The 123,065-nt window shown below is 31.8% G+C and overlaps 7 protein-coding genes, 1 long non-coding RNA gene and 1 pseudogene across 8 annotated transcripts; 4 read left to right on the plus strand and 5 right to left on the minus strand.

The window, feature by feature from the left end:
• Nucleotides 1-4,209: 4,209 nt before the first annotated feature.
• LOC107890722 (gibberellin 20 oxidase 1) lies at nucleotides 4,210-6,626 on the minus strand. The gene is made up of 3 exons (XM_016815251.2): nucleotides 5,323-6,626; nucleotides 4,911-5,232; nucleotides 4,210-4,815 (listed from the first exon to the last, which is right to left on the minus strand). The coding sequence occupies exons 1-3, from the start codon at nucleotides 5,874-5,876 to the stop codon at nucleotides 4,552-4,554; spliced, it is 1,140 nt and encodes a 379-aa protein (XP_016670740.1). The 5' UTR covers nucleotides 5,877-6,626; the 3' UTR covers nucleotides 4,210-4,551.
• Nucleotides 6,627-63,335: 56,709 nt separating this feature from the next.
• On the plus strand, nucleotides 63,336-66,409 carry LOC107890725 (probable fructokinase-7). The gene is made up of 7 exons (XM_041101087.1): nucleotides 63,336-63,613; nucleotides 64,302-64,555; nucleotides 64,746-64,958; nucleotides 65,066-65,263; nucleotides 65,346-65,486; nucleotides 65,684-65,800; nucleotides 65,968-66,409. The coding sequence occupies exons 1-7, from the start codon at nucleotides 63,592-63,594 to the stop codon at nucleotides 66,109-66,111; spliced, it is 1,089 nt and encodes a 362-aa protein (XP_040957021.1). The 5' UTR covers nucleotides 63,336-63,591; the 3' UTR covers nucleotides 66,112-66,409.
• Nucleotides 66,410-75,310: 8,901 nt separating this feature from the next.
• LOC107890726 (uncharacterized) lies at nucleotides 75,311-78,438 on the plus strand. The gene is made up of 4 exons (XM_016815255.2): nucleotides 75,311-76,107; nucleotides 76,207-76,292; nucleotides 76,405-77,406; nucleotides 77,511-78,438. Exons 1-4 carry the CDS (start codon nucleotides 75,765-75,767, stop codon nucleotides 78,147-78,149), a joined length of 2,070 nt encoding a protein of 689 aa, XP_016670744.2. The 5' UTR covers nucleotides 75,311-75,764; the 3' UTR covers nucleotides 78,150-78,438.
• Nucleotides 78,439-79,321: 883 nt separating this feature from the next.
• Nucleotides 79,322-82,641, plus strand: LOC107890729 (uncharacterized; annotated as a pseudogene).
• A 361-nt stretch (nucleotides 82,642-83,002) lies between these two features.
• LOC107890727 (transcription factor TCP19) lies at nucleotides 83,003-85,385 on the minus strand. Its single transcript, XM_016815256.2, has 2 exons — nucleotides 84,452-85,385; nucleotides 83,003-84,203 (listed from the first exon to the last, which is right to left on the minus strand). The coding sequence occupies exon 2, from the start codon at nucleotides 84,171-84,173 to the stop codon at nucleotides 83,160-83,162; it is 1,014 nt and encodes a 337-aa protein (XP_016670745.1). The 5' UTR covers nucleotides 84,174-84,203; nucleotides 84,452-85,385; the 3' UTR covers nucleotides 83,003-83,159.
• A 312-nt stretch (nucleotides 85,386-85,697) lies between these two features.
• Nucleotides 85,698-86,425, minus strand: LOC107892839 (uncharacterized). Its single transcript, XM_016817878.2, has one exon. The coding sequence runs from the start codon at nucleotides 86,343-86,345 to the stop codon at nucleotides 86,037-86,039; it is 309 nt and encodes a 102-aa protein (XP_016673367.1). The 5' UTR covers nucleotides 86,346-86,425; the 3' UTR covers nucleotides 85,698-86,036.
• Nucleotides 86,426-102,480: 16,055 nt separating this feature from the next.
• On the minus strand, nucleotides 102,481-103,395 carry LOC107890730 (ethylene-responsive transcription factor ERF025-like). The gene has a single exon (NM_001326774.2). It carries the CDS (start codon nucleotides 103,327-103,329, stop codon nucleotides 102,664-102,666), a length of 666 nt encoding a protein of 221 aa, NP_001313703.1. The 5' UTR covers nucleotides 103,330-103,395; the 3' UTR covers nucleotides 102,481-102,663.
• Nucleotides 103,396-106,656: 3,261 nt separating this feature from the next.
• Nucleotides 106,657-111,254, minus strand: LOC121220969 (uncharacterized). Its single transcript, XR_005918250.1, has 3 exons — nucleotides 111,035-111,254; nucleotides 107,954-108,048; nucleotides 106,657-107,612 (listed from the first exon to the last, which is right to left on the minus strand). It is a non-coding gene; the product is annotated as an uncharacterized lncRNA (long non-coding RNA).
• A 6,432-nt stretch (nucleotides 111,255-117,686) lies between these two features.
• Nucleotides 117,687-119,427, plus strand: LOC107890732 (berberine bridge enzyme-like 18). Its single transcript, XM_016815259.2, has one exon. It carries the CDS (start codon nucleotides 117,712-117,714, stop codon nucleotides 119,329-119,331), a length of 1,620 nt encoding a protein of 539 aa, XP_016670748.2. The 5' UTR covers nucleotides 117,687-117,711; the 3' UTR covers nucleotides 119,332-119,427.
• Nucleotides 119,428-123,065: the final 3,638 nt, after the last annotated feature.

Raw genomic sequence — 123,065 nt, forward strand, 5'->3', positions numbered from 1 at the left:
TCTCTTGTAGATGGAAGGTAAAAATAAATTGTTAAGACAAAATTAATCATTCTTTTATTTCTGTTTAGGGCATTAATTAACTTATTCATGGTAAAAAGAAAAACATTTTTGTTGCTTGTTTTGTCCTATTTTGATCTCTACAACTTCGATTCATTATTCCAAAGTAAGTTTTTTTTTTAAAAAAATACTAGATAAATATCTATATTTTATTTTATTTATAAGTAAATCACATTTTCTAGCACAAAAAACTTAAAATGAGTAATTGTGTGAAAAACAAGTCTATTCACATATGATATCATATTACTCCAGCAACAAAATTGACATCTTAATATAATATTGTATATCACATTGATTTTGGTATCAAGTTTTTATGTGTAAGTTAATTTTGGTATTTTAATACAATGAAATAGCCTTAGGAATTTTGCCTAATAATTGCCTTAGTATTTTTTGGTATCTTAATACAATGAAAATTTGGTATCTTTAATAATTTCTCTATTATCGATTGAGTCTTAATTCGACTGGTATGAATATTGTTGTCAATGCAGGGGAAAGTGGATTCGAGCGTGCTGAAGCGCATTATCCTCCTATTTATGGGTTGGAGAGGGACTATCGATAATTTTAGGCAAATATGATCAAAACTTGTAATAAGATTATTCTAAAAAAAATCTCTACTAATTCCCTTGATGAGCATAGCTTTGGTAATAAAAAAATGTTTAATATTTTATTAAAAATATAATGTATACTATAAATAAATATATTTTTAAAATTTTAAATTTAATTTCTATATCAAGTACTATATAAAATCTCTTTCACAATCTTACTAATTCATTACATTCTTACTAATTGTCTTTCACAAGTTTTATACTTTTAATATATGATTTACCATACAAATATATTATATTATAATATTTAGTACACAAATTGCAAGTCTGCTTCTAATAGCATGTTTTAAGTCTGCTTCTGATAGCACATTTTTGAATCAAAATAGATCTTTTGGTGGCGGTTTTCACGGTGCAAAGGATGAGAGGTCAATCTTGATGGCGGCAATTGAGAAATGGAAGAGGGTTTGGCGGTGCTATCGCTTACTAATGGGGAAGAGGCGATCTGACAATTAGATTTGGAGGAGGAATCAAGAGAGGATGTGGTAGATCTGAGTGTAGTGGGTAATTTCTTGACATCTAGTGTTGTACAAGTTCAGGCTATGCATACAACGTTAGCCAATCCATGGCATCCGCACGGGGGTGTTACAATTACAGATCTGGGGGAAAAATAATTTCTTTTTCAGTTTTATTATGAGGTTGATCTTGACAGGTTTTTGGAAGGGAGCCCTTGGACGTTTAACAACCATTTGCTGCTTTTTCATAAATTAAGGGAAGATCCCATGGTTGTGCCATTATTTTGGTCTAATTTTTTGGTTCAAGTTCATGACCTTCCAACGGGATTAATGTCGGAAACGATGGCTAGGCAGTTTGGAGATTTTTTGGGGCAACTTTTAGAATACAATATGAAGTCGTTAAATAAAGGCTACGGGGGTTACATGCGGATCCGAGTACGAATTGATGTGAGGAATCTGTTAATGAGGAGGAAGAAACTTATTTTGGGCAACAAAAGTTGCATCTATGCGCGTTTCCAATATGAAAAGCTATCATTGTTTTGCTTTCTTTGTGGTCGATTGGGACATTCAGAGAGATTTTGTCCAACTAGGATTGTCCATGGGAAAAAAAAATTGGAGTTTGGATATGATCTATCTGTTAAAGCAATCCCCAAAAGAGCAATAGTGGCGTCAAGCCCCTAATTATGGGAGAATTGGGAGGGACCATGATTGGGTGAGTTGAGGAAATTGCTGGGTAAAGAGAAAGAAGGGAAACAAGTGAATATACAAGGCTTGTTTCGAAATGCGGATTTTTTGCGTCAGGTGGGGGCCAATCTCGGGCTGAATATGGGGGAAATTGGCCTATGATATTGGTGGACCGAAGAATATTGATCCAAATAGGGATTTGATAGAGGAGGATTGCCCCATTGAGATTGGGGAAGGGAAGAAGTGACCTCGTAGCTCTCGATTTTCTTCAGTTTCTAGTGGAATGGATTCGGGAAAAACTACTGATGGACATAAGTGGGGAACCTCTGAGTGAGACGTCGCCTTTGGCATGTGCTGAGGGAGACTAATCCTGATGCGGCTTTTTTCTTGGAAGCTAAGATAGAGAAAATTAAGAGGAGTTGGGATATGATAGAGGGTATTGATGTAAGCAGTGATGGTACAAGGAAGGATTATCTTTAGGTTGGAAATAAGGGACTAAATGGACTTACGAAGCTTCTCGATGAATCATATAGATGCCAATGTAAAGGGAGATATGGAGGGTGTTAGATGGAGATTGAAACAATTTCTTTCCATTCTGCACAATCTCCCGATATACAATATATACATTTTAAAACCCAATAATAATGTGTGTAGAAGAATACAAAATTAAGTGAAAGCCTTGCAGTTGTGGATGGATTCTAGCACTCTGATCTTCTTAATCATTCAATGGGCGGGCCAGTTCCTCCTTTGGATTTATTTGATACCCTTAGCTACCCATACCTCTCTAAGCCCAACAACTTCATATTAAATGATGCCTAGCTGCTACAACTTTGGATCAACAAATATGGAATCCAAAATCAATTCTCATGTCTTGTAATTTCAATTTCACATTACTCAACTAGTTTAGTTGAAATCCATTGTAAAGCTAATTTAATTATTTAATTTTAGTTTAGTTGAGCTTGATTTTGAACCTGGTATAATATGAGTTTTACTCTAAATTTTTTTAAATTGGAAGAAAAACATGCTTTAGACATGTTTTTCTAATTATTATAATAACAATAATATTAATCAAATTAAGACTTAATCGATTAAATTTTGATGTAAAATAAATTTAGCACAGATGTATTCTTAATGAGGAGGCAGGTGGATGGTGCAATGGAGTGGAGCACTTATGGTAAATGTTGGTTACATTTTCTCAACTTTTAAAATTACTTTGTTTAGTTTTTATAAATATTTTAATAAACTAAAATCATACATATGTAAATATGTTATTTATTTAGATTGTACATAAACTAAAAAATTTATATGCTAAAGGTTAAAATATACCAAATATTATAAATATATAACTTTATAATATTAAATTACGAAATTATTAGTAAAAGAAATGAGTTGAAGCGATGTGAAACAATATAAATGGTTATGACATCCATGGACGTGGATGTTTTCAACATACATACAAACATGAGGCGGAAGTGAATGAAGCAATTCCCAATCTATTACTATCCTTACACCTCTACTTCCAAGTAAAATTATTTAGATTTGTTCGTATTCTTTTTAAAGATATTTTTTATTTAGTACGTAGTAATTAATTGATTATATATATTTACTACCATTATATGTATATATCTATTAAAATTCTAAACATATGTTGTAGTGTAATATATTTAATTTAATATAATATATAAAGAAAAGGAAAATATCATATTATAAAGTAGAAAATAAGTTGAGCGAAACCGAGCTTAAGAATAAAATATTAAAATCTAAGTTTAACTCATATTTTAAATAAAATTTTCTTTTGTTCAAACTTATTTTTGAGGCTTAATATTTTTGTTCAAATTTTGGATTTGAAGATACCAGCGGGTAACTTGAGTCTTAATACCTTTAATTCTAAAGGTATATAATTTATTTAATAAAAATGATTTCTTGAACGTAGATATGGTAGGTAAATAATGAAAAAGGTTATGTTGCAGTGTTTACCTAACTCATATAAATCAAATGAGTACGTAACCTAGGCTAAGGTTTGTTGCCTAAGTTTCTTCCCTATTCATCTATGGAACATGAGTTTCTTCCATATTCATGTATGAAACATGTTCCTTGTCGCTACCCGCCTAGCCATTCCAAATAGATTTTTGAGTTAAAGAATTATTAAAGGTGTTAAGAACTTGCGCCAAATTATGCAATCAGATGGTGATAGGCTGATGGAGTGAGCCGAAAGGTTTGAAAGGCACTAAAAACCTATGCGAAATTTAAAGGTCGAGCGTTTTATAGGGTCGAGTCTAGTTTTGGTACAATGAGGCAAATTTAGTACTTTTGGGAATAAATGAAGTTGCTTGGGGAAGAAAAAGGAAAACTGGTAATTAAATACCCTAATTTTGTTTTTACATGAAGAGAGATGATTGTACTAATGGAGATGAAGAAAAAGTTAAAGCTGATTGATATCTTTATTGGGTTCCTTACTTCCTTATAGTATCCCTTGTCGTGCCTTTCGTTCATCACTAAAAAAAGGCTTGTCAGCTGACCCCATGAACATTTAAAAAAAGAAAAGATAGGAAAATAGATAAATAAAACAGAAGAAGCAAATCTCCTCCAACATTGCCTTTTTGGTCTTCCTTTAAACTCGTAGCAAATAAAATCCCAAGTTTTCAATCAATTCTCTCTGCTCCCGTCGATGTCATTTTCTTGGCAGACATGGGCATGGAATGGCTTGTTTTTGTAATGACAACATTAACCAAGACAGTAAAGACAACTCGGGTTCAGCTGTTTCTCTGTTGAACCCAGTTTGAGAAGACTTCAAGTGTGTTCATATCAGCTCTATAATGCTTTTGTGTGAATTCAAGCAGCATAGGCCAAGTAAAATCTGGATATACTCTGGGATTATAGGCGTCGACCAACTCTGTTGGTGGGGCTACCACTTTATCACCCTTGGGACATAGGAAGAAAGCCAGAGATTTTCTTGGGATGTGGCGGTTCACCACTGCCCGGTGCAAGCAACTCTTGTATCGCCCATTTGAAAGTGCCTGAAAACGCGAAACCGCCGTTTTGTCAAGAAATATATGGATTATAAGGGGGTATGGTACGGGGTTAACCGGTCCAAAAATTTGAAAAATCTTACCATGAAGGTGTCGCCAATGTTAACGACAAATGCTTCGACATTTGGGCTAATTGAACGCCATTCATTGTCTACAAACACTTGAAGACCACCAACTCGGTCTTGGTGAAGGATGGTTAATGAGGTTGGATCGCAATGAGGCCCTGTTCCTAAAGTGAGGTCTGGTTTTTGGCATGGTGGGTAGTAATTCAGCCTCATTATTGATTCATTTTCCTCGAAAAATTCCCTGAAATGTGATCTTCCTACGCCAAGACTAATGGCTAATAGCTCCATTATCCCTAGAGATAGCTTGCTCATTGCCTCGCAGTAATCTTGGTAAACCCTCCTAATTCAAACAAACGGTCAAAGATTAAACAATTTTTCTCTCTTTTTCTTTTTATAAATAATTTTAAATGTTAACATCCGAATTTCTTACCCGAAATGCTTGAATTCATCTCCCAATTTGCCATCAAGGTAGTCTTCAACAATCTTGGATGACTTTTTGTCAGCTGAATACCGGAAGGAAAGCGTTTCCTTCCATGGCAGCTTGGAGGAGAATCTACCAGTGAAGCTACTAGCATATCCACAGTGCTCACCAAGTTTCCTCTGAGCCCTTTGCTTATCATTGAGTGGCAATTCAAAGAAGTTACCCATATAACTGTGAGCATCAGCCACCAGTGTTGCATCCACTCCATGATTAACCACAAGGAAGAAACCATGCTGCCGACATGCCTCGCCGACCAGCCTCGATGCTTCCATTGCAGAAACAGGGTCACCGGAAAGGAACCCTCCTAGGTCAATGAATGGCACTTGGAGTTCTGGTGCATTAACATTAGGCTTTTCGTGGTCGGGCCATATAAATTGTTTTGGTATGTCGGGTTGGTATTTAAGCACCGAGGCATCAAAAACCAGTTGTTTTTGCTCCTCTCTTTTTTCATCTTTAGGATGATGAGGCATGGAGGGTATCTTGGAAACGCAATCAATTGCCATTGCATGAAAACTAAAGCAAATGTTTTATGGTCTAAGAAATAGATTTATGAGTGAAATTGGAAGTAGCTGAAGGCTTTAAGACACGGACTGAGACAGAGGAGGGAGCGGCATAACTTTGAGGTGTGATGAAAGAAACGCCAAGGCCGCTCCAAATGGGGGAAAACAGTGAAAACAAACTGGAATCTAAGAATTTATTTTTGCGTACAAGGGCTCTACTCGAAAGGGGAATTGCAGTGTTGGTGCTTTAACAAATTAAGATTTTGGGTAATCTGCTACAAGCTCAAGGGGATATTTGTCTTTTATGGTTTGCCAGGGAAACCGGTTTCCAATGGTTTTTTGGCGTTTTATTTGGCGATAGATACACTAATATCACCTGCTAAGTCCTCACTGTCGGACCCATAAAGCCCTCTGTACCTAAACCAAAACCCCAACCTGAGACAGCAGTGTGCCCTCTTTTATGGGAAGAATTGAGAAAACCATCGAAACTTCAACCCTACCGTATAATCAAATGTATGTGCGTGAGATTATATTGAACTCGCAAACCTAGTACTACCAAGGAAAAACACTGACAAATTTCCTGTCCTATATATATATCAGCAAAGATCTTTCCCTCTAACACAAATGAACAAAATGAAATTAAAGCCCAAGCCTGGGAGCTTGCTTTCACATAAATTTCCAGGTAATTGGAAACCACCAATCACCCCAGGATTTTAGAGAGCAACCCAAAGCTCCGAACATTTTACATTATAAGATGTGGTGGGATGTGTATTTATAAGGTTGCTGGGGACTAGACTTTGAATCCAACGCATCCACGTTTGCTAACTTTTTTTTTTTTTCCAACTCCTCTGTGTAGCCTTAACTTTCTCGACGGCACTCTGATTTGCTCCCAACATCTCGAGTTTGGACGTTTAACGTGGAGGATATTTTTTTAATTATTTTTCAGATTCAATATTAAAATTAAAAAATAGCAATTCAAGAAGATTTATTTGGATTAAAATTTAAAAATTTATAGCCAACATTTAAGATATTACGAGTTCAAATTTTATCATTTCCTTTTCTTTCCCTTTTTAATATTATAGTGATATAAATCATTTACTACTATACTAATAATTAATTACTTAGCATTAAAACTTAATTGTATCCATCATTTTCATATTTTGAATTTCTTTTCAATTGTATTATGATCATATTCAATATATTTGTATTATAATCGTATTATATAATTTCAATCTGAATTTTTATATTTGTTTATATGGTTTTGTATAGTAATCATTAGGTCTACTTATGTTCTCAATCCCTATATTTTGTGCACTTTTAAAATTTTATCCCTCATGTATTAATTCCAAAAAATTAATTCCTTTACCAATCAGTAACATCGTCAAAATAATTCTTTTAAAGTAGATTATGTTGTATTTTTTAATTAAAAAATTGCTCATATAGCCAATTTAGAGCGACTAGGAAGTCATGTAAGTACAAAAAAAGATGTTATATTCTCATCATATCCCCCTTCACCGAACTACTTGACGCTCTCGACGAAATTTGGCCCCGTGGCCTTCCAAAAACATAATTCTAGCCTTATCTCACCAAAACACCATGTCACATGAGGCAGGCTCACATAACCCCAAAAGATATATAGGGAAGAGTTTGTGTTAGCACCCTTCAATGCATCACTTGTACAAACCTGACGACGATGCTCTGACCTATCATCTTACATAGTGCTCCTAGTTGACGATTTGCCACTCTACCACTTGCACCCATGGAGAAAAGCACTTAATAACTGGGATTTATATTACGTCAACCTCCTTTTATAAATACCATCCTCTAGCACCAAGATAAAGGAGACAATACATATATAATACAACCCACACTCAACTCAGATACATTCTTAAAACCTCCATTCTTAGCATTCTTCGCATTAAACCCCTGCTTATTTCTACCGTATAACTTAATTATTATAACAAAAAGTATCAATTTTCACTTTGTTTTTGAAATAGTGTTGAAGAACCTTACAACCTTGGATTCAAAATTGAAAACCTTACAACCTAGATTTAGGCATTTAGTCTTTATGTGTGTAATATTGATCATATGAGTAATTTTTTTTATTTTAAAAATGACACATAATTCAATTTAACCGAAATTCCTTTGATGATGTTATCATTTGGCTTTTAATTATTAAATCAAAAGAATAGACTAAATTCTTGAGATGAAAAGCAAAAAAGAGAACACTAAATTTCAAAAAAAATATAATGATTAACTACACTATTATCATTTTGTAAATTTGTATTATATAATAATAAGGTAGTACTTGAATTAGTAAATTCCAAAACCCTACCAACCTACCTCTTCCAATTCCAACCGGACATTATGTGTAGCTATTCTGTATTGGTTGTTAACCATGAACGGAAAAGGCCAAGGTTCACAAGCTCAGTCCTTGCCTAATTAACAATTTTTTTTTTAACTCAAAGATAGCTAAGGCCAATATTTTATTTTATTTAAAATTAAATTCTTCTTCAATCCAGAGCTACAAGACATATTTTTTTTTTCTGATTTCTGTCATTTTTTTTCTTATTGTGGTCCAGAATTTGAATGTCATGTATTTGTCATCTTATACTGCCTACCACGTTTTCCTCAATAAAAATTAAATTAAAAAAAATGAAAACAGACAAAAATTTAAAAATTGTTTTATCTATTCTGAATGAAATCTATCAATTTTATATACTGTATTAATTTTATGATATATATACTGAGGTACAGATTCAAGATTTTACTTTAAGAGGGGCACAAATTTTATATCTAAACGATCTCTTTTTTTTTAACGTAAAAAAGTGTCAATTCTTTTCGAATATTTTTTTCTTATCAAACAAATCAATTTTGTAACACCCCAAACCCGGCCTAGTCGTTATGGCCGAATAGAGAGTGTAACAACGGAAGGTTTTGAAAACAGTGTTACTTCGATAAAACTTTATGCAGTTGTTTGACAGATCATCCAAGTTTTTAAAACTCATATTTTATAACTATTATTGGAAACGTTATTCAATTGTTTCATTTGCCAAAACACAATTTCCAGTGAAAGTTTATTAAAACTGATATAATTTGGAAATCCAGTTCGTATTTTCAGAAAAACCTTTGTCTGTATAAAACCGTAGTTTTCATAAAACGTTTGTCAAATCATGCAAATTAACAAGCAAACTAAACCAAAACCAAATTAAAAATCATACAGTCCAGAGAGTCCTAGAGATTACAAACTCTCAATAAAATTTGAAATTCAAAATAAAACCATAAAATACTAAGTATATAAATTCTCGGTTGAATGGTCACTGCTGAGTCTCCGTCACAACAATCCACCTAAGTCTGTGGATTACCTAAATAGAACAGACAAACAAATGTGAGTTTGCATAAAGTCATTGTGTAACTCATTAAAAGTAGACATGCAACTTATACAGATATCACGTACATAGCCAGATTCAGTTTCAAATTCGAACTTAAGTCCATTACAAATGCAGATACAAATATTCAAAACAAATATACAGAATCCTACCCCCATCCTCTACACACCAACTCCGACCATCCCATCACACCATGTGGGGTTAAAAACACCCACTCATCCCTACACACCACATTGTGTCATTGTGACACATACCAGATAATATGCAGCCATGCTGCCAGAATATAGACGATGTCGCCATACAGAACACTTCCTCCACATATACAAATCCCACCAAGTCATAGATACAGGTATAACAGAGACAGTAAAATCATGCATAACATGCTCGTATATAGAGGTCATATGTATGTACTTATCAGAATAATCAGACATGCAATCGGTGTCCTACCCAGAGTATAATATCAATTTATCAGATCATATAAGTTTTAGGATTTAACTAGCCCTTACTGAACCTACGGTAGGCTCACAGTCGATCGGAACGACCCGTGTGACCCTAGAGAAAAATTTAAAATTATGAGCCCACATGCCCGTGTGGGCCCACACACTCAAATTGGCCTTCTCCATGTGGCCCACACAACCTGGCCCAAAACTCACACATCCGTGTGGCCCACACGTCTAGATTGGTCTTGCCCGTGTGGCCCACACGGCTACACTCACACCACCACACGATCGTGTCTTGCGCACGACCATGTATTCGTCGATCACACGATCGTGTCTCGCACACAGCAAACCACACGGCCAGCCACACGCTCGTGTGGCGTCGACAAAATGATTTTTTTAACTTTTGCCAAAGTTTGATTTTCTGCGTTTCGAGTACACACCTGACACGATTTCGATGCAAAAACACCCCTAGGACCACCAGAACCTAAAATCGATAAACCAACTCACAAAATCAGTCTTAATTCACGATTAATCCAAAACCACGATACCGAAAGCAGTTCAATTCACATAATCATCACTTACCCCGACGCTCCGAACGTTTTCAACTATGATGTTGCAAAAAAAGAGCCCCATTCTTCGCGATTCGTTGCTGCCAAAACCCAAAAATTAAACTACCGAAAATAAAACATCTTTAGAACAGCACTAAAAGAAAACCCTCTCTTAACTAGAGCAAACTTTACCACCACTTACCACAATGCACGAAAATAATGAGCCGAAAGTACTGAAATTAACAGAAAGACGAAAATAAGAAGAACAAGAAAAGAGAATTCGACAGAAAAAATAGAGAAAAAAGTTGACGTCAAATTTTGGAAGAAGTGGAAAAATTAATATTTGAAAAGAAAATAAAATGATAATAGAAAAAAAGATATCCCATAAATCCCTCAATTTTCTCCCACTTACCCACTACTCATAACTCCCTCAATTTTCTCCCACTTACCCACTACTCATAACTCCCTCAAAATTTTGGCTCAACCGAAACTCTATCAGACAATCGAGCAAAAATTAATACCCTTGCTAACATAAGGATTCGAACATATAACCTCCAACACACTTACTCCCTTACCACTCGAATCAGTAAGCTCATTCTGATATGAATTAACATATAATTTTATATAAGCCTACTTAACAAGGGTAAAGCTAGGATTAGAAAACAAATGAAATTTGGCAAAAGTGGGATTTGAACCTAATACCTCACACACACACCCAGAACACTTAACCATTGAACAGATACATATTTGTGTCAGATATTCACAGAAACAGAATAAATTATTCGGGGAATTACAACTCTACCCACCTAAAAGAAATTTCGACCCTGAAATTTACCTGATCAGAACAGATGAAGATACTGTTGAAGCATCGAGTCCTCAAGTTCCCACGTGGCTTCCTCAGTACTATGATTCCGCCACAGAACCTTTACTAACGGGATAGACTTCCTCATCAAAACCTTGATATCATGATCCAAAATCTAAACCGACTGCTCATCAAAAGTCAAATTTGGTCTAATCTCGATCTCCTCAACAGAAACAACATAAAATAGATCAGGTCGATACTGCCTCAACATCGAGACATGAAATACATCGTGGATACGGTCTAACTCTAGAGGTAGTTTCAACTGATAAGTGACTTGTTCCACACGCTTCAGAATCTGATATGGCCTAATGAACCTAGGGTTCAACTTGCCCTTACGATCGAATCTCAGAACTTTCTTCCACGGAGAAACCTTAAAAAAGACGAAGTCACCCACAGAGTACTCAATATCTTTTCTTTTCAAATCTGCATAAAACTTATGTCTATCAGAAGCCGCCTTTAGATGATCCCGAATCAGTCTAACCGTATCCTCGATTCTAAAAACCAACTCAGGACCCAAAATCCAGCGCTCACCCAACTCAGTCCAATATAGCGGGGTATGACACTTACAACCATACAAATCCTCGTAAGGTGCAATCTAGATGCTAGACTGGAAACTGTTATTGTAGGCGAACTCAACTAGCGGTAGATAATCCTCTGCACTACCTCGAAAATCTACTACACAACTTCGAAGTATATCCTTCAGTATCTGAATCACCCTCTCAGATTGAGTATCGGTCTGAGGATAGAACGCAGTATTGAAGTCCAATCTCGAACCCAGAGCCTCGTGTAATTTCTTCTAGAACTGAAAAGTGAAGCAATGATCTCTATCAGAAATTATCAAAATTGGAACCCCATGCAGTCTTACAATCCCAGAGATATAGAGCTTCGCTAACTTCTGTAGAGAGTAGTTCGTCCGAACCGGAATAAAATAAGCAGACTTAGTCAACCAATCCACGATGACCCAGACAAAATCCTTCTTAATGGGTGTCAAGGGCAACCCACTAACAAAGTCCATTGTTACTCGTTCCCATTTCCATAAAGGAATCTTAACAGGTTGAAGCAAACATGAAGGCAACTGGTGTTCAGCCTTAACTTGCTGGCACGTTAGACAATGAGCAACAAAATCCGTAACCTCGCGTTTCAAACCCAGCCAACAATACAGTTTACGAAGATCTCGACACATTTATTACCACTAGGATGCATAGCATAAGGGTACTATGTGCCTCCCTCAAAATTGACGACCTTAGATCAGAATCATTCGACACATAGATCTGACATCGAAAACACAAAACTCCATCTTTATTCAGCCCAAAATCTGAAACACTGTAACTCTCAATTTGACGAAACCACAAACCCAGAGACTCATCCCCTAACTGCTTAATTCGAACATGATCAATCTAAGTCGACTTAACTTGTAACTCAACTAACAGACTCCCATCATCAAAATAGACTAAGATGAGCGAACATCGCCCTCAAATCAGTCATCGTTCTACGACTAAGAGCATCAGCCACCACATTGGCCTTACCAGGATGATACTCTATTGTGCAGTCATAATCTTTGAGCAACTCAATCCATCGACGCTGTCTAAGATTCAACTCATTCTGAGTAACAAGATACTTGAAGCTCTTGTGATCAATGTAGATAATATGCCTCTCACCATACAGATAGTGCCTCTAAATCTTCAATGCAAAAATCACTACAGCCAACTCGAGATCATGTATCAGATAATTCCCTTCGTGTGTCTTAAACTGACGGGACACATAAGCCACAACCTTACCATCTTGTATCAATACACATCCCAAACCGATGTGCGATGCATCGCTATAGACCACAAACTCTTTACCAGATTCAGGTTGTATCAGAACATGAGCTTAAGTCAGAGCATACTTGAGCTTCTCAAAGCTCGATTGTTGCGCATCAGACCAGATGAAGGGAACACCCTTGCGCAGAAGCTTATTCAAAGGAGCTGTAACTAGAGAGAACCCCTCGACAAACTACCGATAGTATCCTGCAAGACATAGAAAACTACGAACCTTAGATATATTCTTAGGTTGTTTCTACTTAAGCACAGCCTCAATCTTCATTAGATCAATACAGACCCCCTCAGCAAAAACCACGTGCCTTAGAAAAGTTACCTCTTGCAACCAGAACTCACATTTGCTCAACTTAGTGTAGAGTTGTTTCTCTCGGAGTATCTGAAGCACTACTCTAAGATGCTTATCATGATCATCCTCGGTCTTAGTGTAAATCAAAATATCATTGATGAAGACCATAACGAACTGATCCAGATATAGCTGAAAGACTCGGTTCATCAGATCCATAAATGTATCCAGAGCATTCGTCAGACCAGAAGGCATAACTAAGAACTCATAATGTTCATAATGAGTCCTAAATGTAGTCTTATGAACACCAACTTCCTTAACTCTAAGCTGATGATACCCAGAATAGAGATCTATCTTCGAGAACATAGAAGCCCCTCAGAACTGATCAAAAAAATCATCGATATTCGAAAGTGGATACTTATTTTTCACGGTCAGTTTATTCAGTTACCAATAATCAATGCACATCCTCATTGTCTCATCATTCTTCTTAATAAACAAAATTGGTGCCCCTAGGAAGACACACTAGGGTGGATGAAACCACGATCGAAAAGCTCTTAAAGTTAAGCCTTAAGCTCTGTAAGCTCTTTCGGTGTCATATGGTATGAAGCGATAGACGCCGAAGTTGTATTAGGTAGAAGATCAATACTGAACTCAGCTTCTCAATTCGGAGGTAAATCGGGTAACTCATCAGAAAAGACATCCAAAAAATCCCTCACTGTTTTGATATCCCCGATAGAAATGTCCCCAGAAACTAAAACACTAATGAAAGCTAATAGGAGCAATATGAACCCCCACTCTAACCGACTTATCAGGACTAACCTTTTTCTTAGGCATCTGAACAAAACTAGAGCGGTTTGAATCCCTCTTACTTTTGCCTCTCTCACCGTCCCTATTTTAGTACTCTACGAGCTTAACCTCTTTTGTGATCTTCGCCTTATCTACAAGAACCATGAACTCTCGCTCCCTTTTGCAACAATTAGTACCCTCAAATTATCCCTCAGACCGTCCTCAAAACGGAGGGACTTCTCATACTCAGACGCCACCATGCCTCGAGCGTAGCGGCTCAACATAAAAAACTCGGCCTCATACTCGGCCACAGATCTATCATATTGCGTGAGATTTATGAACTCACGCCTACGAGTATCTACATAGCTCATGCCCACATACTCTCCCTGAAAGGCGGTTTTAAAGAAGTCACAATTCAGGTGATCAGGTTGAGTACCCTCCTCAATCGATAACCACCACTGATATTCCTCGTCGCGAAGCAAAGAGACTGCACCCTTAAGTTTCTGATCGAGAGTACAGTCTATATCATTCATGATCCTCTCGGTGGCCTCCAACCAATACTTCGCAACAGTAGGGGTGACTCCAATGACACCCTTAAACAGCTCAGCACCATTGGATCGGAGTTGTTCAGTTACCGACCCACAGCCCCCAGATCTAGAATAGGGTCCAGCGATCTTCTCTAATACCCTCAAAATTGCTTGAGACAATGCGTTGTCCCCAACTGAACGACTTTAAGACCCAGTCTCACTAGCAGACAAAATCGATGTCTCACTCGTATCTAAATTTGGCATACTGCCCAGAGAGGAAGACTTAGCTCGAGCCCCCTAATGTCTCTACTACGGCCACGAATACCACATCTGCAAATTCTACGGGTACTCATCGTAAATTTTAAAATTTTATCTATATTATAAAATTTTATGCATCAGTTCTAGTATTTATTAAAAAAATATTTTATGCACAAATTATCAGAAGTTCAGATATGTTTTTAGAAGTTTCAGTCTCTAACTATTTCAGAAAGTACTAACTACAGTATTTTCAGAGTTTTCTATCTAAGTTTAAAAATACTTACAGGACCGACGCCAGGGACTCGATGTACCACATACTTTCTCAAGTTATTCAAATTATTTAAAAACTAATTCTTTTGAAAACACAATTTTGGAACCTAAAATTCACAGCCTGGGTTTTAAAACCTGGCTCTGATACCACTAAATGTAGCACCCTAAACTTGACTTAAATTTTATGGCCGAATATAGAGTGTAACAACGGAGGGTTTTGAAAACAGTGTTACTTCGATAAAACTTTGTGTAGTTGTTTGATAGATCATCCAAGTTTTTAAAACCCATATTTTATAACTATTATTGGAAACGTTATTCAATTGTTTCATTTGCCAAAACACAATTTCCAATGAAAGTTTATTAAAATCGATATAATTTGGAAATCTAGTTCGTATTTTCAGAAAAACCTTTGTCTGTATAAAATCGTAGTTTTCCTAAAACGTTTGTCAAATCATGCAAATTAACAAGCAAACAAAACTAAAACCAAATTAAAAATCATACAGTCCAGAGAGTCCTAGAGATTACAAACTCTCAATAAAATCTAAAATTTAAAATAAAACAATAAAAATACTAAGTATATAAGTTCTCGGTTGAACGGTCACCGCTGAGTCTCCGTCGCAACAATCTGCCTAAGTCTATGGATTACCTAAGTATAACAGACAAACAAATGTGAGTTTGCATAAAGTCATTGTGTAACTCACCAGAAGTAGACATGCAACTTATACAGATATCACATACATAGCCAGATTCAGTTTCAAATTCGAACTTAAGTCCATTACAAATGCAGATACAAATATACAGAATAGATATACAGAATCGTACCCCCATCTTCTACACATCAACTCCGACCATCTTATCACACCATGTGAGGTGAAAAACACCCACCCATCCCTACACACCACATTGTGTCATTGTGACACATACCAGATAATATGCAGTCATGCTGCTAGAATATAGGCGAGGTCACCATACAGAACACTTCCTCCAAATATACAAATCCCACCAAGTCCCAAATATAGATATAATAGATACAATAAAATCATGCATAACATGTTTGTATACAGAGGTCATATGTATGTACTTATCAGAATAATCAAACATGTAATCGGTGTCCTACCCAGAGTAGAATATTAGTTTATCATATCACATAAGTTTTAGGGTTTATTTAGCCATTACCGACCCTACCGTAGGCCCATAGTCGATTGGAACGACCCGTGCAATCCTAGGGAGAAATTTAGAATTATGGGCTCACATGCCCTTTGGCTTGCCTGTGTGGACAACACGCCCAGATTGGCCTTGCTTGTGTAGTCAACACGGCCTGGCCCAAAACCCATACGCCCGTGTGGCCCACATGGCTACGCTCACACCATCACACGGTCGTGTCTTGCGTACGACCATGCCTTTATCGATCACACGGCTGTGTCACACACACGGCCAACCACACGGCTAGCCACACGCTCGTGTGGCATTGACAGAATAGTTTTTAGACTTTTGTCGAAGTTTGATTTTCTGCGTTTCGGGTACGCACCTGACACGATTTTGATGCAAAAACACCCACAAGACCACAATAACCTAGAATCGACAAACCAACTCACAAAATCAATCTTAATTCATGATTAATCTAAAACCACGATACCGACAGTAGTTTAATTCACACAATCATCACTTACCCCAACGCTTCGAATGTTTTCAACTACGATGTTGCAAAAAGAGAGCCTCATTCTTCGCAATTCGTTACTGCCAAAACCCAAAAATTAAACTAACGAAAATAAAACAACATCTTTAGAATGACACTAAAAGAAAACCCTCTCTTAACTCGAGCAAACCTTACCACCACTTACCACAACGCATGAAAACAATGAGTCAAAAGCACCGAAATTAACAGAAAGACGAAAATAAGAAGAACAAGAAAAGAGAATTCGACAGAAAAAATAAAGAAAAAGAAATTGACGTCAAATTTTAGAAGAAGTGGAAAAATTAATATTTGAAAAGAAAATAAAATGATAATAGAAAAAAAAGATATCCCATAAATCCCTCAAATTTCTCCCACTTACCCAATACTCATAACTCCCTCAGAAATTTGGATCCACTAAAACTCTATCAGACAACAGAGCAAAAATTAATACCCTCGCTATCGCAAGGATTTGAACATAAGACCTCCAACACATTCACTTCCTTACCACTTGAACCAACAGACTCATTCTAATATGGATTAACAGATAATTTTATATAAGCCCACTCAACAAGGGTAAGGCTAGGATTAGAAAACTAAAAAAAATTGGCAAAAATGATATTTGAACCTAAGACCTCACACACACACCCAAAATAGTTAACCATTAAAACAAATATATATTTATGTCAAATATTCACAGAAACAAAATAAATTATTCATGGAGTTACAAATTTAATATTTTTTAAAAAGCATGAAGTATTTTACTTTAAAAAGTTAAAATAATTACACTATATAAAATTAAATATTTCTTTCCAATTTGCAAATAGAATAATTAATACTTTACTAAAAATTTCATAAATATCATTATAATTCTAAAAATTAAATTAAAAAAACATGGCCTTAGTCCTATTTCTTAATACTAGGCATTCTAAATTGCATCATCCGCTTTTTCATAAGATCAAACTTATCAATGATAAAATCTGTTGAAAATTCTCGAGCTATATGTTTTTCAATGTATGCCACCAAGTAAGTTGAAAGAAATCATCCTATTGTGAAACCTTGTCTTCACAATTTTCATAGTTGGAAATGCTTGTTCGGTTGTTACAGTAGACACGAGAAGAGTTAGCACAAGACGAATAATTCTATCAAGAAGATGATAAATACTTGACTTATTTGTCTTAGCTAGCACTTGACACAATTGGGCAACTATAGAAGCTTTCCGCAACTCCGTGCTTTGATGAGCATCAAGTTGAAAATGCTCCAATTGAATCCTTGTATATAGCTTTTCTTGCTTTATAAAAATTGTCCGGATAAAAATCATTCATAAGTTTACAAATATTTTCCACCCGAAAAGCTTTGTAATTACCGCATGGATCCAAATCGAAGCTAAGAACAAGTAACTCCATTAGCTCATCATTAAAGTGAGATTTCATTTCTGTTAGCAATGAATCAATACCAACAATAAATATATCAATCTGATAGTGATGCTCAATTGTGAGGTTATCTCTCTAGATGCGAGATCGACCTTAACTAACTTTGTACAAAGCATTTAAATTGGGGACTTTTATCTCTTGATCTTTACAAAATAGCTTCACTTTCTCAAACAAAGGATCCTACTCATATTCTCTGAATTTCTGGAGAAGCATTTTAGTTTATGACACCAGCTACATCGCGTTTAGTATATCCTACGATTTATACTGTAATGCTTCAGAGATCATCAGTGATTCCAAACATCTCAATCATGAAATGCAAGATGAAAACAAATTCAACGAATTTCACTGCATCATATGTTCCATCATCTTCACTCCTCTGAGTAAGGTTGTCGAACTTGATGATATCTTCTAATACAACACAAACGAAATCGAACATCCTCATCAAGCTATTGAGAGAAGCTAAATGAGATCCCCATCGGGTATCGCCTAGATGTTAGAGAATACCAAATTGACAAATAGGTATAACCTCCTTGGATGCAACTACTAGAGTTAATTGGAGACGATGTACGAGGTAGTAAACATAGTATACAAATCGACACTTTTTAGCAAATAATGCTTGCAAGTCGTTGCATTTGCCATGCATATTACTTGCATCATTATATTATTGACCACGAATATCATCCATATTAAGGCAATGGTGTAGAAGAACTTCACAAGTTACCTTCTCCAAAGCTAATGATGTGCTGCCCTTCACATGAACCAAATCAAAGAATCGTTCATGTATAAAACCTTATTTATCAACAAACCACAATAAAAATGTCATTTCTTCTTTCTTTGGCTCATTACGAGCTTCATCCATTATAATGCAAAACTTTAAATCTCCAATCTCTTCTTGAATGAATCCCTGGATTTTACTTGCCAAAATAGATAGAATGTCCTTCTAATACACGAAAGTCATGAACCTAATATGTATGGGTATGAGCCAAATGAATTAATTCTGGAATTTGGCTTTAAAGTCCATATTGGGCCTCTAAGTTTAGTCTTTTAAGGCCCATCATACATTAATATTTGATTATTATTAAAGTTATATAATTAAAAAATGAAAAATACTTTGTTAATATAAAATATAACCTTATAGGTTAAGGGGGTGAATTGTATGAAATACAATTTGGCCAAGGAGGACGAATGTTATACAATGTGGATATCAAATCTAAAATACATGATAATTTATATATAAAATTAAAAAAAATCTAAAAATTTCAAGGGGACGACTGCCCCCTGCACCTTGTGTGCCTCTCTGGACCTATCCTTGTGTATACCCATAATATATAAAGCGAGAAAAGAAAAAAAATAGAGAAATACGCATCAAGCTGAAGGAAAAATATTTTTTATTGATTATTATACTATTATACTGACATTAGAATAAAATTTTATTTATATTATAATTAAAATTTGAATATTAAGATATTTTATTAAAACTAAAATACTATTGTATTTATATTAAATTATAGTTTTATTATAATTTAAATTATTGAATTTTGAGTTACACTATTATTGCAATAACATTAAACTAAAATCAATCTCAATAAAATAGATGTATTGGCATTTAACATTTAGGTATTTCATTCAAGTAGTAACTAAAAATTGAAAAGAAAACAAATTCCATTATTACTTTCATTCAAAGTTTAATTATGGTTAATATATTTTAATTATATTTAACTATTTAAATAATATTATTTTATATTAATTAAATGAAATAAAAATACATTATTTGATGAAATAAAAAATAAATGCGTAAAATCATAAGTAAGAATTAATATATACTAAAGTACAGTATAGAGAATATTGAGCTAAATAGTCTTAGCTATTTACTATAGTACATTTTTCATTTTAAATGTTTTATTATTAATAACAATATTTATCGTATTTATAAATAAAAATCTAAAAGACTTTGTTCAAATGAACTTATGTGACAATAAAATCTATCACATTTATAAATAATAATTTTAATTCATTAAAATACTACCGTTGAATGAATTTATTTGGAAATAAATAAAAATAACTGAATTTATATTGAATTAACTTATTTTTAAAGCTATAATTTTTCATTAAACAAAAAAAAATCAAAAGGAAAAATATTATATTAATTTAAATATTTATACAAAGAAAATTTATATTCGATATAAAAATTTATAAGGTTTTTATAATTATTAAATATTGTATTATTTATAAGTAATAGTAAAATTTATTTCACATTTATTTATAATTGAAATTTTCGAAAGCCTAATAATTTTTATTGTGATTGATGTATCTCAAGAGTAACCCACTATAAAGTTTAGTTACAAATTAAAAAACAAGAAGAAGAAAAAATTCTACTCGAAACATTATCAGTTCGAGAGTTTTAAAAAGAGAATTGCTAAACTTAATTATTTTTTCATGTTTTAACTTCAATAAAGTGTTGGCCAAAAATTTTCAAAGATTTGCTTAAAGTTGAAGAATTTTCACGTCAACCAAATAATTTGCAGATGGAATTGCATTTGATACCAATAATTTTATAATATAAATATTTTTATTATGTTATTAGTAATAATAAAACTTATTTCGCGTTTATTTTTGATATTGCATAATGAAATTATTACTAGAATTAACAATTTATTACCAATTAGTCAAATAACAATTGTAAGCATAGGATTTATCGTAAATCACACCTCCTATCATAAATATTAGGATAAATTATAAAAATGGTCATCCAATTATATCTACATTTCTGTTTTCATCACCTAACTTTAAAATTTTCAATTAAGGTACTAATGCTTGAATTTCTTCTTGTTTTGGTCCTCTGCCGTTAAATTGGTAACGAAAAGCCTTTTTTTAATTGGTATAATAACACCTTTAGTCCTTAATACTTACATATTCTATTAATTTGGTCCTAATTCTAAATAATTCAATAAATTTAACCCTTCACATTTAAAAATTCTATCAATTTGATTATCAAACTTCCTAATCAAAGCTTTCAACTTTTAAAACGGAGGTATTCCACATCTAAAAATTTGTAAACACCCACCCCTCCCCCAAAAAAAAAACTTCTCCAATAAAACAAATGGTAAGAGGCTTTATGTTGGTATCAAAGTAACCCAATAACCCCCCCCTTTTTTTTCTAATTTACAATACTCAAACTTCTATTTGTAAAATTTTTATCACTTAACCTAGTAAGTATATAATTTGTAAGCAATACAAGGGACATCCCAAGAAAACAAAGACACACTTTTTGACTCCGGTATGAAAAATTACAAAAAAATTAGTTAGTCTAAAGGGGTTTAAACTTCTATTTGATCGGTATTTATGTGGGTGTCTTTGTTTTCTTTGGATGTCCCTTGTATTGCTTATAAATCATATACTTATTGGGTTAAGCGATAAAAAAATAATATCTAAAATTTTGAAGTTTGTGTATTGTAAATTAGAAAGAAAAAAAAGTTTTATTGGGTTACTTTGATACCAATATAGAGCTCTTACTATTTGTGTTACTATTTGTTTTATTGGAGAAGTTTTTTTTCTTTTTTTTTCTTTTTGGGGTTTTACAAATTATATTTAGACATGGAGTGCCTCTGTTTTAAAAGCCGGAAGCTTTGGTTAGGAATTTTGAGAATCAAATTGATAGAATTTGTATATGTAAATGGTTAAATTTATTGAATTATTTAAGATTAGGACCAAATTGATAGAATATGTAAGTATTGAGGACTACATGTGTTATTATACTAGTTTTAAAAAAAACTTTAATATAATTTACTCTGAATTCAAACATTAGTGTCTAAATTGAAAATTTTTAAAGTTCGGTAACTAAATTAGAAACGTGACCATTTATATAATTTACCCTAAATATTATATATATATATATATATATATTAATGTGTTCATCACATAAACGGTGAAAAATGCTTGTAGCACTCGTTTTTGTAAGTAAAAAATAAAGAAAATTTTACCCTGTCCTAAAAAAAAGTGTATACCAAAATTTCTATCCCTCCAAAATTTCTAATGCAATTTCTAACTAAAGTGTTACAAATTTTGGTATGCATTTTTTTTAAATGTACAATAGGATCCCTCAAATAACAACTCTTGTATATTATATATATACTCATTCGATTTCTAACGTAATAGTTTTTTACTAACTTAAGTTTATCTTGGTTAAACTAATCAAAAAAGATTTGTGAATTTTTCGTAATATTTTAAAGGTTTTAAAATAAAATTTTAACTTATATTCTTTTAAAATTAGTATTTTTATTTTATTTTTAAATAAAAATTTGAGTAAGAAAAATTGGAATCAAAACTAGTATGGCTCAACTGGTAAGTTTATGTGTCACCCTAGAATCAATGCAGTTAATAAAAATTGGTAGTGACTATTATACTACCAAATGCAACTCTAGTAGCAACTTAATGAATATTTGGACGAATTTGTAACTGGTAGTGACTGCTAGCCAAAATTAAAAAATATGTAATTTGGTTAAGGTTTATTGGGATTTAGTTATTAAATAATGTATAGGCCAAATATGTGTAGATACTCTAATAACTAATTTCTAATTGATGATGGGTTGAGTAGAGATTAGGGTTAACGTGCAAAAGTTATATATTAGGGTTATGTTCCCGAAATTATACATAGGTAACTTTTTTAATACCTCATCTTTAAAAAAGAGAGAGTCGCTTTCTCTAGATTGTTTGTGTGCTAATTTGGAAGATCAAAACTATAAGATTTATAGATTTCAAGAAATTGATGAATTCAGGTACGCTTCTGCATCTAGTTTTATTGATTTTTTCTTGATGATTTGACATGGAAAATCCTGATTTATGGTTCAGTAAGTTTTATATCGGATATTATTTTACGATTTTAACAATCTTGACCAAAATTGTTTGAGCTTTCAATTACTTATCTTTGAGGATTTCTAGCAACCTATTACTGAAGATATGTTGTGCAAGAATCAAGCTAAGTAAGGTTATATCAAGACATTCAATGTGATCGAAGTTCCAATGAATAAGAGATTTGATTTTCAAGGAGTTTGATGATGAGAAGATCTCTTCCAATATGCTCTGTATTGAAGACTTATTTGGTGGCTAGTTTTGTGGAAATAGATATTAACATTGACTGCATTTTAGCAGGTCACATTGTGTTTATTTATAGTATGACTTATTTTAGGTTTAATAAATGAGAGAAGAAAGCACTTAACTTGTTCATTTAGGAACTGGTTTTTAGTATATATTTATGTAAGTAAATTGAACTGTTCATTAGTTTACAACTAAACTTTTAGAAGGAAAGCCTTAGTGAGAGAGCGATCTAGATCAAAGCATTAGAGTGAGGTTGCAACTTGATAAGTAAATTGATCTTTGTAACGCCCCAAAATTTCTAATTTCGTTATTATGAAAATATGACACAAATATTTGTCAGCTTTAGTGGTTATGTGTTCTAGGAGTGTTTGGGAGGTCCCAAGTTCAAGCTTTTGCTTAGACAAATTTTGGTATTTTGAATGAATTAGGCCTTACTCTTGTTTAGTAGGCTTTTATTTGATTATTGGGTAAATTACATCAGAATGGGTTTGTTGGTTTGGTGGTTAAATGGTGTGTTATTATGGTGGAGGTCTTGTGTTTGAATCCCTATGCATGCGAGGCTATTATTTTTTTGCTCAGATTTCGGGATAGAATTGTGTAATAGGGGGATTCTGAGTAGTTGATGTGTAGTGGGAATTAGGGGAGAAGATTAAGGGATTTTAAGGGTTATCATGATTTTATTTTATTTTTTTCCCATAATCGAATTTTGACTCTCTATCTAAAAAAAATTATGCCGTCTATTCTTCTCCCTCTCCTCTTGTCGAAATTCTCTGAGTGTTTTCTTCTTTCTCTTCTTTTTATTCTTCTTGATTTTTTCCTGATCCATTTATTTTCCTTTGTTTTCGCACGCGGTTAGTGCTCGCTTAGTTTCGATAAGTGTTTCTCTTTGTTTCTATCATGAATCTCTTAATGATTGAAGTGATAATGTTTTTTATTTGCGATTTGGGTGTAGGGGGAGGCTCAGACTGGTGAATTCGATGTTCTCGTCTTAACAATAGTTAAACGGAGGGTTACCGTTGGTGGTAAGTTGGGTTTCTGTTCGTTTTTGGTTGACAATTCACTTGTAAATTCGTTAAATTGATGTTGAGTATCTTGATTATAGGCTTTGGAGTGCTCAGGGACTATTTTAGCATCAAACAAAACCAGGTGTGTACCCGAAACGCAAAAAAAATAGGATTCGGTGAAAAGCTGAAATTGCTTGTTATTTGGACAGCAGTAGTAGGCTAAATTTGAAAAATCTCCATAAATTGTGGAAATCGAATTAGAGAATGAATAAAATATAAAATTAAATCTTATTAAGTCTAGTTTCTCATAGAAGAAACAATGTAAGTAATGGAATTGTAAATCCTGAAATATAATAAGTTTTGTGAGACAATGTCAGAATGAATTCGGGTTCCTCTGTTCTGACTTTGAAAATCATAAAAAATTGGAGAAAAATAATTAGGGGTTAAAATTTACATGTTTAAATTACTAATGAGTCTATTTTGAATAGAAACAAATAGAAACATCATCCAAATTTTGTACTAAGAGATAATTAATTTTTAGAAAAGAAGGGATGAAGCTGTCAGACAGCAGAAAATGGGTAAGTTTGAAGATTTTACTGTACTTATTGGCTAAACCAAAAATTCTGAAAATTTTATGGTAGAAAATTATTTGCATCTAGTTTCAAAGACATCAAATGGATCTTAATTCAGAATTCTGTAGCTCAAGATATAAATAATTTAGTAACAGTGATTCAAGTTGACAGCTTTGAAGGAACATATAAGTAAATAGTGAAAATATATATGAATAATTAACTAGCACGGGTTACATTTAAAATGGATCACGTGGCCAAGGCCAATTTGGGTTGAGTGGGCCACATGGGCGTGTGAGCCCATTTTTCTAAAAAATTTTGTAGTCGCCTGTAGACCTACTGTAGGGTCGGTAAGCTTTACTTAGACCCCTATATGTCTGATCTGTCTATCTGATTTCTATACCGAGCATGACTTCAGATATCTGAATGTATGTACTATTAATTGCATAATGGCTTGACATATTTTGTATGTTGCATTGCATCGGGGTGGGTTGATAATATTTTGAGGAAGTGTCTGAAAGGCTATTAAGCCTGTTATCTGGTAGCTCAGCTGCAACCTTCTGATTATGTGCCGCATTTCGGTACAGCATGGTGTGTAGGGACGAGTGGGTTGATTTAATCCCCACATGGTGTGTAGGGTTGGACGGAGATGGTGTATAGAGGCTAGTAGGTAAGATTCTGATTTACTATATTTGCATTCTGTATCTGATATGGGCCAAGACCCTAATGTATTTCTGAGACTATATCTGAATGGGCTAAGGCCCAAACTAATTCTATGATGGGCACGGGCCCAGACTGTATCTAACTGAATTCTGTTGATTATCTGTATGCATGTTTTCTGTGAGGATTACACACTGAGTTTGTGAAAACTCACCATTTCTCTGTTTAATCTGTACAGGTAATCCCCAGACTTGACGGTTTGATGCAGCAGAGGACTCGACGGTGGCCACACATAAATTTTAGACTATTTTCCGTTAATGCCTAGAATTTATTACTTATTTGGGGTTTTTGATGTATCTTCTAGACTATGGATTGGTTGACTTTAAATTTGGGACTTTATACTATTTTTTATGGTTTTTTTTAAAACTGTAACTTCACAAAACACGATTTTTTTCTAAAAACTAAGGCTTTTCGTAAATAGAAACGATTGTCCCTAAATTAATTGGTTACAAAAATTTCCACTAAGAGACAAGTTTTAAAGCTAATCAACTAGTTTTTTTTTCGAATTAAATAAAAGCTAACTTACTGAAACGGTTTTTAAACTTGACAATCTTATCTTCAAATCCCTTTCCATGTGACATCACCAGATTCGACCATAACGTCTAGGCCGGGTTTGGGGTGTTACAATCTTAATCACAACTTTTACTTGTTCATTTATAGTGAATTACTTGTTGAGTAATGCTACACAAACGTAAGAAGTTTTTGAATTGCATAACCAGGCTATTGTGGCCATCACTATTTTATAACTTGTAGTAACTTCGTCTAGTTGCAACAGAATGAAAATATGGTAAGAAAATTTAACAAATTTACAAAAACAAACTTTCAATGATATCGAAACTCGTATTCGCATCATACCTAATGCCACATATGATTACTTAGGCATCCATCATGTTTGTGTCCATCTGGCCTATTAGTCGTGACATTTATCCCCTTAGGACCAACCCATCACTATTGCACTCCACATGCTAATGCCTCTAATTCTACCAAGATCATCAAGTGCATCATTAGGTGTAGCCTATAGCACAATTCTTGGTCTTAGAGGAAAAAATAGATTCCAAAATATTCATAAAATATAGTTTGTCGACTATTCAAGAACTAAACAGAATAATTCATAAAATTGTAAGTAAAACTGTAAAGCAGGGTCACACGGTTGTGCGACCAGGCCGTGTGAAAAGCTATAGGTCATGTGGAAGGGTTACATAGCTGTGTGGTTCACGAACTAGCTTAGGGTTTCAGAGGCACATGGTTGTATGGTCCACCTGTGTGTTCCACATACTTGTGTGGGAGACTATGTGTCCCTAATCCTACACATGGTTTGCCCCAATTCACTTGTAAAGAAATACACACCTTTCATAGAGGGTCTAATCGACGTTCCTTACGATCAAATCTAATTCGATTCACTTAAATCAGGTCCTTCAAACGACATTTACACATGAATTAATGGTTGATTTCAAGATTTGACAAGATTTTCGAAAGTTTTGGCAAGAATCGTAAAAGATTGGTTAGATCACATGAAAGATTAGTATTGGATAATCAAGTTACGAGAATACAAAATCTAATCCTTAGAAAAGGGTTGTTATTGACAGAAATTATAAACCCGGTAGAAAAATGATTGAATGGAAGATGTTTTAATCCGAGATAGCAAAATAATCAACAACAAAAAGATGAAAAATATGATGCAAAGAAGAGGAACGAAAAGAAAGAAAGAGAAGAAATAGAGAGAAGAAGGTAAAATTCTAATATGAATTGAAAACAAAACAAGATGCCAAGTCTAATTGAAAAAGGATGGGTTAAATACCTAGGGTTTGGGAACCCTAGAGAGTGGCATAGCAATTTTCCCATTGCCGCTGAAAAATAAAATGAATGCCTTGAGGGAGGAGTGGCTCAAACCTAGAAACACAAGGGGAAAGACTTAACTTTTAACCATTAAGCTTGAAACCTATTTCTTACTTAGTTTTTATTCTTGATAGTATATATTTTAGTATGGCTTTTATCCTAAGTTGTGAATAATAAAAGGAAAAGAAATGGGAGGTGTAGAAGCCCAAATTTTCCAGCCCAATAATAATAACCCAAATCAAAAGTCCACAGTCCAGAAAAATACGAAAGGCCTAAACCAAGACCAGCCCACTACCCAAACTTAACCCTAAACCCAAAACAAACATAATCCTAGCCCAAAATTAACCCCATTTTTAGCAAACCCTAGTTTGCTTCCCCAAGCCAGCGCCGCACGCCCCTGGTCAGCCTCCTCGCACGCCACCGCTGTTGCTCACCAATTACCGGCCTTCTGACCTGCAAGAAAGAGCCACACGCAAACAAAAACAACAAGAGGAAAAAAAAACAAAGAAGCAACAAACAACAAATGAAAATCCAAACGCAAAAAGACAAAAAGAAATAATGAGAAATAGCTTTAGATCGGCTACAAAAGCCGAAAATGAAACGATTGTAAACTTCTTCGAAAAGGAAATAAAAAAAAGAGAAAAACAATCTTAAGGTGATATTGCGTTTTCTGTCTTAGGTCTAACATTTTTTTGTTCATTTTGTTTCTTGTTTATTTATTGTTTTTTTATTTTACTGAAACAAAAATAAAAAGAAAAACAAAACTTACCTGAGCGCCACGGTCTCTTCGCCGGAGTCCCGCTCTCCGTCATCGGAGACGAATTGAAATGAGGGACGAGGACGGTTTCCTTTTTTTTCCTTTTTCTTCTCGCCTGTTTTGGTGGTTAAGGGCTGAAAAGCCCTTGGATCTGCATGGCGCCGACCGTCGCCCTCGGTGGCGTCGCGATAAAGGAACGGCGGATGTCGGCAGGGTTTCCAAAGCTAGGTTTTGAGCCCTAGCAGGGAAAGGGAGCCCCTTTCTTTTTCTTTCTTTTTCTTTCTGTTCTTTGAAAAAAATGAAACTGCAAAAAAATTTTGGTTTTTAAAGAGGTAGGAAACGACGCCGTTTAGCCCCCTTCAGACCCGCATGCGCGACCCGACCCATTCCAGGGGATCCGCACTTTTCTGTAAAATGGGCTATTTTCGCCCTTGGTCCCTCCCCATTATTGTTTTGTTTTAATTTAATCCTTCTGCTTGTTTATTTTTTTTAATTTGACCCCGAAGGTTTTGAATTTAATCCGTTTCAGTCCAAATGAAACGTTGCGCATGGAACTTTAGGAGTAATTGCTGGATTAGTCCCTGTTTGTTTCACCTGCATTCGTTTTAGTCCCCTGGCAACCCTATTTTATTTATTTGTGATTTAAACCCCAGATTTTGGGCTTGATTTCAATTTCGTCCTATTTCATTTAATTAATTTATTATTCGTATTTTAAGTTTTACATATTATTTATTTTAAATGCTTCACCTAATATTTACTTAAATTTTTTATTACATTATTTGTTTCAAACTACCATATATATATATATTGTCCTTTAAATCTTTTTTTATATATTATTTTTTTAACAAAGATAAAGAATAATGTTTTATGTTTATTTATTTATTTTAATCTATATTAGCATTTTTCATTTTAAGTTTTGTATTTTGTTTGCTTGAGGTATTGACCATTTATTTCGAATTGATTTCATAAATTATTTGTCTTAGACCATTAGTTACGTGAAATTATTGTCTATATTATTTCGTCTCGTTTGCTTTGATTGTTAATGTTGATATTTTAAAATGATGCATGTTGTATGGCTATTACCATTATGTGTATTATTTCGTTTACTTGTATTCTCATGCTATAGTGATTCATTCATTTAACATTTCGATCGTAAAATATTTCTCCATGTTGTATTATTATTCCATCAATGTAACCTTTCATTCGCACATGGTTTTAAACGTTACATTAATTTTTTATCCAAATAAAAAAGGAAAAAAGTTTTCAAAATAAGGTAATTTTTTTGCGTTTGGAAGTTCGAGAAAATATGCCCTAACGTGCTAGGTTTCGATTTTTAGTTCGACCAAATAGCTAAAATATCCTTTAAAATTTCAAAGTGAGGCAATATTTACGTTTGGAAATTCGAGAGAACGTGCCCTAACGTGCTGAGTTTCGGTTTCTCGCTCGACCAAATAGCCAAATATCCTCTTAAATCTCAATCCATGTCATTTGAGTTTTTTTAGGATCGTACTCTAAATCTTTTTAAAGTTTTCAATCTTCGACATTAAGACGTTAACTAATCAACTAGGTACCAATTTTTGGGTGTTACGAGGGTGCTAATCATTCCTCGTGCGTAATCAACTCCCGAACTTATTTTTCGGAATTTCATGGACCAAAATCGTTGTTTTAATAAAATCTAAATCGTTTATTAAAAACAACCGTTTTACAAGGTGACCCGATCACACCTCATCAAAAAAAGATTGGTGGCGACTCCCGTTTTCGTTTTTATTTTCAAAATCCAAGTCAACCCCGTTTTAACAAAAAAATGGTGTCAACAGGAGGAAGAGAGTTCAAACTTGGATCACTAGAGAAGACACTAAACACTTAATTGTTCGACCTTAATCATTTTCTTATCTATCCATTATGATTAGCCCCTATATTTTGGTACGTGACAATGAAAATAAATTGATTAACTTTTCATTACTTCAAATTTCATTTTATATTTGATTAAGATTTTTTATTTTTCATTGACCCAAAATTTATTTTATATCACGAGGCAACCGTTGGAAATATATAAAAGAACATTTCGAAAAGTCAATTTTCGTAAAGCAAGCGATCTCTTAAAATCTCTACAACAGCCCCATCAGCCATCACCAATAGATTGAGTTGACTAATTCGCAATAATTTTGAAATGGAACTTTGCTTATTTTGAGTAATTTCCTAAATCCAAGCACTAAGCAAAAAATTGAAAACCTATCTTGTCATAAAGTGGAGAGCAAAATGTGGCAATTATAAGTGTTTGGGACTATATATGATGGTGGTGGATTTTACACAATGTGAATGTCATTCACACAACACTCCCAAGGCAATTTATAAGCATATTAAATTTGCCCAAAATTCGCTTCTAATTTTGAAAAAAAAAACAAGTATTCGAAGACAAATTTAGAGTAGTTGGAGTATAGAGTTATGTGCCCCTGTTAGAGGAAAATACAATTTGGAAACTCTTTGTATATCTAATAAAAGTTGGTGGGTTCAGCAATGAATAATTAAATTCGTTACACTTTTAAAATGAGAATTTAAAAATGATATCATTGAAAGAAATAATCACAAACTTTAATAAATATAAAATATATAAAAAAAAGTTAATAACTCCAAAATAAAAATATACTATAATTTTTATGTAAGAAAATGAGCACACACATGTACAATCCCATTTGATATGCTTCCAGAATTTAGGGTAAAAATAGATTACGGTGGCCTTCAACTGTCAATCGTTTACCCATTATGTTTGTTTAATTTTCGTTTTTTACCTAAAATTTGGGAATTTAATAAAGATGTAGGCAAGACCCATAATCATGTCTATATATGACAGAGGCGAGAAAATTTTTTTCTGGCGAATCGTCTAGCATTTATTTGTTTGTTTTTTTTGCCTTGTCTCTCACTTTTCCTTTTTTACCGCTTATTCTAAAATGAAAAATCAACTGACACCAAAAGTCATTTCTATCCCTCCAAAATATAAATTTAAATCCTTTTCTTGTTAAAGTTTCAGAATACATAAACTAAAATAATTGATTTGGAATTTGAAATTTGAAATTTGAGTCAGTCAACTCCAAATTTTGTAATTAAAAAACTAAAAATCATAGTAAACTCGTGAACTTAATTAGAGATAAGAGTGTTGATATTGGTTGATCATCAAGGGGGAGATTGGAAGGAGATAGATGGTGATAAGTAGATCGATTTACTTGTGTCAGGTGGATAGTCAAAGTAGGTAAGGAGGAGGAGGGAGGAGAAAGGAGATAAGAAGAAGACGGTGTGCAAGAATATATTACTAAAGGTTGTTGAAAGGGAGAAGATCCCTTTTATATCGTGCCTAGGGGTATATATAGAGGGAGGTTCTCCTTGCCTAGTAGCACCTTGTCATTGTCAGCATGGGTGGTTGGCCAAGTGATAGGTTCGTTATATGTTAGTTGCCGTCAATTGTAGTACTATGTGAGACTATTTTGACATTTCATTTGCTGAAATAATATGAGGTTGCTAGGCCTCAGTGATCTCTTGATAGTCCCCTCTTGAGGATAAGAGCGTGCCACTAATAACGAACGACCTAATAGAAAACTCACTATTAGCGAATGGTTTTCCTGTACGTGGTATGAAGTATGCAGGTGGCTTATTATCAAGTGACCAGCCAAAAGGTCATCTGTGGGTGGCCATAGTGGTTGGCATAAGGAGAATGATTACATATTCAAATATTTGTGGGCATTTGATTTGTAATTATCATTATAAATATTAAGCATTCAAAAAATATATTTGAAATCAAATATTTTAAAGCAATGAATGCACATGTTAATATTAAGATATTTACTTCACTTTTAAAAAAAATTTTGCAAAATAAGATATTAGCCTAAAGACAAATAATTAGTCTTGAGATAATAAAAAATATTTAAAATAATTAAATAGATTATTTAATTGAAATAATAATATTTTTTTATTAAATAATTTGAAAAGAAACTTATAAAAAAATTATCACCTAAAAGTATTTACCAATTATAAATTCCGATTGATTGAATTATAAAACAATTGTCATAGTTGGTATCTTTCCAAAAAAACAACGATCTTATGTTCAAGCTCTAGTAAATGTGATTTATAAAATTTTAAAAATATTAAAATTTCAAATATATTTTAAATTTTTTTAGTGAATTTTATATGTTTTTGTAATTTTATAATTTTTTAAATAATTTTAATAAATTTTTGTAACTTTGTGTAAAATTTTAAAGATTTTTAATATGTTTTGGATGATGATGTCATTGTGATGCCATCGTATGAAACATGACAACATATGATTGGTTGGATATCTCCAAATACTTTTTAATGTCCAAAGGATTGGATTAAGAACATTTGATAACGTTAGGGAATGAAATGGACTAAAAAAACTTTAAAGATTAAACTAAAAAACTCAAAATTTACTATCAGTTTAAGGTGAGCGTTCAATCGAATCGAGTGAAGAAATTTTGAGTTAATCAAGTGAAGAAATTTTGAGTTAATTGTGTTTATGAGTCCTATTTGATTTTTTTTTCGAATCAAATTGAGTAAAATGAAATTTGAGTCGAATCGAGTAAAATTGTTCAAGTTGAATTAAAAAAATCAAAATATCAAATTAAAATTTTGTTACAGTATAACTAATTTCATGTTAAAACACATAAATTAAGGAAAAAAAGAAAAGAAAAAAGATATGATAAACTTAAATCATTAATTAACTTATTTAGGTCCCAAAATTATTGTTTTAGACAACTTTTAAAATTTTAACTTTCTTTATATATATTTTAGATTTTTTTTTGAAAATTTTAGAATTTTTTAAAAAATATAAATTTTTTTTGAATTTTTATAAATATTTTGAATTTTTTAAAATCAATTTAATTTTTTTGTAATTTTTGTTGAGAGAGAGACCAATTTGTTCATTTTCAAAATTGATAGGGACCAAAAGCGTATTTAAACTAATTTGTTATTCAAATTATTTGAATTGTAAAATTCAACTCGACTTGAACTAAAAACTTGAATTACTTATTCAAGTTAACTCGAATAACTCGAGTAACTTAATTTAATTAACTCAAAATTTATATATATTTTTTAATTTTTCAAATCTAATAGATTTTTCAAATTAAAATCTTGTTACAGTATAACTAATTTCATGTTAAAACACGTAAATTTGAAACCTTATATATTTTTTCAAAGCAAAAAAAAAGATACGATAAACTTAAATCATTAATTAACTTATTTAGGTCCCAAAATTATTATTTTAGAAAATTTTTAAAATTTTAACTTTCTCTATATATATTTTAGAATTTTTTTGAAAATTTTATAAATATTTTGAATTTTTTAAAATCAATTTAAATTTTTTGTAATTTTTGTTGAGAGAGAGGCCAATTTGTTCATTTTCAAAATTGATAGGGACCAAAAGTGTATTTAAACCAATTTGTTATTCGAATTATTCGAATTGTAAAATTCAACTCGACTCGAACTAAAAACTTGAATTACTTATTCAAATTAACTCGAATAACACGAGTAACTTAATTTAATTAACTCGAAATTTATATATTTTTTAATTTTTCAAATCTAATATATTTTTGTTGACCCCTATTTCAGAGGTAGACGTGCTCCATTATTATGATTCTTTATTTTTCTTGTTTTTAATTAAAAAAGTTTTTTTTTCCATTATGAGGAACTTAATTCCATTATAGTGAAAGGTAGACAAGAATTCAGAATTTGAATTATGAGATCCAAAACCACATTTCGTCTCTTCTTCGTTTTGATATTCGGTTTTTCTCTGAATTACAAGAAAGATTGGATCGCCTTTTTAGTATTGTTTTTGAAATCGTTTCAAGTTGGTAGAAATAACTCAACTGTAACTGTCATTTTATTTTACTGAATAATAAATTGGCATAGTTTGATTGGGTGTGCAGTTGGGTGAAGTCATGGGAACTAGTGATCTAATTTAAATGGTCTGCACAGTTGAGATGGTTAATTAGAGCTGAGTTCTCCTCGTTCACAATTCTTCTCATCTGCAAAGCTGTCGAAGAATTAAATTATAAGAGTTGATCTCAAGGTTGTTCATTTGAAAATAATTAGTTGTTGGACTGTTTCTACAATTAGTTTACCACTACCAAAGAATTGGTGGTTTAAAGCTATTCCTCAATCACTTTAATTGGCTTATCATCAAATGGGGAAGCATCAATAATCCATGATTGTTACTAAGTCATTATGCAACATCTAATATCTATAAACTTTATGAGATCCTTACTACAATAAATAATTTCATTTAATTAAAGTTACCGTGGCTAAGCCTCTAATTAAATAAAATTATTTGGACCCCTAGACATATATTCTAAAGTTTTATTGCTAAATACCTTATGCAATAAGTCTAAAAAAAATTTATGCACCTAAAAAATGTATGTAACTAATAACCAGATAATTCACTTACAAACATTTACTTTAGGCACATAAATATATATATTCAAATAACAAATTTCTAAAAATTTTCACTAAATTATTTATAACATAATTAATTTTAAAAATTTTACTTTAATAAAATCCAACGATTTTACACAAAAGATTGCAATAAAAATTCTTAAAAAATATTTTAAAATAATTCAAAGAAATATGGCATCGTTATTTTGAGAAAATTTACAAATTTTTAAAATTGGACAAGGCAGATATTAATCATGCTCGAATACCAAATATAAGCCTAAATTATAGCTTAAATGTTAAAGTGTAGCGGAAAAGATAAAACATAAATACCTCCGGCTATTGTCTGAACCAAATGTCAAAATCCAGACATTATAACACCACTGTCGAGTGCGTCAAACAATCGACGAGGATGTCAAATTTAGGTATATGAAACACGAAAATAACTAAAGCCTTTTAAGCACTCAAAAACCTCACTAGATGAATTTTTTTTTGGTGCTTGAGGACTTTATACTTGGGGTATTTATAGTGATGGTTCCCCATAAAAAACTACCAAAACATGTCCCACTATCACACATACAAGATGTGGAAGTTGGGCAGCAAAAGTGGGGAGCATTCCCACAAACCAAATGCATGTGCTACATGCCTCACTTAGAAGAAGAGATTGCTCACAAATAGCTCACCTCGCCCAAATCCCCTTAGTTTGTCTCACGACCAAGAGAACTATCGCAATAAGAGAGGCTCACTCAGGTAAGAGTAAGAGTTCGCCAAATTTAAGGGCCATCTGACTACTACCAAATCTCAAAGGAAATTTATTCGTGAAAAACTTACATAAAATCTATTCACTTCCCAATGCCCTAGTACCAACTCCCCTGTACCGAGCACAACCATGCTCAGTACCATCACATCACAACTGACCTCATCTTATCAAGGTTCTCCATAACTATACCTCAGCCTCTACCTAGTAGGGTACTCATCAAGTGGGATCCATGCTAAGCTTTAAGCCTCTTTTATCTTCACCAAAAGAGAAAACAATTCTACTTAGAAGAAAACTCCTCTAATCTAACCACTAATGACTTTCAAAACTATGATAATGAATCACCTCCTACCTCCACTACTAAATCTTATATCAACAGGTACGTTTTTAAAAATATACAGACAAACAAACATGTTTTTGCGGTTAAAATGCATAGCTGCGTGCAAGAAGGAAATTATTATTGTTGTTGTTGTTGTTTTCTTCCATTCATAAAGAAGAACTTTTAGTGGAATAACTGTTTTGCTTAGACCACCCTATCTAGTAGAGCATTACTAGATTTGGAATAGAGACATCCACTTCATTTTCTTGATGTTATAGATGGGGAAACAAAGTTTCTGATATTCCTTTTAATTTTTCCTACTGAAATGGAAACTCCCTATCTCTATCATGCCCCCTTCTATACTTAGTTTCCCCCATTTTGTCAACTAGACTCTATGGAAATAGTTTACCTTTTACATATCAAACAAGAGTTTGCTTAATCAGTGTCCATAATTACCAGTTAAAAGTTATTTAATTGTTATTTTCAAAAATTAAATTCAATATTTTGTCTTTACTAGTTCAACAAAGAATATCACCTTAACCAGATTATCATTTAATCAAATAAATCAAACATGCAAATTCTTGAAAAACTCAAGTAATACTAAATTATGTAACATCCCCTATCATGAAATAAAAACTCAGTTAGATGAATGTTTTTTTAATACAGAATTATGATTTAAAATTTAACTGAATTAATTTATAAAAGGTTTAATCCAAAAATTGATAATTAATTTATAAAAGGTTTAATCCAAAAATTGATAATACTTTTTTTTTGATACTTCAATTTTTTATCAAAATGGTATTTAATATTTTCTTTTCAAATTTTTATATTTTTTTAATTCAATTATTAGTCAATCTGTTAAGTCTATTTTAAATAATAATAATAATAACATAACCTACAAATTCATATCTAAACATGCACTTCCCCCCATTTTGGCACCTAAATATTTTTCCGGTCACAAGTGGTATCTAAATTACTTTTTTCTCAAGCTGGTATATTTGTTAATTTAATAGTTAATCAAATTATTAAGTCTATTTAAAAAAATATGACCAATTAAAAATTGCCATGCGGAAAAAAAGATTAAAAAAAATTCTCTTTATAAATATATATTTTTTCTTCTTTCTCTCGTATTGAGTTTTTCTACAAGTGTCAGTATTTTGGCTTTCGTGATTTTGATCAATGTTTTTAGAATTAGACCGATGGTCGAACCAATTAGGCTATCAATTCCCGGTTTGATCTGTACGTCTTGTTCAGTCAAATATATTATTAAAAATTTATAGAAATAAAAAATATTTTAAATAGAGAAAATTAATTCAATCAATTTTTTAGTTTGGTCCAACAAGTTTATATCGGTTTGCAGGTCAATCAATTCAACCTCTATTTTTGGTTCGGTGCCTCGACCAGCCAGATAGTTTGATTTTGAAAACACTGGTTTTGATTGTTGGAAATTTTGATTGAGAAAACAAAAAAATTGCACAGTGGAATTTTTAAAAATTCATTAAATTGAACTGTGTTGTGTTATCTATTTTATTCCTGACTTTCAACCAAAATGATTTTTTTTGCTATTTTCAAATCCTAGATTACTTAGAGAGTGGACTCTAATTCTTGAACCCAACACAAAATAAAAACTCTAATTTTTCAGTGGAGAAAGTTAACTCTCTCTATGAGAAAATAAACCTAAGTCAAATCTCGCGTTTTCACGAAAATAGAATTTATTAAAAGTAAATCTCACTATTTTCTAGTAGGGTAACTGCACTCAGAATTATGTGTTTTTTGACTTAGCCCATAGTCCCTATATATAAGGGTGTTCAGTCGGTTAACCGACCAGTTAACAGACCCGAAATTGTTATAACCGAATTAACTAACCTCCAAAAATTTTTAACCGTTAACCGAACCGAATTTTTTTAAAAATAATTAACCGAAAACTATGTGTTGTTCATTTTTGGTTAAAAATTACCCGAATTACCCGAAAATTACCCAAATTACCTGAATTGCCCGAAAATTACCCAAATTACCCGAATTAAATCACTACATGATTAAAAACATTACATAAATCTTTGAATCACTACATAATTAAAAATATTACATAAGTCTTTGAATCACTACATAATTAAAAACATTACATAAGTCTTGAATTAACACATAATTGAAATGTAAGTTTTTAATATTCTCCATTTATATCCATTTCATCTCTCCAAAATATCTCTATTTGCATTAAACCTAAAAAAAACATCAGCAAAAATTTAGCATATAATAGAAATATATGCATTTAAAAAAAATCAAATAATATAAACAAACGAATAGATTATAAATTAACAAGAATAAGATAGTAGTAAGCATACCCTTCAACTCACGAAAACTCATGAATCTAGGGTAGGCTCTAATGCATTCCAATAAATGTCTAAACATTGATCAATTAAATAAGTAAGACTGATATGGTAAAAAAATTGAAACTATTATAATAAAACAATAAATAGACCATTTTCAATCTTGTCAAGCTCTTGGATTTGTTCTTCAATCTTTTTTATGTCTTCTTGTGATGATGATCTTCGAATCCAATCTTGAGTACACACAAGAGCTTGTACAATTTTAGGAGTTAAAGAACTCCTATATTGATCAAGCACACGTCCCCCGGTGCTAAATGCAAACTCTGAAGTAACCATAGAAATTGGTATAGCTAACACATCTCTGGCAATTTTTGAAAGAGTGGGAAGTCTAAGGCTGTTCACTTTCCACCACAATAAAATATCAAAATCTTTAACAAATTCTTCATTAGCCTCAGCTAGATATTTATCCAACTCAGATGTTTTATCCTCACCACAAATTTCCAACTCACGCTTTTTATACAAAGCTTGCATTCGCCTTTTCATTTTTTGTTGTGGTTCACCAATAGAAACATGTGTTGACACACTCGATTGGCAACAAGTACTATGAAGTGGAGGCTTATACTCATCAAACAATTCATACAAAGATTCCTTCAACGTTTGCATCATTTCACAAGCTTTTTCAGAACTAGACATTTCACTAAGTGCAAATTCAAGATACTTTAGTTTTTGTCTAGGATCTAAAACACAAGCAACAACCATAAGCAAATTCATCTTATCAATATCACCCCAATACTTATCATACTTCTCTTTCATCTTGATGGCCATAACATTGAAATCAATATTACTATTTAACTGAGCATCTCGTAAAAGAATATCAATTTCGGAAAGCTCATCAAAAAAATTATTGGACATGACATATGAAGTGCCAGATATACGCAAAGTGACTTCATAAAAGTGTTCCAAGAAATCCCTCAAGTTTCTAACATTATCTCAATCATCCACACTAGGCCAACCCTCTCCCCTTTCAAGTTCAGCCCTAAAGTTTGTATCTTGCTCCTCAAATCTCTCAAAAGCTCTCTCAAAGTTCTGAGCAGTGTCTAACATTAAGTAGGTTGAGTTACACCTAGTACAAACATCAAGACACAACATCTTCTTGCACTCTATCTTTTCCACCACAATACACTCCTTAAACTTTTGTAATCTAGCTGGAGATTGTCTCACATATCTAACAGCCCCCCTAACACGTTCAACAGATTTATTCATTTCCTTTAAGCCTTCAACAGCAATCAAATTCACAATGTGTGCCATGCATCTCATATGAATATATTTACCATTTTGAACTAAACCCCTCGAGAGTTAAATTTCTTTCTCAAATAACCAATAGCAACATCATTTGAACTTGCATTATCAATAGTAACAGTAAACAACTTATCAATCCCCAATTCAACAAGCATTTCTCAATCACCATCTCAATGGACTCACCCTTATGACTAGAAATTGGACAAAAGTTTAAAATCTTTTTATTCAATTTCCAATCGTTATCAATAAAGTGAGCAGTGATACACAAATAATTAACTCTTTGCAAAGATGTCCATGTGTCAGTAGTTAAGCAAACTCTAGAACAAGAACTTCTCAAAAGTTGTTTTATCTTGACCCTTTCATCTAGAATCAATTGATAAACATCCCTAGTCATAGTAGTTCGTGAAGGAATATGAAACCTAGGACATGTCACAAACATAAATTTCTTAAAACCTTCACTTTCAATAAACTTGAAAGGTAATTCATCAATCAGAATCATTTGTGCTAATCCTTTCCTACATGCTTCTTGATCAAATCTACAAGTTGAAAGATTCCCTTCCCCCCCCCTTCAACTCCCTTTCTAGGTAAAACTAGTTGTCATTGACTAGTGTCAACAACATTACTAGGATTTTTCTTACATGAACCAATATGATATTTCAATGACCCCGTACCATTTTTTTTCATATCACAACAAAATTCCTTTTCACAATAATTACATTTAGCCTTACTTGCATCCTCACTATTAATAAACTTAGTGAAGTGAGACCAAACTTCTAACCTTTGAGGAGTGGCTTTTCTTTTCCCAGCAGTCCCCTTTGTTTGGATTAAAGCTCCAACTCCCGAATTTTCAGAATCTATCGAAGTAGGAGGTGTAACACTACCCTCAATAGATGTTGGTTCGGTTGACATTCTACAAGACCAGGAGCAGCATATACAAGTTTAGTTTAACCCATTACAGAATTATTACTTCATTTCTTTAGTGGATGTTAAAATTTTGCTTTAAATTTTGGTCTTTATCTACGTATTCATAAAACAGAATTGTACTTCTGTTTATTTTGCTTCTTCTTTTCTTAATATATATAAATATAATTTTAAAATTAATTTATAACTTGAAGACCATATTTATTATGTTGATTAATTTTTAATTTAATGCTTATTTACTTTTTTTTAAAATATTATTATGTTCATTATGTAAAACTTTTATGAGATTGCATATCAAAATTAAAATTTGCCAGTAAAAAAACGATAAAAGGTTACTTTCAATGTATATCAAATTGTTCATAAAACAATAAAAAATCAAATAAGCAAACATAAAATAAATTTTATTTAATTAAACCAATTGACTATTTAATGCTTACTTCCCAATTAAGTTGCAATCCATTTCTGGTTATTGTATTAAACAAGATTACATTAAATAATTAATGGAAAATATTGGTAAGTTACCGAAGAGTTAAAGGATTGTTTTAATTTTTTTTAAAATGAAGTAAATATTTTTAACAGATTTAGAACTTTAATACCAAATTATGATGATTAATGTATTTGAATTCTAATTTCAATTTTGTCATTATTTTTACTTCAGTTTAAGAAAGGGTCAAATTTCACTTCAGTTTTTACACAACAAAATCATATTATGATTTGTACACTGGATGTGTAAATGATTTCATGTACGTTTACCATTTTTACTGTTTAGGGTTTTTTTTTTACATAGCTGCTTGTAAATGATTAATTACATAATATATATACCTTGAGTGTTCATATGTACAAAAGAAGACAGCAATCGTGGATAGCATTGGTTAAGATGAAGTGAAGAGGTAAGAAGTTAGAAGAAAGCAAACCTGGTACTGGGTCTGGGTACTCGGCGACTCGGCGACTCCCGATTCTACTGTCGACTGAAATTGAGAATGTAGATATCGGGTGTTGGGTGTTAAGACTGAGACTGAGATTTAGGGCTACGGGTGTTGGGACTGTGTCTGTGTGTGTGAGTGAAAGTGAAAGTGAAATTAAGGAGGGGTGTTGTGAACTTGTGACTGTGCAGATTGCATTACATTAGTCGGCTGCTGGCCTGCTGCTGAGAAATGGTAATGGACAGCAGGTTCTAAGGCTAGGGCTGTTGAATACTTGAATTTGGGTTGTCCTATTCGGTGAGCCTAAGAAAAAATTGGGCTGGATTTAAAATGGGCTAGGTTTAAATTGGGTGGGAGTAGGCCTACCCTGTAAATTCGGTTTACCCGAATTTTTTCAGTTAACTGACCCGTTTCGAACCGATTTAACCGTTAACCGAACAAACTAAAAAAACTTAACCGACCCCCGATCGAATTTTTTTGATTAACCGACCGATGAACCGAACTCGGTCGGTTAATCGAAAAAATTCGGTTTTAACCGAATAATGCACACCCCTACCTATATAAGAGTTATACCACAATAAGAAGGGGCAAAATAGTAATATTTTAATAAAAACACATAATCCCTCTAGGACTCCATATAGGGGGCGACACGTACATTCGGAGTACCCAATGTGTCGCCCACCCCTATAACATGTGAGCTTATTGGGCCTTCATGTATTGGGTATAATTATATACGCTATTTAGTCTTAATTTAAATTAAAATAAGCTCATATAATTCTCCAACTCAATAATCGGTTTTCTATTCTAAAAGTATTATTTATTTAAGTAATTAAAATGAATTTAATTTATTCTTTCAATTAATTTTTTTCTCAACTTAATTCTAATTTTGTTAAAATCATGACAACTTTATCGTACTAGAATCTATGTGTAAATAAATTTAATTGTCTTGTTTTGTAAAATTACAATGACTAACTAATTTAATTTTCACTTTGAACTCAGCTATTCAATTACAATCAATTAAATAATAATCCAAAAATTTTAAAATAATTCCATATCTTGCACCTTGTGAGAAAATGCATTTATTAGAGAGAGTAATACATGTGATCTATTTTTTTTTGTCATTTTCATTATTTCAACATATCATTTCTAGTTCCAATCCAAACATGATTGTGTTGAGCTAGTGGAGGAATCAATTGAACATGCATAATTAGGACTTAAATAATCCGTAGTTAAGTTCTGACTCTTCGTCTATTAATTACAACATTATTTGTTAATGAGGTCAACTTATGAAAGTAACTTATAATTTTGCTCATCCAATTACCTTATCATTAGTGTGTTACCCTCATTGGATATCATTAATCTCTTTAGGTTAAAATTCATTCACCCAATATGATCCTATTTTATCTCATGGTAACTACTACATCTTCCATCATGAAAAAGATCATTGCTAAGTAATGAAAATCATTCATCCATGACAAATGACCTATGGCCACTTTCTTTTCCATAAACCATCAATATTAGTGAGAGGATATCATTTACCCTCAAGCTATGAATTTTGCTATTGTAAATGAAGTCATGTCATACATAAGTCATCTAAATGTAACACCCCACTCCTAACCCGATTGTCGGGTCCATGATATGAGACTCGACATTAATTGTCGAAGCAACTACAATTTCATTTCAATATCCCATGAGACAATTCATACAAGTTACTTGAGTTTTAATACTTCTAAAGACATTATTTATTCAAATTCGAGTCATAAGTAAGCTTACTAAAGCTCTCATGATTCCCTAGTAACAATTAAGGGACTAAAACATAAAAACTATCAAAATATGAGGTTGTTGCCGTGACATCAAAGAGTATGTGTCGCGATATTGTGGGTAGTATCTCATTATGTCATGACTTCAGAAGAATTGAGTCGCGACCATGAAGACAGTAATCCGATGTCGCGACTTAAAAACGAAAACGTTGTGACACTGATGGCAAATAACTTAATGCCACGACTTCAACAAAGGTAAGTCGCGAATTTGAAGACAGTGGGTTAAGGGTCGTGACTTCAAACATTGGAATATCACGACTATAGGGACAAAGGCTTATTGTCGCAACACCAATAGAAAGAAGTCGCAACTATGAGTGTAGACTCCCTGAGTTTTGCATCTTTTTTCCTAAACATGCAAAACATCAATCTCAAATGGTCTAAATGACCTAAATTTCAACAAAACACATTGAAGGCATTATTTCAAGTTCCAAATTTACCATCCAATCAACTTATCACCACATATTTACTTAATACACTATCAAATAAACCTATGCATATAAAAGAATCATGAGGCGTATGAAAACAAAAGGATTTGATCAACCATATTTAACATGGAACGAGGCATTTTTAAGCTTCATCATAGCAAGATTAAACTTAACACTCATTTACATAAGTATGACCATTACTTACAAAAGACCTTTTAAGTACATGCCACAACATTTGATACAACATAAGCATACTCTTATCGTCTTATTAATAGTGTGGTATCCACACCGAGCCAGTTTCGAGAATTCCATTTGTAGAGGGTTTATACGTAAAGAAACAACAGTAGGTATGTTGCAAAAAATCCAGTTCAAAAACGGCTTTCTTGCACAACGAAAAAATAAGATTTTGAAAATCGAGTTGGTTTGTGATATTTATAGTAACAAACTTTTCTTGAAATCGCACCTGTGTTTTGGGCTACATGGATCCTTGTTCTCGACTTTCAATCGAACTACCTTCTTCGCTATTATTATACCACGAATTATTTCGAGTGTGGGCTCAAACGAATTCAAATCAAACACAGAATTATAAATATTTATATTACTTTCAGTGGTAAAGTAAAACACTTTCTCTAATAGAAATCAGTAGAACTGTTATTTCTAAAAAATAGAATTTATACTTAGAAACGAATTCTCACTATTTTTGGGTAGAATAACAATATCTCAAAGTTATGCGTAACTTATTATCTTTTTTAACGTCACTAGTGTCATCTATTTATAGGGAGAAGAAGTGAAGCGCTTGTTGAATTAGTAGAAACATTTAAATCTTTTTTAGTAGAAAAACAATCTCCTAGTTGAACTAGGAGAGAGAGGGGCGGTAACCCTAGTTAAACATACTAGGGGTTGTCATCCCTTATAAACAATATGAGGGGCTTTTGGGTTTCTCCTATATTAGGTCTAATTATAAGTACTTCTTAAACTTTTAACCTAGTACTTTATAATTCAATCTAACCCAATACATATTTTTCTATTTTCCAAAATAAATATCATAAATTAATTTAAATGAATAATTTAATTTCCCAATTTAATAATTTTCTCAACCTAATTCTAATATCATTAAACTCATGGCAACTTTACCATAAAAGAATCTATGAGAAAATATATTTAATTTTCATATTCAATTGATTCAAAATGACTAATTAATTTAATTCATTTCTCGAACTTCAATTGTTTAATTAATTAATAATTTAAAAAACTTAAATTAATTCTCAACTCATTTTTATACTTAGTGAGAAAACACATTTATTTTCGAATGTGACCCATTTCTCTAACTTTATCATTTTCATCCATTTTTGTTCATTTGATTATTTATACAATTCATTTCTGGTTTCAACGAGCTAACGGTGGGACCAATTAGACATAAATAATTAAGGCTTAAATTATTTATAATTAAGTTTAAGCTTTTCACCTATTAATTATAAACTCATTTAGTCATGAAGTCATTCCACTATAGTATCGTGACTAAGCTCTCCCTAATTACATACCATTACGAAAGCTACTTAATTAGTGTTCGTCCAATAACCTTGTCATAAGTGTGTTACCTTTATAGGATATCTTCACTCTCTTTCGGATAAACTCATTCTCTCAATATGATCATATTTTATCTCATGGTAACCGTTACTTTTTTTTTTCATGAAAAGTCAATTATTGTCAAATAGTAATTAAGCCATTTATCACAAAGACAATGACCCGTGACCACGTTTAGTTTCATCTATCATGTAATGCCAACGAGAGGATATCATTTACCCATTTATTAGAATATGAATTTCACTATTGTGAATTATGCTACATACTGCAGAAGTCATATACTCAACACACCAACTTTCAGTTCCTTATTTATTTGAACTCAGGCTTTTACTTATGTCAAAGCATACGAGTCACGTATACATAGTCCACCATCCACTCAAGATTAAGGTATGTTGTCCAATATATTGTCAATACAATCAGTCACATCTATGTCGTTATCTTTTGGGAGTCATCCGCTCCAAAAATCTCTCACTTACCCTAGTGAAGTAGATAAGTTATATTTTGTATTCTCATACTCTCTACATGTTTCTCAAGACTCTTAACTATTAGAGTTTTAGTAAACAGATTCGTAAGGTTGTTCTCTTATGTGACTTTGACTAAATCTACTCTTTCGTCTGCTAGTGCCTCCCTTATGATGTGATACTTTCTATCAATGTGCTTTATCCTCTTATGGTTTTTGGTTTCCTTAGTGTTAGCTATTGTCACACTATTATCACAATACAATGTGATAGATTTTTTCATACAAGGAACGACTTTTTTTCATACAAGGAACGACTTTAAGATCTGTAAGGAACTTTTAAAGCCATATTGCTTCTTTTATAACCTTAGAAGCAATCATATATTCAGCCTTCATAGTGGAGTTAGTAGTACAACTCTGCTTGACCCTTTTCCACACTTTAGACCTGTCACCTTGGACAAAGAAATAACTCGATGTTAATTTTCTCAAATCTTGACACATTTGGAAGTCTGAATCGATATAATCGATAAAAGTAATATCTCTTTTGGAATACACAAGCATATAATCTCTTGTTCTCTATAAATACTTGAGTATATACTTAACTACTTGCTACTGTCTTGGATCGAGGTTCGCCTGATATCAACTCACCAACCCTATTGTGAAACAAATATATGGATGTGTGCATAATATAGCATGCGTGAGACTTCCTACTGTAGAAGCATAAGGAATCTTTCTCATGTTTTCTCTCTCTTCCGCTGTCTTAGGATAATTTTCCAAAGAAAGATGAAATCTCGATACAGAAGGTTGAGTTCCCTTCTTTGAATCGCTTGTGATAATGTCATCACTTTGTTCTTTTGATCCTTTAGGATTCGAATACCTAAAACAAAATTAGCTTCTTCCAAGTTCTTCATGCTAAATTGTTAAGTTAACCACAATTTAACTGATGGTAATGTCCCTACATCATTTCTAATGAGTAGAATGTCATCAACAATAGAATGAGAAAGACCACATTTTTATCCCTAATACATTTATAAACACAAGGTTCAAGTACATTTTGCTCAAATTCAAAAGTTTTGATCGTTTGATAAAATCTTTGATTCCATAAGTAGGATGCTTGCTTAGTCCATATATGGATCTAAGTAGTTTGCAAACTTTACGCTCATTTTTAAAGTCTATATGACGTGACAATCTATTATTGGCTGTAATTTTTTTAATAGATATAACATTTTGGTGTAAAATGGGTAACAGAATAATAGTTTAGGTGTCACTTGTTACCAAAAAAATTTAGATGCAAACTTGGAAAAAAAAAGGTATAGTTTTTTTTGGGTAAACTACACCCAATGTCACTAAACTATTAATAAGTTCACATTTTGGTTATTCAAATTCAAAAAGTTACAAAATGGTCATTGAACTATTTATATGTTTTCATTTAAGTCACTAAATTATTCAAAAGTTTTTATTTGAGTCATTTGGGTTAAGTGTTTTTGTAAAGTCTGGCTAGCGAGCTCCAAGTGATGATTGTGCGATTAGTATGGTTGATTAGTACCTATCAATGAGTAGAAGAACATACCTTAGATTCAAGTCAATTTGACAGCCAATGTTGGAGATCGAATAAGAAATTTGTTTGGATTTTGGTTCCCAAATTCGTGACGTTCAAAGTTGTTTTATGAAAAAAAACTGAATTGTAAAAGAGAAGGGGAAGAAGAGCTTTCGGTTGTGCAAGTGGTGCAAATAGAGAATGTCATACAACAACGATTTTAATGGCCTAATGACTTAAATGAAAACTTTCAAATAGTTCAGTGATCATTTTGTAACTTTTTAAAGTTGAGTGACCAAAACGTAAACTTACTAATAGTTATTGACCTTATGTGTTTTTTTGTTCGAAGGAAAAAGGTATAGTTTATGTACTAATTTGTGGGTTAAATTTAAAAAAACAAAAAAATTAGATGTCAAAATAAATAAATATATATAATTTAGATACAAAATTGTAAATTTACTTCTTTATAAAATTATTTTTAAAATGTGACGCCCAATAACTTTAAATTTTAAATTCAAATATGTGGTAGTATATTTTAGTTGAGACCTTCTTCTACAAAAAAAAGAATATTATCTTTTTGTACTATTTTTTTTTTGAAAAATAAGTACTAACTACGAAAATAAATAGGAAGTCAAAGGAAGAATAATGTAAAATAAGAAATTGGGAGGCTGGTTTGACGTGAGTGACTTAAGTACTGTATCAACTAAAATCTGACAAAGCAAAAAAGCAGATCACGGAGTTGTTTTCCTCGATTTAGGTTAAGTAATAAATAAGCAACTCTAAACTTCAGGTTAATTTATGAATATATGCTCTCTCTTTTTTTTTAATATTTATGATTTTAATTTATTTTATATTTAGGAGAATAAATTAAGAGAAAGTGATGTGTTTTTATTAAAAATTGACAATTCAACTTTTTTATCAAATACTTAAATATTACTTTTTTTCCTTTAGTTTAGGATTTTATTTCTCTCTTAACTACATTTGTTTTTATTATTTCATGTTGTTTTAAGTTTTTTTTATTTTTAATTAATATTTTTAACACATTAGCTCTTTTGACTAGATGGTTAGATACTTAAATATGTATTTTTTATTTCATGTTGTTTCAAGATTTTTTAATTAATAAATATATTATTTTTATGTTTTTTTAATCTTTTTAATTAATAACTCTTTTATTTATAAAATCAAATAATTATTACAAATATCATTATTTTTAGTAAATATAATTTTTATATGTATAATATTTATTTTATATGAGTGTATTAAATTTTAGTATTATATATTATAGTATGTTCATTTGAAATATTTCACATATAAAAATATTTGAAATATTGTACCCACAATGTAGATGAAAAACAATGATATTTGAAATATTTTACATATTTGAAATAGTTATTTGATTTTATAATATTAAAAATCATCATACCACAATATAGATGGAGAAAATAAATATTTAACATAGAAATATTATATATAAAGAAAAATATATCAAAAGAATTAGTTGATTTTTAAAAAAAATAATTACATATTTATTATTTGATTTTATAAATAAAAGAGTTATTAATTAAAAATAAAAAAAATATTGAAACAACATGAAATAAAAAATACATATTAAAAGAGGAATTAAACATTTTAACCATCTAAGCAAAAGAGCTAATCTATTAAAAATATTGATTAAAGAAAACTTGAAACAATATGAAATAAAAAAATACAAATGTGAGTAGAAGATGAATATGTGGAACTTAAGGACAAAAACACTAATATTTAACCATCTAATCAAAAGAGCTAAATCATCAATTTTTAATAAAAACGTGCCATGTAAGATACGCTTTCATTTTCTCTTTTAAAAAATACCTATTATCATAAATATAAAAAAAAAACCTAAAATCCTAAATATTAGAAAAATGGCATATACTCATAAATTACCTCTCAACTTCATACCAAAATCAAACTCCATACAATTGACTCCTCCTTATAATTGGGCAATAAAGAATGGTGTTTTTTTAACTAAATTTGCTTAAAATCCTTGTAAACTTGAGCCAACTTAACCTATAAGAATATTTATTTCCTTAAATAATAATTTAAATCATGGGATTGGAACATAACTCAAGCAATGGACAAATTTAATTATTTTGGAATACCCGTTAGATCATATTGACGGGAGACAGAGGAAAAGAAAGGAAAGGAAGAAAAACTAAAGTCTAGGCAAAGCAAATATAATGGAATCTCTATCTCCCGTAACCATCCCCATTAAACACTTGGCTTTCTCATATCCCCGACAATTTGTAGTGAAGAAGATTGATCACTTCTATAATGGCCAACAAAACTAAAGCTTGACTTAACTTAAAAGAATAAAAATAACTTTTAAAACTTTCTTAATTACTTCAAATTTGGGTTTCTCTAGTGTTTGCCCACGTATATATTGTCCAAAATTATGTGGAATTTCAAAAGATTAAAGAACCTTTCTTTACGTTTAGTAGTAGTAATTGGAAATCTAATTATGTATTTGTATTGCAATAATACTACATTTATCTATGTACTAACTGAATCGTTTCATCAAGATATTTGTTATACCTCCACTGCATTTATCCAAGTACTAATTGTATTGCTTCAACTAAGATATTTGTTATACCCTTGCTTTTCATAGACAACCCATCGGGCGTACCCTTCGGACCTACTCCTCAAGAAGGTCCCTACCTATTCTTGGGACACACCTTGTGGAAATACTCTTCAAATTAATATTCATGTGAGTTAGTGTGGATCCCATTCACTAACCGCCATCTTTGAGTCTAATTACCACATCCCATTTGAAGTGATTGACAACACGTCCAATCGCCACCCTATTTAGGCCAATGGTGGTGGACCACTTGGCCATTTGTGTTTGACCTACCAATAGGGACTTAACACATGGCACCTCGAGACTGTAGCTAAAAGTATAAAAACCCTAGGTTTCACTAGAAAAGAGGAGCTATCACACACACACACACACACACACACTCTCTCTCTCTCTCTCTCTCTCTCTCTCTCTCTCTCTTTCCAACTTCCTTACTCCATTTTAATCTCATCTCGATCCAGGACACCTTGTATCTAATGATGCGAACCACTTAGCTTCGTTGTCATCTCAACCTTGCTAGATTTAGACATCAACAGTTGGTGCGATGAGCGTGGATTCACTCCCGCAATAATATTTTTCCAATGGTAAACTAGAAACAAATATCCCCATCGATCAACCTCAAAACTAAACCCAAAATGTCAACCAAGCTTAGACAAACCAAAACTTTGGAACCAACTACTATGACCCTTAAAATTATTATGCCTCGGCATACCCACGTCAACAAAGGTATTAAGAAACCTATCTAAACTACCAAAACTAAACTTACACAACCCAAAACCAGAACGCCAATTCCTAACAATTCTCAGAGTTGCAGGAGCAGTTTTGGAACCGACAAGAACAATTCAAGCAATCTCAGAAATTCCAATAGCAACAACAACAAATATATCAATAGCAATAAGAGCTACTTTATTGTAGCATGCAAGATTTGCTGGTTGCATAAAGGCAAGAAAGAAGAAGACGAAATGATGAAGAAAGGAAAGCCTCATCGATTCATCAAGAACATAACCATAACTAAGATTGTAAAACATGTCAAAAAGGTGGAATGCTCAATAACCATGCAACTAATAAGAAAGCACCGCAACAAAGAGATCCAGGATATGCCCCCAACAGGTTTTAGCTAAAGGTATGGCATGGAAGAATGAAGTGGAGATTCTTTGAAAAGAATTGCAAGATTTTTTAACTATACACCTTGATTATACTGAGTGGACACCTAAAGCCAATAATCCTTTGGCCCCTCACATCACTACTACAGTCTATCCTGCCAACTTGAAGATTCCTAAGGTGAGGTTCAATGGAAGGAAAGACCCCATAGATCACCTTTCGTAGTTAGGAAACTACATATATGTCTTAGGTTCCATTGATGAATTGAAATGCAAGGTATTTCTACTAACACTTCAAGACAATACAAAAAAACTGATAGCATGGTATGAGAAACCCAATCAGAATCCACCATGAAGCCCCAAATCGTTGCCCAAAGGCCACTCTGTAATAGTTTAATCCTTCGCAAATAAAATCGTGTGGTGGTAGGTGGAAACCAACCTCTATTTCGTACAAGGGCAAGTAAAACCCTGGTTTCCTACAGTTATTTTTTAGCTTACTAATAGTACCTAGTTCATTCTCTCTTTGAGGAATGCTAAACTAAAATTCGTAGGTATTCATTAGTCGCCTCCTACAGTGTAACAACCATCACATCTTATTACACCTAGTGGTGCATCTAACTAAACCATTGACATATATGGTCCTTTATGGCCATTTCACCCTCGAATTTAGTCAATATCCCCCACTCTACCTCCAACCTCCCTACCCTGATTTTCCCTAACCATGTTTTAATAGAAAATAAACCTAAAAGCCACTAAAGTACAATCGATCTTACCAAAATAAACTATAGTACTAGTAAAACATGAATTCAAAGGACAAAGAAAGAAAATTTTGGAACTTAGAAAATTTTGAAATTTGGAAAACTTGGAAACTTTAAAAAAATTTCAACCTTGGTAAGAAGCAACCATTCACGAAACCAAGCAGTTTATAAATATTTAGGTCCAAATAAGCTTCTAAAATATGCTCTAATAAGCACCAATTGTTGAGCTTTGGTTGGTACCAATTTGGGTGAGAAATATGGCTTGGTAAATGACCTATTTTTGTCCACATGAGTAGAGACACGGGTGTGTGTCTCAGCCGTGTGTGACACACGGTCAAGTGACACGAACGTGTGCCTCCTATGTTTTCTAATTTTTGCAAGTCAGTAGCTTCACACAACCTAGCATACGGGCGTGTAGCTTGGCCTTGTGGCACAAGTCAGTATACCCTCCAATTTTCGCACGGCCTAGCACACGGCTTGGCACACGGGCATGTGAGGCCATTTCAAAGGGAACACGGCCCGGCACACGAGCGTGTAGTCTGGCCGTGTGACCCAAGTCAGTGAGTTACACGGGGTAGGACACGGGCTGGGACACGACCGTGTGTCTTAAATTTGAATGCCTACACGGCCTAACACACAGGCGTGTGGTCTGGTCGTGTGACCCAATTCAGTGAGTTACACGGGGTAGGACACGGGCTGAGACACGACCGTGTGTCCTCATTTTGAATGCCCACACGACCTGAGACACAGGCGTGTCACTTGGCCGTGTGAGGCACTCTGCCTGGCCATGCGGGCGTGTGTTCTCTACACTTTGAAAATTTTTCATGTTTTTCTAAAAATTCCTTAAGTACTCGGTTTAGTCTTGAACCATTTTTTAATGACTATTTAGGGCCTCGAGGGCTTGTATTAGGGACTATATGAATGAATTTGAATGGCTTTTGTTTGGAATGAGAAATGAATATGAAATGTATAATTGTTTGAATTATAAGTCTGGTAATGCTCTGTAACCCTGTTTTGTCGTCGGATACGGGTTAGAGGTGTTACATTAAACATGGAAATATCATGTAATAATTGACAATATTTCCCCGTAATGCATTATAATGCATAGCCATAAATATGAGTACGCACATGTGCACACCTTTAAGCAACACGGACCATACGAGTACCCTACGCGCAAACACCTCCTACAATACACTATTCGTGAGGCACAATTGAACTGCAAACAATGTCTTTTCATCAAGCTCTTCCCATTCTGACTGATCTAGATTATCAGGCTTTTTCCAGGTAATGACCTTTTTCAGACCATTCTAAACTAGAATTGACGTCATATGAACTTACCACATGTTGAAATTTGTGATGCCATCAAACTTCTCAATGTTAAATCTTGTTGCTGCCATCTCTGAACTGGTTAAATGCGAAAATTGAGTCAAGCTCTAATACCAATTTGTTAGGGATAAACCTATGTAAGCAATGAACAAAAAAATCATGAAAAAATTGAAAAGATCGAACACACAAATATTTACGTGAAAAAATCCCTCCGAATAAGGTAAAAAATCACGAGTAAAGTTAATTTCACTAAATTGACAAAGATGAATACTACAAAGATGGAGATAAAAACTAAACCTCGAAACCCGAAAATAAGAACCCTCAAAACTTAAACACAAAATTCCTTGAAAGCTTGTAAAAGCTAATACTTAAATGTGTTATGGGGTAATCTTTCTAGGGTAGAAAATGACCTATTTATAGGCTGAATTCGTAGATCAAATAATCTTAAAATAATCTACACTAATCAGAGTTTGATTGGGACAAATAATCAAAATTTGACTAGAAGAAGAAAAAAGAGAAAAGTGCATGACACGTTGCCACGTCCCCTATCGTGTCATCGCAACGTTGTTTTTTCTTCTCCCCTGTTTGGTCGTCGCATGGCTCCTCATCGCAACGTCCCTCTCTGTTTGTGCCTTAATTTGACCGAAATGCGAGGCATACTCCACAAAACCAAAGTTTTCTTAATCGAATTAGTGGTTGAACCGATTGGGTCACTAATTTTTTGTTTGAGTGATTTGTCTAGTTCAATTGAATAAATTATTCAAAAAAAACATAAAATTTAAAATATATATTAAAAATAATGTCAACCGATTCAACTGATTTTTTAGCCCGGTTCAATCTATCTAATCCTTTATTCTAGACTAATACCCACATTTATTCTCAATCTAACCGGTCTAGCCGATCAATTCAATCCGATTCTAAAAACAATTATATAAACTATAATTTCATCCTACTTTTATCTCTAAAAATAGTACAACATCGAATAAAAATGTGCTATATTGCTTTTGGCTGGTGTTATTTTTTAGTATTTCATGGTAAAATTAATAATTTAAGCAATATTTTTGAAAAAAAAACCCTCAAATACCAACTGAAATTTGAGAGAGAATTGATGGACCAGTTTATTAATAAAGCATTTAAAAATAATGGCCTTGGTTGACTTTAAAATGATCTCCAAAGAACTAGTTTGTCCTCTTATTAGTTTAATGATAGCATTAATTAGATTTGTCTTTCCTGCTTAATATTTTACCATATCAACAACAACAATAATAATAAGTGGAGGCTTGATGGCTCAAAGATGACTTCTTCTTAAGAAAAAAATATATTTTGACTGAGAAAAAGAAAGTGCTTAATGAAAAAAAATACATCATGATACGAAAGAAAATAATAAAAATGTGAGTTTATGCATATTTAGTGTTAACATTTATAAAAATATATATTTAAAAGTGCTATAAAGTGTGATTTAACATTAGTGTGAAAAATAAAATGTCCATTTTAAGCATAATGTTGTAAAGTAAATAATATAAATTTAATTTAAATACATAAATTATAAAAAATAAGTAATAATGAAATTCTAACATTTGTAGAGATTTTTAGCTATTAATTAAATAAATGTTGAATGTTAATGTATTCTTAAGTCTTAGTTTTATATTTTTAAAATGTTTGTGGATAAATAGTGTAACTTTATATTTAATAAAATATTTTTAACATGTTAGATGCTAGTAATGAAATAAAATATTATTTTAATACCAATGCAATAATATAATAAGTAGTCAAATATATTTTAATCGGTTCGAAAGTTTTTTTTAAACTCATTTTTTTATATTACTACATTTTTTTTTGGTTAATGAAAAGAATAGTTTCAGTATAAAGTACAATTTTTTACTAAAATGAGAATTTTTATTTATAAGTATGATAAATTTTCATTTAAGTAAACTAAATATATTAGTAAAACTTAAAATAATAAAATTAATTATATAATGAACAACAAATGTTATACTGATTAGTTCAAAAGTTTCTCCAAACTCATAATTTTATATTTGCACGTGATTTACTCATTTATTCTTTAGTTATTTTTAAAAATAATTTATTTTAATTTCTGTAATTAGTGTAAAGTTATGTTCATTATTTGAACCTATATTAATTTATTTAACTATTTAAATAATATAATAATAAATTTTCTAATCATAATTAAAACATATTTACCATATTCATTGTATAATATAGTTTTATTTCGTGTAATTAATGCAAAGAAATATTAATAATAAATAATAAAATAATTAACATATATAAATAATTTGATATTTCAAATATTTGCTAATAAATTTTTTCTAATTATTACCAAACCATTTATACAAACTATTAGAAATGATATTTTGTAAATTAAACTATTCACTGTAGAAAAATTTTGTTAATAGTCAATAAACTCACTTATAGTTTATAAATAATATCTAATTAATATAAATGTAATATATGAGATTAGATTATAAAATTTTATTGTTTATAATTAAAAAATAATTTAAAATTAAAATAACTTTTTTTCTTTTTAATAAAATCAAAATTCTTATTTATAAATGTAATTACAAATAATAAAATATTTAAAATAACAAATTCACTAATATGATGAACAATAAACTATATATTCGTCAATTCCAAAGTTTCTCCAAACTCATACAGTTGTTGTTGTTATGTCATATTAATATTATATTAGTATTAACAAACATTCAATTTAGAATACAAAAAAAAAGGGTAAACTATTGTTATAATAATATGATTTATTAAATATAAATTTTAAAAAAAATTTAAACCATTATCATACATATAAATGATATTGTTATAAATTATAATAAAACGAAATTTTTAAAAAGGATTTGTAATCCCCTCATTTAGAAGTATTAGTGGCAAAGGATATAGTGGAATACAACTATTCTCCTAAAGCAAGTAAAAAGTAAAAACCAAAGAGATCCTTGTATGGTACGAATGTGGGTGGTTCCACTTCTACTTGTTGAATCATCTATGGAAACCATAATGAAGTGATGACCCCTTCACATGAAACAATCTCCGCTTCGCTGCCTTTATAAGGATACCCTTTGACTTCTCTTATGGGGCATGGACGCAAAACACCTTTTATACCCAAATCAATTTTTAAATGAATATTTGACACAAATGTTGTTAGACCTTACATATTTAAGTGGGTTGAAAGAGGCTGAGTTATCCTAATTCTTGGATGATTACGCTCCACTGTCATGAATCAAGTTCAACTTAAGGCAGGGAAGGAAGGTTCAGAAAAGGAACAGGAAGGTGGACTGGAGTTGTCATAATGTCAACGGAGGAAAGGCCAAATAGCAAATCCCATGATAATGATAGACCCAGCAAGGTTGGATGTATAATATGCACAAACTATGGTTATAAAAGAGGTGCATTTGATAGAGCCAGATATCATATTGTCCATGAAGAAAATATACATACCCTTGGCAAAGTTAAAAGATTCGTCGTATTGTGTTATTAACCGCTGTCAGCAATTCATTGAATATGAAATTTGATGTCTTTAGGATTTCTGAACCTTTAATGATGATGCAACCACCACCACGTACGAAAATCCTTTAAGGAGTGTGCTAAATTCAGAGTATATTGTTTAAATATTTAAATTTAAAATCATACACCAAAACATTTACTTATCGATAGCATGTTAAATACCTCTCAGTATTTACAACAAAGACACAATTCCATCCCCTGAAAATGTTACTTGCTTTTTCCCTTTGTCTCAACCATGATTTGTGTTGGTGGGTCTGGTGGTGGAATTCTAAATCACATTACAAAAATGGGGGGCAAACACAATCCGAATTGATTTTGGTTTTGGATTTTAGAAGAAAAAGATGGGGCTCAATGGCAATGATATTAAAAGTTTGTGTTTTCATGCCCATGATCCACAAGAAACAAAAATTATAAGTAAAATAATGAAGAAAGAATTTGTATTTATGGAGACTACACCTCATGACTCAACAATTCTATTCCTAACATTCTCCATACTTCTTTTCTGGAGCGTACTCAACAAAAAACTAATTGGTATATACTTACCCTATAGCGTATCATCCAACACATTTTCTCTTACAAAATGTAACTCTAAATCAACATGCTTTGTGTGAGCATGACAACTTGAGTTGGCAGACATAGCAATTGTACTCCTCTTATGACGCCAAATTTTTGGAGAATCAACCAATTAAACTCCAAGGACCTGACAACTCTGCAATACTCCTCTACCTTAGTGGTAGAATGAGAGGTTGTTACTTGCTACTTAGGGCTCCATGACTATTAACATAATGTTGTCAAAATATATATAGTGTTCCGACGGTTGCAAATAAAAGTTATAAGTAATCAAAACTTATGTTGTTTGGTTATTAACCAAGAGTTATCACTATTAACAGTGATGAATTATGTCTCTTAATTTCAAAAGTTATGCCACTTGATTATTAACGAATAGTTATGATTATTTAAGTAAGCATCTATTAAATAATTATGTTTATTGTTAAAAAATGTAACTATCCATTTAAATAACTGTGCTTCTATGAACCAAGGGAGTATTTGATGCGATTGCAATACATAATTTTCATACATTGTAAGTGAACAACAACACGATATTTCATCACTAATAAAATAAAAAATAGTAAAGTATCTATAAATAAATACTAATAATTTTATTTAGAAAAACCTGAAATCCAAAATTAGAAACCTGAAACTCAGGTATTGTCTGGGATGATGGGAAATAGCCACTTTTCTTGGAATTTAATCAGTTGGAAAGTGATTTCAACGTTTGATATGTTAAAATTTATTTACTTTCCTTGGAATCTAACTTTCTCTTTAGAGTTACTTTCTCATGAACATGGTGATGTGATTTTCATGATAAAATATGGGAAAATTACTTGCCCATATAGATTGGAAAGTTAAAAAATATATATTAGGGCAAAATTAGCCCTATTTTATATTGGTTTAGAGTGTTAGTCTATTAATAAAATGTAAAAAAGAAGAAGCTATTGCTTTCTTCATTTGTCCTACTAATTGATTTTCTGTATTATTTCAACGGATTCTTCGCAAGTATTATATATTTATAATTTTTAAATTTATTTTCTGTATTATTTCAACAGATTCTTCGTAAGTATTATATGTACATAATTTTTTAAAATTTATTCAAAAACAAGTTTTATAAATACATTACTTTATAAGTGCATTTTTATATTTACAAAAAATATGTATGACAATTTTGAAATAATTTTACTTTCAATTAACATTATAAATAAAAAATTTAAAAATCAATTAAATTTTATTATTAAATATTTAATCCAAATTGTTAATGTTAATTGATTTTTAATTGATTATTATCATGTTTTACCATTTAGCGTAACTGTAACATCCCTTTTAATTAACTTTCTCGACAATCATATTCTATTATAATCATGACATGGGAAAGCACTAAACGCTACCATAATGTAAACCTTAAATCATAAACTCAACCCCAAAACTCAAAATCTGATATAAACCCTAAACATAAAACCTAAGAATAATATAATAATCATAAGTATTATTAATTATGTTTACCTAAAGTTATTAGTATTTATTTATAAGTACTCTACTATTTTTTATTTTACCTAATTATGAGGTGTTGTGTTATTATTTGCTCATGGCATATTAAACTCATGCACTAAAGATGCACCAAGTATTATAATAAATAAATTTTTGGTGCAATGATAAGGCACATTACACTCTTAAAAAGAGAACATGAGTTCAAACATTTGTTCGGAAGGGTAGCTACCAATAAACTGTCATGGAAGATAATATATATAGTGCAAACAAAATTATACAGAGGAGGGCCCAGAAAATTGTTGGACTGGAATTGGGCTTGGGCTTGGGTTAGGATAATTGTAGGAAATGGATTGGGTTTAGTTTTGAGTAATTGTTTGGTTAATGTTGGTTTGCCCATCCCTACTTGGGCTGCTGGGCATATTGTACGTGCAGATTAGGGATTGCAAAGGAAAAAAAACACTCGGAAATCGATGGGTTTTGGGTCGATCTGACTTAATTGGATCGGATTTTTTTTCTTGAAATCGAGTTTTGAAGTGGACTGGATTAATTTTAGAGAATTAATTAATTTAAAATTTTCTTAAAATTTTATCACTATCAACCTCATTTTACCACATTTATTCCCATTTTACAGTAATTTCTTTCCCCCTCTTTTTAATTTATTTTTCTAAATCTCCCTCATTTTCATTCCTTTTTTTTTTCCATAATGTAATATATATTTTCTCAAGCGGTCTTTTTAAATTATATATAGATATTTTAATTTATTAATCATAATTTCAAAAAAAAAAAACTCGGATGAAATTGGATCAGGGTCAACTATATGATTAATTTTCGGGTTGGAGTTCGGGTGGGTCAAAATTTTTTTTAGAGTCGGATTGGGGTCGAAATATTACAGTAGAGTATCGGGTTGAGCAAAAATCTGTCCCGCCTCATTGCCATCACTGGTGCAGATGCAGCTGTAGCTGTTGGAATGAAGGAAGAGGTAGGCAGAAAAGGTATAAACACCATTTTCAATAAAAAAATAATTTTGATTAATTAGTTTTGGTGGTTCATGGTCTCAGTTTGTGTGGCTTGATGATTTGACTAGTTTTGGCATATTTCTTCTGCAAAAGAGAAACGGAAACTATCTCTTATTTATGAGGCTTATGAAATTTGATATTATATCAAGAACAGAACGTGAAGTTGAAGGTGATAAGTCTCCCCATCTTTGTTATGGAATTTTCACCCCAAATTATATCAATTTCTTTTGCGCAAATTTTCAGCCACAAGGTTTTCCATGTTTTGTAAAGAATTACTTACCTCTCTCTGCAAAATGCAAATATATCGTTAATTAACTGGCGGAGTGGAAAATCTTGTGTCTCCAAAATATTAGGAGTGTTTTTCCTTAACTAGGTGTCATGATTTTGATCATGAATCTCATATTGGCTTATGAAAAAAATATATATGTGAAGGGTTGGTAAATGGAGGCATTGGGATTTAGTAATTGAATTTTAGTCCTAGCTATACATTGTTTATACTTTTATAAAAATAAAACATGGAATTCAATCAACTAAAACAAATAATATCTTTTCTCTTATTACAAATTTAACCCATGCACTTTAATAAATCTTTCAAAATGTTGATTTTGGTGTTTAAACTTTAATTTCATTTATCAATCTGATACTTCCCTCTAATAGTGTTAAATATTCATATCATTTGACACGTAACCCGATCAATATTGACTGTCATGTAAAAAAAATTCAACCCTCAAAAGTCAAAAGAGACTTCAAAACAACAATCATACCAAATTTTATATTAAAGTGAAAAGGATTTTTTTTTTAAAAACAATAATAATAAAAAAATGAATCTGTTAACTGGGATTTAAATTATAAGCAGAAAAAAGAAGATAAAGATAAAGAAGACAAAGCATTTAATGTTTTTTTAAAATATACAAACCCTACTGCTACAAAGACTAATCCCAGAATGTGATGGGCAAATCACCATTTGTGGGTTTTTACTTTTTAGTGATGGCATTTTATGTTACTAGGGCTTCAGCCCCTGTTTATCAAATTTAGGTCTAAGCTTACATCTTTTGGATATTAATAAACCTAAACTAAGCTAGAACCGAGCTTTCACAAAACTAATTTTTGTAAAGAAATTTTAACATTTAAACTCTTATAAAAGTAAACCAAATTCATTTTTTACCTTATTATTAACTATTTTATTATTTATTTTACATTAAATAAGTGGTCAACTATTAAAAAAAGCAACAAAATATTCAAAAAGTTAATACTATGTTTGGATTAACAGGAAAGGAAATAAAAGGTTATGTATTATCTTGCTTGGGTTAAGTAGCTAGTACTACATTCTGGACGTATTATTTTTTATCATGTATGTAATTTCACATTATTTCCAATTGTTAGTACATATTGTTCCCACATGCATCATAATTGGATGAAATGAGTCACACACTGATGGCCGACACTTCTTTATTTGATTAAAAAATTCTTTTTTGGGTGTGTGTGGTAATGGCCAAAGTCACCCAACAAAAAGGATAGGCATATTGCAACATTAACCCCTCCTTGTTTTCTTATCTTTTTTATTTCTCAAATTTAATTACATATTTTATATTTTAAAATAACATTGAACTACTTATCATGTTTTTTAATTTTTATTGCATCACTCACATTATTATTAAATTAATTTTTTTTATAAAATTAGAACTTACTTTAATGATTTTCTTCTTTTATAATAATTCAAATAAACATTGCTAAATTATTGTTTCTTTTATTTTAAAAAATAGTGAGTAATATATTTATAAATTTAGAAACATTTAAATAGTATCTAAAAAAATTAATTTTAAATAGACTTAAAAATTTTAAATTTAGAAACGTGTAATATATTTATAAAAAAACTTACTTTATAGATTAAATTAATTTATAAATTTAAAATTTAAAATATAAAAATAACATGTAGAAATAACGTCTATAGATTAAATTTATAAATATATTACTCGTTATTTACCTTAATTTATAAATATAAAATATAAAAATAACATGTAGAAATAATGTCTATAAATTAAATTTATAAATTTTTTTGAGTCTGATGGGTAAAATAACCGAAAGTTTAATGTTCCAATTTACTATTGGAACAGACCATATCAACTAAAACAACTAGAATTGATGTGAAATTGAGTACATTAAATTAAATAATTAAAATTAATAAAAAAAAGTAAAGTAAGTTTAACCATTTTTATTTAAATAAATAGGAGGATAAAAAAACATTTTACATTTTAAAATTATATTACTCTTGGCTTTCTCTTAATTTAAGTAAATAAAAAAGTAAACATTTTGAGAGAGAAAATATAACCTTCTTTTTATCTAACTAAGAATCTATGGAATTAAACCTGAAACTGCTGGTATGCATCATTTTCGTCCCATGATGTGACACTGCCCAACAATGTTTACCTAATATTCTTTCCCATAAAATTCACATCTACATTGAAGTAGAAATTTCTAAGACAAAGAAATCATCATTCATTCAATTGAAATATTACTATAAAATTAAAAACTTAAAACTCTCCGGATATAAAAATAGAAAATCTCTTTATATTTTATTCTTTTATCTTCATAAAATAAGGATTTACCTATTTTATTCTTCACTCATTCCTCACATTTACCGGACATTAGATTTTTTTAATTTAACTAACTAAACTCAAATTAATTAACTAATTACCTTATGCATAACATTTTCAGAGAGTGAGAGTCAAACACGAACACTTTAAGTCCCAAATCTTCAGTTTTTGTCAACCTAACTAAGAATTCTTCATCAATATTCAACCAATATAACAAAATATACAAATTTATTAGATGAATTAGGACACAACCTGCACAATATTAAAACATTAAAACACAAAACCAAAGTAACATGTATACATGAATATCTTAAAATCTATACTCAATGAATTATGTTGCAACAAGTAAAATAAAATTTATGTAACACCCCCAAATATATAAGGTTGGATGAAATAAATAACCAAGAAATGACTTAGTCTTGATGATTATGTAGTTAGTGCACTCTTTAGAGATCTTAGGTTTTTACTACGTACCCTCAATAATCGAAGGTATTGTTACCATGTTAGGGTTTTGCCCGAATCTCCGCGAGGAGCTGTTGTACGGTTAATGGAGAGGGGTGCTTTAGTTGATAGAGATACAACTTATAAGAGCTCAAAGAAAAAGCATTGGAATCGTTTACAATGATAATCATGGAGAATGCGTGTATAGGAGATTTGAACCATCAACTAAAGCATATATAGCCTTTACCCTACAATCATACCTCCGAAGACTTCTCTCATAAGAGTCGATGGTCCCCTACAACATTAAAGCTATAATGATTTTTGGGCAGACTAAATTGTGTGTGCGAAGAATGTATTTACAAATTATATGACATTGTAGCTGTAATTATACTTAAATAGATTGAGTTATAGTTAAGTGTTATACTAAAAAATATAACAATTTCTTTCAAATATTCATAATTTTCTTATATTTTCTCCAAAATGCAAATTTCACGCGTACTTTTCTTCACTAAAATATTTAATTATTAATTTTTTTCTCCAATTTGAAAAACAATAATGTCCAAATATTTCTTTTATTTATTTTTTCACAACTGAAGCAAATCTCTATCACACAAGTGTTTTATGATTTTTTTTTAAAAAAATTTAGATGTAGCATTTGTTTTCAATAACTAAGTATGGTTAAGACTATCAATCATTGGACAATGATTCGTTGCAATAATTCCAATTAATTACGCTTTCAACTGAAACTGTTGCCACGTAGGACACAACAATCCTTATTTTTTATGTTCTTTTTTTAGTGTCATCACAACACGACAATTTGTAAATTCTAAAAATAAATTAATCTCAACATAAATATAATCCTTGATTTTCTTTCACACCATTATGTACTTAGCTTCATTTGCGTAATTTAAAAAAAAAAAAAAACCTTTGAAATAGCAAGATTATCCAAATTGTAAATAAGATTGTGTAGTTTTTTGAATCCAAAACAAAAACATGAATAAGAAAAAAAAAACATATAAAACACAGATGACCAAATTGTAACAATTGTCAACTTTTATATTAGCGAAGAATCCTTCAAGATTAGCCACCAACCTCCTCTCTTTACACTTCTTTCTTATTCTTAGGACCAGAAATACCCGATGCCGCATCCTTTATCTGCTGAAAACACCGGGATTTTGGCCATTCCATTGCTTTCTTTCTGATTCAATCTTCAATAAGTTCCCAATATGGCTGGGAAATTAACTACAGGTTCCTCTCTTTTTCTTGATTCAATATGTTCTTCTTTCAATGCTCTGCCATTTTCTTACTCTGGGTTTTAAGTTGGTTTTATGCACCCAAGATTATTTGTGTGAATCCCTTCACCTGTGATTGTTTGTTTTGTTGCTGTTGACAATTTTTGAAATCATACTTCTTTTTTCTTTCATCTCCCAAACTTTGTGCTTTCTTTGTTATCAAGTACTTCTTTTTTTGTATTTGGTACAACACATCTTTAACGAGTAATCTTAAAAATTCTTGCTTCTGAGGTTAGGTTTCTTTCAATTATAAAGATATATTTGATCATGGTATTTTGATTACTGTCTAAAGTTTGTGATTTCAATCAAAATTACCCGAATTTTTCGTTTCTTGTTGCTTACATGTTGGCCAAATCACATGCTTTGTATGGTATACTGTGTACCGCAAGATCTTACACTAAAAGACATTACTTTTTCAATAAAGATGAAGTGGGAAATGGATTTTATTTTTCCTTGTTAATCCCAGTGGCATGTTTTTAATTAGCTGTTTAGAAAAATCATTGATTGAATTTGTTACTCAAAATGGATTGGGTAATTTAGTGCTTTCAAGGTGAACAAATTGGCCTAGGCCTAGGTCTAGGAGTTGTTAGAGAGAGTTACTCTTTTTAAGATTTTTTTTTTATTTTTGGTTTAAACAATGTCAGGAAATATCACTGGTATTGAGAAACTGCATATTGTTGGTGGAGCTGAAGATCGTACTGCTATTACAAACGGCAACGCTGCAAAGAATAAACCTCTAGTTGTTTGCTTCGGTGAATTGTTGATCGACTTTGTACCGACGGTTGGAGGGGTTTCTCTGGCTGAAGCACCTGCTTTCAAGAAGGCTCCTGGTGGTGCTCCTGCAAATGTGGCTGTTGGGGTATCACGATTAGGAGGATCATCCGCTTTCGTAGGAAAGGTAAATTCAAACATCACTGCAATAATTCTATGAAATAAACTTCATTTAAGAACTTTGGCTGAAGGATACATTCTCACAAATGATATTGTGATCATTGTGTAGCTCTAATCCTTCTTTCTTCTTGTTGCAAATTTGCTTTTTTACTTTTGACATACTTCAAGTTCCAAATACTATTTCAATTCCATATCAGGTAGGTGATGATGAATTTGGCTACATGTTAGCTGACATTTTAAAACAAAACAATGTTGACAACTCTGGCATGCGATTTGATCGAACTGCAAGAACTGCGCTTGCATTTGTTACTCTCAAAGCTGATGGTGAACGTGAGTTCATGTTTTTCCGTCATCCAAGTGCTGATATGCGTCTTCATGAGTCGGAACTCAATACAAACCTCATTAAGCAGGTTTTCTTTCTGGCTTATTCTTCTTTGTTTCAAATAGTCGATGTGAAAGGGATTGGTTTTAGTAGGATTTGGAAATTTCTGACCTCCAAACAATATTGATTGCGTAGGCAAACATCTTTCACTATGGTTCTATTAGTTTGATCGAGGAACCATGCAAATCAGCTCACTTGGCAGCAATGAACATTGCCAAGAAGTCTGGAAGCATGCTCTCTTATGATCCAAATTTAAGATTGCCATTATGGCCATCACCAGAGGCTGCTCGAAAAGGCATAATGAGTATATGGGATCAATCGGACATTATTAAGGTATGGTTTCTTTTTATCATGAGACTCATTTATGAAATGTCGTGCTACTGCATTCATTTGCTGCTAACCTAAGAAAATGCAGGTAAGCGAGGATGAAATTACATTCTTAACCGGAGGTGATGACCCTTATGATGATAACGTGGTGATGAAGAAGCTTTTTCATCCTAATCTTAAGCTTTTGGTTGTAACCGAGGGATCAGAGGGTTGTAGATATTACACCAAGGTATGATTAGCTCTTCTTTGCTTTTCCTTGAAAAAAGATTGGATGTTACGGATTTCACTAATAATTCTCACAATCCAAGTGGACTTTTTGTGGACCTATAAAATCCTCTATGGAGCCAATGCCCTCAACTAAAGATTATCCGAGTTCTAATGATGCACTGATTAAATAAGTGATATCAACCTATATATCCTCTGCAGGCATTTAAGGGCAGGGTTCCTGGCATTAAAGTTAAACCTGTAGACACGACAGGTGCTGGCGATGCGTTTGTCAGTGGCTTATTGAATAGCCTAGCTTCTGATTCAAAGCTATTTCAGGTAGTTACAGTTGTTACATTGGTTAAGATACATCATTTACAGTATCTTCTTTCCTAATGGTTACTGATAAATTCCATATAACTAAACTTACCCCTGGAACATTGTTAGTGCAATTTAAATGAACATGAAGAGTCGAAGTTCAGACTGTGAATTTGTATTTTTAACAGGACGAGAAGCGGTTAAGAGATGCCTTACTTTTTGCAAATGTCTGTGGAGCCCTGACAGTAACGGAGAGAGGTGCAATACCGTCGCTGCCAACAAAAACAGCCGTGCTTGATGCTTTGAACAAACATTCTGCATCAAAGAAATGAAAGAGATCCTCCTAACTGGTATACTTTTGTTTTATTATAGCTTCCTTGCTGAGTTTCAGAGCATTATTTGCTTCTCGTACAACTACATAGAAGTTCCCCTTACACTGGTTGAGCCGGTTTCAGTGGTTTAAGCGTCATAGAGTTTTGATATATGAATAAAACAAGCGATCCCATGTTAATCTCTAGAAAAGAAAAGGTGCTTCTCCGCGCTGCGGGATGTTCTTGTATGAGATAAACATATGAAATTAGCTGAAAGCAGAGGTTTTAAAGTGGAATACACAAATTAACTTCTACCCTACTGTAAAAGTTTGGCTTTTCGTTTGGGTTTCAACATTACAGTATATATTATATTCGCAATTTCCGTAAATACAGCACAATCGAGTATGTATTCATAATTTGGGGATTAAATTAAAAAGCAGAAACTGGCATCTAATGGAAAATTGAACCGAATGACTTGATTGAAGCTATATTCATAATTTGAGGAGTAAATTAAAATGTTTAAAAGGTTAAGGACGAATTTAGGATTTAACTTTTTGATGTGTCCTTAACCTGCAAATCAGGTAAACATAGAAAACATAGTCATACCCGTAATTAATCCGTTTTTGTTCACAAACCATCATCATCTGTTCAAGATGATGCATTTCAACATCCTTGAGATGGAATGCCTGTAGGGAGATCAATAAGAGAAAGGAAAGACAATTTTAGATGACTACGCCATTTATCTAACATGAATTTGATATAGGACTAGAAGATTATTCAATCTCTTTTAGTCAAGTTAAATCAATTCATAACTCGGATAAATAGATCAAAGTCATAAAACAGTCGTATTATATAGATTGAAATCGATTGACTGTAAATTGATTTTCAAAAGTAAACGAAATTCAAATGATAACATCGAAAGATATATAACATATTGTCAAGGGATTCACTCAAAATGAAGACATAGACTTTAAAGAGTTTTTTTCACCAATTTCGACAAAAAACTCGTTTAGAATCATTATAACATGTATGGCTCGTTGCGAGTTAGAGCTACATCGAATTATACATAGTCTTTGAAATTCAAGCAAATTTCTCAATTTTAAGATAGAAGCAAAGGAAAAACTATCTTGAAGGAAAGACAAGAAAAGAAGTATCACTTCCCCGATTCTGAATCAAGATTAATAATTGTTTTTTTTATTAAATCAAGTTCAAAGAATGTAGATGTAATTTCAAGACTAGCTCATTTGTTGCACTTCAAAATTTGTGTACGTGATCAAGTCTTGAGGAGATATTTGTAGACAAAGAAAATTTACAGGCTAATTATAAAACGACACATGTTAAACTAAAATTACTGTGGGTCGAAGTTGCCACAATGAAAATGATAACATAATATTTGTATCATAATTATTTTTATTAAGAGATAAATAATAAATTTTTATATTATCACTAATTGAAAATAAAATAATTAAGTGATAATATTAAATAATTATTTTATCTTTAATTAATTAAATTATAATAGATAAATGATATACCAAAGAGATTAAACTTTTGTAGAACAATTAAATGAAACAGTTAAATTCTACAATAACTCTCTTTTATTTAAGTAATTGACATTATAAAAAGGATAATCCCAATTCATTCTATAGGAACACAAGTTCAAGAAGCTCAAAAGATCTTTTCAAAATTCTCTAAAGAAGCCGAATAACTTGAATGCCGCATTAGTTCAATAGAAAAGCCGCCTTCCTGTAATAGCCCGATTTTAGGCTTAGTCGGAACAGTGGTTTCGGGACGACAAATCCGACGAAAAAAAAATGTAATGGCTTGAATTTTCAGAGGTGTCAGAACGGTGATTCGAGATCACTAAATTCGACAAATGGGTAGAAAATATTATTAATTTAGTAAGTATAAGTTAAATATGAAGTTAGGAAAATTTTTGAAATAGTGAATAGTGCACTAGAAATAAATATTAAAATAATTAGAATCGAAATGAGGTATCAAGACCTCGGGGATTTTAAACTGAGCCATAAATATTTTTATAAATATTTATGGAGTGTTAAAAAGTTAGTATTAAAGTTTCGTTAAGAAATTTTAAAGTTCCGATAATTAATTGAACAAAAAGGACTAAATTGTAACAAATGCAAAATTTTGGGAAATGATTAAATAGCTTAAATGATAAAAGGAAGAGGGCTTAAAAGGCAAATAGACCCAAGGTCTATTTGGGCTGGACGGCAGAGGCATGAAATCAGCAAGAAAGTAAGGAGAATTAAGGGCAAAATTGGAAAATTGCAAAATTTGCTTAATAAAGTTAGGACCCAAGTGGAATTATCTAGATTTCTCTTCATTTTTCTGAATTCTCATCAGCTAAAACACCATGGAAGGGCTTCTTCAAGCTGGTTCTTCATATTTTTATTACAAGTAAGTTCAATTCTTGACTATTTCTTGAAATTTTTGTATTTTTGTGACTTTTACAACTAGGCCCACTTGTTAAATCCATTAGTTTTTGATTTTATGAAAGAAGTTGAAAGTTGATATGAATATGTGCTGGAAGTATATGATGATTTAGCATGAAATTAGAGCTTTAAATTGTTCATATGCTGATTTTATTGAAAGAATTGAATAGAAAGTGAATGTTTGGGACCTAATAGTAAAAGAGTTTGAAGATAGAGTTATATGTGGAAATTCTGAATTTCAATAGTTGTGTAACAACTTATAATGTCTAGTAAAGTACTAATTGAGAAAATTAGATTAATTGAGGGGTTAATTGAGAAAGGACCGAATTGTATAAACTGTGAAATTTGGGGCAAAATGGAAATCAACATTTTGCACTAAAGCAGTTTTGGACAGCAGCAGTAGTGTAACTTTGAAAAATCACCAAAAATTGTAGAGATTTAATTAGAGGATGAATAAAATATGAAACTAAAGCTTATTGAGTCTAGTTTCTTATAAAAGAAATGACGTGAGCAATGGAATTGTAAATCATGAGATATAATAGATTTTGTGAGACAAGGTCAGAATGAATTCGGGTTCCCCTGTTCTGACTTTGGAAAATCATTAAAAATTGTAGAGAAATGATTATGAGTTATAGTTTATATGGTTAGAATCCTTAATGAGTCTATTTTTAGAAGAAACAAGCTAAAACATCATCCGAATTCTGTACAATGAGATAATTAATTTTTAGTGAAGAGTGGTCGGAACTGTCAGACAGCAAAACAGGGGAAATTTTAAAGAATAAACTGTACTATATGGCTGAACCAAAAATTATGAAAATTTTATGGTATGAAGATATGTGAGTCTAGTTTCAGGGAAAATTAACGGATCTTAATTTGGAGCTCTGTAGCTCCGGATAAAAATAATTTAGTGACTCTGACTCGGATAAACAGCTTTGAATATACATGTTAGTGAGTGTTGAAATTATGGTTAATGTTGTTTAAGTGTGTTATACACATTAAGGATGTGGAATGGAGAGGAGGAGGAGGAAAATTGGGAAATATATGAATGATTCGTGTATAAATGGTCATATGTTTGATTATAACTCATAAACGATGAAATATGAATGATGCTTATTTTTGTGCATTATTGGTCATGGTTTAAGCTCATGTGTGAAAATAAAGTTTCATAGTATGTGTGTATGGTATATTCAGTATATGATTTGGCATGAAATAATACCATGAATGGTTTATGAATTAACACATGTTGGTAAGCCTGATATATGAATAAATGATCAAATTGAGCGGAACGCCGGATTTGAGTACTTCTGATCAAGTGACAAAGTGATAAGTGGTAGCTTTAGCTACACTTATCTGATCAAGTGACAAGTGGAAAGTGATAAGTAATAGCTTCGGCTATACTTATCTGATCAAGTGACAAAGTGATAAGTGATAGCTTCGGCTACACTTATCTGATCAAGTGACAAGTGAAAAGTGATAAGTGATAGCTTCGGCTATACTTATCTGATCAAGAGACAAAGTGATAAGTGATAGCTTTAGCTACACTTATCTGATCAAGAGACAAAGTGATAAGTGGCTACACTTATCTGATCAAGAAACAAAGTGATAAGTGGCTACACTTATCTGATCAGGGACAAGTGATAAGTGATCATACGTAAGACCATAGTTATACTATGGCAAAGTGAAAGTGAAGTACTCAATTTTCCGTGACCGTTCCCTAATTTGATTAAGGATGGTAAGTGACAAATGGGCCCAAAAGAATTAAAGTAAATGGATAAGTGGTAGTGTATTTATATCAGGACGATGTTGTTATTCAAACTAAAGTGATATTTTCATTGCTAAATTGAGAATTTCATAAATGTGTTATTGAATGGTATAATCAATAAACATTGAGTTAAATGGTAAATACGTATTAGTTTTGAATTTGATGTCATTGAATTGTACGTGAATTAAATGGAAATTGCTAGTGATATGATTTAAATTATGAGCATGAGAAATTGCGAATTGAATGAAATGGAAATGAAGCATTAAATTGCATGAGTATGTATCGGGTCTCGCAGGCCCTAATTATTATGATTATAATATTTTGAGGATATATTGTGAAAAGTTATAGAAACATGTTAATTATTTTGAAAGTTTTAATTTTGATGAAATTTTATAACTCGGTTAAATACGTTTACAAGTGTATGTGTTTTGGTAATGCCTCGTACCCCTATTCCGGTGTTGGATACGGGTAAGGGGTGTTACACTTCCAATCCAATTCAATTGTGGAAAAGAAATCAAAAGTTGTTTTTAAAAAAAGTCTGTCTTTTGATCCAAATCATTTAAAGAAAGGAGGTTCAAACCCGTATAAAAGCAAGCCACATCCATCTAATATCAAGTCAAACCACGCTTGGATTGAACAAAAACAAAGAGAAGAATCAAATTATACTTTTCTTTATATTCAAAAAATTTTTGAAATTTTAACTTTCTTAAAATTTCATCAAAAAATTTTAACTCAAAATTTTCAATTCAAACCTTTTGACTTAAATTTTGTGTTTACTAACAAGTAAAAGTTAAAATATCTCTTTCACTGTGTATTAATTTATTAAAGATATGGGTTTGTTGTTTGTTAAATTTATATGGTTAAAACTTCATGAATGGAGTTTATCCATCACGTTCTAACATTTTTCAGCAAAACAGAGAAAAGCCTTAAACAAATTCCACTTTTCAGTATTATAATAATAGGGTGGCGACGCTTTCATCTTACAGATGTGGCGACCTTTATTACTTTGATTAATATAGTATGACGGTAGGAGCTTTGGAGAAGCAAATTTTGGAAGTCCTACTGTTTAGATTCAAATATTGAGTGGTCTAGGTTCATGTAAGTTGGTGATAACACTAAAAACATGTTGTGGAATACTGGTGGTCATCTTTTATGAAACCAATTTCTGTGAAATGTAGAAGGTTGCGTCTTCACTGTAAGTTGTGGTTTGAGTATAGAGGGATGACATTAACTGATATGTTGGGTTGATTTATATGCCGGCCAGGGAGTGTCTCTTCCTCCCAAGGCGCCTTGCTGCACTGCATATAATAATTTGGTACAGTTCTTGAAGATGATAAAAGTACTTCACAATAACTTAGAAAAGGAAAAGGTTGCTCGAAACTTGAAAAGAAAAGATATATATTTAAGTGTGCAAAAGTTTTAATAATAGGGATCAGATCAGACATCTGAACCACATTAATAAGGTTGTTGAATGCATTTATGTAATGAAAGAGGGTTTAGACTTGGTTATTTGAAAGACTAGCGTCAGACAGACTAAACACTGTTTGAATGTTGATGCCATACGAAAGGTTCAATAAATATACGGGGGTAAGATAGGGTTGCCCTTGTTGAAAAGACTCTTGAGATGAGATGGAGAGGAAGAGTGGGATGGATGACGGTGGGGCAAGGGAAGCAGAAATGTTTTGTAATTTTTAGGCAAGCAAGGGATGAAACAAACCATTGATGGACTATCATTTTTTGCTATTTATTGCCATTTATTACCTTTTGGCAGCCATTATAAGGAATTCCCAACAATTTCACGAGAACTGCCACTGTAGCATTAAATGTTATGGTGCTAACTTTTCTTTCTTACACGTTACAACTAAGGTGATTATTATTTAATTGAATTTAAGAAATAATCAAATTGTAAATTTTATTCTGAAATCAAATTTAATTTAAAATTTTATCCACTAAGAGTTAGAGTGAAGTTTATTTTATTTGAAATGAGTGAGAAATTTATTCAAGTTAAAATAAATATTTAAATTTAATGAAGCAAAGATTTACAAATGGTAGTTTACTTAAAAATCACAAATCATTTATAACATGCTACTCTTAATTTTAAGAGAAAATTTGTTTAATAAAGGTAAAAAACACATGATTTAAGAGTTAAATGTTCAGAATTGAGTTTAATTGAGTGAAAAAAATTAATCGAATTGATGAGTATTATTTTATCAATCAAAATTAATTTGAATTGTTACTAAATTTTGTTAGATAAATCTATCCCATTTAAAATAAATATTCAATTATATTTAAGCATAGTAAAATAAGTCTTACAAAATTTTACGAGATTTGAGTCGTATTAACAATAACAAATCATTAATAATACAAGACAAATTTTTTTAAACACAATACAGAATTTTAAGCGGAATGCCATTTATTAGAAGGGTAAAAATCATGATACTTGAGAGTCCACTTAAAAAGATCTTATCTTAAACAATATCACCTTTATTTTAGCTATCATAATAAGCAGATTGCTCTTATCTATCAACAAGTGACTTAAAAAAGAAGGTATAATGACCTTTTTTATCCTCTAACTTCACAAAAAAAATATTTTAGTTATTTATTTAATTTTTCGTCTATTTTAATCATTAAATTTGTATTTTTTGTCAAATCACCTTAAAATAGATGGAAAAGTTAATGTTTATTAATTTTGTTGATATATCAATATTTAATTAATTCAAAAAATATTAAAAATATTTTTATATAATTTTTAAAAATAAATTTTTAAATTTTTAAAAATGAATTAAATGCTAATGTGTCATACATATGACAATTCATGTATATGTCACATTGATAAATTTAAAAACATTAATTTTTCTTTTTATTTTGGAGTGACTTAACAAAAAAAAAAGGAGAAAATTTAAAGGGTAAATGAAAAGTTAAAATTATTTTTTTATAAAATTAAAGGTTAAAAAAATTGATTAGGGTGAAAAGTATAAATGGCTAACTCGAAAATCAATATCTATTCATTATTAAAAATCTGCTTGATCAAATTTCAGATGAGTTGTTCATTATTAACTTCATCAAAACTTAAAAAAGAAAAAACTAAAGTTGAATTATAATTAATTATTCATTTTATAAATAAAAAAAGAATATCCAATTTGGGGGTGAGATAGATGAAGCTTATGGTCAAATGGGTGGGAGTGAAGATAAGCAAAACATAGATTGATCCCGTCCCATTGTCATTCTTAGCTACGAATGGTAGAGTAGGAAGGCCTTTGGATTGAGCCCCAAAAAGGAATAGGACCACCACTACCACCACCTCCTCCATCTGAGCTAATATTAAGAAATAACAGCTTTCCCCCGGCGCGGTGGTCCCTGAGCGTTGAGAAAGACTTGAGAGGTGCATGGGAATCAACAAACAGGCCTCAATCTCAGTCCCAAGTGGGATTTTATTATCAGTTTAAAGGAGGCTCCCGACACAGTTCAAACTTGTATTAATGGCCTACCTTTGTCGGAATTCCTGCACACTCTGCTACTCCACCACACCTTCCATCACCTTCCATCACATGCCGCACATCCTGCCATGGCTTTGGGGTCCCCTCCCCTCCCTTTCCTATAAACGATACATAATATTAATGTTGCTTCCTCCATTAATCCCCACTCCCATTTTCTTTTGCCTTTTTCTTCCCATCCTTAACAACACAACAAAATGACTATATGATGGATTAGATGCGAGGAATGGTCCATTCCGATTCACCCATTTTGTTGCCACCTAAACTGATAAACTTACATTTCTTTTTCTTTGTGTTCGAATTTTGAATTAAATCTGTCTCCTTCTACTACTCTATGTATCACATCTTAGAAATTTAATGAAATGGAAGAATGAGGTTAAAAAAGCACAACCCCAAGCATTTAATATCCTTAATTCAATTTCTTTTTTTTTTGTCTTTTTTTAATTAAAAAAAAGTAATTGGCTTTTTAGAGTTGAAATTTCAATGCAACAATCATCTAAATAAAATCTCTCCTATGTTCTTTATACATTTGTTCTATTACTTGCTTTGAAAAATGTCGATAAATTTAAAAACCTTAAGTCGTAGCATCTTAGTCAATATTTTGTAATTTTGCTTTTGAGGGTCTGAATGCTTTCACAGGGTCGAAAGTAAAGGTGGAAAATGGATTGTGATTCTTTTTTCTTTTTTTGGTAAATGGTTTATGATTTTGATTGTAAGTCAATATTTTTCGTTTTTAAGATAGAAGAAACGAAACTACAATCAGTGGGGGCATGGTCACATGATTATGATTTTTTTTTTTTTTTTACCAATCGTCATAAACGTGGAGAATTTTTTTCTCAGGAAAAGAGACATGTATCAAATAAGTCTTTAAATTCCCACCTTAAATATCTGAGTTATCAATATCTCTCTTCTTTTTTTTTCTATGTTTATATTTATCCCTCCTAATAATTATTAATTTGTTAAATGTATTATTTAATACATCAATACTAAAATAATTATAATTTAATACATTAGTATTAAAGTAGTTGTAATAAAATCAATATGTAGTTCATTGTTTAGTAGAAAAAAAGAGAGTAAAAATGCTTCTCCAATTCTTCTTAATTTAAAATTGAGTAAATTAATCCCTCTTTAAAAATTAGAGTAATTTAATAATTTTTAATTTTAAAAGTGAGCAATTAAAAATAATTAATTTCGGTGTTAGTATTTTCCGTCAATTGTTCATAATTTTATTTGGTATAGTAACAAATTTTGAAGAACTCTAAATCAAAAAGTTCTAGTATTGTTATTAAGAGATGAAAATAAAAAAAAATTATAATTAATTATAATTATGTTTAAATAAAATTTTAAGTATTTATTAAAAATTCTCTCTAACTTTTTTTATTATGCTCATTAAAAATGTGGCGAAATATGGTGCAATCCCTTTTAAATAAAATAAAAAAGAAATTAAATAATGGTAGAGGAAGAGGAAAAAGAAAGTGTAATAAATTATATATTTTTTTAAATATTTTAGAAGTGTATATATATTTTCTGGTGAGAGTAATAAATTGTAATGACAGAAAAAGAGATGACATAATAATGGAATTCCAGTTTTAAAATGAAAAAGAGTGGGGAAGGTAGTACTATCTATTGTTGCTAGAAGGGGTGAGAAGGACGATGCTACAGATAGATGCGAGTGGGCCGCTGCTTAACACATTTCCGGGAAAGTAAAGATCAAAGGATAAAAAGTGTTGGTATCTGGCTGACATTGCTGATGGAAGAATCACATTGTACATCGAGTTTCCCTGTGGGAGATTGTTTATCTCCGCAATGCGCTTATTCAGATGGTCGTATATCCTCCTCATCACTTTCCAATATTATAATAATATATGCTAGTTTAGTTTAGTAGTAGTACCACAACAGCCTTCTAACCAATTCCATCTGAAAACTCTTGTTTCATGCAAACCCGAATATGTGTCTCAGTTATGTCCCATGCTTCACTTTTCATGCTTTTCTCCACTAATCTTTATTCTCAGCTTTTCGGCCTCAAACATCGTCCTTGTTTTCATTACTAGGAACCCCCTCGTCCTTTTTCTTATTGGGGTTCCGGAGATGGGAAGGGATTGGTATTGGAGCAGCGGGGGGCCAGTGGCTAAACCTTCCTCCACCTCTAACAGAACAACATCAGAGAGACACTCTGCTCAAACTACTCTCTCTGGTTGCATCACTGCCGTATTTCACTTGTTTGGTTCCCATCGTTTCCGTTGCCATTTAAAACACCACACCAGTCGTAGCAAGCTTCCCTCTCTTCTCTCTCGAGACTCCACCATTAAAGGTTCCTTCTTTCACTCACTCACTCACTCTCCTTTTTTTTTTTTTTCCTTTTTCTAGTTTCGAAATTATAGGGGGAGTAACGTGTCCCAATGCAATGCAGGTACAGACACAGAGGAGGAAGCCTCAACGTTAACTTCAGCTTCATTCACATCGACCACTAAAGAAGAAGAATTTTTTAATATCCCTGTAACTTTTCTCCTTGGCTTCCTGTCTTTATTTATTATCATTTTCAAAAAGCATCACAATTTTATTCTTGGAAAGTGAGTGATTAATGCCCTTTTTTTCAATGAAAATGCAGACGGGAATTCAAATCAAAACACGTTTAGACATAAGGTCAAAAGTTGGTGCCCCAAATAATGAGACCCCAGGGACCAGGACTCCTACTTTGGTTGCTCGACTGATGGGTCTTGATCTTCTTCCTGAAAGCCACTCGCCATCCTTTCAAGCTAAGTCACGTTTAAGCCACCACATTCAATCCTCAAAGTCCGGTTACAAAAGTTCGTTGCATGGTGATATGAGGGGAGGCACTCGCTCATTGCCGGAAACTCCAAGACCATCGTCTGCAAGGAGGTCAGATGTGGATTACCATCATCATCGCCTTTCGCTTCAAATCAACAAAGAAAACATGAGCGCTTGTGAAGAGTTGGTTATGTCTCGTCTCTCATCACTGAAAATGAAATATGAAATAGTGGAGCAGGTTAAAGAGAGGCTTAAAAGGAAAGTTGGTATGAATATAACCAACGCAGTTCGCAACAGACAGCGAGACAGAGAAGAGCTTGTTAGCAAATTTAAGTTCAAGAGAATTTCCAGAGCTTTAACCAAAGTTGCTGATGATTCAAGCATTGTCAACCACTCGAAACATTCCAGTTCAATAGAGTTTAGATTCTTGGAATCTAAAGGCAAACCAGACAAAAATTCATCCACTAATTATCATAATCTTCAACCACCAAAATTATCATTTTCATCATCTCCTGATATTGATATCCAGCTTCAGCCCATCAGAGTGTTACCAAAGCCCAATTTGCAGGCTGTTGAAGAGGAACAAGACGAGCAACACAAGCTGCAGCAGCAGCAGCCAAGAGCCGCTAGCAAATGCAAGAAAGGGCCCAATCAAAAGTTCATTTCACGACTGAAAAAACCTCAAGAAGCATCGGAAATCATCCGAAACAAGAAAGAAGAGCCTTTCGTTCCTCCTTCCAGACTTGACATTCCCGACAAGAAATGCAGGAAAACCCATCTCCTCAACACCATGGTCCCCACCCTTCTTCCGGCTCCGGCCGCAAAAATCCCACAAAAAAAGGTACCGTACTAGCAAAAATGATGTCAACATGTATATTTTCCTATTAATCTTGCAAAGGAAATGTGACTTTTTTGTTATTAGCTTATAGTTTGGATGCGTTTCAGGTCTTAGATGCTCAAAGACCGAAATATAGCTCACAGTTATCTAGTTCGACCCAAACGTATGTCAAACAAGAACCGAGGCAGGCACAGGTTTCCACCATCTCCACCGCTGGCAATGAAGCTGAATATGAGTACATCGCAAGAATACTAAGACGTAGTGGCATAGACAAAGATACCCCAGTGTCCTTCTCGTCCTGGTTCTCTCCTTCCCATCCTCTTGATCCGTCCATTTTTAACTATGTCGAACGTTTCACTACTTGTTCTGCTAATGATAATGGTAAATTGAGTCAGCGGTGCAATAGAAAGCTACTGTTTCATCTGGTGGACGAACTGTTGAGTGGAATTTTGAAGCCTTATTTTAATATGAAGCCTTGGGTCATTAGGGTCGGCCCTGGTTTTAGTTACATGGATGGGTCTCAACTAATAGACACCTTGTGCTCGAAAATCAGAAGCTTTCCTCAATCTGATTGTCGAGTTCTTGAAGACATTGATGCCTTAATTGATAAAGACTTGCCAGAAATTAAACTCCAGAGTGTAATGGCGTACGAGGAAGAAGGGGAAGCGATTGTGGCGGAGTTAGAGAAGGGCATCTTAGAGGCGCTGCTACATGAAATGGCAGTTGAGTTCGGTGTACGGCTTTGAACTTGGCGGTTTCCAAAACTGATACGGCAGCGTTTAGTTTGCGTGAGAGAGAGGGGAATGGGCGCGATTCATGTTATGATTTATGAGATGCTATTTCGTGGAGGCCCATATGGAAATGACCAAAACTGATTGTAAAATTCTTTTATTGACCAGTAGAATTACCTACACTAAATTGTAATTCAGTAACTATCATCAATGTATTTTTTATTTTAGTATGTATAACAAAGTGTTTACAGTATTGTAAACTTAAAATGATTTGATACCAATTATTTATTTATTTGTTTATTTATTTATAGTTGCAATTTATATATATATATATATATTAGTAATAAAATGTTTGATTCTATTATTTAACAAAATTTTGATTCAAAAACATTCGTCTATTTTCAAAAGGGTAATTAATAATTATTTTTTTAAAAAAATCACCGTTAATAAAATTTGTTAAAAATTGACTTGATGTTGAACGAGTTTGAACTCCTTACATTATAATAACAAATTTAAAGATGGTTTTAAGTTTTTACACACTTACACACTAATATATATTATATACAAGTTATATTATAACCGATTCAAATAGTAATATAAATGTCATTAAAATTTTGTATCAATTCTATTGTTGTGCTAGAGGAACTTCAAATTACTTGAAGATGGATAATATTTAAGATGAGTCAGATGAGTTCCACCATTCAGTCATGTTATGAGTTATTAGAAAAATTATTCAACATTCTTGAATGATTAGGGTGACATATGTATTCAGAGAGGGTAACGGAATAGCGGATGAATTAGCAATAATGACATTTTCAAGGCCTCTGGGCATATATATCTATATGCAACCCTTGGATTAAATTCTTCAAAAGCTAACTGAAATGACTTGGCCCATTTAGTCTAGTTATAATTTTGTCCTTTCTTCATGTAAAAAGAAAATTATATCAAATTTTTTTATTCAAATTTCAAGTTTTGGATATATTAGAGTTTTTGTTAAATATGTCAATAAAAAGATGGAATAATGATGAGTTGAGTTGGATTTTATTTGTGATTGAATTATGGAAATTGTTGGGTTGATTAGATTGGGCCAAGTAGATCTAGGATTTTAACTTGGTCCATCATCGTAATGGGCTTCTAACCAATATACAACACAAATCATCTTCTTGTTCCTGAATTGAATTGAATGAACAAGCGCAGGGGCAGCGACAAAGAATTGCAAAATGGGGGAGAGAAGAGCAGCCGATAACAAGAAAGCACCACCAAAGGCGAAATGGCCTGTTCTTCAACCTAAATTGAACCTTCAGATTACACGCCTTAAAGACAAGGATCTCTTCACCGTACGTTTCTCTTCAATTTGTCCTTTCTCTAAAAAAATATTTCCATTTTAATCTTAAATTTCACTCTTCTTTAATGAAATCATGAGATTATGCTTTTGTATATAGTTTAACTGTAATTTATTTAATATGTTTTAGTTTTTATCAAAAGAAAATTTACTGATTGCAATTGTGACCCCCCTTCATTTTTGTTCAAATCATAGTGTAATCATCTGTGAAAAGGTTCATATTTTCAAGCTTTTTGTATTCAAATCTGGGTTGTTAAAAGGGTTGAAGTTAGTTTGAAAAGTGAATAGAAATGAACCCTTGTTTAGATGTTTTAGCAGCTTGTTCATTGTTCTAATGAATAACAAAAGCATTTTTGTTTTCTAAATTCTAAAATTGAGATTGGATGTGGATCGAGTTTAAGATGAATTCGGTTCTTACCTGTATTTGTAATTGAATCTTTATTTCGGAATTCCTTTGTGCGGACTTTGCTTTAAATTGGATAGGATTTGACTTTGGCATATTCAATTACAAGGCTCAAGACTTCAACTTTTTCAGTATAAAATGTAGAAATCACACTATGGTTTGTGTCTATATCAGCAATAAGGTTTCACTCCCAAATTCTGGTGCATATAAGTTTTGGTGTGAAATTGCTTTTGTGGTGGAATATGATCTGAAATCCTTGGATGTTAATGATGATTCTATTGTTTTCAACATATGCAGGTGCAGAATTTCTTCACGCCTGCTGAATCGAAGGCATTTATTAAAGCTGCTGAGTCTGCTGGTTTTGAACACCAAGGAAGTCTTGGTCCAGCAAAAGGTGAAGCCTACCGAGACAATGACCGAATGGCAGTCAGGACTTAGTAAACTACTCTCTGATATTAAAATTAGGGGGAAAGCCGCTGTTGGCTTGAATCCGAATATTAGGTTTTACAGGTATGTTTGATTTCTTCCCATAAACTCATACTTACTTTTACTTTGAATAACTTGCATAACTTTTTGCCAATTGATACTAGATTATCTCGCTCTGAAATGCTTCTCGAAAATTAAAGAACAATTTTGCCATGCCTATTGCCTAGCTGACTTAGAAACCACATATGCAACTTTATGAATTAGGTATACCTGAGTTGGATTACAAAATGTTATGATGTATGCTGACGGTTTTTCAATCATTTAACTGTTTAATTTGCTTCTCTAGTCAATTATGATGCTCGGTTTTAGTATTTACCATGCAATCAATATTATACTTCTAGATACAAGGTTGGTCAGCACTTTGGACAGCATATTGATGAAAGTGTCGATCTTGGAGAGGGAAAGCACACTGTTTATACTTTGTTAGTATATTTAAGTGGTGCTGCCAAAACCAAAGACAAAAGTGATTCAAACAACATGAAGGATTCTGCATCAGAGCCAATAGTTGGAGGGGAGACCGTCTTCTATGGTTCAAGGAATCGTGTTGTAGCAGAGGCAAGTTCTCTTTACGTCTTTTTTTATATTATTTTAGTTGCACCCCTCCCCAAACAACAATTTCCTTTTTCACTTTGTTTAAACTTTTTCAAATTCATATTCAGTTATTTGTATGTATGGCTTACTTTGGATAGCCGTTATTGATGTAATAGTAACTATGCAGGTAGCTCCTGCCGAGGGAATGGCTCTCCTGCACATTCATGGTGACAAATGTATGCTACATGAAGCTCGAAACGTCTCCAAGGGTATCAAGTATGTTTTCCGATCAGATGTTGTTTTTGCTTGAGGAGGAGCCATAGTTTTTTGACTTCAAAGGGCTTGGTAAGTTTTTCAATACAAAAGAACCGATACATGTAAGATGTAGAATATGGATGTATTATTCTAGACCCCTTTAGTAATTGCAGCTATACTATAATCCTTTTCAAGTTGCATTTTTTTTGGTTGGTTTATCCCTTTCCCATAATATACACTTACTGGAATAGTTACTGGTTGTTCTTTCGGAATCATATTTAATTTTTATGTGCATCTTTTTCTAATTGTAATGCATCCTGATCAGGTTGAATGGCAGGCATTTATCAGAACATACAACTCAACAAGAAAAGTGGACATCATCCATAAATACTTCATCTTATCTTATATTAGTAACTTACTGTCACCATTAGAGGTGAGCAGTTAATTTATCTACTAAGAATCTAAACATTCAACTTCAGTTTTGAGAGCTTCGTTGACATCAGGTAACTATCATTGTTGCCCCCTTCTTGGAGAAATTAGAAACCGTCTTATTAGTGAGTCCTGTTTGTATGTGACTTGCATGAAGATTGCAATGCATCTCTTTATCAGACATTTGTTAATGCAGAAACCAAGCCTGAAACATTCATTTAGAGGATACTTGTATACTTGTATGACCCTTTAGTTCCGCTCTTTTTGTTTTCTATACTATTAATTGAGATGAATAATGGAGTTTATTTTTATGAAGTTCGAGCAGAAATAATCGAGTTTGAACTTGAGCATAAGAATCAAATTCATTTTTATGAAGTAATCAATTCGACTTCTATTTCAAATATAAAACTTGATTGAACTCGATCCTTCAGGTTGAACTTTGCACAACTTGACTCACAAATAGATCAGCTTCCTGTTGATTTCGAAGTAGTGTCTGATCCTCCAGAATTCTGAGTCAAGGCCTTTTTGTGTTGTGAAAGATAAATGGTGTTGATTATGACAATATTTCATTCTTAATGGTTTTGAGTGGGTGTGTATATACATGCCCGATAATAATATTAATAAAAATATTTTAATACACAATTAACAAAGTTGAGTACAAGAAATACCAAATATAGGTGATAAAGTGATCAATCAAAATTAAGACACGTGTTTAGCATTAGCAGGTGGTCCCCAAAGTGGAGAAGAGCACGGAAGCAGACACTGTCAGCAGGGGCCCAATCTGGTCTGCCTAAAAAAAAATTAGGTTTTGAGGGAGGGAATCGAACCCTCATCCAACCCAATCCCATAAAGATCGGCACAAGAGATTTTTTTGGTTCGGTTGGATCCGCATCCCTAGGTACACGTGTCTCAGCAACGTGCCCTACATTGAGCCGCTCGACCAGGTCCGCGGGTCTCCCCCACGCGTCCCAAAAGATGTGATCCCAGTTTCCACGTGGGTATCCAAATGTCACGTGACCCCACCATCAGCCGGACCAGAAAGATTTAACAGAAAAAAAGAAGCTTTCTTCCCAAAAACATTTCCAAGGAGAACAGCAATGGAAAAGGAGCAGGAAGATGATGATGATAGACAAGGAAAATTAATAATAAAATGGCCAAAAAAATACTCTTTTGATAAACTTTTTATGTTTGGAACTTTTTTCCCAATTTTTTTTACTACAAATATATATATAAAAAGAGAAAATAGATGTGATCCCAGTTTCCACGTGGGTATCCAAATGTCACGTGACCCCACCATCAGCCGGACCAGAAAGATTTAACAGAAAAAAAGAAGCTTTCTTCCCAAAAACATTTCCAAGGAGAACAGCAATGGAAAAGGAGCAGGAAGATGATGATGATAGACAAGGAAAATTAATAATAAAATGGCCAAAAAAATACTCTTTTGATAAACTTTTTATGTTTGGAACTTTTTTCCCAATTTTTTTTACTACAAATATATATATAAAAAGAGAAAATTCCTGAGCCTAACAACTCTACTCTGTATCATCGAAATCAAAGAAACTTAACCTAGTGTTTGTGATCAAGGTTTCGAACATGGGGCTTGCTGGTTTGCGGGACAACCCAAGAATTGAAGCTCTCTCTTATCGAGAATCTCCAAAGAAAATTCCCTAAGCATCTGCGTAGTACTATGGTTTGAACTATTATTACCGTTACTAACACTAGTAGCACCTGAACTAGAAGTGGGCAAAACACTTGAGCCCATCGACCCAACGCTGGAATCCTGCACCTCTGGTTGCATAGCAGACACAAAGCTAGATATTGGTCGACCTGTGACGTTAAAAAACGGCGTTGCAGTTGCTGGAATCGCCCACAACTGTGCCTGGTTTGAACCAGGTGCAGCAGGGAGTACGCTAAAAGTACCCATAGGCCATATAGGAACCAACCCTTGTGAATTCAAATTGAAACTGTTACAAGTCATGGGAGCAATGGGTGCCAATCCTGAAGACACCGAACTTTGATGCTCATTAATGTCAATGAACTCACTGTTGGAGGGTCTTCTCCTACGTTTTTTTGGCAACTCGCCTTCTTGTTTCCCTGAAGAAGTTGGTATCTTGAGAGTTCCATTAACGGAAACAGCAATAGCAGGGACCGTACCAGTGCCTGTAGCTTCAATAATAGCTGGCTCGGCATGCTCTAATAACCACCTAATCGTTTCGCCATCGGACTTGTGACCCAGTTCTCTAGTGAGCTGAAAAATCCTGGCAGCACAAGCGGCGGGCATGCGGATCCTACGGCCACGGCCTTCGACTTTTGTGTGACGGTCTTTTGATGGGCGTTTGGGGGCCAAAGACCGTTGGGTTCGAGCAGCAGGCACGACTTGAACCAGGGTTGGGTTAGCCAATTCTTGCGGCTCCGTATCTGTTAAAGCCTCTTCTTTCATGGGTTGGTTGGGGTCCATTACGGTGGCGTCAGAAGCTGAGAAAGTGGGTGTTGTATTGTTGGATTGATGGCGTTCTTCATTGATGATGACGGCGGTGTTGTTGTTGATGCTTTCGTCGATTTCCTCGATCGTTTGATATCGATTGCACTCCATCTTTTACACAACAAACAAGATATGTTTAACCTATCAAAACAAGCCACAAAAACATATATATTAACAGGATTAGCTCAAAAAGATGAGAGATTTTATGGAAAAGCTGTGTTTAAAAAAAGAGCCATAATATCTCATAGTTAAGAGAAGTAGTTGACTGGGTGGGATTTGAAATTTAGCCTTTGATTTGATGATATTAGAAAAGAGTGGGACATGGAACAGAGATGGTATTAAAAGGAAAAGGGGAAAGTGGGGGGAATAGAGAAGAGAAAGGCACAAACCCTAAGGAAGCAGCCAGGCAGCCCCACCTTCTTGAGAAACGGAGGGACCCAAAAGGAGGCGTATTTCTCTTCTCTCTAAGGACCCCAGATGGTGACACCTGGTGGGCTTCTTTTTTTTAATAAGATTCTCTCTCTCTTTTCTATTTTGTATAAATAAATTTTACTTTCTTAAAAGTTAATTATATAAAAGGAAATGTATTAATCCTCCAAATCTTGATTTTATGCCTTCCCTGATTTTGATTTCTGTGGCCTCACTTCTTTCTGGGGAGGACTCGGCCCAACTTGAAATGGATTTGGACAAATATTCTCCCCTTAAAATAAAATTTGATTAAACTATCACAAAACATATGAATTTATCATATTAAAAATATTAAACTAAGATAATCATTTGTCGTGGTGTAGTCATTGAACTTAAGTTAGTGTCAAGTTAATTTGTGAAACCATCTCAATCAAAAATATTATTTTATATATATAATTGATGGGTGTAATAAAATGTATTAAAAAAATTAAAGCAAAGTTTTAGTTTAGTGATAAATTTAATGTTTTACGCATAAACATATTTTTTTCTAAAAGAAATATACTAAAGTACCATCGAATGATGTAACTTATTTTAAATACAAAAGGATAATTTTGTAATTTCCTTAATCGAGTTGTGCCCCATTGACTCGTAACGCCAACTCAGTCAAGTGCTTAAATAATAGTAGAGATATACAATTGATGGAAATATTAAATTGTGCATATTAAAATAAATAAATATAAAACACATCAAAATAAAGCTTTGATTTAGTGGTAAATTTAAGGTTTTACCAATTTAATTGGTGTGAGTTTTAATTTCACCACATTCTTATTGGTTTTTGTTAAAATAAGAAGACTAAAGTACCCTCAAATAATATAACTTAATTTAATTATAGAAAAACATTTCCATAATTTCTTTAATCGAATTAATATTCGGTTGACTCGTGACACCAACTCAATTAGGGACTTAAATAATAGTATAGATTTTAAACAAATGTTATCATTATCAATAGTTTTTATTTATTCAAATAATATTTGATATAAAAATAATTTAATATTTTATAATTATTAGATTTAAAATATTAAATATTTTAAAAACTTTAGTATATACCAATTTTAAATAATACCTTTAATATTCATTTTCTCATTATTTCATCTTACTACTACTTTTATAATGGAATTTAATTAAACACATATCCCATCACTTCATCGCTACATAAATTAGTGTCACTGAAAATCAATTTTACCGTTCATCCAAATTGAATGAACTCTTCTATTAATGAGTTAAAATTGATGTAAATATTCAAATTTTATTATATACAAGGAAATAAAAGGAAGAGAGTGAGAAGTGTAAGGGAGATGGTGGGATAATAGATAACATTCGAGTCTAACTAGCAAAATAATGAACTTTTCAATAAGCATCGTTTTACCCCATATATATGTCATATGTGTGTGCATGGAATTTGGATAAGAGAGAACTAAGGATCCACCATCCCCCCCAAATTTACCAACCGGGGCCTTGATAAGGGACGAATTAACACAAATATTTTCAGAAGACGTATGGCTACCTCTAGAGTTTCCCAGCAGTAGAAGGGATGATCTTGATAACAAGGCCGGGGAAAACGTCGTCAGGATCATGGATGTGAGGGTTGCGCTCCACGATAAAAGGATCGTCGCACTTGTCGCTGATGGTGTGAAGTGTCTCCCCTTCTCCTACCACATAGATTTCGTCACAGGGTGGCTTCAGAAGCTGCTTCCCTCTCGCAGCTTCATCTGATGATACGGAACTTGTCTTGATGCAACCCATCAGTATTAAGGTCAATAAGGCAAGGGCACAGTACCAAGAGGCTGAATCAGCTATCTCCATGGATTTCTTCATGGCTTTGCTCCAGGATTTACAAGAAAAAGAGAAGATGGGGATTTTGAGTGTTTGAAGAAATAAAGTGATTTATATAAAAACTAGAAATTGGGTAGAAAGTTTGGTTGTTAGAGAGTAGGAGAAGGGGTATTTTCAATATTTTTATTGTTTTCTAAGACATGAATCACCTTCCTAATTTCTACTCACCAAATCTTTAATTTCTAATGTTAAATAATTTATGGTTTGAACTTATGCATTCTTTAGTATTATATTGAGATGATGACTGGAAGCGAAATCTTTGACGTGTTGAAATCGGTAACCCAGGGGAAGTAACTTCTTTCGAGTAAACCAGATCATCATGTTTTCGTATTTTGTGTATCATATTGTATAAATTACAATTACATTATGCCACTTGGGTAAAATGTATATTTACTCAAATTTTATGTAAGAAAAAAATCCAGAAATGATAGCATAAAAATTTTAATTAGGAAGTTGTTCATTTTGGTTTGAGTATTTGTATTTTGAAAATATTTTTTTTTATAAATTTGTATTGGTTTTATATAAAAATATGAATATAACTGATTTTTTAAAGATATTTTATAAAAAAAAAAACCATGAGTTTTAATAATATCTAAATAATAGTGTAATTTTTTAATAATATAATCCGATGGATATAGATAATATAATTCAATTAAATATTTAAATAATATAACAGAATATTTAATAATCTCTTGGTTTGAACCTTTGACCTCAAGACGACTGATTAAGCATTAAAAATATGATGCAATTGAATTACAAACAATTTCAAACCGAGATCATATGCAAATGTTTATCCATCAAAAAACCAGCTATATAATGTGAGAAGTTTCAAGAGTCGGGGAAGTAGGAAAGAATCCTCCATTTGATTCACTATGATATTGCAATTAATCAATCCAAAGTTATTTTTCAGTATATAGTTTACTCATACAGCAACTATTATTTGCTTTTCCTTAAGGTTGTGCGAGATTACAAATTAGTAAAGAATTTGATATTAAATCTTTAGTTGATACATTTCTAAATTCAATTGCTGGATAATTACGCCCACTTTTGTTATCACAGTACCCGCATGTCTTATGGATAGAGCTCCATAATTATCACATCAATTCTTAATGACTTTACACTTATTTCATACTTTAAATCGTATTTAAGATTGAATTTTGCAATGAGATAATCATGATATAAAGATTCACTCTAAATCCCTCTTTATTTATAATTAAATACCCTTTACTCCCAAAAGAAAGGCATAAACAAGAACCAAGTACTGAAACTTTGCTTTAGTATTTACTTAATCTTCTCTGACCATCAAACCTAACGACTCTTCGCACCACCCTTATTCTAATGACTTTTCACACCTATGAATTGTTCTTATTGTATTATTCAAAATCTTATGTAAAAATAATAATTTCATAGAAATCTCTTTAATATTTATTTCTACAAACCGTTAAAAAGGCTTTTCCCCTGGGAGTTGTAGTAACATAGAACTATCATTCGAATTCATGAAAACTGGAAAAATATGTATATATAGTTGGTATATGTTTTATTTCATTTTAATTTTCTTTTCATTGGTATTTTGTACAACTAATGATTAAGAAAATAAATAATAAATAATTGATATAATGATAGGATATATTACATTTTTAATAAAAAAATATTTATATTCAAATTTTAGAAACGATATTATTTGATAGAACAATCACAAATCCTAAACAAATTAATCTGTATAAACCTTAAAATAGACATAAAAAATATCTTAATTTCAAAAATAAAAATAAAAGAGAGTTTTTTGGTACATCTATCAATGAATTATATCCACCATTTCCCAACAAAATCTATTCATAAGAGTATCTATGAAAATCCTATTTATACAAAAAAAAAATGAAATGCAATTTTTTCAAAGGTATTAGGAAAATGTTTGAGAGAGCTGGCGGTTGCCAATATATACACATTCAGAATATTTTTTGTTGCTCCTTTTAATTATTGTTCTACTTATATCTGCGTAGACTTGTTGAAGGCAGGGTCTACCTTCAAACTCGAATAGATAAGCCTTTTCTGGTTTGAACTATTGTTATCATAATAAAATTTTCTTAACATTATTTTAAATAATAATATGAAATTGTTAGCTGTTCCAGTAAACCCATCCAACCTTACGTTGAATAAAACAGATGAGTTCATGATCCAGCCTGATACATAACACTTTAATATCTCAGTGGTTGGGAAAGTTTCGGGACCAAAATGGAATTTTGGAGTTATGCCGGAGTCTTAGGCGTGAAAACCATCCAAGCTGACCTGTTTAAGAAGTGTTTAGTGTTTGGGAGGTCCAATTACAAGAGCTATCATTCCCACCCACAATTCATAGGATGTAGTACTCTTGGTTCATGATTATTATTGACCAATGTCTTGGGGATTTGGTATACATAATTGAAGCCACCCAGACAATACCCTTTCGAACTTTTTTTGAGGTGGATAAATGAAGTATCAGCATTCGGCGGGCAAGTTGAGTTAGAAACCCTTACTAAGGTAGTGCTTAACTGGGAAAGGCTAAAATGGTTAACTAATAAAATCTTATGCTTTTTTTTTTTATAATAATATAGTTGGCTCCGGTTTTATCAATTTAAATTTTCAAAATAATTGATCTTACATTACATGATACTCCATGGCTTAAGTTTCAATCTTGAATTACTTTTTTTAGATTATGTGAGTTGTTTGTGATTGTACATATTTTATTATTTAATGAAAATTTTATGATTTTTTTTCATAATATAAATTATTAGAAAATTTTAATTTATATTAAATTTGATATGTATGATTTATATGAATAAAAATATTAAATTTAATAATTAAATATTAATTGTATAAAAAATATAAAAAAATATTCGCTTTACATATGTATATGTGGATTCTCCCATATTAAAAATAATTAAAACATATATAATATATTAATAAAAAAATTCAAATTATAATTAAAGTAATTGTACAATATTTAAAATATGTTCATATGATGCAAATATGTATTTTCTATTCTTCAATCTTCATTATTTTTGTTGGGGCAAGTTTATAAAGTAGTATGTTAAGTACGAGTTAAAAGTGTTCACTTTCATCATCCCTACAATAGCCTTGTTAAATTTGGTATTGATAATTTATTGAAACAAAATTTTTGAATTTTAAATTGTGTTAATATTTTGGACATATAAAAGCCCAACCTTAAAGACTAATCCATTTAAAAATTAAACCTCTTGGATTATAAAGAAAATGATCGGGATTGCATTGAAGATTTAATTCACTTTATGCTGGTTTTTATTAGCAAATTGTTTTTACTATTTTGTAGTTGTTATTATTAAAGGATTGGATTGTTGCTAAAAATCGTTAAAGATATGCTTTTAAAAAGTAATAATTTTAGTTAAAAAATGTCAATCAAATATAACAAATTACATTGAAATACGACAAATGCTCAATTTCATTGTGATGAAAATAAACAAGTGGAGATTTGCAACTTCATCAAGGAAAAGATAAGAGAAAGGATTGTTAGACTAGTTTACACACTTACATATTAACAGACTGTGAGCATTCTTAGAGGCATTTCCTTGAAATACTTGTGAGAAGTTGAAGCCCAAGCTGGGCATGTTAGATATTCATAAGGAAGTGAGGAAATGAGAGGATGTTACTAGTATTTGGTAAAAACATTTTAAAAAGTAATTATGTTGATTAAGGTTTGGTAGAGATATTTAGTAATAATTTATTGACCAATGGTTGGTAAAGATAATTTAAAAATAGTTGTTACATTTTGTAATAATGTCATTATTAAGCTTAATATCATGCTTTGTGATAGTTTGTTGTTTTTAGAATCTTAGGCTACTATTTTTCAACAAACTCTTCTTCCTAATACCCTACACATAAGATTATAAAAATTATGTAATATAAGTTAATCCATTATAAATATATATTGATCATAGCTCACACCAGTTGATTATGATGTATTAACCTTTTGTTTGAAAATTAGACAAAAGCAATTGATGAATTAAAACAAAAATACTCAAAATTCAATTCAATGGGAGGTATTATGCCTGTTCTTGTTGGACTGAACTGATGCAATAATTGACTCACAATAATCATCACTCATTCAACTGGGGAGGCTTTCAACCACATTGTTATTATTATGTACGTAGGTAGATAATTTCATTCTATATTTCAACTTCTTCAGCTTAAACGCAAAAAACCAATCTATCTAAAGAGATTGATGAGAGATGGAATCTAAACACTTATATCAATTAAAGATTTAATATCAATTTTTGTAATATTCTATTTATGATTCAATCCACAGTAATATTATTCGTTTACATCTTAAAATGAATAAAGTGATGAATAATATACTTCCCATGTTTTCTAGCTTGCTAGTTTGAGGAAGAACCACTTGTAGGACACCTATGAATATTTAGTTTCATTGCCTAATAATATTAAAAGCAAAAAGAGCTTGATTTCAATATAATTACTAAATGATAGAAGGCGATTTGACCACTTAGCAAATCTAGTCCATAATTAGCCTCGTGAGCTGTACACTTCGCAACGTCAATATTCAAAAGTTGGCTAAACTTGGCTTTACACGAAAGTGAGAACCAGAGAAAGTGTAGGCAGTAATTTCGTATTCAAAAGCTACAAGCTAAATATCAAATATCCGAGCTCAAATATATGGAGATGCTACTATGAAAATGAGAGAATTGATGGAGAGGAACAATGTGTATATGCCAACTATTTGAAGTTCTATTAAAGGAAATAGGTAACAACTATTGTGATACATTTTTTTCTTTAACTTGAAAGTACATTTTTCTAATACTCAAGCGGATCTTAATTTGGAGTTCCATAGTGCAAGATATAAATAATTTAGTGACTATGACTCGAGTAGACAGCTTGAAGTGAACATGAGTAAATAGTGGAACTATGTGCAATTTTGATTGTATTATCTTGAGAACATGTTGTGAGGATTGGTAAAAGCATGTCAACAGGTTGCTTATTATTTACATATCAACTTACTAAGCTTTAATGCTTACTCAGTTTATTTCTTCGTGTTTTATAGAGGTTCGCTAGCTAGCTCGATTCGGTCGACGTCAGAGATAAGCATCACACTATCCAGTCGATTTCTCGGTACTTTTGAACTCATGGAAGTTGTATAAACATGACATGTATAGGCTAGTTTATGAGAATATGTTTTTGGTTACTTTAGCTTATTGTATAGTTATGTGTTTTGATGTTCTTAAGCCATGAGATTTGGCTTAGTTGTTATAATGGTCAAATGTGTATAAGATGATATGTTTTGGCAAGTTTGCTTATGAAGGATTTGATGCATACGATAATATTGGTATGTGATGAGATGGTGAATTGGAAAATGCTTGAATGTTATTTGATATTAGGATAGGTATGAGGTTGAATCATATTAGTTTGATAGGTGTTTAAATGCACAAATGGCATTGATTTGAGTATGTAAATGATTGGTTTTGAAATGGCATATATGTGCATTGAAATGGTTGTTTATAGTTGCTCATATTGTATGTGAATATGGTACTATATGAATGGTTTAGGTACATGTGTTTTGGAGTGTGAAAAGTGGCTTAAACCAAACCTATTTCATGCCACACGGCCTGAGTACACGGGCGTGTGACCCTTATTCAAAAATTTTTCTAAGTTTTCTCAAAACTTTTATATGTTATCGATTTAGTCCCAAACGTATTAATTAAGCTTTGTATGCTCGATTTAAGCATGTTATGAATATGATTGATTGATAATTAGTGAAATGAAATGATATTTGTTAAATGTTTGATGAATTACCAATTTGAACTGAGTTGAAAGTTTGGTAATGCCTCTTAACCTATTTCGGCGACAGTTACAGGTTAGGGGTGTTACAGATTCTTTGGTAAATCAGGTACATACTTGACATCTGAGAGTGTCCTAATCGTCCTATCGTGTATCATAATTTTAACAGTATCAATACCAATTACCTTACTAGATGAATCGTTTCTCATGCGCACAACTCCACGTTCAACCGAACTGTATGTGGAGAACCATTCTCTATTGGGATACATGTGGAAAGAACACCTCGAATCTAGGACCCACTCAGATGTGAGCTTGGAGTTATCGCTCATTGACACTAACAAGAAATCATTACCGCTTTCATCAACCAAATTAGCACCAGTTACATCTTCCTCGTTACTCTCAGCAGCTCTTTTATTTCGAAGTTTATAACAATCTACTTTGACGTGACCTAACTTTTTACAATAGCGACACATTTTGTCTCATTTCTTTGATGCTAACAAAACAGAAACTTGCCTATCTGCCTTGCTATCCAAACCAAACTCACTGTCGAGTTTGTCTCTACTCAACAAATGACCATTCACATCTTCGAACGAGAGTTTGCCTCTGCCATAAATTAAGGTCTCCCTAAAAGACTTCTATGAAGGGGGTAAAGAGTACAATAATAGCATAGCTTGATCTTCATCGTCAATATAAACCTCAACGTTCTTTAAATCATTTAAAAGAGTAATGAATTGACTGATGTGATCTCTAATAAGCTCACATTCGTTCATGCAAAACGTAAATAGATGTTGTTTCAACACTAAACAGTTAGCCAGAAACTTAGTCGCATAAAGAGTTTCTAACCTTTTCCACAAGGCAAATAAGGTTTCTCCATCAATACCTCCTGTAATACCGTATTCGTGAGGCACAACTGGATTGCAGACAAGACCTTTTCATTAAGCTCTTCCCATTCTGTTTGATTTAGATTTTCAGGCTTTTTCCCGGTTACAACCTTTTTCAAGCTGGTTTGAACTAGAATTGCCATCATCTGAACTTGCCACAGATTAAAATTTGTCTCACCATCGAACTTCTCAATTTCAAACCTTGTTGCCATCTCTGAACGGTTGATATATGAAAATTAAACTAACTTTTATGCCACTTGTTAGGATCGACCCGATTAAGCAACAAGTAAAAAAGAATAGCGGAATAAATTGAGAAATTGAACACACAAATTTAACATAGAAAAACTCCTCCAAAGAGGATAAAAAACCACAGGTAAAGATAATTTTACTATAATGGCAAAAAAACGAAGAGTACAAAAGATGGAGATAAAAACTAAACCCTGAAAACCTGAAAACAAAGAACCCTCAAAACGTAAATACGAAATTCTCCAAATGTGTTATGAGTTCTAATCTCTAATGGGTGTATTTTCTAAGGTTGTAAAAGAACCTATTTATACGTTAAATTAGTAAGTCAAATAAACTATGCTAATAAATGCTAAATATATTTTACTAATAAATACTAAATCTTTAAGAAAGAAAATATATTTTGTTTAACTTGATTTGCAAGTAATCTCTTAGAATTTGGGTCACACAACTCTGATAAATATATTCTTCAAATCATTCAACCCAATCTACAAAAAATAGAAAACCTTATTTGTCTGATCAAGTTCAATCCAATTCTCTACGATTTGTTTCTCCATTAGAACGACCTTCATAAATGGGCCAACACATTTAGATGTGATCAACTTAGTCATAGCTCTATTGTTTTGGTTCAAAAGATTGGCAACAACAAATAGGATAAATTATTGTTTCTGAGTAGTTATAAGCGTAGTTGTAACTGTTGTTATAATTAAGTTATTTGATTCAGTCTCTTGACATAATTTTTTATTTATTTAATCTAATCCCTAGATTTAGTGTTGATTTATTCAACTTAGTTATTAAATTATTTTGTCAAAATCATTTTTATTTTTGGAAAAAAAATTAGTTGTCGATGAAAACGGGAGTCGTCACCAATCTTTTATTGAGGTGTGATTGGATCACCTAAAATAACCTTGGTCTACGAGTTTTAGAAGAATAGGTTTGGGAGTCAGTTACGTACGAGGAAGGATTAGCACCCTCGTAACGCCCAAAATTTGGTACCAAGTTGATTAATTCGTGTCTTAATGTCGAGAGTTAATAAATACTATCCTTAGTTAAATTAAATTATTTATTAAGACTTTCTCATTTTGAAAAAAAAATATCACACCCAATGCGTTAGGGCACAACATTTTATTCTCTTCAAGATGAGTTAGTCCAAAAAAACTCGTGTAATAAAATTTAAGAAAATATCTAATTGTTTAAAATTTATGAAGAAATCGCAGCCCAATATGTTAGACACAATTTCCTAAAAACCCAAACATTCAATATTTCCTTTATTTTTTTTAAAAAAATTCATGTCTCGAGAAATCAACGTGTCACATCTAATACGTTAGGACACAACATATTGAATTCCCGATGACAAGTTTTATTTTTGTTTGGTTCAAGAGCAATTCTCGATTGTTAGATTTAACGAAGAAAATCGGAACCCAATACGTTAGGGCTTCAATCATCTCGAAAATCCTCAATACGAGTATTAGCTCTATTTTGAAATTTTTCATTTTTAAATTCGAATAAAAAGATGACGTAAGGTTATATTGTATGTGTGCATGAATGTCACAATAACGAATACAACAATAAATACATCAATGGTGTAATAACATAGATAGTAAACAAACTAAATTAATACAAAAGCAAAAATAACTAATGACATATAAAATATCAAATAAATGAGCAAAATAAATAAAAAAATACATGAATGTAAACATAAATAAATAGCGGGCAAAGAAAACAAAACAAATAAAGAATAGAAAACATATAATATATGCATGAAGAATAGAGGCCTACATATGGATTTACATGTAAATCTTTGGATTATAAAAAAAATATAATGTATTTTAAAAAAATAAGCATATATATAATATGTTTTAAAAAAATATGAATAGGTATTTAGGCATTTTTAGAAATAAAATAAAAAAGATATATACGTATTTGTTGATATAAAAGAATATTTACTTAAAAACTAAATATATAAGTGTACATAAAAATATGTAAAAAATATTAAATAATTACAAGATAAAAATAAATATACGTGTATATATATGAATAAAAAAATTTACTTATAAAAAATAAATATGTATATAAAAACAACATATATATAAATAAAAAATAATTACAGATAAAAAAATAAAAATAATTACATTATGGAAGTTAATTATTTTAAAAAATATAAAAAAAACTAAATTGAACTGAATATGAAAAATTCGAGGCAAATTTGCAAATAAATAAAACCCAAAGGATTAAAGTGAACACGCGAATTACATAGAGGGGTTGGAAGAGAAATTTCCCCTTCTCCTCTAAAACGGTGTCGTTCAGGTAGGGTTAAATTGAAATTGAAAATAGATAAAAGGACGAATTTAAAAAATAAAAACAACCTCATTGTAAAATATAAAAAAGGCGGAGGGGCTAAAAGCGCAATTTACCCCTCCGCTCAAAAACACGCGGATCCTAAGTCGGGTCGGGTCTGATCCGAGTCAGTCCAGGCCTAAAACGGCGCCGTTTTGAAAGGCTATTTAAACCAAACTTTAGTAAAAAAAATCATTTCAGTTTGTTTAAAAAAAAACAAAAAAAACCTTCAAAAAGTTCTCTCCCCTCCTCAGACGTCCGGCCAGGGTCCGATCATCGGCCGGTCATCGACCACCGCACCGACTGCCGATCTCCGGCGCCGGCACCGCCGTATGCAGTGGTCAGAAAAGGGGAAAGCTTCCTTTTCGATTTCTTCGGCCCCCCTTAACCCGAATCCGGGCTCAAAATTTCCAAAAAAAAGTCAAAAGACGCGAAGAAATCACGAAAACCCTTCGGTTTCCGGCCACCAATCCTTGGGGGTGGCTCCCTCAATCGCTTCAGAATCAAAGAAAGGTTGTTTCATTCTTTTTACTTAGTTCATTCGCATGCAAATAAGCAAAAAATAAAACATATGATCTAACAGTAGATAAATGAACTGTAAATAGCAACCTTTGAATCGATTTCTGCTTTTTCCCTATTTGAAGTCTCTGTTTTGTGAAACTAATAGCCCTCTTTTTATTGATTTTCAAATTCGGGATCTATATTACAGTGTGTTAAGATTGCTTTTATAGCAATCATAAAAATACAAAGAAATCTGCTAATATCTGTTTGATTTGATTTCGAAATCCTTGATTTTCTTTCCTTTCTTGTATTTGCAGGTGAAGATCGCGCGGAGATTCGGACTAGGTGGCTTCGGCGCGAGTTCTCCCCAAAAACCCTAGGGTTTCTGCCATTGTTTTGGGCCACTAGATTTGGGCCTCTACTTTATTTCAGTTTGGGTCATGTATTCTGGGTTCATTATTTGTTTTAGATTCAGCTTTGTAAAAACAAACTGGACTTTTTATTTTATTTATATTTATAAAAAGGGCCGGGTAAAATTTGGGTATTATATATTTTATATGGTTTTTCTATTGATTATAAATACACTTTAAATTAGAATTGAAAATTTTATTTTAAAGTTGACCTATAATAGTACCTTGCAAATGGTTGGGGACAATTTCTCTTAAAATTATATTTTCCCTTAGATTTTTCAAATGCTGAGTCGCAAACATTTGGTTCATGTTAACCGTACCCGAAAAGGGTGGGAGTCTATTTATCTTAAAATGAATAATAAAATAATAAAAATAAGTTATATTAAATATTTTAAGAATCACAAATGGTTAATTCATCAATTTGTATCTCGCAAATGCTCGGGGTCTATTTTTCTTTAAAAAATAACAGTAAATTCAAGTTTTGTTATTCCTCAAATTATACCTCGTAGGTGGTTGGGGTCTATTTTTCTTAAAATAAAATTCTTTTAAAATACGATTTTGGGTCAAATATAAATTGGTAAATTTAATCAAAATTTTAAGAGACGAATATAGTACTATTCTTCAAGACTAATATGGCAGATATTGTAGTGGTGTTAATCCATTCGTCTGGATTCAAATCTGGTATAACATGGATCCGAGTTTGTTTTTTTTTTTAAGATTTTTTTAAGTTTAAACTTAGCAAATGTTAATAACAAATGATTGGGTATAATGATAAGGCATATTGAACTCTTAATAAGAGAATACAAGTTCGAACCTTGGGATTAATATTGTTGAGAAGGACAATCTTAAGCCTCGAACATAGACTATAAAATAGAAATACAGAACACCAAAAAAAATAAATCGTCAGCCTAAACACCAAAAAACTTTTATTTAATATTTTTTTATCTCAAAAATACTTTTAAAAATTTTAAAAACATCCTATATAATAATATTTAATAGGTGACTAATCGCACTTAACTTATAAATAATTAGTGACATCTACTTAGAATATTTTTGTGCCAAATTATTTTTCGAGAAATTATAGGCTGCCTAAATACACGGACTATTATCGAGCATAGATTTTTTTTTATTAGACTTAAAATTTATATTTAAGAGTTTGAAGTTTTTGGGACTAAATTAATATTTTAGATTTTTTTACATATTAAAAATCTTTTAAAATTTAAAATAGTTATTATAGTAATAATGAACGGCTCACATTTATCCGTAAGTCTACGGACTCTGAGCTAAGTCCATCCCTTATTTTTCAGCACGTCATGACAAGTGGTACCCAATTAAGTGGGGCATATAGATGTAAAAGGAAGTTCACCTTCTTCCTATTGACACGTGGAATCATCAATTTTCTCTTCTTCTTCTTCTTTTTTGCATTTTAGAAAAACGATTTAATTTCATTTTTAGTCCTTCAATTATACTTAAATTTGAAATTTAATCCCAGCTCTTTAATTTCTAATATAATCCAATCCTATATATTTTTTCATAATTTTATTACTTAGTCCAAATAGTTAATATAGTTAAATTTTCGATTAAAATGTTATGTAGTTATATATAATTTGAATATTTTAAGGGTCATTTTTTGGGTTGGCCTTACCTTTTTTACATTATGAGACAATGGTCAAATCTCAATTTTGGCCCTTATACCATGCTAAAACTAGGATAAAATCCAAATACTTTATTTTTTGACATAATTTGGTACTTCTACTTTTATAATTTCATTAATTAGTCTAAAAGTTAATATTGTTAACTATTTCAATTACAATGTTGTCATTTTTTTAAGAACACTATTCCAAAAAAAAATTATTCTATCATGACAAGTTCGAATGCATATTTTTAAGAACAAAAATTCACATAAAGCATTTTCAACATATTTTTATTACATCATTACTAAGTAATTTTTGTTTAATTTTAAAATTTCACACCATTGAATTTAACGAAATAATTTAAAGGGGGTAATAACTGACCTAAATTCTTAATATTGAAAACTAGAGAAATTAAATTTCTAGAAAATTGAGACTAAATTTTAAATGTACGAAGTATATAGGGGCTTAGATCATATTTTAACCTTTAAATTTTTACTTCATAATTTGATACAAACAAATAATCAACTCATTTCAAAATGTCACGCCAATGGAATTTCAACAATGGCAACAAGACCTAAATTTTTAAATCCAAAAGTAGAGAGTCTAAATCTTTAAAAATAAAAATAGGAGTAGAGTATATTTTAACCTTTAAATATTTATTCTATAATTTGACACAAAAAAACAACCAACCCAACGTGAAGCATAAAAATCATACTAATTAAGATTAAAAGTTAGGACCATAATAAAAACTCGAGTTCTTGTGAATAAAACATAATGGAGATTAAAGCTTCCTAATAAAATTTTAAACTTTGGATGGAGACTTTATAATAATTTACTACCTACTAAAGCTAACTCATCGGGGTGTTCTTTTGAATGGGACGTCCAGGTTATGTTTTCAAATGGTTGAGAGTGATGTACAGGGTTTGCCCAAGTGATCGAGAGGCTGTTCATGATAATTGCTTTACTACTTTCTCTACCTTCCAGCTCTTGCCGTAAGTTAATTCGTAATATTATATTCTAGATGGGGATTGTGACACTCTAGGATGTATGTAATGATTTGTTGGAGAATTTGGTACATTCGGACCTTCTTTACTATGCTAATAGGTTACCAGAGTTTACTTTATGTGCAGCGTTGGTGCAGGGACTTTTTAGATGATTGGCTTACTGTGAATGAGCTAACCACATTCGGCATTGAACAACATCCCTTTGGCAGCTCGCTGGACACGACCTTCAAATGAGGCTTTGAAGATGCTTGTTGATGCGACATTGGATAGGCTAATAATGCTGCTGGTTTTGGGGATATATTACAGGATCGTGGAGGTAATTTTTTGGCTGCTAGGACGTGGAGATCTGATGAGGTAATTTTTAGTTCTCATAAATATACATAACTTAATTTTGACCCTTCCAAAATTAATTTCTAGGTTCGACCCTGGCCCTAGGAGGGTGCCGTTGACCTTAGAGTAGTAGTCACTGCTTTATTTTCCATCTCCCCACCTCCCTCCCTCTCTTTTCCTCTCGTCTTTCTTTTTTTTCTCTTTTCCTTTTATGTTTGCTCCGACCTTGAGATGGGGTTTCTTGCGGATGTTGGCCTGAGTGGCGGCTCCTCTTGTGAGTGTGTGTCTTCCCAAATATCCTCCAGCAGTTGACCACTGCTCTTTTGTTGGTGGGCCTCTCCTTGCCCCCAATGGTCTCATGGGTATCTCCTATGGTTGCTTTGGAGCTTTCCTCCTTTTTTTTCTCTTGGGTCTCTTCTTCCAACAAGATCTTCTCATGTACCTTGTTGTACTCCATTAATGTGTCCCTTCTGAACTTGTTGTCTTTAGTGTTAAATCTCCAAATCTTGGGGTTGAAGGTCACTGCATCTTGTGTTTAGTTTTGGTCTTGCTCTAATCTTTATTCAATTGCATGGTGATGTCCGTATCACTTTTTGGATCTCAACTCGGCTATGTCTCCTTCCTTTGAGATGTTTGGGTTGTCGGTGATACAGTTTTCTCTGGTTGCATAGGGCTTGGAGGCCATCCCTCTTCCTCCCTATAGTGTGGTAGGTTGTCTTTATCATCAAGGTCAAGGCCTGTTTGGCCCTTGTGTTTTTTATCCACGTCAGGCGACTGGAGACTTATTATTACTTTTCATTTGTAGTTAGGGGTTTGTCGTTATCCTTAGCCGTGTTATTTTCGTGGCAGCCAAACACCACCCCCTGAGATTGAGTCAAACATCAGCACGTGTATTATTATAAACCCAAAGCTCTGAACCTGGACTATCGACTTCCTTTTGACGTAATCTTCAATCGACACTTGGCTTTTCTTCTATATTTTTATTACTTTAATTAATTTATATCGTACACAATTTTTTTTATTTTTTTTTTGGTATTTTAACCATATTCTTCAATGGTATATTTTATATTGCCTAAACGTCTCTTCAAAGATATTATTGGAAATAGACTTCCATTAGTGGACACGATGTTTAAGGTGTTAATTAGTAATTTAGATTTGAGTTGTGTTGCTGTTAGATATTATTGTTCTCATACTATACTTTTATGTAATATGTTATTTATACTATTAGATCCATCAAAACTTTAAATATAAATGTGTTTGTATGCAATATTCTTTTATTTTATAAATAACTTTCTATTTTATTTAAATATTTTATTTTTTTAATATTATACTACACCCCTACATAATATTTATCATTAATATATTTATTAAAAGTTCACATTTTAATTGCAATGGTAAAATTAATTGTTTATCATGAATAGTGTTTTGGGTTTAAATATTATTATGATCAAATTTTTATTTATTATATAAAAAGAAAAAACACCCTCATAAAATATAATTTAATTTGTATATGAGTGAGTATTTTAGTAATTTCAATTAGTGTCTAGTTTACTTGTGACACTAACTCAGTAAATTAAAAACAGGTGTACTAAATTATGACACACCCATGATGTTTGTGAAAAAATTATTTAACAAATATAATTATAAAAAAGGATGAGTATTTGATATACTAGTAGTCTGTCTCTCTTTTTTTAAATATTTTACTATACCTTTGTCAACCCATTGACCCTATTTGTGGAGTCTAAAAATTCCACTTGTAGTGTACCAAATAAGTTCCCTATAAAAAGTTGATATTAATATTGAGGTTTTAGTTCAATAGTAAAATAAAAATGTGAAAATTGAAAAAGGCATGAGTTCAAATCTTCTTATGTATAAAGATATTAAATGACAAAAACACTCTCAAAATAAAATAATTTACCTTCTAAAACGTAGAAATTTCCATCTTTTTCTAATTCAACCAATGTTGTGACTTTGCGAGAATATAATTTTCCTTTGGAATTACTTTTAGGAAATGAGGTTTTTTTAATAATTATAGAAAAGTAAATGTTACTTTTGAGACTAAATTGCTTTATTATTTATTTTCATTATTTTAAAAATTATTTAATTTTAAATTTATTTTAATTTACATACTAATTAAAATACATATTGTTTTTAAGATAAATTCATTATTTGTTTTTATTAAAAAATAAATAAATAGTATTTTAAAATAAATGGATTGAATTAGATATTTGATAATATGATAGGGACTTTTACTAAAAATAGATATCATTGAAAATTGTAAGGTTAATAAAATTTGGATTTTATGTAATGGGGATGATCACAAACGTATTAATATATTAAAAGAGAGGAGTAATACATTTGTATAACACTTAAATCATCATTCTCTATCCCTCAATTAAAAAAACAAAACAAAACCAAATTGCAAGAGAATGAGCTCCCTTTCATTACATCCAAAATTCATTTGTGAGAAATATATGTTACCAAGCTTCCTTAATCATATTAAGCAAAAATAGGCATGCCCTAACTCGTTTTTCAATTAAAGGGATTAATCTATTTTTAAGGTGAAGTCGAACGCTACAAAGGATGAAGTTGCATTAAAGTTGAAAAAATGAGGGAACTTAAATTAGCATACATCCCACCAGGACATTGATTTTGAATGAAGAAACATTTTACCGTTAAAAGGATCAAAGCATCTTCTATATTTCCCATTTTTTCTTTCTTTACCGAAAGGCTGGAATCGAGCATCAAATCCCAGTCTCACAACTTTTTTCTCCAATACGCTATGAACCCAGTTATTCAACTATCAAGTAGGGCTGATAGTGTTCCCAAAATTTCCCAATTTTCTTTTGTCACCTCATGACTTTAGCTTAGAAAATTAGGCTTTTTATAGGGCATTAGGCATATAATATAAAAGGTGAGGGCTTTCTAATATTGGAAATTGGCTGGGAAATTAAGTTAGTCTCTCTTTAGTTTAATTTACCTCAAGCAAACTTTAACTAGCAATACTCAGGAATGCATACAGATACAGGGCATGACAGAAACAGCCCAAAAGAGATCAAAAAGGACAAATACCTTCACATTTGTGATCATCTCATCTACTTTTTCAATCACATTTCTTATTTTGTACTTTCTGCTATCTTAGTAAATTTAGAGCCCCTTTAAGGATAAGTCCATAGGCTTTCTATATCTGAAATCTCTGGTGAATCATCTGAAGCGAGTGAGTTGATCCTGGGAGGGGTTACGAGCATTCCTCCTGCCATGTCCACCATCAAATTGGGAAAGTTTAAAAGCTCTTCCTCGTCAATATATTCCTGACCTGAACCAGACTCCATGCAAGTGCTAAACGTCGACGCGGTACCCTCATTTTGAAGGTTGCCTTGATCCTGTTTTGATGACCCCGTATCTGGCATGGGTAGCCTGGAAGCGGCAGCACTAGCAGCAGCCGCTCGAATATCGGCTGCGGATGTAGAAGCCACTTTTGGATACGAAAGAATCATATCCGGAAAGTTCAAATCCGTGTCGGGACCTTTTAGAGCAATAGCAGCCACATCATACGCGGTGGCTGCCATTTCAGGAGTGGGGTACGTTCCGAGCCATATACGCGTGGTTTTACGCGGCTCGCGTATTTCAGATACCCATTTGCCGCTCCTGCTTCGTATTCCCCGATAACTAGAATGCCTTCCGGAACCAGGCCAGCTATATTGAACAGGGTTTGGCGTCGGGATGGAAGGTAGGTTGCTGTGATTTGGCAACTGCACAAGATCGAGCGTAGAGTCGGGGATTTGAGGGGTTGGTGGGTTCACTTCGGGGGACAAATTGGCCATATCTGTAATTCTACATTTGCGTGCATGTATGTATGCGTAGTAGGTAGAGTGAGTGAAAGAATGGTTAAGGGTTTGGAAACAGATGGGTTGGATTTTATAGGGGGTGGGGAAGCTTATAAGGCGTGGAGAAATCGCGGTCAGTTTTTGGATGCGATGGTGAGACCGAGATAGAGGTTTAACAGCCTACACGTATTGGGGGCAAAAACTTTGAAAAATGAATTAGCTGTAACTTACCTGTTCGTCCTCCCCATGTCCCCTCTAATTACATATGACTAGATTTTGGAGAATTTTTCTTTTCAATTTACAATTATGATTATAATCCTAATCCTACTCATTTTATCTAATAATTCACAAAACCAGTTATAAACAATTTCACATTATATTTTTTAAAAATTGTAATTAAATAATTCTTTTATCTAATTCACAATTTTCAAAAGTGTTTATCTAATATTTATATTTGTTATACAATTATTTCCTTATTAAAATTTATTTCAAATATATAACATTGCATATTTAAATTTGTAATGGCTATATTGCAATATTTAAAATCTGATTTATATATTCAAATTAAGCTTTATATTAATTACTTGAAAATATTTAAAAATTATCATTATTTTTATGTTGCTACTAAATTATCATATTAGTAATGAATTTGAATATTATTTAAATGCAACATTATATCTGAAATAAATATTTTATCTTAGACCAATAATAAACTAACATTTAGTAGGTTACTTGTATCATTAATAATCCTGGATGAAAACAATGGGGATTATGATATACTCCTATTTTTATTTAAGTAAATATTGAAGTTTGGTTGACATGACACAAAATGTAAGACACGTTTTTAAAAAGCATGTTCAAATCATGATAGTTGGATCCAAACAATAATAAGCATAAAAATGGTTGGAATTCATTGTAAAAAAAAAAACTTGCAAAACTTTTGTTACCATTCTCACTCTTTCTTTCTTTTTTCTCACATTCGCAAGATACTTGTGTGCTCTCAATTTCATTAATTAATTTAAGGGAATTTCTTTTCATTGTTTATGTTGTATTAATTCAATTTAAGGTAATTTCATAAATTACTTTAGGTATATTAAATTAAGTGAAACCCCAAGCTCAAACGGGCTGAATTGACGTTCTAAATGCCCAACAATGTGAACTGATAGACTGAAGCCAGACCCCATCGGTCCAACTCTAAGGTCCTTTTTTTTCTTCCTCAAATCCTGTTTTGGATTGAGTCGGGGTTAGATTTAAAGAAAATTCAATTAGTTTAAAATATATGATGATAAAAATTGTGTTAATATTTATTCTAACTTAAAAGCAATTGATAGTGCCATTAATAATAATTTGAAAATAGTATCATAATTTGTGAAATCTTTCTTGCTTCGACTTTTACATATTTGTGTATATTTATATGTATGAATTCCCGACAAATTTTCTACTTGACCTTTGGTGTTTAGCCCATTGGGCAAGAGAAATTCATGTTAATGAGATCATTTGTGAAGTATATACAATTTGATTGACATCTAGAGAAATTGGATGTCACCATAGATGAAGAGCTGTTATCACCAACGAACAAAGTACAGTCTCCTGTGCTTTCCATCCCATGTCTCGCAATTCATGTTCATATTCCAAACTTTGGCTCCAATCATATCCCATATTCCCCTACCAAAAGTCACCTCATTATTTTTTCAACCAACAATTGTGCCCATATAGGCGACTCTACAATATGTTTTTGTACAAAATTTACTAGCTCTACATTATGATCTAAGGGCAAATATATCAAATGTGATTCATCAGCCAGATTAAAACAAACAACTCCACCCTTGCAATCAACTGCAAAAAAAGTGATGTTGACAATATATAACATCATGAAGCATGCCCCCGCCATGGTAAATGTAAGTCCATTCTCTACTTGGCCTAATATAAGCCAGATGATCATAGGAACCAAACATAACCATGATTGTTTAATTGTCAGGACTCCATGTTGAGTTGGCAAAAAGTACAACCTTGCAAATGTGATAATCACAGTTTGGAACCAAAAAACTATTAGGGATGTACTTGCAAATGTGATAATCACAGTTTGGAACCAAAAAATTATTAGGGATTGGAAGTTTTAGCGGAGGAAGAATAATGTAAGTATTTGGATTGGAACTGATTTGTTTGTCGGAGACCAAATACAATGGATTGAGTAAATGAAGAGCTAAATCCTCATCCACAATGACCAACTATCCGTGGGAAGAGCCAACAAATCGATCAGCATGAGATATATGGAATTGGAGTGGAAGAAGCTTGTTATCTTTGATGCTATATAGTTAGGGAGCTTTGGAGACAACATGTAGTCGATGTTCTCCATTGCAGCACTGTGCCACGCCACCAAATCGTAAATTGTCTTGACATTGAAACTCCCTAAATAGAATTGCCTAATTTGCATCCAAATTACAAAATCAGTAGGTACAAATTTAAGAATATATATTAAATAATGCAACTCACCTGAATTCATATTTAATTATTGTAGAGAGAATTTGGTAACTTAAATTGTTAATTATGAGTTATAAATATGTATAGATATAAATTAGAAACGCGAGTAATTAGATCTTAACCCGAAACCCTATCAAATTAATATTCCCTAAAACCCAACCCTGAAATCCAAAGCCCTATTAGATCTAAAACCCTGTGAAAAACAATTTGTCCCTTTGGATCAAATATTTAATAAATAACTTTTTAAAGTTTTGAAATAGAATTTAGTTTAGAATGGCGACCACCACTCCCTCGGCTTTTTGCTAACCCTGTTCTGGTTTTGGTTATCATCCTAATGAACCTTACTCTAATTTCTCTATTTCTACTTTTCTTTTTCCTCATCATAATACCTAAATTCATCCCACTTAACCCTCTAACTTTTTCCTTTTTAATGTCTTATCAGATTTGTAATCATTCATTTGATTTTTTGCTAATATTTTTTAAACTATAATTAAGAGTCTGTTTGATTGCCAGTAAAATGTTTTCCGTAAAATGATTTCTGGAAAATGTTTTACTTTTCTGTAAAATGATTTACTGGAAAATATTTTCTGGTGTTTGATTGAATCTATGTAAAATATTTTCTACTGTTTGACAGATTTCCTGAAAATATTTTCCAGAAAAGTTATTTTTACATATATTAATATATATTAATAAATTTTTATATTTTAAATTGTTTTTACATATATTGCAATGATTTATTTATAATAATACTCAATTATTAAGCTACAATATTAATCGTTATAAATTGAAAAAAACTAATATCAAATAAATTATTTGTAATTGTGTTAAAAAACAAGTATTGAATAATTATAAATTGCTTCGAAACCACAATGAGTACTCGAAATAATATTATCAAAATACATAATTAGTAGTACACCACATAGTAACAACATTGTCCAAGTGCATAATATTACACCACATAAAAGTATCAATATCTTGATACAACATGCGGTGTCTTGATTCTTTCTCTATTTATGAAGTTTACTTGTACAAGAGATGTCTGAAAATGCGTAGAACTAGAAGAAAAAAACAAAAATCAGAAACAACGTTGTTACTTCCTCTCATAATGAATCTTTTATCAGTTGAACTGGTTCTTTGATGAAACCTTTTCCTTGGTTTTCGGAATCTTCAAAACCTTCTTCAAAACCACCATAGGCACGGTTCACAGTCCTCCTGTTCCTAGGTAACCTAGACCTCTTATATTCCGCAGGTCTCAAGTGAGGAATCTGCACATTGAGCAATACCATATACATCAGGAAGATAGAATATTATGATCAAATGAGAAAATAAACATGCTAAATATCAGTTAGCAAAGTGAAACATGATAGTAAGCAATGGAATTTAAGCTGATTTGTTTGACTTCTATGGCATAGTCCATGAACATCATAAGTAAGAATTGATGCTATGTCTGCATACGAAAGTTAAATTTTACATTTTGTTCACTCCTTCGCATCTGGAAATCATTCGTATACAAATTTGTTCTGTTTCAGGAAATATCCAGAGTTGCAGTGTAAATCATCATGCAAGTCTAAGCATACTCAGCAACCAAAGACGACTGTGCTCAATCTGATATGTGAACATTAGTTGCTCAAACAATCTCATAACAAGGGTACTAAAAAACCAGAACATTCATACCTTGAGGGTGAGCCATTTTCTGCATAGCAGTCGAAGCAATCATGATAGGCATTGAAATCTTGAATCCCAGTACAGTGGTGGTCATGTCAATCTTGCAAACATCAATAAGAATGCGGGGTCGAAACCTATCATAAAATAAATGAACCAGAATAATTAAATGAAAAGATAAAACTAAAACTACTATATAACCCACAAAGAAAAAAGATTGCCAGAAAACTTGGAAGTATGGTCAAATATGAACAATAAACACCAGAAATTAAGCAACAGGTTAAAGCAATAAAACTCCATAAGTATCAGTTTTTGGAAGGAGAAGAAGTAGAATTTATTGAAGTTGTGGAGAACCCTCCAAGCCATTTCTTCATAAACAACAAAAACACAATAGATGATATGTACAAAGTAATAGATTCAAAATCAGCAAAGAACAGCAGAAAAACCGAGTATGCAAATAATTTAAGGGAAGACATACTTCTCTTTCCACTCCCAAACTCGTTTTTCAAATTCATCTCTGCCCAGTTCTACCCTTTTTATTCCTTCAGAAGCCAACATTCTTTCCACAACCAACTGGGAAAAGAAAAGTAAAATAGGTTCAATTATATATTCCCATTCAACAGGATACAACATATATACTCATTCTCTACACAGAACATTATGTATAAAGAGGGCAGAATATAAATCAACAACAAAGATGAAAACATTATATTTACAAAAGATTACTAGAGATAATACAACCATAAAGATCAATCCTTTTTCCAGAAAACATATATCAAACATTATATCGAACACACAAACGGCCACAGAAATATTACTTTGATTACAAAGCCCATTAATCAAAGTTGAAAAAATTACAACATCAGGTGTAATACCCTGAAAATTTCTATAGTAAGGAAAGTAAGATAATATCTCTGATATAGTAAAATAAGAAAATAAAGTGCTAAAAAGGGGTAATTTTGAGTTATGGCAATATTGGGAAGTATATTATAACATATTAATTCAAGAAAGGATTAAATCGCAAAAGTGAGAAAAGTTTTGTTACCCAAAAGTAAATACTCAAAAGTTAAGGGGTTAAAGTGTAAATATGAAAAAGTTGAAAGACCAATAGTGTAAATATTTTAAGGGTGGAATAATCTAGAAACTAAGAAAAAATGGATGGATTGGGACCAAATTGAAAAAGGTGAAGAAGTTTGAGGGACTAAATCACAATTTTACCGAATTAAGTGGTGACTCAATGATGGAATTTTAAAAGATCATTAGGGGTAAAATGGCCAATTAGAAGAGAGAGAAATCTAGAAGATAATGATGATGTTGGAGATATTTTAGATTAATAAATAAATAAATATTAGTTTATTAATATTTTAATTTGATTTTTTTTAAATGATATTATTTTATTATTATTAATTTATTTAGTATATATATGTATGGAAAGAAGGATGAAAAGCCAGCCATTCCCCCCATTTTTGCATGCATTAACGTGAGAAGAAGAGGGGAAGAAAGAAAGCTTTGTTTTCTTTACAATTTGGTCCTTTCACCAAAAATCCACCATTTTCACTTAGAAATCAAAGGAATTTCCATAGCCACCAAGAGATAAAATTTACAAGGAGACTATGGGGAGCTAGAATATCAAGTTAGATTCAAGAAATAGGGGCTAGAGGAGAGAGAAAATCAAGTTAAAGATTGAAGTAAATTAAGCAAGGTAAGAACATCATGATTTCAATATATTTTTGAGTTTGATATTATTGAAAAAGTATGAGATTGATATTAATGTAGGGTTTTATTATATAAGGTTATATGTTCTTGATATGTTAGTGAAGAGAAAATAAGAGAAAGTGTTGAGAAATAGTGTAGAGAAGGAAAATAAGAGTGTTATAGACTTAGTAATCAACATTTTACACTAAAATAGTTTTGAAACAGCAGCAGTAGTCTGACTTTGAAAATCTACCAAAAATCGTATAAATTGAATTAGAGGATGAAAAAAAATATGAAATTAAAGCTTATTGAGTCTAGTTTCTCATAGAAGAAACGGTGTAAGCAATGGAATTTTAAATTATGAGATATAATAGGTTTTGTGAGATAAGATCAGAATAATTTCGTGTTCCCCTGTTCTGACTTTGGAAAATCATCAAAAATTGGAGAAAAATAATTAGAGTCTTAAATTTATATTTTTAAATCCTTAAAGAGTCTATTTTCAATAAAAACAAACGGTAACATCATTTGAATTCTGTATGAAGAGATAATTAAATTTTAGTGAAAAAGGGTCGGAACTGTCAGACAGCATAATAGGGATGATTTTAGAGAATAAACTGTACTTATTGGCTAAACCAAAAATTCTGAAAATTTTATGGTAAGAAGATATGTGAGTCTAGTTTCATATAAAATTTACGGATCTCAATTTTGAGTTCTTTGGCTTAAGATATAAATAATTTAGTGACTATGACTCAAGTGGACAGCTTTGAATGAATATAAATAAATGTGAAATTATAGATTATATTACATATAAGCATGTTATATATATAGGATGTGGAATGGAGAGGAGGAGGAGGAAAATATATAATTACTCAACTATCATGAATTTTCATTAAAAATGGCCAATTTACATGTTTTAGGTTCAGGGACTAAATTGAACAAATGTGAAACTTTAAGGGTAAATTTGTAAAAATGTCAAAAAGTGACCAAATTGCATGAAATGAATTATTTTATCATTTAAATTACTTAATTGAATGAAATATTAATTTAGATCAAGATTGGGTGGAAATTCGAGAAAAATAGAAATTTTCTAAAATGTCCCTGAATTTTGGTATTTCTGCAATTTAGCCTGATAAGTTCATATGAACTATATTTTGTATAATTTTAATTGAACTGAATGCTATTTGGTAATGAACATTATATATATGTGTGTGTTGTATTGTTGGAATTGAATTATTATTAGTAATATGTATAATTATTAGATGTTTTGAAATGATTATCGGAAGCTCGATTGGGTTGAAAGCTTGTGGGAGATATATCATATTATCTATTGGTTCTATCAGTAATTTTGGATGATTTGATTTTAGTTATAATGACTTGTATAGTTAAATTGGTTAATGTTAACTTATAAATGTTCTGATTTTGATTGGTTATAAATATGAATGCTTGATGAAATGAAATGTCTGAAAATTTATTTGTAAACTCCGGTAATGCTTTATAACCCTATTCTGGAGAAGGATACGGGTTAAGGGTGTTACATCAGGCTCAACACCTAACTTCAGCATTTTCCCCAAAACAGAAAACCCAAAATCAATTCGACCTAATTGACAAAAGCAATTAATCGAGATGCTCACAGAATAAACATCATGGGAAACGCCTAATAATTCCATCTGGCTACACATAGAAACAACAATGGCATAATGTTTCATTCTAACAATGGCTGCAAATAATTTAGTGAATTCCACAATTGAAGGCTTTGGGTACTTTTCAATCATCTTATTGAACAAACTCAAAGCATGATCAACATTATCGAAGCGGTGGTCTGTTTTTCCCTTTCCTCTAACAGGCATGGACATGAGTTTCTTACTTAGGCAGTCGATGTGGGTAGCAATGGTGTTAGAAGAAGAAGAAAAAGAGTGGAAATTAGAAAGATGGCTTCCAGCATTAACAACCGAACGAAGAATAAAAGAAGAAGGAAGCTTACCCATCATTTGAAAGCAGAAATGGCAGCGGCAGTAGCAGCCAAAAAGAAATGAAAAATAAACGGAGCATAAAAGCCAAAAAGAAATGAAAATAAACGAAGTAACCGTCGAAAAATAGAATTGCAACGTACCAGCAGCGGTTTCCAGTTCTGAACCAAAATGAAGCTTTCGAGAACGGAAATTTGAAGGAATGAAGGAAGGGAGAAGAATGGATGAAGGGAGCTTACTGGATGAAGGGAGAAGAATGCCTGAGAGCTTTAGGAAAATGTCTTACGGAGATTGAATCGGTAAGACAATTTCCCAAAAATTGTAAGGCATTTTCCCGTGTTTTGGAGTTGATTTTCCAAAAGAAAAATATTTTCCTCCAATCAAACACTGGAAAATGGGGAAAACCAATTCCGGAAAATACTTTCCCCCTATCAAACAGACCCTAATATTGTTAATATTTACCTAAATACTGTGTTAATTTTGTTAACTGTCTTTTACCTTTGTAGTCCTTTTATGTATTAATTTGATATAAAACTGATATTTAGCGCTTAAATTTGACTATTTTTTCATCTCCATTTGACGGTTTTCTACAATTTTAATCCTAAACATGGATTCTCTTAAAATACGATGGTGTAGTATTTTAAGATTATATTATGTAATTATTTTTTTAATTTTTAATAAAATTTTGAATTTTTTAAAATTATATATATAATTTTTTCAAACAATTTCATTATAGATTCTGATCATATCTATTTCTTTTTAACACAATACCTATAATTACTCATAACCCTTTTCCAACTCATAATTAGAAGGATAATACGCTTCAGTGCACTATAACACACATCCTCCTGTATTGATAACAATAACCATGCCAATCAACTAAGACTTAATCGACTATAATTTTTAAGTGAGGACATGATATAATTTAAAGTATCATGTCATCACACTTTAATAAACCTTAAAGTCAAGACCAAATTTTAAAAAAAAACTAAATTTCGAAATTAACGTGAAGGAATAGAATTTTAGGAATCAAATTAAAATAAATTAGGCTAAAATTTATTTTATCTCTATTAATTAACATTAAAAATTGGTCTCAGAAACAAGCGAACAGTACAGAACCCGAATTAAATATAAAATTAAATTTTTGGCTGAGTCAATGCTTCGTCCAAAGGAATGGAAGAATAAGGATGATAAAAATATAGTGAAAATATGAAAAGGGCGCGTGTTTTACAGATCCCTGGAGGAGCGTATGGTTTGTGTGTTTTGGAAATGTGGATCATTGTGTACAAAATCCAAGTCTCTCCTTCACCTCCCTCTCTCTTTCCCATCCACTTTAAACGCTCAACCATCTCCTGCCTCCTTTTACTCAAAAAAAGAACAATCCCCATAAACCATGGCTTAAGTGCACGTGTAGTATACGGGCAATGAACCATGGGCCTTTTCCGGCGACTCTTTTGCGTGGGAAACTAGTGTGTATGTACCGTCTAATATAGAGGCCTAGAGGGACTCCGGGGTTTTCTATTTCAATATTATTTGTCCTCTATTTTTGTTCTAATAGAAATCTTGAGAATTTATTTTTCGTGAGTACTCATTCAAATTTGTAAAATTAATGAATTTTTGGTTTTCTCATAGAGAAATTACTAAAAAGTTTTAGTTTTCATTTTGTGTCTGGTTTTAGATAAGAACTCACTCTCTTAACCAAGGGTTGAAAAATAGCAGAAAATATAATTTGATCGTAAGCTAAAAAAAATGAGATATTAGATCCAAAAGTCATACGGGACGCTCTATAGCTTTGAAACACAAATACTAAATTTGGTAATTTGGTGAGATTTATTATTATAGATACCACGACTAAAAAGTTAATCTTATGGAAAAATTTTAAAGTTTTGATAGATCGGATAAATAATTTTTCCAACAACATCATTGTTAATGGATAAATAATCAAAATGCGGAAAACGTAATACGTCTTTACGGCTTACCCTTAATTTTATTACGAGAAATTGTAATCAGGTTGCGGACTGGTTATTAAGAAAAACTCAAAGCAAAACTTGTTTGCTTGATTGGACTCAGTCTTCCCCTACAGAGCTGGAGTTCATATTGGGTAAAAAGAAAGTCAAATTACATAACACCTAGTTATGACGAATTCAACAAACCATTTTGGTTTCCTTTAATGAAATTCAACCTTTCATTTTAAAAAAAGAAAAGAAAATTTGAACAGGTATATTAAAAAAAGGTTGAACAATTCCATAGATGCTAGAGATCATAAAATAAGAAAAAAGAAGAAAACATACAAGATTATAGAATGTAAACGACTACTTTTTCTTTTTCTTTTCATGCTTTAAACTTTCTTTTGGTTATTTATGGTTTAGACTTTTTATATTTGTTATGTCAGCTTTGGTAATGAAAAGCACAACCAAGGTTATTAATTGTATTAAAAGTTTACCTATTAAAGGTATTATATTTGACGGTCAACCAGGTAACCAATGTGGCAAAGGAGATTTACGTGAATTTTTTTTCTTTTTTTTTTGGGGGGGGGGGGGTGGTGGTATGAAAAGGAAGCTAGTAGCCAATAATACAATTATTGAAGTAAGCTATCACAATCTATAGCATCCTATGCAAGTGCAACTTTAATCGAACGAGGAAGTTGGTGGAACAAGTAAAAGCCAACCGGCCTCGTAATAGCCTCCTTTGCCACACTATCCGGCACCATGTTAGTTTCATGGATTATGTGCTTCACCTCACTTACGCCCGATGATGCTGGAATCTGCTGTTTGGGAAGCAACAGCTTTAATGGAAGCAGTTGTATCACTCTCCACTAATAGTTTTTTTTATTCCCCATCTCATGCCAACCTTACTCAAAATTTACCCACCGGTAGTATAATAGAGGATATACTGACTAAACTTTAAACTCTAAACTCAAAGTTATATTAGAACTTGATTTACTCCAAAATTTATATTATTATTTTAATTTTATATGGAAATAATTAATCATTCTAAAAAGTTAAAACTTTAGACATCAATAAAATAATGTTACATCATCCATTTTTAAAGATGAAAAAGTATTATTATATTCATTTATATTTAATATTTTTCTAACTTAATTTAATATTACTTTGAAGTCATTAATTTTTTAAAATAAACAAACAAGTTTTCTTCTTTTATATTTTTTTATCATTTTTATTTTTTTTCCAAAATTTGATTTTTAGGTTTTTAAATTTGTTTTTCTTTATTTTTAATATTCTTTATTTTTTTTTTTATTTTTTATACAGAACTACCCATAATTTCTCCTAACCATTAAATAGGAGAATAAATGGGTTTCAACACACTCAAACCCACATTCTCCTCCAATGCCAACCAAATTAAGACTCAATCGACTTCTTATAATTTTTTATTTGTTCTTTTAATTTTTAATTATTTATTTCAGATTTTTCAACTTTTTTCCTTATGGTTTTCTCTACCGTACAGTGTTAATGTATTTCCCTTTATTTATAATTTTAATTATTTTAATTAATTAAATTAAAATTAAATTAAGTTAGAGAAATATTACATATAAAGGAGTGCATAATAATATTTTATCTTTAAAAATTAATGATACTTAAAAAATTTAGTTTTTAAGATGATTCTAATATAAATTATTCTCATTTTATATGAATATTTATATATTTTTATGATTAAATTTAAATAAAAATATTTTTGAAATCATTTTGTTTAAACTCGGGATCTTGTCCATCCATGAACAACCTAATAAAAAAATGTCAATTTTAGTAATTTTTAATAAATAAGTTATGTATATCTCCAATGAATTTTAAAAGAATCATTAATAGCGCTAATTGTATCTAATATTTATGAACAGGAGTGGCGTAAGTTGGATCCATGTAGAGTTATTTCTTGAAGTAAACGCTCCAAATATTCTTAGTTCATGCTTCATACCAACCCCAAAGTTATTATAAAAATTGTTGTTGGCTGGGTTATGTAGTTTCCAATACATTCCATTTAATTACGCGCAAATATTCTTATTACAACATTTATTATATATGATGTGATTTACTTTAACGAAGGTTCTCTTTCAAAAATATTTAATGATTGGCACTATGATTTGAAGTGTGAAAATTTATATGATTTTTAATAGCTTTAACGGTGATCGCTTGATCGAATAGAGTGAAATTAAAAAAAATTAAATATATCAAATTAAAATCCTGTTATGGTATAATTAATTTTATGTTAGATCACATAAATTTAAAACCATATATACTTGAATCATTAATTAATTTATCGATTTGAGTTTGCATGTGTTTTAGTTGTTTTCTATCAAGATTAATTCACTAATTAATCAATATTTAGTTTTAATTTATAAAATCATTTTCATAAATGTATTTAAAGAATAATTGGATTAACCAATCATTTATTGTTACTAAAAATTTTGGATTTTGGTGTTTATGTGAGAATATTCGAATTATTGACTTTTCTGTTATAATTTATATTTATTTCTCACTCTTTCCCTGACGTATCCCTTCATTTGAATAGGTTGTTGGATTTTTCTTTATTTTTTTTAATTGAATTGAACTGGGGTGTTAATTTCAGTATAGATATAATGTGTTATTAAAACGCGTGCATGGGGAAGTCTTTGTATATTAATTAGGTAATAAAATTAATATTTACGAGATAAAAATGTTATTTATTGATTAAATTTTTTTTCTCAGGATACACTCACGATAAAAACATCCTACACGTATACACTAGGTTTAAAAAAAGTTGTTCAAATAAAAATTGATCACTATTTCTTTGAAAGTTGGTGCATGAGTAATCACCGAACCAATAACAAGAGTTTAATTTAAATTATTTGTTAATATAAACTTATTTAATTTGTATAATTAATTCTAATTTTAAATGAATTGAATTATATGTCGTGCAATAGAATTAAATTGTTAAGGAATTTTTAATTATTTTGTGATATCTTGAAGATACGTGTTATTGGCATTGTCGGATTTATAATTAAACCCTTTTTAAATTTAATTAGTTTATGTTTTACTTGCTAATGCCCTTGCATGAAGCTTTAATTTATTGTAATTTTGATTTTATTTGAGTTGAATTCTAACATATATGTCGTGCAATAGAATTAAATTGTTTTTTTATTTTTAACTCTTCAGTAGAATTTTTAAATTTTAATTACATTTCTTTAAAGTTAGATTGGTTAGCTTTTTAAAACAACTGTAAATTAACTTATTTAAATATACTACTAAAATAATAAAGTAATTAAAAAAACAAAATAAATTAAAATTTAAATCATTTAATTCATAACAAATATATAAAAATTAATTCAAAATAATGAAACAATTATTAAATCATAATCAATTTAATAAATTAAAAACACTTTGTTATGCATGATAGTTTTAAAAACATATAAAAAATAAAAACTTGGGTTGTGCTAATGGATTCAATAATCAATTTGAGATAAAAAATATTAAACATATATATTATTTTGTTTAAATTTCTTAATGATTTAATTTGTAAAATGTTAAATTAATAAAAAATATTTAATATATACAACTATCCTATGCATCAAACGGAAATGCAAATTAGTTTTTGTATAATATAAGTCACTAATTTATTAAATTTTATATAAATATATATATATAAATTGTCAAATTTAATTTCTAAAACAAATCCTCCTAGAAAATGCGATACTTTATATTGTTCTCCAAATCCTAAACCGAAACCCATTGCACTTAGTTATGGTTTACTAATGTGTATGAGAAATGTTAAAAAGGGAATTGAGTAATTAAATTTCTTTTGTTTAAATTCCATCTAAAAAGTTCTTAATGATTTCATTTAATAGCTATAAAATAAAAAGCAATATTTTTTATTTAATTATAATATATATTTTAAAATATTTATAAAAATTAAAATTTTTTTGTCAAAAAAAATAATAATTACAATCACTAGCATTTTTTAACCTTACTTATAATAAATATATAATCATGTTGGTGACCTTCCATCTAACCAATTCACTTCTTGTCATTCGAAAGATTTCATCATTGTTTATACTAAAACTGAAAACGATTTGGTGGAAGAAAAATCAGCAACATGGTATAAATTAAGCAATTGTAAGAAACTGGCAATTAATTAATTTTTAATAGATTTTATAGACTTGCACGGTAGAGTTTACAACTACAAACATTAATATATTAATATAATTTCTTTACATATTACAATTTGTTAATTTTATATAAATTTATATTAATCTTACTACAAATACAAAAAGTCAAACCACTTTTTTATACAAACTTGATACTCTGCCTTTAAAAAAAAGTCAAGCTTAATCTTTCTTTTTTTATTTTTAAAGTCAAACTTAATTTTTTGATACAGAAGGTCAAACTTAGTTTTTGATTCTTTAATTTAAAGAAAATTGCTTGCACAACATTCTGTTAAGCAAATTGCTATACTATAAGAAATTTTTTTATTTGACCGTAAGAGTAGACGAAATGATAGATATACTAATGGGTCGGTCATGCTCTATAAATAAGGTCACCAAGTGTTAACACATTCCCATGCTCACAACCAGCTCAAGAACGTGATGAAGTTCCCTCAGTTTTCTATGCTTCCATTTCTTATGGTGGTTGTGATGTTGTCCCTGAGTGGGACAACTTTATCTCATCCTCACTGGGATTTCCTTCATTGCCTTTCTCTTCGTTTAGCAAACTATTCTACCATTTCCAAGGTTATTTACGTGCAAAATAATCCCTCCTATTCATCTGTTTTGAATGCTTCTATTCACAATACTAGGTTCTCTACACCAGCTACTCCTAAACCCTTTGCCATTATTACACCACTTAAAACATCCCATGTCCGATCAACACTTTACTGTTCCAAAAAACATGGGTTCCAGCTTAGGATTCGTAGTGGTGGTCATGATGTTGAGGGTCTTTCTTATGTTTCTGAAGTTCCATTTGTCATCCTTGATCTGCTCAACTTTCGAGCAATTAAAGTTGACACAAAGAATGAAGTTGCCTGGGTTCAATCTGGTGCAACTCTAGGTGAATTGTATTACGCAATTGCTGCAAAGACTAATACTCTCGCCTTCCCTGCTGGTATGTGCCACACTGTGGGCGCTGGTGGGCATTTTAGTGGGGGAGGATATGGCACATTGTTCCGCAAATACGGTCTTGCTGCTGATAATATAATTGACGCTCGAATGATTGATGTTAATGGAAGGATTCTTGATCGAAAATCCATGGGAGAAGATGTCTTTTGGGCCATCCGAGGAGGCGGAGGAAATACCTTCGGGATTGTTCTTGCTTGGAAAATAAAGTTAGTCCCCGTTCCAGCTGTTGTAACTGTGTTTACTGTCAACAAGAACTTGGAACAAAATGCAACCAAAATCTTTCATCGATGGCAGTACATTGCTCACAAGCTTCCTGATGATTTATTTATGAATGTTTGGATAACGAAGGTGAATTCCAGTCAAGTAGGGATGAAAACAGTTCAAGCTACTTTTAGAGGGATGTTGCTTGGTGGGGTTGATGAGCTGATCGCATTGATCCAAGACAAGTTTCCAGAGCTGGGACTTGCCGAAGAGAATTGCAACGAAATGAGTTGGATTGAATCCGTTCTTTACTTCGGCGGACTTCCATTACAATCTGTGGATATTTTGCTTGATAAAAATGCTCTTCCAACATTAAGTTTGAAAGCCAAATCAGACTACGTCAAGGAACCGATCCCCGAAAGTGGAATCGAGGGGCTCATGTCCATGTTTCTTGAGGAAGAAGCTGACAATGCTGTAGCGATGATACCGGCTTTCGGAGGGAAAATGGATGATATCCCAGAAAATGAACTACCTTACCCACATAGAGCAGGCAACTTGTTCGAAGCCACGTACATTGTGCAATGGACAAAAGAAGAAAATGCAGAATCTGGAAAATACATAAGCTGGAGTCGAAGACTTTACAGTTATATGACCCCATATGTTTCAAAATCTCCAAGAGAAGCATATGTTAATTACAGGGATTTGGATCTTGGAATTAACAACAATGACTACACAAGTTACGAACAAGCCAACATTTGGGGTTTTAAATATTTCAAGAATAACTTCAAAAGATTGGTGCAAGTAAAGACCAAAGTTGATCCAATGAATTTCTTCAGAAATGAGCAAAGCATTCCTCCTCTTTTGTCTCCATGGAAAAAGAAAGGTAATTAGGATTGATGAGTTTAGAGTCTTTTGTTAATGATGAATAAGGATTTCGATAGAATGTAGTATTATATTGAAAATAAAATATATCCTCTCTTTTTTTTTATCACTGTATCTGTAATTTAATGCAAAATCCACTAATTAAATCATAATTTCACCTTCGTTTTACAAGTTTTTGTTTCATCATATAATATTTTTGGCTTAAACAAATTAACATTTTCATATCATAGATTTTATTTGGTAAAGATTCAATTAATTATATATAAATATACCTTTGATAACAAAAAAAAATATTTCACCAAATTAATATATATTATATTTATCGAATTAATAATATATTTATGGTGTTAATGTTAGGGCTTTTCCCTACTTTTGTAATTCTGATTAAAATTTGTAATGTACCAAAACATTAGTGTATTAACCTATATTATATAGCCATACTTTTTGGCAAGTAATGCAATAAAATTTGATTTGTGAGAGGGGGTTTGAAGAATTAATATATAGAAAGCATGTGGGTCTTGTAAAACCCCAGCAGCAGATTATGGCTCCCTTGATTCCCTAGTTGGTCAGTTTTTAATATATAAATTCAATACCCATCCATTCATTTTTTAAAGGTAAATATTCCTAACTTACCTCTGTACCCTTATAAAACAAAAAAAGGCAAATAAATGACGTTTAGAATTCTAGAATAACTGAAGCAAAGCTGTTGGTAAAACGTATACGCAATACAATTTTGTAATTACCAGTGTGGAGCATGCGTTTTGCTGCATGAAATATTATCAAAATAAATGTGAATTATGCTTTCTCTAAAGTCAATGTAAAATGAGAATACCATAGCTTGGTCCAAATGGCAAAGAATTGAGATGTCTATTCATATTCTATTGATAGTTGTGACAACTATCAAAACCCACTGCCGAAGAGTTCCTATGCCATGAACAAAGAATTAGACTAATTAGGTTATTAAAAGTTTGATAGCTTAATTTCCATTCTTTGATAAGGATGGTATAACTACTGCACTAATTCATAGTCTTATTGATTATTGTAATTTACTGATATTTCTAGAATCATTAACACGATGTTATTTTAAATCGTAAAAATTAACAGTTTTTTAATCGACGCTTCTTATTAAAAAGTGGTTAAGTCAAAAGTAAAAGGCAAACGTAAAAGAAGTGCATGTGAAAAGCCGGCAGCCTTTGCCCTTTATTTGGAAAAGAGGTAGGAAGAAGAGGAGTCTCACCTCTAATTACCCACTCCTTTATCATTCAATAAGAGTGATATAATTGGTTTTTGGTAATTTTCCTCAGATGTGATACTAATTCATTTGATGGATAGCAACACATGTACAAACTTAATTGGTTAATCGAGTGTAAATTTTTTTTTTTTTTTTATTTTTTTGCAGAGGGTCCTTATGGGCATGTTAAGAACTACCGGCGCCGGCCACTCTGTCCAGCAAATGTTATTTTTAATCATTAGAATAAAACTTTAGCTTGTAAACCCCAGAGAAGTGTCTCTACTATTTCCTCTTCAATCTGACTTTTTCAACATTACTTCTAGCTCAATTTCAACAACACCCACAAAATAATCAACCTTTTTTTTTCCTCTCTTTTTTCTTCTGCTGAAGGTTAAAGCTATTCTATTCTAGTCCATATTTAGAGCTGTTCCTTCAAGTAAACGCAACAAATGTTGTTACCAATCTAAAGGTCGCTGCCAATTTTATAAAAAAAAAATTAAATTTGTTGCTCACAGGGTTAAGTAGTTTTGAATACATTCATCTAACATTATTTTATTTAAATTTAATCCGTTCATATTTTTATTAATTTAATTTTTACTCTTTTTTTACTTAAATTTAACTATTAATTTTTAAAAAATAGTTTTTTAAAGAGAAATGTGGACTAAAACAATATTAATCTTTTAACGAACGAGGTAATTTATGTATATTTCATGTTGACACGATATTATTTACCTTATACGTCGTATATACACAAATAATTTAAGATGAGATAAGAGGGGGAGGAAAAGAGAGCAATTATTCTTATTAACCAAACACCGATCATGATATAAAAGGTCTGAATACAAGCATAAATGACACACATATCCAACCACATTACATGAGCAAATAGCTCAACCAAATCAAGGGGGCCTGCAACATTGGCAAGCCTTGCGCCGCATATCTCAACCAAATAGCAACCGAAAGTGGAGCTGCAAATAGACAAAACCAATAAACCAGCTTCTCACTTTTCACGATCAATCCAGGAAAAAGCATTCATCCACCCTTGTTCCAAACGGAGGACAAAAATAGAAAGCACAAGAGAAAAGATTGATGATAATAGAACCTCGCCCCTCCCCACAAATACGCCACACTGAAAATATCACACTTTAAATCCCAATTCAGATGCGCACCAAGAGCAGAACAGCTAAGAGTCACCTGCAAAAAGACCAATCAACACGCATGATGCACCAGCACATCACTAAAGCAGTAAGTGACAGACAAATCTCTGAAGCCAGCATCCAAGGGAGGCTTATTACCGCCACCATCAGGAGGACGAGACGATGACGCCTTGGAACCCTGAAGGAGCTCATCATGGTCAGCTTGAGGCATTTTGGGTTCACCTGCTGTATCGACATTGAGGTCTATATTCTGTCTCCTCAAATGAAACCACAGTATGTCCGTCTTTATCCAGCGATGACTGCAGTTTTTTAACTGTAAAAACTGGCAGATTGGACTCTTTTGAATAAGCCTTAGCTACCGGGCCCCCAGAATTGAATTTAGCCTTGTCCGGCCCATGCTCCGAGCTTCCCCTCTTCTCTTCTGTTGGGTTTACGGGTTTGACGTGCAGAGCCCAAAGAGAAACCGCCAAAATTATCAAAGCTGGCCCCGTTAACCTCTTTAACTACAGCAGAATCCTCCTCTAAGTTAGCCAATATATCAAATTTTAATCTCCCTCGATTGCTCCCCTGGTTTTCTGTGACAGAGTTGTCTCCTTTCCATGTTTGTTTCCGTGACGTACGTTGCACCACCATCCAGTCCACATACTTCTCCTTCTCTACCGGCGACACCGTCCTCGGTTGTTCTGGTTGGTTCTCTAATGGGTTATTGCGTTGTGATTCATTCCTAGGAGTAAACGAGCATCCTTCATTAACATGGCTATATCTCCCACAACTAAAGCAAATTATTGGGAGTGATTCATATTCAACCCTTTGAAGGGAATCATCAATCTATATCTCCAAAATTAACAGCTTGTTGATATTAATATTAACCGCTATACGACCAAATCTATTTTAAGAATCATTATTCATGTTCTTTTAATTGTCTCACCTATAACTTTTGTTTTTCTTATACAAGGCACCTGACAAGCTGAGTAGTCTAATCCATGCTACTACATTCGATAGGTACAACTAAAGCATGTTAAAGTTGGAAGTCCACCCAGGGATCTTTTGACAAGGTGATCAAAAAATCATTCTCAATGCTAAACTTGACTAAAAAAAAACCATTGTCAATATTTATAAGATGAATTGATTGTTGTAGTTTTTATAAATGAATTTGATTGCACAAATCATTTAGACCAATCTTTTTCCCTAACAGCTTCACGACCATTGTCCTTGCCATACTCAACTTAATCAAATTATGGATTCTTTCAGAAAACTTGATAGAGGAGACTCCATCAACTATCCCTGTTGTAAAATCCCCCTAAAAAGCAATATCCTCATCATCGCCAGCCACGCCATTCCCTTTTAAACCTTAA

Source organism: Gossypium hirsutum, chromosome D09 (assembly GCF_007990345.1).
Source record: "Gossypium hirsutum isolate 1008001.06 chromosome D09, Gossypium_hirsutum_v2.1, whole genome shotgun sequence".
In the NCBI taxonomy this organism is placed as follows: Eukaryota; Viridiplantae; Streptophyta; class Magnoliopsida; order Malvales; family Malvaceae; genus Gossypium; species Gossypium hirsutum.

Excerpts from the sequence above, each read along its gene's own strand:
- LOC107890722 (XM_016815251.2), bottom strand. The coding sequence starts at position 5,876 with ATGGCAATTGATTGCGTTTCCAAGATACCCTCCATGCCTCATCATCCT. Across the intron at positions 5,233-5,322 it reads GATGAATTCAAGCATTTCGG|GAGGGTTTACCAAGATTACT; the intron begins GTAAGAAATTCG and ends TGTTTGAATTAG. Across the intron at positions 4,816-4,910 it reads ACATTGGCGACACCTTCATG|GCACTTTCAAATGGGCGATA; the intron begins GTAAGATTTTTC and ends TCGCGTTTTCAG.
- LOC107890725 (XM_041101087.1), top strand. The coding sequence starts at position 63,592 with ATGGCTGGGAAATTAACTACAG. Across the intron at positions 63,614-64,301 it reads GGCTGGGAAATTAACTACAG|GAAATATCACTGGTATTGAG; the intron begins GTTCCTCTCTTT and ends AAACAATGTCAG. Across the intron at positions 65,801-65,967 it reads CTGATTCAAAGCTATTTCAG|GACGAGAAGCGGTTAAGAGA; the intron begins GTAGTTACAGTT and ends TATTTTTAACAG.
- LOC107890732 (XM_016815259.2), top strand. The coding sequence starts at position 117,712 with ATGAAGTTCCCTCAGTTTTCTATGCTTCCATTTCTTATGGTGGTTGTG.
- LOC107890730 (NM_001326774.2), bottom strand. The coding sequence starts at position 103,329 with ATGGCCAATTTGTCCCCCGAAGTGAACCCACCAACCCCTCAAATCCCC.
- LOC107890727 (XM_016815256.2), bottom strand. The coding sequence starts at position 84,173 with ATGGAGTGCAATCGATATCAAACGATCGAGGAAATCGACGAAAGCATC.
- LOC107892839 (XM_016817878.2), bottom strand. The coding sequence starts at position 86,345 with ATGAAGAAATCCATGGAGATAGCTGATTCAGCCTCTTGGTACTGTGCC.
- LOC107890726 (XM_016815255.2), top strand. The coding sequence starts at position 75,765 with ATGCTTCACTTTTCATGCTTTTCTCCACTAATCTTTATTCTCAGCTTT. Across the intron at positions 76,108-76,206 it reads TCGAGACTCCACCATTAAAG|GTACAGACACAGAGGAGGAA; the intron begins GTTCCTTCTTTC and ends AATGCAATGCAG. Across the intron at positions 76,293-76,404 it reads AAGAATTTTTTAATATCCCT|ACGGGAATTCAAATCAAAAC; the intron begins GTAACTTTTCTC and ends ATGAAAATGCAG.